General features: G+C 35.4%; 1 protein-coding gene across 3 annotated transcripts; it reads right to left on the bottom strand.

Moving 5' to 3' along the window:
• Positions 1 to 13,276: 13,276 nt before the first annotated feature.
• Cul5 (cullin 5) lies at positions 13,277 to 97,455 on the bottom strand. Of its 3 annotated transcripts, XM_027930619.3 has the most exons (19): positions 96,984 to 97,454; positions 79,645 to 79,754; positions 65,818 to 65,917; positions 61,971 to 62,147; positions 60,164 to 60,305; positions 58,334 to 58,479; positions 58,162 to 58,242; positions 43,977 to 44,070; positions 42,047 to 42,177; positions 41,514 to 41,621; positions 37,182 to 37,246; positions 26,226 to 26,358; positions 25,614 to 25,745; positions 22,500 to 22,623; positions 21,855 to 22,030; positions 21,158 to 21,319; positions 20,217 to 20,335; positions 19,471 to 19,594; positions 13,277 to 16,830 (listed from the first exon to the last, which is right to left on the bottom strand). In XM_027930619.3, the coding sequence occupies exons 1-19, from the start codon at positions 97,005 to 97,007 to the stop codon at positions 16,636 to 16,638; spliced, it is 2,343 nt and encodes a 780-aa protein (XP_027786420.1). In that variant the 5' UTR covers positions 97,008 to 97,454; the 3' UTR covers positions 13,277 to 16,635. The 3 variants fall into 3 exon arrangements, with proteins under 3 accessions (XP_027786420.1, XP_071472770.1, XP_071472771.1); XM_071616669.1 differs by lacking the exon at positions 25,614 to 25,745 and having other exon boundaries at positions 96,984 to 97,455; XM_071616670.1 differs by lacking the exons at positions 65,818 to 65,917; positions 96,984 to 97,454 and having other exon boundaries at positions 79,645 to 79,733.
• Positions 97,456 to 118,238: the final 20,783 nt, after the last annotated feature.

Genomic DNA, 118,238 nt, shown 5'->3' with positions numbered 1-118,238 from the left:
GAAGAAGTCCACTCCTTTAGTAATTTCATCCCACAAAGCTCTTTTTTCAATGTGACTGATGCTCACTCTTCCCACTAGAGATGGGAATCTATATTCCCTCCCCTTGATTCTGTCTGGGTGAAGAGTGCTAACTGTTTGGGTCTGGGTCAATGGAATATGTCAGAAGTCATATTATGTGACTCCCTGGGCTATGTGCAGAAGGAGGAAATATCATGTATTAAAAAGGCCTTTGATGATTTTTTTTTTTCTTTTTTTAAAGATAGAGACAGAGAGAGAGAGTCAGAATTTCAACATTTATTTTTAGTTTTCAGCGGACATAACATTCTTGTTTCGAACCCTGGGCCTCACGCATGCCAGGCGAGCACCCTACCGCTTGAGCCACATCCCCAGCCCAGGGCTTTGATGATTTCTGTCTCCAGTCTTCAACTCTTCCAGCTGAGACTCCAGACTACAGACATGGAGCAGAGATAAGCTGTCTTCACAATATTCTGTCTTTATTCATGATCCACAGAAACAACGAGGGAAAGTAAATGATAATGGGATTTTTTTTAGTTTTTTCATTTCAAATGGTTGTGAATTTTAAACCACTATGTTTGAGGGGAATTTTTTAATATTGCAATGGATAAATACAGAACCCCCATCTTTAATTTCCCAGTTTCCCCAGTTTGGTCCCTTATACACTTTGATGAGCCCTGCACCTCTGTACCAAAACCCTCCATGTTCAATAGATAGATCACTAAATTCTGCCTGACTTTTTTTTTTTTTTTTAAGGTGCTCATTTAAACTAAGGTCCTGGAGCATACTAGGCCACTGTTCAAATGCTGAGATACACCCCCAGCTCTCACTTTCCTCCTTTGAATGTCATCCTCATACCTTCTGTCCTGCTGATCCTAACTTAGGCCATGAACAAATATTTTCACACCTGTATTGCTCCAATAGATATTGAAAAGAAGTTATTACAATATATGTCTGTGTTTATGCTTTGTGTTGGTGTGAATTGCATAGCATATATTTTTCTAACTGAAAAAGTTATGTATTTTTGTACTATGATTGAGCCCAGGATCACTCTACCACTTTGTTACATCCCTTGCCCTTTTTTATTTTTTATTTTGAGACTGAGTCTTGTTAAGTTGACCAGGATAGCCTCAAATTTGTGATCCTCCTGCCTCAGCCTTCTGAATAGCTGGGATTATAAGGGTGCAGCATTGTACCTGACAAAAGTTGAATTTAAAAATAAATAAATAACTCAAAAAAAAAAAAAAAAAAAAAAAAAACCTCAAAAACTTAAATAGCTTGTCTGGCCTAATAGTGATGACTTGTTTTAAGAGGCCAAGGCTGATAACTACACTAGGGTATCAAACAATAAAAGATGACTGGTTATAACAAAAGCTCATATAGTTGTTTTTTTCTTTTTAAATAATTTTTTTAGTTGTAGATGGACACAGTACCTTTATTTATTATGTGGTGCTGAGGATTGAACCCAGGGCCTCATACATGCTGGGCGAACGCTCTACCACCAAGCCACAACCCCAGCCCTCATATAGTTCTTTTCTTTTTTTTTTTTTTTTTTTTTTTTTTTTTGTCCCAGGGATTGAACCCAGCAGTGCTTAACCACTGAGCCACATCCCCAGCCCTTTTTAAAAATATTTTATTTAGAAACAGGGTCTCACTGAGTTGTTTAGGGCCTTGCTAAGTGACTGAGGCTGGCTTTGAATTCATGATCCTCCTGCCTCAGCCTCCTGAGCCACTGCCTGGCCCTCATACGGTTCTTAATATGTGCCATATATGTCACAGTTTAATTCATTTAATACTCACAAAAACTCATTGAATTAAGGAATATAATTATACACATTTTATAGGTGAAAGAAAAAAAACTCTCACAGAAGTTTGTCCAAGGTGCAGATCTAGTAGTTAGTGATACACCTGTAATTTGATCTCAGGCAATGGAGTTGCCAGATCTAGTCTCTTAACCACTCACTACACTAATTTTGCCTTAAGGGAGACCTGCCTTAGGAACACTGGGTAACCTGATTGGCAATTCTGCCATTGAAGACACTACCTGGAAATATTGCCACTAGTTGGTCAGGGCAGTTTCTAGAGGACTTGAGAGAGATATAGGAACATTTTGGGGAGAAGGGCAACAAATTTACTTAGAGTTTTAGCAGTCAAGCTGCTATTCAATCTAAACTTAAAAAAATAATAAGAGGGCACAGCATCATGCCTGTAGTCCCAGGTACTCTGGAACCTGAGGCAAGGAGGGCGGGGGGGGGTTCTACTGCCAAATTCCCCTGAGACTGGGCTGCAGTAGGAACAGGGTTTGGGACCTTGTTTTAGGGACACTCATCAATAGACAGACACTCACAATAAATTTAGTTCTCTGATTCAAGTCAACTTGTTTGAAAAGTAGCCCACATAAGCATTAGAGGTTAAATATGAATATGAAGGGGCCTAAGAAAGTCTCATGAACATCCCACAAAGTTAAATAGGAGCTGGTGGTGTAGCTCAATGACAGAGGGCACACTTAGCATGCACAAGGCCCTAGTTCAAACCCCAGCACTAGAAACAAAAAATAAGTTAAATGGGTGATTTTTCTCTTGTGGCTATAAAGAATACAAAAGATAGCTGAGCTGGAGCAGGCAAGAGGCCCCAAAGCTACACCCAGGAAAATGGACATCCCAAACAAGTCAGTGTGGAGGAGCAGCCATGCACAGGTATGTGCCATCCATGATGATCCAAATGCTAAGGACAGAAAGTGCAAAAAGAACTATCCTGAGAGTGACAGGCCTTGAACCTAAAATTTATGAAGAGATAACAAGTTTGACTGAGCATAGGTAAAAGTGACTAAATTAACATTTCTTCTGAGGTAGAAATGAAATAATGTGATAAAAATCAAGTCAAATTAAAACAGAATGAAGGGGCTTGGGTTGTGGTTCAGTGGCAGAGCGCTTGCCTAGCAAGTGTGAGGCACTGGGTTAGATCCTCAGCACCACATAAAAATAAACAAAATAAAGCCATGCTGTCCATCTACAACTGCAACAAAACAAAAATAAAAACAGAATGAAACAATCTTTACATATCTGAATTTGATAATCTGGTTTTGGATTATCATTTCTGCCACAGTAGATAACACAATGTCTGGATATAATTTTCTTTTTTATACTGGGGATAGAATCCAGGGCCTCCCACATGCTAGACAAATGCTTTATCACTGAGCTATTTCCTCAGCCTTTTAACCCTTTTTATTTTATTTTGAGACAGGATCTCCTTAAATTCATGAGGCTGGCTTTGAACTTGTGATCCTCTTATCTCAGCCTCCTGAGTCTCTGAGATTACAGGCATATGCCACTTTGCCTGGCTCATAAATTTTAAATAATAATAATAATGATGCATTTTTTAACCCAGGGCATCACACATGCTAGGCCAGATTTCTGCCACTAAACTATATATACCACTAGCCCCCATAAATTTATTAATAAAATGCTCAATCTCTCAAATTCATCTTGGATTCTGAGTTGACATTTGTCAAGAAAATCTAACTATGGCTCCATCTAGTGGCAAAATTTTAAGTGGAGACTTGGGTCTTGCCAAGTATAGTAGAAATCTCTTCATTTGTTCTGCAGTGCTGGGGGTGGAAACCAAGGCCTGCTGCATGCTAGGAAAGCACCCTAACAACTGAACTACAACACCAGCCCTAGTACAAGTCTCATTAACATAAAAAAATTTCTTCCTTCCTGTAAATGCCCATAAGGCCCAAAGTGGTTTCCTAGAAGTAGAAGTTAGTATTAGGAATATTAGAACAACATTTTCACAGCAAGAACCGAAAGGGAAAATAAAAAAGTTTAAAAGAAATTAAGAAAATTTTGTGGGTATTAGACTCATAAATGATATTCTGTGCACTTTTTGGGGGGAGGGCAGTACTGGGGATTGAACCCAGGTGCGCATTACCACAGACCTACATCCTCCCCAGCACTTATTTATTAAAATTTTAAACTCTTTTTTTAGGTATAGATGGCCATAATATTTTTATTTTATTTTATTTATTTTTATGTGGTGCTGAGGATTGAACCCAGTGCTTCACTCGTGCAAGGCAAGCACTCTACCACTGAGCCACAACACCAGCCCCTCTTTTTTTTATTTTTTGAGACAGGGTCTTACTAAGTGGCCTAGGGCCTCACTAATTTACTGAGTCTGGCTTTGAACTTTCAATCCTCATGCCTCATCATATTCACTTCTTTTTAAAAAAAATATTGATTTTTTAAGTTATAGATAGACACAATATCTTTATTTTCATGTGACGATCGAACCCAGTGCCTCATGCATGCTAGGCAAGCGCTTTACCTCTGAGCCACAACCCCAGCCCCATATTCACTTCTAATTAAGTTCTTCTATAACAAGCAGCTTCTATCAAAATTAGACTATTGGAATAACTCATTGTAAATTAAATGTTGTCCCCCAATAATATGTTTAAGTCTTCAACTTCAGTGCCTATGAATGTGGCTTTATTTGGATATAAGGATTTTGCAGATATAATCAAGTCAAGGTGAAGTAAGTCATGCTAGATTAGGGTGGCCCTAAATTCAGTGATTGGCAGCCTTAAAACAAAAGAGAATGCACACACATGCAGACACAGAGACACACACACAGGGAGGATGTCATGTGGAGACAGATGTAGAGACTGGAGTGATACATCTACAAACCAAGGCACAACAAGGATTTCTGCTAAACATCAGAAGGAAGGAAAGAGGAATGGAAAAGATTCTTCCTCAGAACTTTCAGAAGGAACTAATCCTGCTGGTGCTTAAATTGCAGACTTCCAGCCTCCAGAGTTGTGAGAGAATAAATTTCTGTTGTTTTAAGCCACTCAGTTTGTGGCAATTTGGTACAGTAAGGTGAGGAAACAAACATTTGGTACTGGGAAGTGGAATGCCACCATAACACAACATAAAAATATGGAAGTAGCTATGGAAATTCGGCAATGGGCATAGGAATAGTTTTGAATAAACCCAGATTATCTTAAGAGACAATCAGTAGAAGAAATGTGAACAATAAAGGTGATTCTGGTGAGGTATCAGAAAGAAACAAGCACCATTTTATTGGACACTAGAAGAAAGGTGATCCTTGTTATAAAGTGGTATAAAACTTGGCCAAAGTGTGTTCTAGTGTTGGATGGATATTTAGCTGCAATTTCCAAGCAAAATGTTTGAGGCAAAACCTGGTTTTTCCTTCCAGTTTATATTAAAAGGCAAGAGAAAAGAAATAAATTGGGGTAGGGATTGTTAAACAGCAGCAGCAACAACAAAATCAGAACTTGATCACTTAAAATATTCTCAGCCTCACAACACACTGCAAAAGATGAGAAGGTACTGGCACAATGGTTCATGCCTGTAATCCCAGTGGCTCAGGAGGCTGAGACAGGAGGATCAGGAGTTCAAAGTCAGCCTCAGCAAAAGTGAGGCACTAAGCAACTCAGTGAAACTCTGTCTCTAAATAAAATACAAAATAGGGCTGGGGATGTATCTCAGTGGTCAAGTGCCCCTGAGTTCAAACCCCTGTACCTCCCAAATAAAATAAAATAAAATAAAAAGGGCTAGGGATGTGGCTCTATCGTTAAGCACCCCTGAGTTCAATCCTTGGAACTGAAGAAAAAAAAAAGAAAGAAAAGAAAAAAGAAAGAAAAAGAAAAAGAGAAGAACAGAAAAAAAAATCGGAAGGTTGCTCTGAAGAGAATCCCAAGCATATCTGGACAATAAATTGCCAGAGATGAGGCATGTGATTATGGATCCAATCAACCATCTCAGCAGATGCCAGGAACAGAGATGGGGTTAGTTATCAAGGGAGGACTTGGGGAATACTGTCAAGTCCAATGGCATGGATCCCCTTGACATACCTGGAAGACAGAATATTTTTGAGAATGGTATACAAGTAGAATCACTGTCAGCCTGGATGGAGAGAGAAAAAAGATGAGATTCTGGATGATAATTAATGCTGAAATAAGATTTTTGAGGATATTGGGAAGGGATAAGTGTATTTTGCACATGTAATAGATGTGAATTTGGGGCAGAGAAAGTATTCTGAATTGAAGAAGTTTCCACCCCAAATTCATATCTACTCACAGCATCAGAATGTGGCCTTATTGGAAACAGAATCCTGGAAAATGAGGTCATAATGGAGTAGGCTAGGACTTAAATGCAGTAAGACTGGATGTGCTTGTTGCTGAAGATAGCCTTGGGAAGGAGAAGGCAGAAATTGGAGTGCTGCAGCAACGAGTCAAGGAATGCCAAGGCTGCTGGCAACTGTCAAAAGCTAGAAAGAGACAAGGAAGGATCCTTCTCCAGATCCTTCAGGGGGAGCAGCATGGCCTGCCAACACCTAGAGTTCAGACTTCTAGACTCAGGTTGTGCAACAGTGCGTTTCTGATGTTTTAAGCCACCAAGTTTGTGGTACTTTGTTACAACAGTTCTACAACACTTATCCTGGGTGGACAGACTTGCTTATACCAGGCATTATCTTTTTGTTACTCCCACAAAAATGCCTAAAATAAACAACTTAAACAAGGAAAGATGTATTTTGGCCCATGGTTTCAGATGTTTCAGTTCATAGTCACTGCCACATTGCTTTGGGTATTTGGCGAGGCAGAATATCAAGGCTCACCTCATGGGGCCTAGAAGACAAAGGAGGGGAAGAGGAGGAGAGAGAGAGGGGTGTGTTGGGGGGAAGTGTCCAGGGACAAAATATACCCTTCCAAAACACTCCCCAGTGACCCACCTCTTCCAACTAGGCTTTACTTTCTAAACTTTCTATCACCTCCCACCAGCTAGAGCCTGAACCTTCTACACGTGAATCTTTGGGGGACATTCTTGATTCAAGCTAAAACAGGCCACATCCTTATATTTTCTAGTGTACCCCCCCTAAAACATCTCCTTTATTGGCATCCTAAGAAATATACAGTGCCAACAGAGCTTCTATAGCAGAAATGGGGCAGTGTTTGCATTGTATGTATCCAAATAACATGATTAGCCCAGCGTGGTGCAGTGGTGCATGCCTTTAATCCTAGCGGCTTGGGAGGCTGAGGCAGGAGGATCATGAGTTCAAAGCCAGCCTCAGCAAAAAGCAAGATGCTAAGCAACTCAGTGAGAACTTGACTCTAAATAAAATATAAAATCGGGCTGGGGATGTGGCTCAGTGGTCAAGTGCCCCCTGAGTTCAATCCCTGGTACTCCCCTCCAAAAAAAAGGAGGTAACAGGATTATAATATAAAAAGGTACACGCAAAATAATAGAGTTCCTAAAAATAACTTTTATATGATTTATCTTGGATTCTGAAACAAAATGGTCTAAGAAGGCATAGTAGGACATTCTTTATAAGACAGTAGTCTTATTTGTCCAGAGAATACCTTTGGGCTTCTTATATACAGTCTGGTAAACAGTGGTTCCCATACCTATCAATTCAATTTAACACATAGAAGGCCCCTAATTGAGTAAAGAGCTACACTAATAATTTTACTGACATTATCACTCTACATTGAAGATAATGGGCTTCAAACTATAGGCCAAGAAGCAACCCTGCAGCCAGTCAAGGTGTATTCTTACCTACCTCAGATGGCATAAACAGACTGAAGTTTTCTTATTCAGTGAATATAGAAGTACTAGTAAACAAAAGCCAGACTTCGGTGATAGCAGAGAAGAGTCAATGGTGGTGTGAAGAGAAAAGCAACAGAGAATTACATCAAAGGTGCTAACCTTGGAGACTGAGGTAATTACATGGATCAAGTGACAGAGAGGTCATGTTGACTTTAGGAGAGGTCACCAGGGTGGTTCAGGGACAAAATAAACCCTCCAAAAAAGGCTGCAGCGATCAATGTCTTCCAACCAGGCTCCTCTACTAGAGCAGCAATATACAGATTGTGCTGAAGCCAGGGAGATGAACTCACCCAGAGGCAGCATGTAGCTTGGCAAGAGAGGAGAATCACATGAATTCCTGGACATGCAAGCAGAAGAGCCAGAGAATAAAACTGAGAAAGCTCAGAGAGACGGAAGAGAGAATAGTGTCTGCAAAGTCAAAATACGAAACAAAACTAGTCAATAACTAGGAGTGTTTCAAGGTTTAAATGACATAAAGACGTCAAGTTAAAAGATTGAAAATACAGGGCTGGGGCTGGGGCTCAGTGGCAGAGCACTTGCCTAGCATATGTGAGGTACTGGGTTCGATCCTTAGCACCACATAAAAATAAATAAAATAAAGGCATGCTGTCCACCTACAACTACAAAAAAAAAAAGAATATTCTGAAAAAAAAAAAGATTGAAACTATACTTCTAATTATGCACTAGAGAGGTCTCTGATGACCTTGGCAAGAGAAGTACTAGGGACAAAGTCAATGAGTACCAAGTTGAAGAAATAGAGACAGAGAGACTGTGGACTACTCTTCCAAGATGTTTAGCTGAAAATTAGGCTCATAGCATGACCAGGGTTGGGGGAGATGACAATTTTTTTAAAGTGGTGAATGAGAATGTTTATAGTTCAGTAGCTTTTCAAACTTTAAGTGTCTGTCAACATCACCTGGAGGACTTGTTGAAATTCAGATTGCTAGAAACCACCTGAAGTGATGGTGGAAGGTGATGGACATCATTATACAAAGTACATATATGAAAATTTGAATTGGGTGACAATATACTTTATATACAAACAGATATATAAAAAGTGTTGTATTTATGTGTATTAAGAATTGTAATGCAAATAAAATGTTAGATTAGGTAGAGGGAAGTGAAAGGAGGGGAAGGCAGGGGATGTGGGGATAAGAAAAATAGTAGAATGAAACAGACATTATTACTGTATGTATGAATGTGACTGTATGACCAATGTGATTCTACAATATGTATACTCAGAAAAATGAGAAATTATATCCCATCTATGTATGACACATCAAAGTATATAAGTGCATTCTACTGTCATGTATAACTAATTAAAACAAATAAAAAATTAAATGTTATCTCTGAACAATGAAAAATAAAAAAATAAAAAAAAATTTTTTTGAAGTTTTTTTGGATTCAGTAGGTCTGGGGTGGATCTCAAAAACTTACACCTCCAACAAACTACCAAGTGACAATAAACTTTCTGTGGACTGAAACTGAGAATCACAGTTGTAGGGTAAGGAGGAAATAACCAAAATGATATGTGGAAGTCTTGGGAGATGTCGATATTTATGAAGCAAAACACAGGAGGCAAGAGTGGATGGGCTTCAGAAAAAAGGTGAATTGTTGACCTTGAGAAAGAAGTAAGGTATCTCACTGGGCATGAAAGCACATGCTATAATCCCAGCTACTCAAGTTGGAGGCAGTAAGATTCCAAGTTCAAAGCTAATCTGGGCAATTTAGCAAGAACTAGTCCTAATTACGGGGGACTGAACTCAGTGAACTTTTATTACTGAGCTACATACCCAATCCGTTAAACATTTGAGACAGGGTCTCGTTAAATTGCCCTGTTGTGGCATGTTTGAAATAAATCACCGGGTCAGTCTTAAAGCAGAAAATAAAATTTTATTTGTAGGTGAGTTGGAAGGACAGCAGGCAAGTCACCTCTGCAACCTTCAACCACTTCCAGAAGGTAGTTTTTATGGCCAAAACCCACAAGTTACCATTAAGTCCAAATGATAGCAACATAGGAAGTGGGAATGACCCAGTTCAGGATACAGTACACTGCCCAAGAAAAATGGGAACTAAATGGAGAACATCTTACAAATGCATTTCTAAATAATACATTATATAAGAATAACAAACATTTTTTAACTGCCATGCATTGGCAAACAGGGTGTGCTTAGCAGGAGGTATCAGAGGCGGGTTTTTCTCATGGGAGAAGCATTTCTTATATGAAATGAAGTCTCGGGATAAAATGGAGTTTGTCTGTTCAAGGCACATATAGTTTGGTCCCTCACAGCCCAGACTGCCTTAAACTTGGGATCCTCCTGCCCCATTCTCCCAATTACAGGCATGCACCACCACACCTAGCCAGAGATCCTATCTTAAAGTACAAAATGCAAAGATCTGGAGATGTAGCTTAGTTGTAAAGTGCCCCTGGGTTCAAACCCCAGTATCACAAATAAAGAAATGAGGGACCTCTTTCTCTGAGACAGGTAAGCAGGTGAAGATGTACATTAATAGAGGTAAATTTGGAGGTGCAAGGAAAACAAATTATGAAATTTCATACCAAAGGCCTTATTTTTCCAAAGCAAGACTGTCTGTTCGGAATGAAGGAGTTAAGGTAGAGCAGGGAAAAGAAAATTAAATTATACATTTAGCAGCTCAGAAAAAGAACAATGTGAAGGAATTCCCAAGCCTCACTGTTACTGCCATAAGTGTCAGTCTCTCAACAAAGAGTGTTAACTTTCAAATCTAGCTCTGTGTAAAGTTGGCCCATTCTTCAGATTTTGGCCTTCCTGGTTTCTACTGCTGGTTTTCAACCATCAATTGCTGTTGAAGAAAAATCTAAATAATATCTGTCTGCTTCAATAATCATGGTAAGAGAAAGTTTATGTACATTGTTTGTTTTATTTAGGGTATTAGGAATTGAACCCAGAGGTATTTTACTACTGAGCTACATCTGTAGCCCTTTTCAGGCTTGAACTTGTGATCCTCTTGCTTTAGACTCCCTAGCTGCTGGGATCACAGGCATGTGCCATTGCACTGGCTTGTGTTATTATTAAATAAAAATAGCAAAATCACTTAACATCCATGGAAATCTTCTGTCATTCTCTAGATTAGTAAGAAGTGGAAAAAAAATCTTAAGTTTGAATTAGCACTCCAGATATTAGGCCACGGTAAATTCATAGAGCAAGGTGCCACTTGCTTTACTCACCCTAGAACCTATCATCTCTCTTTGTGTGTGTGTGTGTGTTTGGTACTGGGGATTGAATTCTGGGGCACTCTACAACACTGAGCTACATCTCCAGTCCTTTGCATTTTTTTGAGGCAGGTTTTGCTAAATTGCTGAGGCTGGCCTTGAACTTGAGAACCTCCTGTCTCAGCCTCTTGAGTTGCTGGGATTACAGGCATGCACTATACCTGACTTGGACCTCCTTACTATGGAAGATTTTTAACCTTGGTTGTGTGAGCTCTTCAAATTTATAGAGAACTTAAATGTTTATATGCATGTCTTATGCTTTAATCAGTTGTTCAGAAAAACCTGGAAATCCTCAACAGTCTTAGACCCCTGTTCCAAACTGTTCACTGATAAAAACAACAACAACAAAAAACAGGTGTTCAGTGACACAAAAAGTCCATTTTGGTTACATAGTATAAAGTCTCTCCATTTAGAACTTAAAATATTTAACTCTAGGCTGATAGATAGATAGATAGATAGATAGATAGATAGATAGATAGATAGATAGATAAAACCAGCCAGCCAGGGATGTGTCTCATTATAGAGTGTTCCTGGGTTAAATCCATATTATTGAAAAAATATGTAAATATTGCAATCTGTTCTCAGGTACACATGCTCTCAATCAATCCGGCTATGAGGTTCTTTTTGCATTCAGTCTTAGAGCTGGATCCAATTTGATATTTTAGAGCCTGGCATGGTGGCACATGCCTGTAATCCCAGTGGCTCGGGAGGCTGAAGCAGAAATTCAGTGAGACCCAGTCTCTAAATGAAATACAAAATAGGGCTGGGGGTGTGGCTCAGTGGTTGAATGCCCCTGAGTTCAATCCCCAGTACTAAAACAAAAAGATATTTTGGGACCCTCTTTTTTTGATGGAGAGTACCGGGGATTGAACTCTGAGACACTCAACCACTGAACCACATCCCTAGCCCTATTTTGTATTCTATTTAGAGACAGGGTCTCAGTGAGTTGCTTAGCGCCTCAATGTTGCTGAGGCTGGCTTTGAATATGCAATTCTTCTGCCTCAGCCTCTTGAACCATTGGGATTACTGGTGTGTGCCACTGTCCCCAGCTGGGGACCCTCTTTAAGAAAAACAGTACAGCCAGACCCAGTGACTCAGGAAGCTGAAATAAAAGAACATGTTTGAAGCTAGTATGTGTAATTTAGAGAGACTCTCTCAAAAGTTTAAAATATACTAGGTGCAGAGGCACATGCCTGTATTACCAGCAACTTGCAATGCTGGGGCAGGAGCATTATATGTTTGAGGCTAGCCTCAGCAACTTAGCAAGAGCTTCTTTCAAAATAAAGAAAAACAAAAACAAAACTGGGGATGGAGCTCAGTGGTAAAGAACCCATGGGTTCAATCCCAGTACCAAAAAAAAAAAAAACAAACAAAAAACCCCAAACCAAAACCCAACAACAAAAAAAAATACAAAATTACAAGTACAGGTTGAATATCCCTTATCCAAAAAGCTTGAGACCAGAAGTGTTCCAGATTTTGGAATATTTGCATATACATAATAGGGTATCTTGGGGATGGGACCCAAGTCTAAACATTAGATTCAATTGTTTCATATATAATTTTATACATGTTGCCTGAAGTTTTATTTTTCTTTTTGTTTTGCTGGTGACCAAAACTCAGGATCTCACACATGCTGGGCAAGTGCTCTACCATTGAGTTATATTCCCTACCCTTTATATGGTATGTTTAGTATGTATGCATTTTGGTTTTGACTAGTCATATGAAGTCATGTGTGAAATTTTCTACTTGTACTGTCACATTGATGCTCAAAAAGTTTCATGTTTTGGAGCATTTTGGATTTCAGATTAGGGATGCTCAATCTATACAAAATTTCTTGAGCCCCAATCAGGGAGTTGAGAAGCACCCATGTGAGAAGGGTCTCCTGAAAGTTTAAGCTTAATGATAAATGTCTCTTTGTTTAGGTTAATATTACACCGAGACCAAACTTTTCTCTAGCTTCATTTCCAAGTGAACTCATCTCCTTCAACTCCCCTAGATCTCACTCACTGAAAGTCCAAAGCTGAGTTTAGGGTCATTATGAAGTCAACTGTGTTTGTCCAGCCCAACTGCCTGTAAATATTTATTTCACAACTACTACAGTAGAAATAAATGAATTCTCAATTTAAAGAGATCTTTTAAACTTATTTGAAATTTAGTTAGTTTGTGCAAATATGTAAATATACCTGCTATATATTTTTTTTCTTTGAGACAAGGTCTTATTATGTTGCACATGCTGGCCTGAAATTCCTGAATTCATGTGATTCTCCTGCTTCAGCCTCCCAAGTAGCTAGGACTACAAGGGCACCACTACACCCATCTAAAAATTTTAATTAAACTCTTAGAAACTATTTTATAGTAGAAAAATCAAAATTTGGGGGATAAGTGAAAGCTTTTATATTACATTTTTATTTTGCAAGAAAATAAATTATACAACTTAAAAAATAAAATCCAAAAATTAAGCAGTTCATCAAAATATTTCAGCCTACTGCATACAGAAACTGCTACCATTTAAAATTGTACAGCATTATCATCTCAGTATGTAGTGGCACACATTCAAAATCGTATAGACCATATGAGGATAGATTACACCTTAGAAACTCAAAATTTGTTCAACACTCCAAAAGACATTAGTGTAGATGACAAGAAAGCTCTCATGTAATGTTTTTATCTCACAGACATGACCTTGGAAGAATTTATAAGACAGCATCCCAGTCATTCACATGAAAATAGAAAAAACAGCTTGAGTTTATGATAGCAAATCTTTCTTTAAAACTAGCAAATCTTTTACCCAAACTGAATTTTAAAAATTTGCCCTTTGAGCAGGACTAATGACATCGTACTGCAAATAATGCAAAATCCTTTCTTAACAACTAAGGTCATGTTTTGTATTAAATTTAATAAAAAGTAAGAAGAGAGCTAACATTTCATTTTAGGAAACTTTAACATTTATGCACAAAATAAGATCAAGGGACTTAAATAAACAGGTTGAAAGAACTTGGGGACCCCTCCAATAAATGTAAAAATTGGAAGACTTCAGAATTTATTTCAAGATCCTCATCAAATCATTGGAACAGTAATGTTCTAATATTTATTATATCATTGTAAGCAACAAAATTGTCGTATATTTTTACTTGGTAAATTGTTTCATATCTTACTCTGGCAATGAGGTGGCAACAAAGGTTAACATTTTCAGACGGCTCTATCTTTAAAATCAGAAGATGAGAGGTCAAAACTTAACCTGAGGTGCCCTCTTGCCATGCTACTCATAAAACAACTTAATTATATTTTGGTGGTGAAGTTGGTGACTGGGTTTTCTTTTTCCTTAACTATGTTAGGTTTCATTTCTGCTCAGATAGCACTAAGTGTTCATTGGAGAAAAGAACCTGATAAAGGTACACAGTTACAATTAGTATACTTTAACAAATTGCTGATAAAATTTTCTCTTCAGATTCTATTTTTTAAAATTAGCAAATCTATTGTCAAAACATATTTAAAGAAAATTCAACAATGGTATAGGCACCATGTCAACTAAATGGTTTTCATAAACACCAAAAAGTAGTTAAATTTTTGTATATATAACCAAAAAAAGATGAAAACTTAAGTGTACAGTATTTGTTGCTGTTTAATCCCCAAAATACAATCAGGACATAATTAGCTTTAAAAAATCTATTAAAAAATTTAATAGAAAACTTTGCTATGGATTTAATCTTACCCACTTTGCATTAAATTTGCCTTTAGAAATCAAAACATTATGGCTCTCATTCTTAAATTAAATGATCAAAAATGTTAGAAATTCCAAAGAAATTCTGAGAACAATTATGGTTTAAAACAATAAAATTTAAATATAAAAAAAAGGCCTAAAATTTTTCTCCCTTAGTTTCTTCTTTTGTTATTCTTCTATTGGGACAAGCAAATCTGCAATACCAAAATATTTGTTAAACCTAAGGGTCACAGTTATTAAAAAATTATTTCTTCTAAATTTCAAATTTAATTAGAGAAAACAATGAACACTAATTTTAAATTTAATTCTTCACAATATCTTGGTCTAATGACTGACATATGCTATCTTAGAGCTGAAGTATATTTTAAATTCTAAACAAAATTCAAATTTCCTATGAGTTTCAGAACAGGCATTTGATTATAATCAGCAAACCATAAATGTTTTAAATTGACTTTCCTTCTTTGCATTGGGGAGCTCATAAAGCTTCTTGGATAGGGAAGATTCCATGAAATGCTCTTAAAAGCTCTCTGCTATAATATAATACTGGATGCCTTTCAGCACTCCATTTCCTACCATTTTCAAAACCATACTTTTAAATATTACTGAACATCAAAAAGATATAAAATAATTTGTAAGAAAATTTGAAACGTGCACCACAATGAATAAAAATCCATGTTGAGCCATTTTTTCCCCAATGGAAATAGTTTTGTTCTTCTCAGTTGTTCAAGTCCTCAAGTCCTAAAATTTGCACTGCTCTGGGTATTCAGTTGCCAGCAACTAATAAGTTGCTGCTTTGGATTGACTGAAAGTAAAAAGGTAAGTGTTGCCTTCTGAACATTTTAAAAATGTTTATTTTTAAAATATATAAATATATATGTACATATTTGGCAAGTATACTGCTCATATTAAGACTGGAATAACTTTGCTTATGCTTTTCAGGTCTTATGTTTTTTCTTCTCCTCCTAGATGACTGATATTACTTTTTAAAAGAGAAGTCTTTCTTTCCAGAAACCTGAGGCTGTAAAAATCCCTAATCATGAGACTTTAAGATACCAAAATAGTTCTATGCTACAGATTGAGAGATCCGTTCCATAACTGTATTATATCACAGCAGGAGATTTCTGCATTGTGTTCAATAAATTTAGATATGGCATAATAAATACTAGGTATATAAATATTAAGTGTGTTAGTGACAGACACACTTAATGTTTGTTTTGCTGTACTGACCCTGTAGTCATAATGACCTACCTCTCTCCATAAATTTCTTTTGTACAACTGAAGCAACAATATAAGCTTCATTTTTTTCAAAACAAACTCTCCAGCCATATAAGATTTTTCAAAATTCCTTATCATTTAACAAACAACTAAAACAGCAGTCTCCTGCTTAAAGAACACCAACATTTGTAAGTTGGAAATATTTAATATCTTTTTTTAGGTCACCATTAAAATCCAGTTATCATACCGAAGCAGTGTTTGAACTAATAATTTGAAACTATGAAATACTTATCTTCTCACCTACATCTGCCCTCTCCCAATGTTGTATTGACCAGCTCACTCTCATCAAAAGAGGCCAAGAGTGCTACTTCTAGTTTTAATTGCATTTTTTTAAAAACAAAAGATAACAGCATTTTTCAGTGCATGAATATCTGAATATCCTTCCTTGTGCAAGTACATTTTTTTAAGAGAGGAAAAAAGCAACAAGAACCCCGCCCTCTCCCTTCCCAACTATATTTCTTCTGGTGGGTAAAAATCAAATTTACTTTTAAAAGTTCATAATGGGCTCTTCATGAATGCAAGTTTCTCCACAAAACAGCATGCTGTTACAGAGTGCGCAACATGAAGGGAATGCCATCATGCTAACTAATGTGAGTGGCAAAATAGAGTCACTTTATAAGGTAAGGCAGAGATTTTCATATTTATGTAATCAAAGTCCAAATAAACTTTTCTCCAGCTCAAACTTGTAACTTTCTGCCCAAGCACTCCAAAATCTGGGTTCTTAATAATGTCCATGATATTCAAAATTATGCCATATAAATGAAAGTGTTGATATCGGATTCATCTCTTCTGATGTATTTGTGCTCTATAAGCCATTCTATTTGCTCTTTTATCATTTTCTTTTGTGGCAAGAACATGTTTTTCAAAATTTCTACTAATTCAGTCTGAAGTTGGGCATTACTAATTTTCTTTCTCATTTTCATTATTTGTATGATAGCTTCCTAAAAGAAAAAAGAAAAAAAAAGTTAATATATTAAGTAAAGCAAAATGAAAAATGATTTTTTATATATATTTCATCCTCTATCCAACATCTATCAGAATGCACAGCAACTATTAAGGGATTAATCTTCTTTTAAAAATTTATATATGTGTGTGTGGGTATTAGTTGTTGATAGACCTTTATTTTATTCATTTATTTATATGTGGTGCTGAGAATTGAACCCTTGCCTCATATATGCTAGGCAAGTGCTATACCACTGAACCACAAACCCAGTCCATAAGGGATTAATCTTAAGACCAATATTTATTTACAAAAAGTAAATTAGGGGCTGGGGTTGTGGCTCAGAGGTACAGCACTTGCCAAGCACGTGTGAGGCACTAGGTTTAATCCTTAACACCACATACAAAACATAAAACAAAAGGTATTGTGTCAACCTACAACTAAAAAATAAATGTTAAAAAAAAAAAAAAAAGTAAATTAGCCAGGCACTGTGAAACATGCCTGTAATCCCAGTAACTTGGGAGATCAAGGCAGGAGGATCACAAGCTCCAGGCCAGCCTCAGCAACTTAGTGAGGCTGTAAGCAACTTAGCGAGACCCTGTCTCAAAAAATAAAAAGGACTAGGGATGTAGCTCTGTGATAGAGCGCTCCTGTACCAAAAAAACAAAAAATATGCAAACAATCAAAAAGCCATGTAAATTTATTTACTTAATAAAACACTTTTTTCACTGCTTATAAAATAAAATTTTATTAAAGAGATTTTGAAAATAAAAGCAAAATTACCCATAATCTCTCGGCTGAAAGAAATACGCATCACATCTATTTTTTAAATATATATTTTTTTAGTTGTAGATGGACACAATAACTTTATTTTATTTATTTACTTTTATGAGGTGCTGAGGATCCAACCCCGTGCCTCACACATCCCAGATGAGTGCGCTATCATTGAGCTACAACTCCAGCCCCATATCACATATTTTAATATATTTCCTTTCACTTCTTTAAATACATTTTTAAAATTTATCTTACCTGCGAACACAATATGTATATAAACTGATACTGTGTTTAACATCAATTATGATAAAAATCTGTATGTACAAATTTTCCCCTGTACTCAAGTTATTTCTTTGTGTGATAGTACTGTTATAAAATCAGTAAGTACTATTCTTTATATTTACCTAATTAATAAGCTACATTTGTTATAAATATTACTTTTAATTTGAATTAATGCCATTAAATGTTTTAGCTTTCCTTTCTCTAGCTCTAACTGGTAACTTTCTGCTCAAGCACTCCAAAACTTGGGTTAATAGTGTCCATGATATTCAAAATTGTGGCATGTATATGAACGTGTTGGGCTTCATCTCTTCTGATGTATTTGTGCTCTAGAAGCCACTCTATTTCCTCTTTCATCATTTTCTTTTGTGGCAAGTACATGTTTTTTATATTCATGGAAAAATAAGTATTTTTTCATATAGGTAAATTTCATCAATATTTTTAATTTTGTTTTTATTTGTTCTTTTTAGATGTATAACAATAGAGTGTATTTTGACATATTATACATACATGTAGTATAACTTCCCATTCTTGAGGTTGTACATAATGTGGAGTTACACTGGTTGTGTATACATATATGAACACAGGAAAGTTATGTCTGATTCATTCTACTATTTTTCCTATTCTCACTCCCCTTCCTTCATCAATATTTTTCTTGGCAATTTCTTTAATTATTATTAAGCTTGTTATTAAATGTTATCTGAAAATTATTAAATATTCTTTTCCTTTTACCTTTTCCAGTATAAGCATCCTATCTATCTTAGTGGAGATTAGAATTTGTTATAAAGGAAATGTGAAAAGAGAAAAAAGAAGAAATACATTTGGCCCTTTGTGTCTATAGGTTCCACATCCACAGATTCAACCAACCTTATAGTCAGTTGTGCACCACTGCACCCAGCCAATTGAGTCTTTTAATTCATTGTTTTTCTGTGCTACTTTGTCATATTATATGATCTGTAAGTAATCAGATCATATTATATGATCTATAAGTAATTCTTCCTCTTGCTTGACATTTTATTACACTGACCAGAAGATTTAAACAATATTAAATAAAAAATAATAAACGTGGAACAATTTGGCTTTAAAAAATATTTCAAAGTTAAAATTATCATGTTAGTTTAAAATGGGTACTTTTTTTTAGTTGTAGCTGAATACAATATTTTTATTTAAAAAAATTGAAATCCTTATTTTTTTAATTGTAGTTAGATACCTTTATTTCATTTGTTTATTTTTATGTGGTGCTGAGGATCAAACCCAGTGCCTTGCACATGCTAGGTGAGCGCTCTACTGCTGAGTCACAACCCCAGCTCCAAAATGGGTATTCTTTATCATGTTCAAAAGTATCATATTCTGAATAAATAAAAATGTCCCCTGGCACCGGGGATTGAATCCAGCGATGTTTTACCACTGAGCTACACTCCTAGCCTTTTGAATTTTTTATCTAGAGACAAGGTCTTAAATTTATGATCCTCGTCTCAGACTCCAACTAGTTGAGATTACAGGTGTGTACTGTTAACCCCTCTAGTTTGAAGATTTAAATAAACTACCCCAAGACTTAATTTACATGTTTTATCATAATATCACAAACCTGGGTTCTTAATATTCTTAGTTGCACTATTCCTTCATTCTCTTCTTCTCTCATCCTTTCTGTAGTGAGCTGCAAGCGTCCAATCAAGTTGATTTTTCCTCTTTTCTGAACTTTTGCATTTTTTCTGTAAAAAACACTGCTCAGTGAAAGGGTTTTCAAACACTGTATTATAGCAACAATATCTGAGAGAAAAGATTTAGAAATATTCTAAAAATTAAAATCTAGAACTATTTAAAGGAGAAATAACAAATAACATATACCTTTATTTAAAACAAACCCTATTCTTCTCAATGATTTCTTATAACAAGCTTGATAATTTATACTGCCATAAAAATAATTAGATAATTGAACAGACATGGGTTGTGATTCAACTTTACCTAATTGAGCTTCAGGGAAAAATGCTCTGCCTAGATAAAATTGCTTTAGAGCACACAAAAAAGTTTACTTTTAAGATGAATATAGTATAATGTCAGACAGCAAAAATGTGTCCATATAAATATGGTAAAGAAGTAAACATCTTTACAGTTCATTAATATATTTTTTTTCCAGAGGCCCCCATCCTCCTGAGCCCTCTGGCCCCCTAATAGTTTTAATAAAAAACTAAATGACATTAAATTTAGATTGATGGTAATATATAGTTATTGTTATAAATATCATGTAAATAAAAGTTATTTTGCTTAAAAAAAATAACAAACTAAAACTCAAACAAGGCATTTTTATTTTAAATTGACCAACATAAACCTTACATTAAACTGAACTCCTGGTTCACTGAGAAGAGGGTACCTTCTGTAAAGTCTTTGGGTGAATTCACTTGAGGTTCGTACAATAAAACTTGCCGTTTGAGCTTTGGGAAAGCTACTAAAGACTGAAAAATAAAGGAGAAAACAATTAGTATTTATAAGCAGTATGGGATATTAAGATCAATTCCCCAACACAACCAATATAAATAAGAAAGGATTATAAACATAAATTTACAATCCAAACTTGTATTTGGTATCTTCATACATTTACAATTTAAATGTATGAAGCAGAAAAACAGGAAAAAAGAGTTGGTTATAAGGAAGAAATAAATATTCCCTTTATGGGAAAATAAAAAATTAGAATTGGTCACATAGGACAGTAGCAAATACCACTTGACGGTTATATACCAGCTCTTTCCATCATAGGAAATAATTACTCTGAAACTTTAAGTTGCTTATGGAGTAAGGACAGAAAGTAGTTACAAAGCAAAAAGCTAAAGAGAAAATTTTATAAATTCTGAAAAGATCTAAAGTGTTCTCTTAGATATTTAGTCATCATAAATTCTTTGTACACACTCTTGGTATAAAAATTAACATTAATATATGTATGTTTTTGGGAAGACTCCCACAGGCAAAAAATACCAATTCAATCTTTCTCCTTTTTTTTGCCTTTCTCTGTCTTGGTAACTTGCCTCTTTTCAATTTCTTTTTCCCAGAATACCTCATTTTTGTATTTTTCTTGGTTAAATGTCATTTTGAGAGTGTTATAAATTAAAAAATTCATCAGGGTCAGGGTTAGCTCAGTGGTAGGGTGTGTTGTGTGCCTGGCATGTGGGAGGCCTTGGATTTGATCAGCACCATCACCAAAAAAACAAAAAAACCACCACCAACAAAAATAATCACAAATTTCCAGAATATAATTTGATAAACAAAATAAATAAACCAACCCATAAAGTCCTTCTAAGTTCAGCATCAGGGAGTTCAGTTGCAAGTTTTAGATTTTCAAAGCTGATTTTCTCTCTAGGTCTTTGGTTCCATGCAAACAACACAGCCAGCTGAAACGTGGTAACCTCCAAATCATATTGACCAACTTCATTCTTAAATGTTATCTATAATAGATAAGATAAATTTCAATAAGAAGCTCTTCATAATGATTACCATCTACCTAATAAAACATCTGCTACATGAGATTTTATGTGAAAATACTGTTAGGTGTCTTCCAATATCCATTATTCCTTTCTTACAGGCTATGTAATTTTAAGCATAGTTTAATGACTCATCTTCTGGCTTTCCCTATAACAGATAATGGCCATGTGACTCAGTTCTGTTCAATGTGATACAAGTGGAAATGATGGAGGAAACTTCTAGAAGTCACCCTTAAATGAAGGTACACCTTCTCCTTTCTTTTTTGTTGGTAGGAAGATATACAAAGTGGGGATCATACTGGGTTATGCTGATAAGGGCAATACTAGAAGCATGATGGTGCAATCAGAAGACTAAGTTACTAACAATTTCATGGAACAGATCCACTATTCCTGTGAAAATTTTTATCTGTGAGAGAAGCAGAAAATCTGTTTTGTTTAAGTAACTCTTATTTGGAGTTCTTCCACTTTCACCCAAATAGAAAACTATATCATAACTTACAATTCCATTTGACATGAGATGATGCCAATGTAGTTTTCTACCACTATGATTTTTTTTGTAAAATTCTTCTACTTCAGGTATCAAATCCTCCAGTTCAGTAGGAAGCGAGACAAAGACTTTTTCAGAGCTTCTTGACCAGGCACCAGCATTCAGAATTTTTATATTAACTGAATCAGCTAAAGGGCAGAATATCAGAAAATATAAAACAATCTTGAGAATAGATAAAATTTACAAAATAAAATAAAAATTAAAATAATACAGGTTAAATTCTGGTAAAAAATAAACACGACTCTAAAGATTTTGTTAAAAATATTCTTTTGTTTCAAAAACTGGATTCACAAATCTACCATTCTGCTTTGACAGATGTCTCCAGGAATGTGAACATCATAACATTTCTGGGTCTATTACTGCTATTTAACTTTAATTACCACAAACACAGATATTCTTTTTTAAAAGTCTGAAATAGGGCTGGGGCTATAGCTCAGTGGCAGAGTGCTTGCCTAGTATGTGTGAGACACTGGATTCGATCCTTAGCACCACATAAAGAAGAATAAATAAAATAAAGGCATTCTGTCCATCTACAACTACAATAAATAAATAAAGCTTAAAACATATACACACATATGTAATTATAAAGTAAAATACCTGGTAAAGCCAATTTATTATTTTTGTGCATTTCCTTAAAAGCTTGGTTCAAATCTTCAGATACTTTTATGTCCTGAAACATTCTAGCAAGTTTGTTTACATAATCTGCTGGCATACCAACTTCCTACAAAAACCAAAGACAGAAGAGACAAATGTATATAATCTAATATATTACCAGAATAAAAAATTTAACAGAAAGCTATCTTAGATACTTTAACAAAAATTTTTCTTTTTTCCCTTGACTCTTAGAAAAAAAATAGGATAGTGAGGGTAGTCCTTGCTTTACACAATTTCAGTCTGCACAAATTTTACAGAATAGTTTTACCATCAGTTCTAAACAACACAGCTCAACCTCAGTTGCTACTATATAATAAATGTACTTGCATAAAGTACAAAACTTCACTTCTAACTACTCAATCCATAAGTTATGACAAAAATAACAGAAACACAGGCCTGGGTGTGTAGCTTAGTGGTAGAGAGCTCACCTAGCATATTCATGGCCCTGGGCTTGATCTCCAGCACTCAAAATACAAACAAACAAACAAAACTTAGCAGAAACATAACATCAGCTAACAAACACAATACTTTATTAAAAATCTATCAGTCACTTGTTTATTCAGTTCACCCAACAGAGAGCAAAGTGTACTGTTTTTGCTGGCATCCTTGCCTTATAGTGATAAAACCACATATTTTACATAAATGGGTAATCAAAAGGCGCTTGGCCAACAAAGATGATAAAAATACATTAGAAAATTAACATATGTTGCTGGGTGCAGTGGCAAATGCCTGTAATTCCAGGGAGGGTGAGAGAGGAGGATGGAAAGTTCTAGGCTAGTTTTGGCAACACAGTCTCAAAATAAGATAGCAAAAAGACCTCTAGCTCAGAGGTACAGTGTTTCTTCAATCCCCAGTACTGCCAAAAAAATAAAAGTAATAATGTTGGAAGTGAAAAAAAAAAAGAACATAGAGTTGTAGAACAAAACTGACTGTGGAACTATAGTTGTAATGTTAATAACGCCAATGCTGAACATTCATTATATACAGAGGTATAAAAACTTAGTGAAACAAAGTTGTTGACATAAATGAGAAAAGTGGTAAGTTGCATGCTAGAAATGGATCCAAACTTAAATGGGTATGCCATCTCTTCAAGGCACAGAAAAGATGTTTATTGTACTGGAAGAGAGTAAGCAACTGCTATTAAACTATCTTCATTTTAATGATAGCTTTATTGAGACACATAAATCACCTCCCATAAGATTCATACTTTTAAAATGTAGCGGATTTTAGTATATTTATAGAGTTGAGCAACCATTACCTCAAATCTTAAGAACATTTAATTACTCTAAAAACAGGCCCCATGTTTATTTAGAGTCACTTCTCATTTCTACTTCTGGCCCCAATTTCTGCAAACCACTGAAAGTACTTTTTTTGTCTTTGTATATTTGCCTACCCTCACATCTCATTTTACTGGAACCATATGACATATGGTTTGTGACTGGCCTCTTTCACTTCAGCATTATAATATTTCCTAAGTACATCCAAATTCTAGCATGTGTCAGTACTTCAATTCTTTTATTGAAAAGTCATATTCCACTGTTTGGGTAAACAACATTTTGTTCCTTCCTCAGCTTATTAACATTTGTCATTATTTCTAAATAATAATATAAGGAACATCCATATATAAAAATTTACATGTATATGTGTATATGTCCTCATATCTATTGAGTAGAATTACCTAGCAGTGAAATTGCTTCATCAAGTCTGTTTAACTTTTTGAGGAACTATCAAACAGTTTTCCAAAGTGGCTGCCCCATTTTAAATCCCACCAGCAACTTACCAGAGTTCTAATTTCTCTTCTTTCTCAACATTTGTTATCACCTCTATTTTTTATTTTAGCTATTATAGTAGGGATAAAGTGATATATCCAGTGATTTTGATTAGCATTTCACTAATGATTACTAATGCTGAGCATGTTTGTGTGCACTACTGCCCATTTATTTATCTTCTATAAAGCAATGTCTATTCACAATCCCAGATACTTGGTTTGCTAAGGCTGGAAATAGCCAAATTTGAGGCCAGCAAAAGGGCCTGAGGATATAGTTCAGTGGTAAGATGCCCTTGAGTTCGATCCCCTGTGCTGAGAAAAAAGAAAAAAAAATCTATTCAAATTCTTTGCCCATTTTTAATTGGGTTATTTGACATTTTGTTGTTATATTTTAAGAGTGCTTAAAATATTCTAGATACAGTATCAAGAGATAAATTATAAAATATTTTCCTAATTACACTTGATGAATTTTTAAAATAACTTTATTTTGTTTATTTAGGTTTTTTTTTTTTTTTTTTTTAAATGTGGTGCTGGGGATCGAACTCAGTACCTCACATATGCGAGGCAAGTGTTCTACCACTGAGCCACAACTCCAGCCCTGATAAGCTTTTTACAAAGAAAACAAATACTTCAATATAAAAAGTTTCTTGTGTTTTAAATTGGTGTACTAAAAACATATTAGTTTTGCTATTTTTCATCTTCCTATATAACAATAAGAGTTTTGACAAAAAATTTTTAAAAGTCACAGAACAATCATTATTTTTCCATCTATGCTCTTTCACTTAGTATGTTGCTACTTATTTACAAACAGCTCTATAATTAAGCATTTAGCATTAAAAATACCTTAAAAATGAAATAATTTACTGGGTGTGGTGGTATATGCCTGTGGTCCCAGCTACTCTGGAAGCTGAAGCAGGAGGATTACATGTTCAAAGCCCTGTCTCAAAATAAAAAAAGGCTGGGGAGGTAACTCTATGGTAGAGCCCTTGCACAGCATGCACAAAGCTTGGGGTTTAATCCCAGGTATCACAAAGAAAGAAATTATTTGTCCTGTGGTCTATTTAATAAGGTAATTTTTAGCAAGAGTGTATACAAAAGGGAATAAAACAGTAGAAACAAGGGTGCTTTACTAACTTCATTAAGAAAATGTACTTTAGTAGGTATCACTTTATTTTACAAGATATTCTGTTCTTACTAAAAGATCACTATTTCTTTAACATTACCAATATCACCACAGATATGAACCATGTGCGATATTAAAAACCAAATATTTAAAAAAATTTACTTACTCTTAGCCACTCTACCATATTTTCTTCAATTTCACTATCGGCAGAGATGTCTAATATGAGACGTCGTGTCAAGTGAGCTTTGTGATACCTCATAAAAACATCTTTGTTTTGTACGTATTTAAGTACCAAGAGCTGCACAGAAAGCAAAGATACTTTCAATTCTTATATATTCTTAGCCATCTGTCTCATTTAGGCCTTTCCATATCCCCTAAATGTCAAAATTCTGAAATCTATATAAGCACATAAAAATAGAAGCCTACTAAATTATTTCTCTGAAAAATCAGTTCTGATATACGTCACTGATTCAAAAGTCAGCAAATTTGAGACTAACAAAATAACCTCTTAGTCTTAAGAAATACCAGTTTTTCAGACTTTACATAAAATGCAACAATATTTTTTCACATGAAAATCAATGGTTCTTTCCCAATTTTCTTTTCTACTTATCTTTAGCCTTCCCTTTTTTTTTTTGACACTAGTCATCTCTGTGATCCTTTTTATCTATACTTGTCCTCTAGCTTCACTTCTTTGCTCCCTGGCTTATTACAATTATGCTAAGCAGATAATAAAAGAATGAAAGCAACTAGCTATCAGAAATAGAAAAAATTTATATACCACTTCTTTAAGCTTTGCTTCAATCTCTTCAGAAGTTAGTTTTTTGCTTAATGGCGTTTTTCTTAGCAACATGTCACAGTAATTGGCAAGCAACTCAGGGCATTTTGATTCCGGTTGAGTTTTCAATCCCACTCTGAAAAACAAAAGCAGATGATGAAAAATGATTAATATTTGCAAAGTTTTTTTTCTAAAGTCAATTTTTTCAGAAACTAATTTTTTATGTTGAACAGCAAAATTCTTATGTGCAATAATCTAGGGATCAGGACTGGAGTTAAGGTGAGCAAGATATCTACAGTGCATAATTTAAGGAGGCATTCACTCTTGGGGTCCTGTAAATGCCACCCAACTCCTACAGGACCCTGAGAACAAGAAATTCCTTAAATTTTACCCTCTCAGTACCTGTTTGTTTAACCCTAATTTGGGCTTGCAATGATCTTTATTCAGATACTTTTATTTATATAGATACAAAGATTTATTCATATATCTGCTAAAATAGGAAAAACCATGTAAGTTCTTGGATAATTATAACCTAACATTCAAATTTTTTCATTATTAATGTTAAGATAAATCCATTACTTTCCTTTTTGAAATATATCTGTATTCTGTAGTGATGTGATAGCTACCAATAACCATTTTAAATATTTGCCAAGTTTTTTTCTAAAGCCAATTTTTCTAAAGCCAAATTTCTCCTAAACAATGAAAAATTTATATATTTCCCTTTTCTGAGGAAATTTGAAAACCAGTATCATACTTTCATGCTTGAAGTCTTGCATTTATTCTTCTTTAAAAAAATATTTATTTATTTGTAGATAAAAATAAGTAAAGATACTGTGTGTTTGTGGTACTGAGGCTCAAACCCAGTGCCTTACACATGTGAGGCAAGCACTTTACCACTGAGCTACAGCTCCAGCCTTGCATTTATTCTTTATTCTACTTCTTAAACAACATTTGTAAGTAAACAAATTCAACATTTTAAAATTTCTCGTGCATACAAAATTCAAGTGTTATTTTCAAGGATTGAGTGATCTATATTATTATCAATATATATATATATATCATCAAAAACCAAAATTATATTGTGTGTACATAAACATAAAATGTATGCAAATGTCTATTTTTACTGGATACATCAACTCTTTTAATTTTTTTTAATTAAAAGAAATATTTTGCCTGTAATCCCAGTGACTCAGGAGGCTGAGGCAGGTGGATCGTCGCACTTCAAGGGCAGCCTCAGCAACTTAGTGAGGCCCTATCTCAAAATAAAAAAATAAGGGGTGAAGATGTAGCTTGGTAGGAAAGCTCCCTGGAGAATGTGGGGAATGAAACTCAGGGCCTCATACATGCTGGGCAAGAGTTGTATCACTCAGATACATCCTTAGTCCCTGGATAAGTAGACTTTTTTTTTTTTTAATAATTTTTTTTAGTTGTCAATGGACCAACTGATCGATCGATCTATCTATCTATCTCTGTGTAGTGTGGAGGATCAAACCCAAAATAAATTTTTTTAGTTGTCAATGGATCTTTTTATGTAGCTTTATTTTTATTTATTTTTTATTTATTTACTTATATGCAGTGCTAAGGATCAAACCTAGGGCCTCACCCAGGAAAGTGCTCTATCACTGAGCCACAACACTAGCCTCCCTTTTAATTTGATGAATTAAATTGTTTCTTCTCCCAATTATGCCTTTTTTGTGGGTGGGGGAATGATGGGGATTGAACCCAGGCCCATGGGTGTTCTATCACCAAGCCACACCTCCAGACCTTTTTAATTTTTTTGAAACAGGGTCTCACTCATTTACTGAAGCTGGCCTCGAACTTGTGTTTCTCCTATGTCAGCTTCCCCTATCATTGGGATTACAGGTCTATGTCACCACGCCCAGCTTTTTCTTACCAATTATGAATCAGCATCAATTCTATTTCTACTTATTTTAATAATGTCTTTGTTCTGAAAAATCTTCATCATGTAAGTAAGCAGATGGGACTAGAATAAATTTTTCTTATGACATCAATTTTTTCCTCAGTCATTTGCTTAAAAAAATAATGTTGACCTAACATTAAAATTTAATTTTAACAATTCATATTTTCAATATTGACTAATTATAAACTACCCAACTTGCAAAGGCTCTGATAGCTAACTCATTAGAAATTCATTTTCTATACATCAGTACCACATGGCAAATACCTTCTTAGGCAATCTGGAGGCTTTTCTATCCACAGGCAAAACACTATGGTATGAAGGACAAGAGGTATTCCTTTCTTTACAAAGTATGGAGGGCTAATTGTGGAACAAGTAGAAAAGAAAAACTGCTATATGATAGTTCCATCAGAGCTCAGTTTTAGAAAAAAGTTGACACAGAAGTTCAAGATTAGGAACTGATTTCCTTGAAAGTATCCACACATAATGTATTCATTCTCTAGGAAAATCTTTCTGTAATCCTCAACATAGGCATATCCCACTAATAATATGATAATTGGATATCCATCTTTTCAAATCTTTTGCAGTGCAGATGCCAAGGTCAGGCATGAACTCCTGTGATAATCCAACTGCTATGGGAAGGGGGTGACCACTTTAATCCAGTTAGGAACAGGGCTGGTTCAAGGTCGGGTTGCAGTTCCTGCTAACAATCTGTCTACCTCTGGTTAGCCCCTGAATTTAAGGAATGTTCCTCCTTGGTTTTCAATTAAGGTTCCACCGGGTTTTGTCTCTTCAGTCCTGTGTGACCACCAAATCTCTCTATTGCCCTCCAGAAGCATTGCTCAGTCTGGGCCAAACCTTCATTTTCACGTACTATTTCTCTTTAAGGAAACAGTTCAAATTCTCAGTTAACCTCTAACAGGTTTTCTTACCTTCTGTTAAATTTCAATCCTTTCATCATAGCTGCTTCTGCAGCTCTTTGATAACATTAAAATTACTATTTTCTGTATTTACGTAATCATTCTAGTTGTTATCAGTGGCAGCACTGGTTTTTCACTTCTCAGAAGTGAGTCACCCAAATAACCTGAAAGCTAGTAAAAGTTTATTCTCCTAGAACATCACCTCCCCTACCTCTGAAAGCCACAATACCTATGTTCTGCTATCTGGGTCAGCTACTGATATTCATTTTGCTCCACAGAAATTTTTTACTTTAATCTGGAGCTAAAAGATATGGTAATCTCAGAATCTGAAAATACAGAGAATTCAGCAATCCTCACTTTTGGGAAACTATCTTGAAGACACAGGTTCACATATGTAAAATGACAACTGTACAATATTATTCCTCTGTTGCATTAAAGGTAGCAGCAAACCATTAGAAATAGGTGCAGGATTACTTAAATAAACAAGGGCACACCCACCAGACAGAATGCCATGGTACTATTAAAAATAATGAGATTATAAAAAAACTTACAGCTTATATCATAATGGTGAGCACAACTGAGAACAAATCCCCTAAAACCAAGAAAAAGATAAGGATACCTGAATTCACCATTGACATTCATCGCTGTACCAGAATTTCTAGTAAGAGCAATTGAGCAAGAAAAAGAAACAGAAGACATCTGAATTGGAAAGGAAGTGGTTAAAGTACCTATTTTCAGATGTCATGACCTTGTGTATAGAAAATCTAAAAGAACCCATAAAAAAGCCATTAGGGCTAATAAATGAATTTAGGAAAACTGTATAGTACAAAATAACATTTAAATCATTTATATTTTTATATACCAGCAACAAATAATCTGAAAGAAATAAAAGAAGACCTAAATAAACAAAATGACATCACATTTTCATGGTCTGAGAGACATAAAATTAAGATGTTAACAGTACCCAACATAAGCTACCAATTCAATGCATTTCCTATCAAAATTCCAGGAGCCTTTTTTTTTTTCCCTACAAAATGGAAAAACCAATCCACAAATTCATGTGGAATTGAAAGAGAACTCAAATAGCCAAAACATTTGGGGGTGGGGAAGGTGGAGCATTCACATGTCCTGATTTAAAAGCTTACTAACAATGCTATAGTAACAAAACAGAGTGGTACCAGCATAAGGACAGACATATAGACTATAGGAATTAAATTAAGCATACAGAAACAAACATAAATCCATGGCAAACTGATTCATGGTAATAGGGCTAAGACCATTCAATGGATGCAGGGACAACTTAATATCCACATGCAAAATAAAGAGGATATATATATATATATATATATATATATATATATACACACACACACACACACACACACACACACACATACATATATAGATAGATCTATATCAATATATATAATATTTATTTCTCTCTCTACCACTGCCACCCGCTGCTTTGGTACCATGGATTGAACCCAGGAGTGCTTAACCACTTAGCCATATCCTCAGCTCTCTTTTTTTATGTTTTTGAGACAGAGTCTCACTATGATGCTTTAGGCCTCATTAAATTACTGATGCTGGCCTTGAACTTGGCAATCCTTCCACCTCAGTCTCCTGAGTCGCTGGAATTACAGGAGTGCACCACCACACTTGGCTAGACCTAAACCAAAAAAATCTTAGAAATGTAAAGATGAATCTTCATAAACCTGGATTTAGGAATGAACTCTTAGATATGAAAGCATAAGCAAAAGCAACAACAAAAAAAAATTGTACAGTAGAAAATAGGATTTCATTGAAAGCTTTTGTACAACAGGCTGATGGTGTAGCTCAGCAGATTATTTGCCCACCATGAATAAAGTCCTGGGTTCAATATCCAGCACAGAGAAAAGGAAGATGAAAGAAAAGCTTTTGTGCAGGAAAAGACAATTAACTATAGAATCCAAAAAAATATTTGCAAATTATCTATCAATAAGGATTTGATGCCAAAATACCTACAAGCACATAAAAAGATGCTTAAAATCATTAGTTGGTATTAGGGAAATGCAATTCTAACCACCAGACTCCTTATACATTACTGATAGGAATGTTTAAACAGTTCAGTCACTATGAAAAATAGTATGGCAGTTCCTCAAAAAGTTAAATATAGAATTCCCATATGAACTCATTAATTCCACTCAGAGATATATACCCAACAGAAGTATTCAAGAAGTGCACGCACACGATACTCATGTTTCTAAGCAACATTACTCAAAATTCACAGAAGGGGAAAACACCCCAAATATCCATGGGATAGGAGGGAAAAAAATTATGGTCTAAACCATGTTATAAACATACCACAATATTATTTAGTCAAACAAGGGAATGAAGTACCAATACATGTTTGGAGGGAGAGCTCTTGAAAACAATGATACGGGGCTGGGATGTGGCTCAGCAGTAGAGCACTTGCCTAGCATGCTCAGGACCCTGGGTTCGATCCTCAGCACCGCATAAAAATAAGTGAATGAAATAAAGGTACTGGGTCCAACTACAACTAAAAAAAATAAATATAAAAAAAAAACCAAATGATAAATGAAAGAAGCTAAACACAAGGTCACATATTGTGTAACTTCATTTACACAAAATATCCACAGAGACAGAATGCAGATCAGTGGTTTCCAGGGGCTGGTATGACGGCAGAATGGAAGAAATTGCTCTGGAAAGTGTTTTACTTGAGAGTGTTAGAAATATTTTGGAACTAAATAGAGATGATGGTTGTACAATATTGTGATTGTACTAAATGCCACAAAATTGTTCAGTTTAAAACTTAAAATGTCTATTTTTAACTTGTTTAAAGTTGCTTCAATAAATTTTTAAAAAGAACAAGGAAAAAGTTCAACTTGAGAATGAGCAGAAAACTTGCATTATACCAATCTTCCTCCAGGAAGCAATTATAAACTCTGGAGATTTTTTTTTTCCCATAAACAACTGCCATGAAGACAGTGAATAGTGATCCACTATAGGTAAATCTCTAAATAAAGTTACACTTTGAAGAAAGTAATGGTACTGGTTAAATTTCCAAAAAGTAGACAATTTTGCTTTGAGGAAATCCTATCAATGCCACCTGCAGGGAAGCTAAAATTCAGATTGAAATCTGCACTTTCTGGCAGAACAATCAGGACAGTTCAAACAACCTAGCAGGAACCATTCTGTGCAACATATCATTACACATTCAGGATAAAATCCAACACTTCCAAAGATGCAAAGATACATGGAAATGTTATGTATATATAAGAAAGGCAGTCAACAGAAATCTAGGATAATTTGAAAATCCAAATATAGGGCTATCAATTGTAATCCACTGAACAAAATAGGAAATAAGTCCCTACTGATATGATAAATCACTGTACAAATGAAAAATCTGATGAGGAATGGAATCTTTTATTTTGGTTTGTATATTTTTTTTATTTGTTCTAGTTAGTCATATATGACAGGAGAATGTATTTTGACACATCATACATAAATGGAGTATAACTTCTCATTCTTCTGGTTGTTTATGATGTAGAGTTATACAGGTTGTGTAATCATATATGCACATAGGGTAATAATGTCCAATTCATTAATGCTACCATCATTCCTTTATCCATTGCTCCTCCCCGCCCTTCAGTCCCCTCTGTCTAATCCATAGTACCTCTAAGGAATGGAATCTTTACATAGTTTTAAAGTACTACCCAAAAATATAAAGAGAAAAAAGAGTACCTTTGCAGCAGGAAGATCCAATACATATCAACTTAATGAAGTGACCAAAGTAAAGTCCAGTAGTAGAGTAAAACAAATCATGTTCCTTCAGATAAGAACAAAGTTTCACTTTTTTTTTTTTGTTTGTTTGGGTATTAGAGATTTAACCCAGGGGTGCTTCACCACTGAGTCACATCCGCACATCCCTAGCTTTTTAAACTTTGAAACAGGGTCTCACTAAGTTGCTTAGGGCCTTGTAAGTTGCTGAGGCTGGAGTCAAACTTGAGATCCTCTTGCCTTGGCCTTCTGAGTCTCTGGGATTACAGAGATGCACTACTATGCCTGGCACAAAATTTTACTTCTGCCAAAGATGCAAACCTGAATCTCATTTATAGGAACCATCAGATTAACACGACCTAAGGAACACTATAAAAAACTGGCCTGTATTCTTCAAAAGGATAAGGTTACAAGAGTCAAAGAAAGAGCTGGTTTCTGACCAAGAAAGATCAAAGAAATATGACAACATAAAAACAACACATAATTCTGTATTGAATATCTTTGCTGAAAAAACATTTATGGTCAATTCATGAAATTTAAATGGGTCTGACGATTACACTGCAGTATGTATCATAATTTCCTGATTCTGGAAGTTGTTTTGTGATTATGTTTACACTAATATACTGAATGATAAACAATTTACTCTCAAATGATTCTAGAAACAGTATTTTCAGTATTTGCTATGAGAAACAGATAATAAGGGCACAGTAGTTATGACTTTATGCATATATACACAGTTGACAACTAGGAAGAAATGAGTAAATTCCCTGAAAATCTAACTTAACCAAATAACTAGATTAACTGCAAAATCTGAAGACCTTTTATCTACTAAAGAAATTGAACTCATATTAAAAAAAACTTTCCACTAGAAAACTTCAGGCCCAAATGGTTTTACTTACGAATTCTACCAGACATTTAAGGAAGAAGTAATACCAATTACACTAACTCTTTCAGAACATACAGAAGAGAGTAACTTCCAATCCTTATGAGGCCAACATAATGATACCAGATATTATAAACATTATTAAAAAGTAAACCATAAAAGCTACAAAGACCAGAAAGAAAGGCAAATCCTTCATGAATTGGGAATGAATTGGGGTGGGGGGAGAAAAATATTATACCACCTAGATTCAAGATTTACTATAGAACTATACTAATCATGAATATGTGATAATAGCCTAAAGAACCCAAATAAATCACTGGAACTGAACAGAAAGCCCAGAAATGGATGACCATTTTAAAGTCACCTAAGGTTTTTATGGAAAGGTAATGTATTGGGGAATGGAAAGTCTTTTCAATAAATGGTCTGAAGCCTCTTTTCAATAAATGGTCTGAAGCCACTTACTAACCATATGGTAAACAAAAAGTAAACAAAAGAAATTTAATCTCTAACTTACAACATACACAACCATTAATTTAAGATAGATCTTAGATGTAACTGTAAAAGCTAAATTATAAAGTTCCTAGAAGAAAACAAAGAACATCTTCATGTCCTAGGGTTGAAGCAGAAAAAGATTTCCAAGATACAGAAAGCAACAACAACGACAAAAAAAAAGAAACACACACACACACACACACACACACACACAAAATTGCTTAACATCAGTAACATGAGGGAGAGGGGTATCAAAACTATAATGAGGGCTGAGGCTGTAGCTCATTGGTAGAGCACCTACCTCACATGTGTAAGGCACTGGGTTGGATCCTCAGCACCACATAAAAATAAATAGATATTGTGTCCAACTACAACTAAAAACAAAATTTTAAAAATGTGAAAAAAAAATCTATAATGAGATACAACCACATACATCTGGAATGACTAAGATTAAAATGACATTATCAAAACACTGATGAGAATGAGGATCAAATGGCACTTTCACACTTCGTTGGTGAAAGTGTAAAACAGTACAATCTCTTTGGAAAACAAACTGTTACATTCAAAAATGGAAAAATCTCAGACAATGCTGAATGAAAGAAGTTTTATATACACAAAGCACATATTGTATGATTCCATTTATATGAAGTCTTATATTAGACAAAACCTATCTATACTGAAATAATTAGACCAACAGCTGCCTCTGAGAGGAAGTAGGGTGAGACTTACAGGGAATAGATATGAGGCAATGATCTAAGATGATGGAGATACTGTATATCTTAATAGGAGTATGCATTTGTTAAATTTGGCCCAATTATACACTTAAGACGTATGCAAATGTCTATGTAAATTTTACCTCAAAACAAATATCAAATTTAATTAATGAGTTCATGCTAATGTGTTCAAGGAATAAGATTATCAATGTATGAAACTTCTTTAGAAATTCATTTAAGAAGTTGTCTGATGGAGGGCAGGGGTTGTAGCTCAATGGTAGAGCACTTGCCTAGCACATATGAGGTACTGGGTTTGATCCTCAGCACCACATAAAAATAAATAAATAAAACAAAAGTATTGTGTCCATCTACAACTTAAAAAAAAAAAAAGAAGTTGACTGATGGATGTATGTAGGGAGATATATATTTGGTAAAGCAATTATAGTAACTTTACTCTGAGTTTGAATCTTTCACAAAAAAACACTTGAGTATAAGAGAGTAAGGAAAATCTATATAATCACACATAGTTATCACAAAGATGTAGTATAATGTTTCATATATTTCATAATTGCTAAAAGAGAATGTGACCTATGTCCTTCACATGTCAATTACTATCATACAACAAATGACTCAGATGTCTTCGGTTGTTTTTTGGGGTTGTTTTTTGGTTTGTTTTGGTACTGGGGATTGAACCCAGGGGCACTTTATCATGGAGTCATATCACCAGCCCTTTTTATATCTTTTGAGACAGGGCCCTTACTAAGTTGCTGAGGCTGCCCTCAAACATGATCATCCTGCCTCTCAGCCTTTCAGATTGTTGGGATTACAGGTGTGTACCACTGCACCTGGCTCAGATGTCTTCTACTGTAATACTATTCAACCTATGTAGATCAAAAAAGTAAAAAATGAAAAGATTAAAATAAAAAAACTCTAATTACTTTTCCTTAAAAAAAATGTTATTTTTCAGGGCTGTAGTTGTGGCTCAGTGGTAGAGTGCTTGCCTAGCATGTAAGGCCCTGGGTTCAATCCTCAGCACTACATAAAAATAAATAAAATAAAGATACTGTGTCCATCTACAACTAAAATAAAAAATAAAAATAAATAAAAAATGGTACTTTTCAAATATTTTGGCATTATATATACATTTTCTTTAAGATAGTAATTAGCATCTAGAAAGTGTATCAAAATTTTTTAACCTTTATTGCAACTTAGTACTATACTCTGAAAGGACTATAACTAGTTTATGGAGTAATATTTCATAAATTTCAATTCTCAGATGTTCTGAAATTATACATAGCATATGTAAATTCATCTTACCAAAGTATTTGTGTGTGTGTGTGTGTGTGTGTGTGTGTGTGTGTGCGCGCGCGCGCACGCGCGCTCTGGAGATCAAATCCAGAGCCTCATGCATACCAGGCAAGTGCTCTATCAAAGAGATCAAATTTTAAAAATGATAATACAACCTACAGTAAAATGATTTTCTGGGTGGGAGAGGAAGGGAGGAAGCATGGGGGTAGGAAAGATGGTAGAATGACTTGGACACCATTACCCTAAGTACACATATGAAGACTCGAATGGTGTGAATATACTCTGTATACAACCAGAGATATTAAAAAATATGTTCTATATATGTAATATTAATTGTAATGCATTCTGCTGTCATATATAATAAATTAGAATAAATTAAAAAAATGACTTCTCTTTTAATTTTTATTTATTTATTTTATTTGGTACCAGGGATTGAATCCAGGGGCGCTTAACCACTGAGCCATATCCCCAACCCTTTTATTTTCAGACAGGGTCTTACTAAGTTGCTTAATGTTGCTAAGCCAGTCTTAGCTTTGAACTGGCAATTCACCTGCTTCAGCCTCCTGAGTTGCTGGGATTATAGTCATGCACCATCATGCCTGGCTTGATTTCCCTTTTTATATCATTATAGTGAATCCTCATTTTCTGGGTTTTCCATGTAATAGAATACCTTTAGTGACTAACAAAGAGAAAATAATCAAGTAGAGATTCTAAAAGATTAGGAACAACATTTTCTACTTCAAAAGATAAAGACAATATATTTTGGTCATAAAAGAAGAAGAAGAAAAATATAAATTGAAGAGTTTTAATAACCAAGGACAACAAGAATCCTAAGAGAAACAACAATAAAAACAAACCTAATAGGGAAGTAGATACTCTGCTGACCTAGTAACAATACAGTCCAAGCAATTTAAATATTTTTAAATATGGTTTTTAAAAGCTTACCCTTTTTGCTTCAAAGGTAATTCAAGTTTAAATATAGTAGCATCATTTACAACTGCTTTATACGCCTGCAAAAAATAATTTGAAATGGAATATGAGCATTATTTTGAAGATCTGAGTAAACAGATAAATCAATACACTATTAAAAACATAAAAATACAAGTCAGGTGGTTTTTGTCATTTTGTTTTGTTGTGGTGCTGAGGAAAGAATAGAAGGACTCACAGATCTACATCCTCAGCCCATTTTTTTGTTATTTTAGTTCGGCTTTTTTTGTGGTAGTTGGGATTGAACCCAGGGCCTCTCCCATGCAAAGCAAGCACTCTACCTCTGAACTACACCCCAGCCCCAGCCCAGTTTTTACTTTTAATGGTATGTCTGGACTCAGAGAATATGTTTTCATAGACTCTGTTCAAAACTGAAATGCACTCTGGCATGCTATAACTATGAATATTCTCAAGTGAGGTATTAAAGCTGCCTGACAAATAATTCACTGTTTTCTTTCATCCTTCTAGACGGTTTTGTACCATTTCCTTTCTCCTCAAACCTCCAATGGTTTCTTATTCATGAATGCTCAACAAATAATGTAGCTTTCTATTTTACTGATAAAACTTAATCAGAATTTCCTCTTTTTACTCGTTAATTTTTCCCTTTCCATTGTTCCTCTAGTCTTAGCATACTGCATATTGTTATGCTCAACTCCTATAGAATAATTAAATTACCATCTCTAATTTCTTTCTGGCTTTTTTTTTTTTTTGTACCAGGGATTGAACCCAGAGGTGCTTTACTACTGAGCCATATCCCAGCCCCCCCTTTTTTTTTTTTGAGACAGGGTCTAAGTTCCTGAGAACTTAGGACCTCTCTAAGTTTCTATGGCTGACTCTGAACTTGTGATCCTCCTGCCTCAGAAGCTGAGCTGCTGGGATTACAAGTATATGCCACCACACGAGGCTTTCTTTTCTGCATTCTTATTGAAAACCACTAATCAGGCTTTCAGACCACCAGTCCACCCAACTACTCTTGTAAAAGTCACTCACAACCTCAATGTTGATAAAGACAATAATTAACAATTTCCATTAATTCTACCTATCAGTAGCGTTTTAAAATAGCATGTTACACTCCCCCCGCCCCCCATTTTCAAGCACACTACACTCTCCTGGTCATTCTCCTTCCTCCTGCATAAATGATGGTTCTTCATTTTTCTAACAACTAAATATCAGAATGCCATATTCTCTTTTCAATCTTCACTCATTACTTTGGTGACTGTAGGCAGTATTAATGATTTAAAAATCGCCTACATACTGGAGCTGCAAAAAATTATTTTTCCAATTCTGCTCTCTCCCTTAAACTCAAAATTTCCACATGGATGCTTAACAGACATTTCAAAGTTAATTTGTTCAAAACTGACTGTCTGATTTCTCTGCAACCATATCCCCAAAACTTATTTCTCCGAAAGTCTTACCCATCATATTATTTTAAATATTCAGATTAATGAATCTGAATGCCATGCTTTAATGGTCTCTATCACCTTATACATTTAATTCATTAGCAAGTCCTGTAGAGTCTTTTATCATAATATGATCTTAATCCCAGTGATCCCTTCTCTGGGAATATACTCAAAGGAAATAAAATCACTATTTTATTAATTTATTTTTTTACATCACCACTTTATAAAGATATCTGCACTCCTTTGCTATTTGTAGCATTATTCACAATTGCCAAGAGATAAAAACAACCAACCTAAGTGTCCACTGAAGGATAAATGGATAAAGAAACTATAGTACATATATAAAATGGAATATTATTCAGCCCTAAAAAGAGTGACATCTTGTCATTTGCTACAACATGAACAAACCTGGAAAATACATGCTAAGTGAAATAAGCCAGACAAAGAAAAAAATCTTGCATGATCTTACGTATATGTAGAATAAAAGTAAATTAAAAAATACAAAGGTACAGAACAAACAATGGTTATCAGAGATGGGAATGGGGAGTAGAGCAGGGAGGAAATAGGGAAATGCAGGTTAGAGAATACAAAGCAGTGGATATACAGGATAAGCAAGTTTAGAGACCTAACAATGTACAACATAAGGATTACAACTAATAACATATTACTGTATATAGGACTCAGGCTAATGAATTCATTTTAGCTGCCTTTGCTACTAAAAAATTAAAACATGTGACACAGTGGATGTTAACTGAACTTCACTCAGCAACTTTTTACTGTCTATAAGTAGCCCACAATGTCATGTTTAAACTTAAATATACACAACTAAAAAATGAGAGGAAGGAAGGTGGGGAGGGAGGAAAGGAGGGAGAAAAGGAGGAGGATGGAAGAAAAGAGACATTAAATTTGAGAACTCAATAGGATGTTAGAGTTAGTTAGTAAGACGACAATGGCCTGGCATAACATCAGTGTGGACAGAGATTAGCACTCTAAGAACATGATTTAAAGACATGCGTTTGGGGGGTGGGGGTCAGCCAAAGCATCTCTGAGAAGTCACTTTTAGAGGCTATTGTCCCTTTTATCGTTAAGTCCCAAGCCACACAGCTAGTGAAACACATTTTGCCAATTCTCTTTGACATTCCCAGACTTTTTCCATTGTTCATATCTGTATCTGTACCTTAAAGGTGTTTTTTCTAAAACTGGAAATATGTGCAGATTAGAAAATGCCAGAAAATCAACACTTTCTTGGTGGCGTAATTTGAACCCCAAATTCAAACCCCACAGTTTTTAAAAACTTTCACAAAGTTTCCTTGCAGGATTAAGCTATAGTAGCTCATTGCAGATATGACAAAAAAGAAAAAATTTGACAAAAAATATGACAAAAAAGAAAAAATTTTGTTGGCTACAGTTCCTTCTATCATCTTCTGTTTTCACCTGTGCTCCCTCAATTTTCCAAATAAATTACTTGCATTAAAAAAAAAAAAATAACCACTTTTGACCACCTCTCCATCACTGTAAGTCTCCAACATCATTTATTTGATTATCTCGTGTTCTTGCTGCTTCTATTGACTTTCTTCACTTTTTAAAAAATTTCCCCAGTAGTCCTGTTAATATGTAAGCCAGGTCCTATGACTCTCTTCAAAATCTTTTGATGACTTCCCATCCTACTCACAGTAAAAACCAAACTCCTTACAAGATCTGGGATCCTGTGTGACTTCATTTCCTACTATTCTCGCCTTCACTCCCATCTACTCTGGCCACAATGACTTCTGCTGTTCCTGGATTATGATACATTATTTTCCTTCTTAAAGCCCTTGCATCTACTGTTTAATCTGGCTGCAACACTCGCCCCTTGGTCAGTCCCATAAACTTATTCCTTTCAGTCTCAATTTAAAGCTCACCACAAAAGCCTCTGTAGAGTACTTAAGACTTTAAATCACCTCATCACCTTCACATTCCATTAATTATTTCCCTAATTATGTTCTTAATTATCTAAAACAAACAAAGAGTGAGGGAAAAAGTCAACTAAAGAAAGCTGATTGTCCTTTCAGAGTCACAGGAAAAAAGTCAACTTTGGAAAGTAATAAAAGGTAGTTGAAGAGGGGACAAAACAAATGGCAATTTTTCATGATAGGTTTATGACATTTAAAAAGTATTCTCAGGACAATATGATGTTTCATTATCTTTGCCCCACGCTAGTGAGGATGGGAAAAGATGGTTCATTATGCAAATTCTTCCCTGGGAAGCAAAGACAAAGGTGACATTACTCTGGAAGGAGTCTTATAAGAGGACAAAGAATGGAAGAATCAACTCTGCATGTAATGAGCTGGAGACAGGTGGGGTATAACAAGGAAGTTCCAGATGAAGTATACATTGAATTAAGTCTTTGGAAAGATGAATAGGAATTCAATAATCAGCAATATTCAAAAACAGGACAACATTCCTGGGAAAAATGAAGAAGAGAATAATTTTTAAGCTAAGTTCTTGTTCAGAAGGATATCCAATGCTTACCAAAAAATCACCAAACCAAATATAATAAATACACTATGTTCACTAAAGAAAAAAATAGAGTTGCTAGGTTTTTAGTTTGAGATTTAATAGCATGATAATTAATGCTTATTATGCCAGGCACAGTGGTGCATGCCTATAATCCCTCAGCTCGGGAGGCTGAGGATCGTAAGTTCAAAGCCAGCCTTAACAATTTAGTGAGGTCCTGAGCAACTTAATTAAAATAAAAAATGTTTTTAAAAAACGGGTCTGGGATGTGGTTCAGTGGTTAATTATCCCTGGGTTTAATCCCTGGTAACAAAAAGCGAAACAAAACAAAACAAAGCAGTAATTAAAACAGAAGCACTTTTAATATAAAATGTCAATATACAGAAATGGATACCTTATCTCTTGCAGTAAGAAATCGTGGATCATCCTGAAAAGCTTCTTTGACAAGTTTACTAAATCTATTGAATAGCGTAAGCAACTGTTCAACATATTTCTCAGAGTCCTGAAAAAAAAAATGTTTTACATTTAACTGAGTTTAATAATGGGATTCACTGTGACATTTTTGTACATGCATATATTGTACATTGTTCATGTCCCTCTATCCTAATTATGTTATCCTAATTATTCTCTCCCCAACTTCTTTCTATTCCCAATTTTTCTAGTCTTTTCCCAGTCCTTAAGTCTCCTTTCTACTTTCTGGCCTTCTTTTTAAAATTGAGTTTTAAAAGAAAAATAATTATACAAAAATGAGAAAATATAATTTTAATATAAGACTATAGTCTTAAAACTAGGGAAATTTTTTTCTTAAAAATAAAAGGTGTTCCAATATTACTATTTTGCCATTTCAATTATTATTTTAAATACTTGATCCTGCATTTAAAAAATAATCTTGATATACTTCTATCATTGCCACTGGAGAAAACTTACAGTAGTAATAGTTTCAGCAGCTGCTACCATATCTGCCAATCCAGCACTAATGATATGTTCTTCCAAGTCTTTCAACATTGGCTCTATCCCATTAGGAACTTTGTCCATCAATGAAAACATTAAATGTAACTCTGAAAGGACAGAACATACTCATATAATTATTTTATTCACTAGAATAAATTTTCTCTGATTTACATAATGAAATGCCTGTGGTAATAAGAATTTGGAGAGATATTAATTAGAAGTTTATAAAGGTAATAGTATTGTGTGAGTACAATTAGTTAGGAGTTGTAATTATAACTTCCTGATCTATCTTCTCAGTTTGACAAAAATTATTTTTAAAAAATATAATTAAACATTATTACCCTATGTACATATATAACTATATGACTGATGTGATTCTACACCATGTACAACCAGAAGAATGAGAAATTATACTCCATTATATATGATGTATTAAAGTGCATTCTACTGTCATGTATAAATAATTAAAACAAATTAAAAAATATCTAATTAAAAGTGATCACAAACTGTAAAACCCAATTCCATTTGACCTCCCATGACATTTTTTTTTTTTTTTTTTTGGTGGTGATGCTGGAGATTGAACTCAGGGCCTCACACATGCTAGGCAAGCACTTTACCACTGAGCCACATCCCCAACCTGAGATAAAATATTTTTTATTTTAGAAAGCATAAAAGTACCGAAGTTTAGATAGAAGACTAGTACATTTCATAAAGTAGTTGTATTACTACATATATAGCCATATAATTAAAGGGTTAAAAAATTACAAGTAGTAAAAATTATAAAAGAAATATGGTAGAGATAATAAAAAACTGTATTCATAATTTTTCAATTCACAAAGCACTTTTTCCTGTTATATATCACTTAATTGACACAAAAACCTTAACAGTACTGATTAACACTAAGTATAAATCCTTTATTATAGAGAGTTCAACATGGATCACACCTACTTTACTTATACTGGCATATAAAATTCAAACATTTCACTTGTGCCAATGAGTAGCTTTCTCCCTACCCACATCTCCAGTATTGGGGATTGAACTCAGGGGCTTTCTACCACTGAGCTACAAACCTGCCTTTTTAGTTTTTGAGACAGGTTCTCACTAAATTGCCAAATCTGATCTCAAATTTGAGATCCTCCTGTCTCAGCCTCCCAAGTAGCTGGGATTATAGGCATGTGCCATAGCACCTGACTGAAATGCAACTAAAGATTAAAGGGGACCTTGCAGTTAAACACAATAAAATCTAGAAAATACACCAAAATGTTAAAAGTGGTTCTCTAAGGGTAAAAAGGATATGAGCAATTTTTTTTTGTTTTATTAAAATACTTGCTGCCTACCAAAATACCTTTCTTTAAAAAATTTTCAATTGGAAGGAGGTAAGAGAATAAAAATTATTAACACAAAGCATTTCATTACTTTCTAAAAATATTTACCACAAGGTTCCACAAAAAAGTCAAATACCAGGGCTGGGGTTACGGCGCAGTGGTAGAGCGCTCGCCTAGAGTGTGTGAGGCACTGGGATGGATTCTCAGCACCACATATAAATAAATTAATTAAATAAAGGTCCATTAACATCTAAAAAATATTTATTAAAAAAAGTCAAATAGCTAGTCCTATCCTATACTGTAAATTTACAATTTAAATTGGTCTTTAAATGCAGAGTTCAACTTTTGAGAAAAAAATGGGAAATTCACCACATACACCTAAAGAAATGAAATGCTTACAAATGAAATTTGCAAACTCCTTAATAGTCTTTCTGTCTTAAATATTTTACCATTTTCTTTAAGCTTAGGTTATGCTAACAAATATGCCTATGTGTAAAAGAATAATCTAACAGCAATTTATTTAGTGACCTGCTTCAAAGACACTCTTAAAACAGAAAAGTTTTATGTGATGTTTTACCTACTTTCAGTTTCATTTCGCTTGATCATGCCTTGGCACTCTGCTAAGATAGTCTCTTTAAATGATGTCACCAGGGCATTTACACAGCATTCCATGAGCTGAAACACAGTAAAAATTAGTCATGGCTACTCTAATTTTCATAGCACTAATCTATCCAACACACAAAATAAACCATGTTATTCAATAGAAAAAAATTAAGTAAACTAAAATAGATTTTACTTACCTTTATTATAGGATTATTGAGGATGGATACTTTATCCTAGTTTACCAAAGTATATTTCTCTCTAAGAATAATGCTATAGAACTTAGGTTCTCTTTAGAAATTTTAACAAAAGTCCCCAAGGAGGGGAGAAAAAACTAAAAATATACAAAAACAAAATAAAAAAAAAACCTTTGATTAATTTATCCTATTTGGAGAGAACCTATACTAGAATTAGATTCTAAAATATAGTGACATTCATTTAACAAACTATTACTGGATACCTACCACATGAGTGGGCATCAAAGATATGTTTAGAAGACACAAAAGAGTAAGATATAACCCCTGTTCTGGAAAAGATCACTATCTAATTGAAGGTGAAAAGGAAAACCTAAAGTGCTCCCACAGGATAATATCTAAATTGGATCTTGAAAAATTAGTATAAGTCCTAAAATTAACTGCGAATTCTAGGGAAAAGAAGGTGCACATGGAAGGGAAGACACAGTAGAAGTCGGGAAAGGAGGGAGGGAACCACAAACATTAACAAAAACCTATGGTTTGGGATTTTATTCTACAGCTAGGAAAGAAAGAACCAAGAAAGGTTTAAACAGAGGATAAAAATAATGAGATTCTCATCTCCTCAAGTCACTGTTACAGATCCTTGTCACAAGAGGAAGGCAGGTGGTATGCAGTAGGTGCAAAAGACTGGTAAAATACTTCAAGTAAGATGGTGTCTAGAATTCTCGGAGGCCATCAGGAAAAATCCCCTAAAGGGAGCAAAAGATATCCACACTATTCCTGCTCCTTCCTTGTTATGCAATTACTTATTCCTCTTGAAGGGATCAAATAAAATAGGCTGTGAGTTCTGAAGTAAGATATCTTAAGGCTGATGTATCTCTTCTGAAAAACAGATAATCTATCTGTATTAGGGGGGGTAAGTATTTTTGTCTTAAAATTCTTTGTTAAAAATTCCTCTCTTAGGGCTGGGGATGTGGCTCAAGCGGTAGCGCGCTCGCCTGGCATGCGTGTGGCCCGGGTTTGATCCTCAGCACCACATACAAACAAAGATGTTGTGTCCGACGAAAACTAAAAAAAAAAATAAATATTGAAAAATTCTCTTTCTCTCTCTCTTTCTCTCTCTTAAAAAATTCCTCTTGGAATCCATATAATGTTGATAATTACTTAATTTGAATTTAATTAATAAGTCATAATTACACTATTCTTCCTATTTTAAAAAATGTTTTAAAATTTTCCTTTAATAAAAAAGCTTTTTTCCTTCAAGGTTCTCTAATCCATGTATCTATCTCATTTCTGTCCTACCAAAAAATATAGACTTGAAATGGTTGAGAAATTCTTGCCTTGTAATGTGGGAAGCTCCTCCAGTCTATATTAGCTCTGGAATATGCACAAGTGAACACTCCTACCCTTCTGCAGAAAAACCTGAATGAGAACGGGCAAAGCTAACTGTATGTAACCACTGGAGGACAAAGAAAAATTGCAATTTAAATAAATTTTAGGCCTCAGTCTCTGATCTGTTTTCTATTTCACTGAAAATTTTCACCTTGCATATTATCCTGGTCAGTCCAAATTTTTCAGATTCCAAAAATGTCGACCACTGTTTCAAACTGTTTGCTGTGGAATCATGCTTTCTTTCTTTCTTTTCTTTTTTTTTTGTGGTGGTGCTGAGAATTGGCCCATAGCTCAGAACATGCTAAGCAAGCACTCTACCACTGATCTATACTCCCAGCCCTTTTTATTCATTCATTTTGTTTTTTAGAGACAGATCTTACTAAGTTGCTCAAGCTGGCCTTGAACTTGGGAACTTTTTTCCTCAGCCTCCTCACAAAAGAAATACAAACAGTGCCTCAGAAGTATGCCACTATGCCCAGCATGAAATCAGTTTCAATGGCTGTAACCAGTTTATTTACTTTTATTTATTTAAATGACACAGAACAGGAAAAAAAAAAATAGAACACATCACACATTGTAACAACAAAACTTTTGTTTCAGATTATGTGCAAATGAACAAAGAACAGTAACCTGAAGTACAAAATGTATTTCTTATTGTGGATTACAATGAGGATTAAAAGAATAAACTGACAAAATATTGAAGAAAAATACACAGAACTTGGTAACTGTTTAGATAAAAGGCATTAGGGAAATAAAAGGTGTTGAAGTAGTTTTCAGCTTGAAGGGTTAAATAATTATCATAGGTAGGTTTATGAGTGCTTACTATACACTAGGCATAAGGCTAAATTCTTTACATCTATTATCTAATTTAACAAGCACGACCACCTTATGAAACAGCTATTTAATTTATGTAGACATAGGCTTAGAGTGGCTAAATAACTTGCAAACTTTACACACTTAGTTCATAAGGACTAGAGCTATAATTTGAGGTTGGGTATGTAAGAAAAGCCTTCAACTTCTTTTTTTTAACTACACCAATAGAGTATGTATGTATTTAGTAATGCCTACATGTTCAGAACTGAGTTAAGTGTTTCAAGGATTTCAGAAATAGAAAAAAAAAAAACAAAACGGTTCACACCCTCTATGATTCTATAGTCCAGTTGGGAACATATAATTTGGGGAGGTTAGGCCTTGGGATGCTAGGCAAGCACTCTACCACTGAGTTACACTGTCAATTCAGGAACATATAGTTACATACCTGAAAACGTGCTTCATATATACTGATGAAAAGAAGTTCAATTTTACTAACAAGCAAAGAAGCAGAAATAGATGCATTATCATTATACCACAAATTCACAAGGACAGAGACCATACTCCATTCACAGCTATATAGTCATGGCCTTGCAAATCGTTGGTGCTTGATAAATAACACAACAAAACAGTCTATAATTTGCTACTAAATCTAGTGCAGAAACAAGAGATACTGTGGGAATTCAAGTAAGAGGAAAGTGATAAATGCTGAAGAATCTGGGATACTTTATTACAAGTGGGTTATAAAGATACTATTAACATGAGTCTAAGAAAAATAATATAGAATGAGTTATATCAATGAGTAAATATTCCTCACTGAGTACAGTGACTCTTGCTGGACAGAATTAAATTAGAAAAACAGGTTAGGGCAAAATTCTGAAGTCTTTAAAATCAGTGTAAGAAATAATGATACTATGATTTTTAAGCAAAGAAGTAAAATAGTAAAAATGATGTTGTGAAAGATCAGTTTAACTCAAAAGAAATACAAATGGTCAATAAGAACAAATATGCCCAGCCTCATTAGTCATTTTTAAATGCACATAAAATCATTTTTAATCTATGATTCTGGGAGACTGGCAAACACATACTGACAAAACCCTAATCAGCAGATATATGGATACAGAGGTACACTCTTGATGGGAGTAAAAATTGCAAGATTCCTCAAAGTCATTCTGGTATTACAGAGAAATTTATAAATGGCTGATATCCTTTGTTCAGTAATCTCATTTTCAGGAGATTCCATTCCAAGAGAATGCCAAGTATGAGGAAAGAGGCATACATAGAGATATTAAAAAAGAAATAGACATATAAAGATATTCCAGGAAGTAGTACTTATAAGAAATAAATTATAAACAATGAAAATTGCCATTATTTAGGTATATTACAGTGTGGATAGACTGTAATAGAATTGTGTGGTGTAAAAATGCACAATGTCATATATTTCTGTTAAAATGCTAGAACACAGGAAGGAAGGAAAACAAATATTTTAGAGGGAAGAAAGTAAGAAAAAAGAAAGAAGAAAAAACATAAGCCAAACAAGTATGACACAATGATACTACTGGTAGAATCTGGAGGCTGGGTATGGGTGGGTAAGGTTCACTATACTATTTTATCCCCTAGGTAAATATTTGAAATCTTTCACAACAAAGCTTTTTTTAAAAACATAGAATAATTATAGTATAGATTCCTGTATATTGAAAAATCCTTCAGAAGACTATTTTATCTATGCAAAAAGAAGAAAGGGATACTACTAGATAGGGTTCTCTCCTTATTTCAAATGAGTTTTGTCCTAAATAGTGTTGGTTCCTTGAATTAAATTCTTCAAGGAGGACAGAGAACATGTTAATACTCTTCTAAATGTCTTCCCCATCATTTACCAAATTACTATATACATAGACTCGAACCTAAATATATACTTGTTATTTGAAAAACACATCTTGTATGGAAAGGATAGTGATAAACCATCTCTCTCACCTTGTATTCCCTTTCTGTCTCCTTTTGCTAGCTTCCGTGAAGAAAAAAACTTTTTGCCATATGCCATCAACTCCTGTACTTGTTTGCCTGAGATGAGCACAACTTCTAAATCCATAGCAATCTCTCCCCAGAGGTCTGCAAGGTGAAACACTTTAACTATCAATGTGCTTGATGTTTTACTCTCTGCTACAGCAAGACTATAAACTCTTCAAAGATGTGCCATAAACACAGCAGGCACTCGATAACTATTTGTTCAATGATGAATTCACAGGTCTTTGAAGATGAAAGGCAGGCTATGTGATATGGTAGATTCTTCTTCTGGTGGTATTCAGTTTGCACAATTAATTCTATTTCATTGAAATTTAGTAAAAAGCAACAAGAATAGTTCCGACTACCATTAATTATAGAAGTTTTTGTGAATAATAATTTGCCTTGCCTCAGCTATAAAATTGAGTTGAGCTAAAAATTATCTAAGTTTTTTCTACTTTAAGACAACTATCATCAGGCCCTTAACAATACAAGGATATCTGTACCATATTCAAGGGTTAATTTATTCTATGTGTGGTAGGCTATTCTCAAAATTAATTTCTCTTGACCTTTCTACCTTGGTTGAGATTCTTTTTCTATCAATATAACTGGTGGTCCTTGTTTCATTTCTAAACTATAAAAATAACCCTTTATAATAAGCAATTAAGAATGACTCCTGACTTTTAAAAAAATATTTTTTAGTTGCAGACAGACATAATGCCTTTATTTTATTCATTTTTATATTTATTTTTTATATTTATTTCTTTTTTAGTTGTAGCTGAACACAATACCTTTATTTTATTTATTTATTTTTATGTCATGCTGAGGATCAAACCCAGGGCCTCGCACGTGCTAAAGGAGCGCTCTACTGCTGAGCCACAACCCTAGCCCTTTATTCATTTATTTTTATGTGGTGCTGAGGATCAAACCCAGTGCCTCACACATGATAGGTAAGTACTCTACCACTGAGCCATAATCCCAGCCCTCTTTTTAACTTTTGGGATACTGTCCTTAACATGCCAAAATACTGAAGGTTAACAAATATTTATTGTTATTTAATAATTTATAACTTGTGACCTATGTGATTTTTTTTTTTTTTTTTGGTAGGAGGTATTGAACCCAGGGGTGCTTTGCCACTGAGCCATATCCCCAGTCCTTTTTATTTTTAATTTTGAGACAGAATCTCACTAAGTTGTAGATGCCAGCTTTGAATTTGTAATTCTCCTGCCTCAGCCTCCCCAGTCGCTTGGATTACAGGTGTGTGACACTGTACCCAATACTTATTCAGTTTTTAAAGTCAGTTTTGCATATAGATAAGATAGTGAAACAGTTTCTACTCTTAGAATTGGTAAGCAATTTTCTTCAAAGTAGAACCTAATAATATAAGCTATCATTCAGGCACAGTCCTACATGTTTAATATACCATGTATTTTATTTAATTCTGACAAGAATGGGTATTATTCCATTTTATAGTTACGAAAACAGGGATACAAAAGTTGAATAACTTGCCAAACACAGACAGCTATAAAATAATAAGAGCAGAATTCAAATCTTTATTTGATTTTAACATACGTGCTTTTAACCATTATAATACACTGCCTCCTTATCTGTGCCCTGGTCATTCTAAAGAGATGAAGGCTTATACTAACAATACACTTTTTCATTACACTACTGTATAAATAATTCATTTGCCTTTGGCATCTTCCTAAAAATAGGGACTAGATTTATCTTATCATTCCCAAAAACCACAAGGCCTGGCACTATAGGTTCATAATAAATTCTAACTGAATTCCTTTAGGAAATGACCATCACCTAAAAACTAACAACCACAGATAAATTTTAAAAGTAATTTTGGTTTATTTTTTTTCCTCACTCTTTTGAAGTTGTATCACATTTTGCTGCCAATATGCCTGTTCAGCAGCACAGCTCTAGGGCCACTTAACCTTGTTTTACTAATATACCACTGCTCATTTGTTATAGACTCACATTCTGATAATCAAGTTTATCAGAGTTTTTATAAATTTGGACCCGAGAAGGGCTTAGTGGCTATCCCTTAAATAAAAGTTAACAGTGGGACTTCCAGACATCTAGTGCAATACTCAAATGCTCAGAACTCTTGGTTTGTTTTCTAGATTCCCCACTAAATTGCAAATAAATAGCTAAACTTACTAAAAGGACTGTCCTCTGGATACATGAAGTACTACTATATTATACATACAAACGGAGACTCAAGTATGCTTATATACACGTGCAAAGACACACACTCAAACACATAGCATTTGATTCAAATTTGGGCACTTGATCCAAGCTGGGCCAATTAGAAATGTACTAACTGAAACCAGGAAGAGAAGATTTATCACCTTGGATCACAAATTAGAATAGGCTGGTAGATTTCATATTACCAACTTCAACAAAAAGCCTATCAATTGTAGGAAATAATAAAGTAGATGAGCAGAAAAAGACATTCTAAAAAGTCCTGACAGAATTCCAAGTTTGCATTTTGCTGTTGGTTTTTCCTTTTTCTTTGCAGTACTGGGGATTGAGCCCAGGGTTGCTCTACCACTGAGCTACCTCCCCAGCCCTTTTTATTTTTCATTTTTTTGAGTCAGGGTCTCACTCAGTTGCCCAGGCCGGTCTCAAACTTGAGATCCTTTTTCCTTAGCTTCCTGAGTTGTGTGCACCATCTCCTGGCCAGAGTTCCCAAATTTCTGAACCCAGATGTCCTTCCTTTTGGTCTTCCCCTAGCCCTTTCCATGGTGGATTTTCCATGAACCAACACATTCACCTTTCTTCTCTATCCTTACCTTGTATCGCTCTCCTCCCCTCACCTACCATGTTCTTGACATACTAACTTTTTTTTTTTTCATTTGAGATGGGTTCTTGTACTAAGAGTGTTACATGTGATCATACACACACACACACACACACACACACACACACACAGTCTCTATGGCACAGCAGACAGAGGTGATGCAACATGAGCAGAACACTATCTTTACTCTTCTAATGAAGGTAAACAGATAGGGCAAGTAAACAAATAAGTGAGAAGTAATTATTTATGATATGGAGTAATGCTACAGAGATTGAATGTGTGTGTGCATACATCCAAATTATTTACCAAACCATTTACCTTTTCTTTATATACTCCAAAGTACCTAACATTACCCTTAGGAACTCAAGATCTAATATTAAACTGAACCCCAGATTCACCATTCCCTAGTTATGGAGTGAGGTCCAATTCCTGAACATCTCTAAATTTCAGTTTCCTTGTTTGTAAAATAGAAAGAACAGCACTTACTTACTAGTTATACTTTCAAAATATATCATGAATCCATGTACTTATATATCCACCTCCACTGCCATCAACATCTCACACCTAGATTACAGTCTATAATTTAAATACCACACTGCCACCCAAATACTATTTTGTAGTATGGAGATCAAATCCATTCCCTGCTTAAAACCCTTGAATGGCTTTTCACTGCTCCTGCTTTCTTCTCTATCCTTATCTTGTATTGTTCTCCTCCCCTCACCTACCATGTTCTTGCCACACGAACTTTTCTCTATTCCTATAATAAATTAAACTCATGACTGCTTTAAAGTCTTTACACTAGCTCTTCCCTCTGCCCATAATGTTTTTGTCTCAGATCTTTAACAGGTCAGCTCTATACCATTTGGGTCTAACCTCCAATATCACTCCCTCTTATTTTTATTTTTTATTGGTACTGGGGATTGAACCCAGGGATGCTTTACAACTGAGCCACATCTCCAGCTGTTTTTATTTTATTTTTTGCTCATATTGTATCCCCTCTGTCTGCTGTGCTGTGGAGGCTAAATAAATATTACAGAGCAATTGAGTACTCAATAAAGATAGGTAAAATGATATAATGAAAAACTGAATTAAATCAAGGAGACACAAAGAAAAACGAACGACAAAATTAAACCCTATAATTTTTACCCACATCCCTTCAGAACATCATACTATAAGAAAGGCAGTTCAGGGGCCGGGGTTGTGGCTCAGAGATAGAGCACTCGCCTAATATGCATGAGGCACTGGGATCAATCCTCAGCACCACATAAAGATAAAATAAAGATATTGTGTCCACCTATAACTAAAAAAAATAATAAATTAATTAAAAAAAAAAAAGAAAAGAAAAGCAGTCCAGTGGGAAAAAGACTAGCTTGGAGCCAGGCAATTAAAGCCATAATTCATCAATACTATATAACGTTGAAAATGATGATTTTTCATTATTTTTCTAACCACACTGTATGAGTAAGACAATTACTTACACATGCTCCCCTCCCAAACTTATTTTTAAAAGAATATACAATCTGGCCAGGCAAGGTGGTGCACACCCATAATCCAAGTAGTTTAGGAGGCAGAGCCAGGAGGATTACAAATTCAAGGCCAGGCTCTACAAATTCAAATTAGTGAGGCCCTAAGCAACTTCACAAGACTCTATCTCAAATAAAAATAGAAAAAGAGTTGAGGATGTGACTCAGTGGTTAAGCGACCCTGGGCTCAATTCCCAGTACCACAATAAAAATGAAAGAATTACCGGTGTATTATTAAAATGAAAAGAATTCACGGTATATTATTACATATCTAATGCTGAGGAGTTTTAGACCCTCCCCAAAATTTTAAGTTAAAATTCATTAGGATTCCTTAAGTTCTTTCAATTAATTATTTAAAAACTGGCAAGGCTCTCAAAATTCACTCCCTTTGACTCTACTCAGATTCATCAAATAACTTAAGCAATCTTTCAATCATTTTGAATGATCCTTTAAACCATTAAAATATCTACTGATTCTTCTTCAAAATGCTTTTCATATCCTTTCCTCTCCATTCCTTTGTCATCACTTATCTAGTTGGAAACTTTATTATATCATTGAAGACAGCTATAAACAAGTTTCTTACCTCTCTATAGACACTGAGATACACTCCAGGACAAATGAATCCTCCAGACTCTGCATCATCAATTCAATGGTTCTCAAAACTATCAAACCCACACTTTCTTACATAGCAAATATTAAAATGTGTTATATCATTTCAGAAACACCCACATAATTCTTTAATTATAATATACAAGAGAAATCAAAGGAAAAAAAACTTTATGAGAAGCCAATATATATTTCAACCTATAAATATTTGGCAACAACTAAAGTAGAAGAGATCATAAAGTAGTCCAATATCTGAACCTATAAGCAGCACAAATGGGAATGTGAAAACTACAAATGAATCTCACACACGTACACTGCTAACTTAATACCATAAGCAGTTTCATTGCAGGTAATATAAATTTCTTCTAGTGAAAAAAATTTTAAGATTCCAAACAAAACATCTTTCCTCAATTTATACAATAACATCATCCCTAGAACAGCAGATTAATATCATGTAAAAAATATTTTTATTTGTAAATTTAAAAAAATTAAGTTCTGTTTTCCAAGAAGTAAAAATGATATTTCCACTTAGACGAGTGGCCAGTGGGACATTTTAAGGTCATTTGGCCTGTGGGGTAATTCTTGTTTCTGTGGGACACCATACTTTTTGAAAAGTAATGGAAAATCATTGGTCTCAGTATTATGTATGTACTGATGAGTTACACATTTGATTGCCCGACTCCAAGCCTTGTTTATATAAGACTGTGAGACACGTGGCATTCACAAATCCTTATTTACACTCCTAGACCCCTATCTTCTAACTATCCAATCATTTTAATAATCACAAATTGCCTCCATACATTTTTATAATGCTCCCTGGAGGTAAATACTACCCACACCGAAAACTTCTGACTTAAGAGATTTCAATCCAAAGATATTAGCCTTAAATTCAAAATGTCCTTTATAATGAGATCAAAATCTATCTCCTACTTTTTTACATTCACTTTCACAATGTTCCAACATAGTCTAGGCTTGAGAGAAAATAATTTATCTTCTCACCACTCTAACCCTATCTTTTGCTTGCTTTCATGTTTATGATGTCTAAACAACATATAGCATAACTAACTTTCCACTGATTCATCTGTCAGAACCTGTTATACTAAACATAAGCAAAAGAAAATAAAAGTTCATTAGGATAAACTTATAAAAGGATTCTAAAATATGATTCTGGGTACATAATTATATGTAAAAATAATATCTAAAAATTTTACATACATAAAATTAGTTTTGTTTTGTTTTGTGATGCTGGAAATTAAACCCCAGGGCCTTTCACATATTAGGCAAGTGCTCTAGCACTGAGCTATATCCCCACCCCAAAGGAGTAACTTTTACTGGCTAGATAAAATATGTCAAAATCCCTTTAGAGTGTAAATTTTTATCCATTAAAAATGTGATTTTCGGGGCTGGGGTTGTGGTTCAGCGGTAGGGCACTCGCCTCGCACATGCGAAACCCTGGGTTTGATCCTCAGCACCACATAAAAATAAATAAGTGAAATAAAGGTATTGTGTCCAACTACAACTAAAAAAATAAATATTTTTTAAAAATGTGATTTTGGGGGGCTGGGGTTGTAGCTCAGTAGTAAAGTGCTTGCCTCACATGTGTGAGACACTGTGTTCAATTCTCAGCACTGCATATAAATAAATGAATAAAATAAAGGTCCATCAACAACTGAAAAAAAATTTTTTTAAATGTGATTTTGGGTTGTGATTGTGGCTTAATGGTAGAGCACTTGCCTAGCATGTGTGAGGCACTGGGTTCAATTGTCAGCACTGCATATAAACTAATAAAATAAAGGTCCATTGACAACTAAAATAAATAAATAAAAATAAATGTGAGTTTTGTGAACACTCTTAAAGTAGAACAATGGTTTAATGTTAGGGATTCTGTTAATATGATTTGAAAAATTCATTCAATAAGGAAAATACCATATGGTAATCTCCAGTGATGCCTTCAAATAAAAGATGGCATTCTTCATAATATTCTTTATTTTTTAAACTTTCTATTTTGATTAAATGATTACAGAAAACTTGCAATAGCACAGAGAATGCTCATACCTCGATCACTCTACTTTTCCTAACATTAATATCTTACATAACTATAGCATAACAATCAAAATCACAAAAAATCATTGATACAATGTTATACTTGAAAATTGACTTTTTTTTTTTAAAAACTAATGTCCTTTTCCTATTGCAGAATCCAATCCTCAAGCACACATTTCATTTAATTGTTATATTTGTAGTCTGTTCCAATCTGACAGTTCTTTTGTCCTTTGTTTGGTCTGTTATGACATTTTTTTTGGACATTTTTAAAGAATATTAGTTATTTGGTAGGACATCCAGGGATACATAATGTCGATGTGTCCTATTACTAGTGATGTTAACTATAATTACTTGGTTAACTATTTTAAGTTTGAAGCTTTTAATTCTGGGAATATTTCAATGAAATTGGCTCAGGTACATTAAAATAGGTTGGAAATCATAATCTAGAGCTTATAAGTGTGTTTGTGTATGTGTGTGTATAAACAAATATCACAATACTATAATAATTCTTATAATTATATTATTATTATATAATTATAGTATATTATATAATTGTGTATTATATAATATACTTAAGTTGTTAAAGGTGTTCCACATATGGGACAATGAGTTAAGATGGTATTTTTAAGGTTTTTCCATTGTAAAGTTATTATTTTTCTTTTAGTAAATATCTTGGGGAAGATCTTGGAAACAATGAAAATAAACCTATTTTATTTCAAACTTTTGGTCACTAATTTTTGTATGCATTTGGTGGAGCTTGCCTGCAACAATTATTACTGTGAAATCTGCCTAACAGCGATTATTTACTTCCTTTTACTCTTATAGAGGGGAACTCTTCTGTAAGAATGAGTTTTAAGGCTGGGCACAATGGTGGACACCTATAATCCCACTGCCTTGGGAGGCTGAGGCAGAATTGCAAGTTCAAAGCCAGCCTCAGCAACTCAGCAAGGCCTTAAGCAACTCAGTGAGAGCCAGTCTCATTTTCTTACTCTTAGTTGGACCTTTATAGTTGAATGGCCATAAGTCTAATGTATATAATACAGCTAAACTTGAAACACTGGGGTATTAAGATCAGAACAATTCCACCTTGTAAAATGGTAACACTCCCACTCAGATGCCACAGGAATATAAACCTATAAGAGAACTCAAATTTCCAAAACTGAACTCATCTTTATAAGACTAATTTTCATATGGAATCTCTCTGTGGCAACACTATTCTCCTGAGATGAAACCTTTGAAACACTATTGGCTTGATTCTCTGCAATATATAGCTGCATACATAATGACATAATGTTCCACCTGTGGCAAGTGTTCTTCTGTACCTTCATCCTTTCCAACCCTATTATTATAACCCTATGTGGTTCTCCTAATGCCTTGCTTATTATTGCAATGTTAACACTGAGTAGTTATTAAATGGTAGATAAATGGTTATATGTTCTCATGAGCACTTTTAAGACAAAATCCTTCTCCATAAAAAATTAATTCTCCTTAGTAATTAATCTTTACTATCACCAGATTAAATTCCTGAGAGACAACTCAGTTCATGACACACATATTTAAAAACATTCAATGGCCCTGCCTTCTGCATAAAGCCCAAATCTAGCTTTAAATTTCAACAAATAATTTCTACAACAACCACTAAGTTAGCTCCCAACGCTCGCCTTTCTTTGCCAGTATTAAAATGATTTTAATCATTGAAAGGACATATATTGCCAGTTATGAACAAGCAACCACTCCCCAAAATAAACACGACTATCAGTCAAGACAGATGAAAAAAAAATTTTAAAAGCCAGAAGTAAAATAAAACAAAACAAAATAAAAACATTTCTAAATCTCATCTATGGTTGCGAAATGGTTTGGTCATAGGCAAATTGAAATGTTAGTCTTGTCAAGGTAAATTTAAATCTTGTTCACAGGCTCCAAATACTGAAAGGAATTGGAGGAAATACTACTGTTATTTGAGCGGATTCCAAGACTCTCCCAAACTTGATTACTACCTTCATTATTAAAGCAATACTAACATGAATTCTTTTTTTTTTAATGAATTCTTGTATTAAAAACAAAACAAAACCCTTGACCAACCTCATTTAAATGAAGAACTTATTATATAATATAAAATAATAAATAAAGGTCGATGTTCCTACATCAAATAACAAAAAGAAATGCCTCCAAGGGGTAATAAGTGATTCAATAATGACTAATTCAGTTTTTGCAGCCACTTTACAGAATATATGTACTGAAAATAATGAGGATCATCTCAAGGACAGAGTGTGTGTGTGTGTATTAATATTTTTTAGTTGTAGATGGGCACAATATCTTTATTTATCTTTATGTGGTGCTGAGGATTGAACCTAGGGCTTCACACATGCTAGGCAAGTGTTCTACCACTGAGCCTCAATCCCAGCCCCCAAAAGTATATTTTACTTGCAACATGAAAAATCACTAAAATGATTGCCTTTAGAAATGTATAGAAAGAGGAAGTTGATTAAAAATTAAGTACTGTACACTAAATACAGTAAAATTTAGAGCAGGGATGGCAAATAGGCTTTATTTTGCACACCAGCTCTGAGGAACAATGTGTTCTGAATAAGGTGCTTTTTTGGAACTTTGCTTTTACTTACTGGGAAACAATTAGTAATGCTGTAACCAATTAGTAAGGTTGGTCAGAGACATGAGAAAGGATAATGTCATTATATAAAGGATAGATAGTGTCATGTATTTGCCATCCCTATGCAATTGTACTTCAAATAATCTCATAAAATGTACAATTACAAAAATTACTTACTGCTTCAACAGAGTTGCATTCTCGTCTTGTTTCTAAATAACGTAGTGCTCGTTTTTCTTCTTCTTTTAATTTAGCATCTGCCTGTCCAGAAGCAAAATAGCAATCATTTTAAGACTATCAAGAATATCAAGATAACATTTCAAATTACCAAATGTATGAAGTTCTGACTTACATATTTCATATAATTCTGTACACCATTTTGTTGTAAATATGAGGGTGCCTGTGTTCTATAAAATCTCTCTGTTGAATCCAAATATGCCTTCTCAAAATTGTCCCTATAAATCTGAAGTTTATCTTCAGGATTAGAACAAAGGTTAACTGAAAAATAGAAAATAAAATTTTACTTTATATTGAGGAGTTATTATATGGAAGATGACAGTGTTCGTGAGAACATATAATTGTTTAAGACAAAAATCCTTTATAAGACAAAAATCTCCATAAAAAACTTAAAAAGATCAAAGCAGTTTAGTAACAAATACAAGAAAGAATATGAACTACTTTGTTTTGGAATAGTAAAGACACTGATTTCTAAATCAATGATCAAGAAATCATTTGCAGAACAGATGAGATTTAAATTGAATTTAAAAAAATAAATAAGAATTTGCATAGACAGATTAGTAAGATAATATTCGGAAGCAGAAAAGCACAAGCTATAATGATTAGGTGGTCTAAGTCAACTATAAGGTTAATAGAAAATAAGGAAGAATGGTAAATTAGGAATGGCTAAGGAAAGTCACAAATCTCAAACTATGTAGTCTGTATTCAGGATGCTGTTGGTAAAAACAAAAAACAAACAAAAAAAACAATAAAATAATACTAAAGAAATATGGGAGCAAAAGGGAAAAACCAGTCAAAAACACCCTAAAGGTTCACTAATACTGGGGGGAACAATACTGACTAAATTATATTGTTATATCATGTGCATGTATGAATACGTAACAACGAATCCCACTATTATATGCAATTATAATGCAAGAGTAAGAAATGAAAAAAAACAAAACAAAACAAAAAAGAAATGAAGGTTCATTAATTCAACAAATGCTTGTTGAGAGTGATTTTCTGTCAGGCATTCTACAGAAAGATACAGGGTCAACAAAATACTTAGTATTATTCTAGGGAGACACAGATACTATGAAACATGAAGTGATAGGATCTAACCTAGTGTGTGAATTAGGAAAGGCCTCCATGAGGAAACAAAGTATAAAAAGGAATCAGAAGATGAAGAGAGTATTCTAAGTCAGAGGAAACAATATACATGATTGAAAATACAAATGAAAATACTGCCAGAAGCTGAGAGGTAGAGAAAATGTTCAGGGTGAAGTAAGTTCCTGAAAACAAACACAAAAGCAGTTACCTTTTATGACTCACATCCAAATTTACATTCAAAATTTATGTATTTAAAAAATACATCCAAATTCTCATTTCTTTAATTTAGGTCACTAAAAAGATTTGTTAGCAACCAAGTGTGGTGATGCAAGCCCATAATCCCAGTGACTCAGGAGGCTAATGCAGGAGGATCTCAAGTTCCAGGCTAGCCACAGCAACTTAGTGAGACCCCGTCTCAAAAATAAAAAATAAAAAGGTTGGGGGTATAGTGGTAGAGTGTCTCTGGTTTTAATTTCTAGTACTAATAAATAAATACATACATAAATTAACAGTCAAGAAATTAATGATATGGAGGAAATATGACAGACACATCAATATGATTTTTTGCAGGTTTCTTAAAAGTACAATAAGCGTACAATCAGAGATATGAAAAATTGTGCTCTATATGTGTAACAAGAATTGTAACTCATTCCACTGTCACATATAAATAAAAAAAAATTAAAAATTTTTTTAAAAAGAAACTCTAAAAACAAGTATAATGAATACCATTTGTGTACTATTAAAAGCATCTGGAACAAAAAAAAAATGTCAATTTATATGCTGATAAACATAACTCTGACAAAACTATAATTGTCCTGGAATTTTTATGACAAAGAATTAAGAATTCAGAACATACCATAGGATTCTCTTACTCCAATGACCAGCTGAGAATCAAAAGCTTCTCCCAATCTTTCAGCATGTACCAGCTTCATTGCACTATCTTGAAGTCTGTTTTTTATATTTGAAAAAATTGACTCATTCCATGTATCAAGCATGAGCTAGGAAAACAAGAACAAAATATGGAATTATTTTCAACTATTAACATAATGAGTATACCGCCTCCAAACAAACACATATTTTAGTATGAACACTAAAAGAAATAAAATTCTTAGGCACACATTTAGCATTCTTCAGGAAAGTAGTATAATGGTAAAAAAAAGTATTTCAGAATCAGACATAACTGAATTTGAATCCCAGTTCTGTTTATAAAAATATACATTAGTGAATATGTTTTAATGCTTGGAGTAATAGTCAGGTGTAGAATAAATGTTAGTGATGGCAGCAACAACATAAAGAACTCACAAGGCATTAATATTCATTACATATCTGAGACTGCTCTAGGTACTTTCCATATATAACTCAACCTTCATCATCTTGATATAGGTACACTCTTATCCCCTCTCTAGATATGTGGAACAAGGAACAGAGAGAGCAAGGCCACAGTCATGCAGTTTGCAGTTGCAACACTGGGATCTGAATCCAATTCTGGTTCTCAGAATTGATGCTCTTAAGGGATGCCACTTCCCACAATGCATATAGAATTGCAAAAAATAAAGGAATAACAGAAAAATAAAAGAGGATAAGATTATAGAATTACAAATTAAATAGCATCTGAATGTGTCTTTCTTTTTTGTGCAAATTAAGAAAATTTTAAGAGTGGGATGAGGTAAGAATGCCTAGACCATGATATTATTATTACTTTTTTTTTAGACCATGCTATTTTAATGCCTGAGTTTTAATAATCATCACAGCAAACAGTAGGTTATTTAAAGTTCAAATGGCATTTTTAACTTTTCAGTTCTCTGGTTGGGATTTAGGATGTAACTCAGTGGTAAAGTGAGGGCTTAGTATGTGTGAGGCCCTGAATTCAATCCCTAGCACCCCCTCACCCCTGAAAAATACCTCTAGTTACTTTTGATTCTCACAAGTAGGAAGATACTTGGTAAAAGACGACAAAAAGTTGAAGAGTGATTTAGAGTTCCAAGGGAAACCTTTATCACTTTCCAGATTGAGTTCTTTCCATTAAATCATGACGAGCTACTGGGAATGTGCTTTTAATTAGAATCCATGCAAAATATAAAAGTATGATACATACTGAGTTTATAAGATTATAAAGATGATAGCAGTTTATCAAAAATTAAACACAAACTTATTAGAAAGCAAGCTAATAAAAGGATTACTAAAAACAATAACTTACAGAAAAATAAAAGGACAAAAAAAGAACAGGAAAATTAAATACTAAAGATAATAATAAAAAAAGTTGAAAGTAAAAAGGAAAAGCAAACGAGATGTTTTATTTTTTTAGTTGTAGATGGACCAACACCTTTATTTATTTATTTTTATGTGGTGCTGATGATCAAACCCAATGCCTCACACATGCTAGGCAAGCTCTCTTAACACTACAACCCCAGCCCAAAGGAGATAATGTTTGAAGACAAAGATCTATAGTTTAAGACCAAATAAAAAGATGAAAGAGAACTAAAGTTAAAGATAGATAAAAGAAAAAAATTAAAAATATCATTATTCAATAAAATACAACAAGAGGTAAAAAGGAATTTATATGTGAAACAGAAAAACTCACTTAAAGTCTGCATTATTTTGAAATGCCTTCAAACAACGCTTTCTAAAGAGTACCAGAAAAACGATAGGAAAAACTGACTTACCTTTCGAACAATACTATCTTCCACATTTGACTTTTTATTGCTGCCCTGTTTACCCATTAAAGTAATCTCTAGTTGACAAAAAGGTTTCGGTAAAATATCACATTGTGTAAAGAATTTTCTCCATTCAACAATATATGCTTTTAGCAAAGCTGTGTCATCTTGATGGCTCAGTACTCGCTGGAAAAAAGAATCATACCAATTTGAAATAAACATAGTGTTCTTTGAAAAATAAGAACAAAACATATTCATGTCATAATTTTAAAATGTTTTATTTATTGCACAAACTGTATTATATCCAAGGGCAATTAAAGCATGTTCGCAAAAGTCTTGTACACAAATGTTCATAGCAGCACTATTCATAATAGACAAGAAGAAACACCCATCAACTGATGAATGGATAAACTATATGTGGTAGAGCCACATGATGAAATACTACTATTCATCCAGAAAAAGTAAAAAATACTGATCAATATTACAACATAAAATCAATCTTGAAAAGATTTTCCCAAGTGAAAATGTGATCATAAAAGGTCACATATTATACGATGATATTTTATAGGAAATATCAAGAACAGGCAAATCTGCAGAGGCAGAAAACAAGAAATAGTTTAGTGGTAAGGAGGTGTACTAGGAAGTGACTGTTAACAGGTACAGCCTTTTGTTTTAGGGAGATGAAAATACGTGGCAATTAGTGGATGATGTATCCAACTTTGTGACCATAATAAAGCTCATTTGAATGACAAGCTTTCAAGACATTGAATTTTATGATATGTGAATTATATCTCAATTTGCAGGGTAGGGGAGGAGTGGATGTGCTAGGGATCAAACCTAGGGGCTTGCACATGCTGGGCAATATATCTCAATATTTTAAGAAGCTGGGATGGAGTCAATTTGACCACTGCTTGTGGTTAGGCTGGTCTGGTAAACTGCTATGACCAACAAAATGTCAAAGTAGTAAAACGAGATTTCCAAGCCTAGACATGAAGAAGTTTTATAGATCCTTATCTCACCTTTAAGGGTGATTTCTTTGAAAAATGAGAAATTACATGGTGAAAGAGAAAACCAGCATCAAACACTAGTAGGCCCTCTTGGGCCACCTGGTTCTGCAGAGCCAACAACCAACTACTGCTGAATTAAGAAGCTTGGGTGAAATCAGTTGAGCCAGCCCAAATAACTAAATCACAAAATTATGAACAAAATAATTATCTTTGGCTGGAACAATAATCCAGTGCTATAGTACTTGCCTAGCATGTGTAAGGCCCTGGGTTCAATGCCCAGGATTGAAAAATAAAATAAAGTCATTATGCTAATCTAAAAAAAGAAAAAACCAATTTCCTAATGATTTCTCAAATATTGTTTGCTTTTGTTGTCTTGCTTTGAGATAGGTGGTTTCACTAAGTTGCCTAGGTTGGTCTTTAACTCCTAGCACCCCCTCACCCCCACAAATATACCTCTGGTAATCTACCAGTGAGCTATCCAGACCCTTTTTTGCATCATTTTAAATAATGCCATAAACATTTTAATGCATAGCACCTTTCTTATTTGGGAAATATGGTTCTTCCTAACAAGGTAAGTTCAAATGAATCACAAAGCTAGATATTCTTGAGTTAAAAATTATCTTTTAAAATTATATACTCATGTCTGCCATTGATATTCCTACAGTTTTAACTGCTCTGTATCAGTGGTCTTAAGTTCTTTTCAAAATTTTTGGGGGGCAGGGGCACATAACTGGGGATTAAACCTAGAGGTGTTCAACCACTGAGCCAAGTCCCTACCCCTTTTTATTTCTTATTTAGAGTCAGGGTCTTGCTAAATTGCTTAAGGACTCACTAAATTACTAAGGCTGGACTTGAACGTGGCATCTTTCTGCCTCAGCCTCCCCAGTCACTGGGATTATAGTCATGCAACACCGAGTCCGGCCCTTCCTCAGATACATATTCTAGACTTTATCGGGTCATGTTACAGTGAAATTCTTACATATTTTGTTTGCTAGTATTAAGTAACTACATTTTTAAACAACTGTTAACAATATCTAAGAAGATTTTGTTTGTTTGTTTTTCCTACTGGAGATTGAACCCAGTAGCACTTTACCACTAAGCTACATCCCCAGCCATTTTTGTTTTTTAATTTTGGAATAAATATTTTTTAAAAATATTTCTTTAGTCATTGGTGGGTGGACCTTTATTTATTTATTTGTATGTGGTGCTGAGAACTGAACCCAGGGGCCTCACACATACCAGACACGTGCTCTACCACTGAGGCACAACCACAGCCCATTGAGAATAAATGTTTTATCACTAAATTGCTGAGGGTCTTGCTAAATTGTCCAGGTTGGCCTCAGACATGGCATCCTTCTGCCTCAGTCTCCCTAGTCACTAGGATTATAAGTATATCACACCTAATTTAAGATGAATCTTTATTAGCCTATTTCCAGAAACTAACAAAACTATCAATTTGAAATAAACATAATTTATCTTTACCAAAAGTTATAAACAGAAAAGCTCATATTTTCTAATCCAAATGGAAAAGGTATTTCTAAGTCAGTTTTATGCATAGTTTTAATTAAATTGATTTGAAACATTTAATTTCATTAAGTAAAGCTTAAAAACAGGATTTATTTTCATTAAAAGATCATTTCCTATAAAACTATAATCTTAAAAAACTTATTTATAGTATCACTAAAACAATTGTGTAAATAATACCCATCATTCTTATCCTATCATGGCAGTGGCTACCAGCAGAATTAAATATACACCAGTCATATACTTGATTTGAATATCTTCCTTTGAGTTCTATATAGAAAAACTCATTTTTAATTTTGAATTGCTAAGTAGCTATTAGTATTTAACATTTTTAACAAACAACATTTACAAATGTTGTACAAGACAAAGATTTACCTAGAGAATAAGAAATTCTAGCCCTCTAGTTTTCATTTTATACAAAAGAAAAATTTCATGTTCTTAGGCCACTTCTCAAAGTGGTAAGGGATTCATTCATTTTGCTAATGTTGTTTCAAAATAATACATTACTTCTGCATTCACTTTTCCAAAAAAACAAAGGTGTCAATGAAAACAAAACTAATGCTTGTATAATGAACCAATGGCCTAAATGACCTTTGTCCTCATTTAAGTAAAATTAAAATTTTACTCATAATACCAACATAAGAATGCTGACTTCAGGCAGCAACAGCAAAACAAAGGACACTCCCAGGATTTTTTATTCAGAGAAGTATCTAGAATTGAAGAAAATTACTATCCACCTGAAAGAGGTCATGAGATGAAAAAAAGATTTATGTGGCTTAACCTAGGGCCAAAAAATAATGACAATGGAGACTTCTTAAAAAATGTATAAAAAACTAAATTCCTTATAGCATCTTTTAATTAGAGATAATAGACAGAAATTATCACAATAAGAGGTAAACATCCAACAAATGACAATAATTTCATTTTTAAATAAACAGATGTGTCAGAAGTCAATATAATATTTTAAATTACTTCAGAAAGTCTTACTTTATTTTTTGGGAGGTACCAGGGATTGAATTCAGGGGCACTGAACCACTGAGCCACATCCCCAGCCCTATTTTGTATTTCATTTAGAGACAGAGTCTCACTGAGTTGCTTTTACTGAGGCTGGCTTTGAACTCATGATCCTCTTGTCTCAGCCTCCAAAGCTGCTGGGATTAAGGAATTGTTACTTTCAAAATCACAAAATATAATATTGTCTGTGTAGTTGTATAACCAATCTGAGGCTGGGATATAGCTCAGCAGTAGAGTATATGCTTAGCATCTGTGAGAGGCCCTAGGTTCAAACCCCAGCACCAAAAAAAAAAAAAAGATACAGAACTTACTGCCTGTGCTTGCTTAATAAACTCAAGGATATCTTCCTTTAAAGCCTGATGAATTTTTGCTGGGCCTTTATCATCCCAGAGACAGACTGCATGCACATCCCTGTTAAAAATAATAAAGTAAACAGACATTATTAATGGAACAAGAACAGAAAAAAAAATTCATCTTAAGATCTGTATAGGCCAGCTTCCATGGACCGTGGTACATTAAGCTAATGGTGCTTGAATTCATTCCCAAGAATCAAGCACTCTAAGTTGTCTCACACAAATACATCTGTTTTTATTTGCATTTTCCTTCTTAATTCTCTTTTTTACTATATAAAATTTCATTATAAAGGCATATCTTCATATCTCAATCTCACTCCCCAAAGCTAACTTACTAACATTTTCTTGTGCAAAAACAAGTATGTCCTTACAACAGATATAAACTATCTTTTTAAGAAAATTAGATATTAAAACCCATTAAAGCATATATCTCAGCTTCTCCTGTCTATTCATTACAGGGACAACTGTCTCCTTAATTTAAACCAAAAATAAAAACAACAAAAAGCTATCATAAATTAGTACATAAAAACTTTGCCAGGAGTGGTGGAACCCACCTGTAATCCCAGCAACTTGGGAGGCTCAGATAGAAGGATCACAAGTTCAAAGTCTGCCTCAGCAACTTATCAAGGCCCTAAGCAACTTAGTGAGACCCTGTCTCAAAATAAATACAAAGGGCTGGGGATGTGGCTCAGAGGTAAAGTGGCCCTGGTTTCAATCCTTGGTACCAAAAAAACAAAAAAAAACTGAACTTATAAAGCTGACATTTTATCAGAAGGCAAATTATTTGGTTATTAACATATAATTCTGGAGATATTTTGGGGTTTTTTTGGATAATCTTTATATCAAAGCTTCCATTATCTATTGACTGCATCCCTGGAGAATGAAATATATATATATATATATATGCATATATATATATATATATATATATATATATATGCATATATATATATATATATATATATATATATATATATATCCGTGTGTGTGTGTGTGTGTGTGTATGTGTGTCTCTACATTTTTTTTTTTTTGGGTGGTGGTGGTGTTGGGGATTGAACCCAGGGCCTTGTCCATTCTAGGCAAGCACTCTACCAACTGAATTATATCCCCAGCCCCCTATACATATTTTTTTAATTAAATGAATCCTCAACCTAAGATCCTTCCCCCAACCCACCATACTAGTGGGGATTGAACCCTGAAGCATTTAACCACTGAGCTCCATCTCCAGTCCTTTTTATATTTTATTTTTGAGACAAAAATCTTGCTAAATTGCTGAGGCTGGCTTTGAACCTGTGGTCATCCTTCCTTAGCCTTTGGAGTAGCTGAGATTAGAGATTTGTGAAACTGTGCTTGGCAAACTATTTTGTTCTAAGTTTCCCTGCTCTATAATGTGGTAATTAAGAAATTAATTTTCTGAACATGTACTCGTATTAAATATATTTCTATATTGTACCTATCTCCTAAATATCCCTGATTTGGACATGTCCAATACCACAGTTACCATTATCTGTTATTTAGTTTTCCATAACAATATTAATACACACAGTCCTGGCTTACTATATGCTAGGCAGTTCACACTGACTCCTGCATTAGTTTAGATCTTTCAAGAAGCAGATAGGATGAGAAATATGAGATACATTGAGGGAATGAATGACTTGAAGGCGCATGGAAAGTGAGCAAGAAAATGTAGGTCTGATCTCTGTAAGGGTAAAGAAAGGTAGATGGGCAGCAAGAGTCCTAGACTGCAGTGCAGTTGTAACAAGGTTGATTAAAGCTGGTGAAGGGTTCTGGAGCCAAAGTCACCCATCAAAGGAGTCCTGTGCCTACCCCATACAGGCCTATCTTAGTATCCCTGACATACTCAAACCAATGCCGGGTATATGTCAAAGGGCTTAACTGTGACTTGAGTTTCATAAGAAAAGAGGAATGGTGCGGTAAAAAAGATGGGGTTGGAGAGCTTCCTAGAAATTTTACCTAAGTGGGTTGGGGGGGTGAAGAAATCTTACCTAACAAACTTTTGAGTGATCAGGTACATTTTCCCTAGTTCTTTTTTCTCAACCTCCAAGTTATTCTTTGCTTCAACAGGGAGGAAGGTTTCTCAATGTACACTTTTTTTTTTTTCCCCAAAAACACATAACAGAGCATGGTGAATTTCCTGGTCAATGTTTATACACATTTTAAGTAATGTTCTATATTCAAGGAATGTATTATATGATATCCATAAAGTTCTTTATGTTCCTTTTCCTGTTCTTACCCTCCTCCCTACCTCCCAAGAAATAAACAAGTAGAACTTTTTTCCCCCTCAAGTTTTACCAAGTATTATGAGAATTTTTTAACTTTATGGAAATCTTCTTATCAAATAACAACTTTTTCAGATAATTTTTCCACTCAGCATTGCTTCTGATATTTATCCATATAGGTGCATGCACTGTTATATCAAAGATTATAATTCAAGATAAAAGGGAAGATGCAATAGTGAGCAACAAATACATGAAGCTAGGCCATAACGAATAAGAACATACTCTTTGGAATATATAGCCAAAATGCTTTTAAAAAAAGGATATGCTATAAGGAAAGTTGTTTGTAAATGCTGAACTATATCAGAAAAATCTTGGAGTTGAGGAATGGGAGAAGAAGGAAATAATTGCTTTTCAAAGATTTTAAAGGAATAAAGAGATGGAGCAGGTGAAAAGGAAAAGCAAAAGATGAAAAGTATTCCAAAGATTTTAATTTCCTTGGATAGAAAAGAACTAAAATAGTAACATAAAAATAATAAGATGTTGCTTCCAATCAATAATAACACTATGGGATGCTTCTGAGAGTAAGAAACAGGAAGATAACTATTCATAGAAGTAAACTTTTCAAATTAACAAAAACAAAGAAAAGAAGACTAAAGAAAATATAATACCTCATAAATGCTAGAGTGATAAAAGTAATAAAAACAAGAACATCAGACATAATATTAAACTTGAACTGAAATAAATGATCCATTAAAAGACACAGCATGCAGTGCTGGAAACAGCTCAGCAGCACTTGACTAACATGTTCAAAGCCTAGGTTGGATCCACAGTGCTGCCCAAAAGAAAGAAAGGGAGAGAGGGACGGAAGGATGGAATGCAGACTGGTAGAGTGTATGCTTAGCTTGCTAAAGGCCCTAGGTCCAATCCCCAACCCCCTCCACCACACAAAAAGGAATATGTTTCTCAAAGTACAAATACTGTATGATTCTGCTTACAGCAGTTCCCCTTGACTCTCGAAAAACATGATCCAAGACCTCCCTGTCAATGTCTGAAATGTCAAATAGCACTATGTTTTTTTTCCCCCCATACAGGCATACTTATGATGTAGTCTAATTAAGGAAACACTTAACAGCTTCTCTTTCACATATCTGAATTACCAGCACCACTGCTCATGTGCTTTGGGGACATTATTAAGTAAATTAAGAGTTATCTAAACACTGGGATGCAACTACCTTCAACTACTAATCAAGAAGCCTACTGGGTGCCTAACAGAGTAGCATATATAGTATGGATATTCTGGATAGAGGGATGATTTATGACCCAGGCAAGATGATGTGGGACAGCACATCATGCTACTCAGAAAAGCACACAATTTAAAACTTATGAAGTGTTTATTTCTGGAACTTTCCACTTAATATTTTCAGACCAGAGCTGATAATAGGTAACTGAAACCACAGAAAGTGAAACTGTGGATAAGAAGGACTAGTATTTATGAAATACCTAGTTAGGCAAATTCATAACAGAAAGTAGAATGGAGGTTACCAGGGATACGGGGCTGGGGGAAGAAGAGTTGTTTTTGTTTTTACAGTACTGGGGATTGAACCCAGGGTACTCTGCCACTGAGCTAAAAAATAAAATCCAGCCCTTTTTATTTTTAGACAGGATCTTGCTAAATTGTTCATGGCCTTGAACTTAGGATTCTCCTACCTCACTACCACCCCAGTTAGTTGGGATTATAGGTATGTGTCACTTTGTCTGGAAGAGTTAATTGTTTAATGGGTACGGAGCTTCTGTTTAATATAATAAAGAAGTTCTGAGAATGTACAGTGTTGATATTTGCACAACACTGTGAATATAATTAATGCCACTGAATTGTACAATTATAAAGCTAATAAGGTTTGTGTGCATTTTATCATAAAAGCGTATGTATATATACACACATATACCTCAAAACAGTTTATTTTATAAAACACCAAACACAAATAAAAAAAAAAAAGCAAGACTGGAAATATTGATCACCCAAAGAGGAATATCCACCACCACCCCACCACTCCACTACCCTTCAGGTACTAGTGATTAAATCAGGAGCACTTTAGCCCTGAGCTATATCCCCAACCTTTAAATTTTTTATTTTGAAATAGAGTCTTACTAAATTGCTCAGCCTAGCCTTGAACTTGAGCTCCTCCTGCCTCAGCTTCCCAAGTAACTGGGGTTACAGGTATACAGTACAGTGTCTGGCCCAAAGAGAAATTTACAGTTAAAAGTAGTAGTAAGAAGAAATATTATAATTGATAAAAGCATTATTTAGAAGATATGTCAATCTATTTATATGTACACACATGTACATATAAATAGAAAGCCAAAAACAATTATAAATGTAAGAGCTTGGAAAAAAAAAAGCCCACATTGACACAAATACATAGGAATACTTTACACATCCTTTTATCAGTTAAAATGCATTTAGCTAGTTAAGTGCAGTATTGCTCATCTATAATCTGAGTGAGGCTGAGGAGGGAGGATCCCAAGTTGAAAGCCAGCCTCAGCAACTTAGTAAAGCCTTAAGCAACTTAGCGAGATCCTGTATCAAAATAAAATAAAAAGGACTGGGGATGTAACTCAATGGTGGAGTGCCTCTGGGTTCAATCCCTGGTTTGAAAAAAAAAAAAAAAAAGATGCCTTTGGCTAAAACCAAATAAACTCAATTAATAGCAACTTAAACCATTAAGATGGTATTTTTCTCACATAGCAAGAAGTCTAGAAGTAGGCAATTATTAGTGTCTGTTCAGAGACTCACCAGGACCTTTTTCTTTCCACTCTGCCATCTTAGTATGTTAGCCTCTTATCTCCGTGACTACAAAGGGAAGAAAGGGAGGACAGTGCCACGCACATTAATTTAGATCATCTTGGAAAGCAAAAAACTTTCCTACAAGTCTCCTGGAGACGTAGTTCCAGCACTGTCACAGAGCAACCCAAGCATCAAGGAGGGCCAAAGAAGTAAACAGGAAGTAACCAGCCTCTGTAGTGGAAGGTATACAAGTAAAAAGAGAACTGGGAATGGGTGTTGGCTTAACTAAGGAACAGCATCTATCACAAACTCTCTACATTTGAAAATCTAGTAGAAAAAGTTAAAGACATAAGAGAATTTAGAAATATAATTAATACACATGATTTAATAGGTAGCTATTCTGGCAACCCTCAAAAAGTAAAATGTTTCCTAAGAGACTATGCACACAGGACTTGAAGTAGTGTCCGAGATGCCCTCCCCCAATGATCCATGCCTCCTGGTGTTCATACACTTGTATAGTTTCCCACCACAGTGTACAAGGATTTGTCTGCATAATCAAGAGCACAGAGTAGAAGTAATGGCTTGTCATGTCCAAAATTATGTTCTAAAATACCATAGCTTAGGTCTTAAGAGCACTCTTTTCAGATTATACTTAAGCACCAGAGAATGTTTCAATGAGAGTCACGTATACAGCAGAGCCCCATAAGATTATTATGGAGCTGAAATATTCCTATCACCTAGTGATATCATAGTCATCATCATGTCATATCTTCATGTCACAGCACAGGTATAACTCATGTTAGTGATGCTGGTATAAACACATCTACTGTACTGCCAGGTATATAAAGGTATACCACATACAATTATGTACAGTATGCAATACTTAATAATGCTAATGAATGACATTATTGGCTTATGAGTTTACTATATTTTTATTAAGAATGTACTCCTGGGGGCTGGAGTTGTGGCTCAGCGGTAGAGCGCTTGCCCAGCACGTGCGAGACCCCAGGTTCGATCCTCAGCACCACATAAAAATAAATAAAATAAAGATATTGTGTCCAACTACAACTAAAAAAATTAATATATTAAAAAAAAAAGAGTGTACTCCTGGGCTAGGGTTAAATTTTTAGCACCACATAAAAAGTAAATGAATAAAATAAAGCTATTTTAAAAAGTCACCTCACTAAAAAAGAGTATAATCCTTCTACTTATTAAAAAATAAAGTTTATTGTAAAACGGTATGTCATGTTGTGCTGGCAGTGGTCTCAATCATCTCACGTTAATTGCGTTTTTCTTGATTTTATCAAGAGGATACCTTGAGTGATTGATCTATACTATGTAGGCTGTGAAAAGTACATTCCATGATGTTCACAGAATGAGGAAATCATCCGATGATACATTTTTCAGAATGTAGTCTTATTGTTAAAGGATATACAACTGGACTTTCTCTAGGGAAATCAAGCTATAAACAGCCATATGGAAGGACTGAAGTCTTCAGTCAAGGGCACATGAAGATCTGAGCCCTGCTAAGATCATGTGAGTGAGCTTGGAAGATTATTCAGCCCTATTTGAATTAGGCATAAATCTTTTGCTGAAAGCTTGACTGTGACCTCATGAGAGATGCTGAGTCAGTGAAACCATTACCATTCCTAACTCAGAAATTCTGCAATAATAAACATTTGTGGGTTTAGTTGCTAAGTTTTAGAGTAATTTGTTATGCAGCATTTAATATACAGAGACATAGAAAAAGAGAAAGGGAGAGAGAATGACTATAATCCTTCAGACAGACAATGGCAAAAAAAAAAAACAAAAACACCTGGAATGAAGTTCAATTCAAGAGATATTTAATAAAAATCTATAATACCTAGTAATCAACTAGACATAAAGGAATAAAAATCAGGATATTCAAAGATAGTCTGAACCAAAAATCTGGAAGCTATGAAAAACATTTTTATCATTCTGAATTTGAAGTACATATGGAAACAGATTTATGCAGGAAGTAAGTAGCCACATGGGTTGAAAAGTTCAACCCTGGAGAATAATCTGGACTGCTTATGTAGACATGAGTATTCAGGTAAAAGAATAAGAAGAAAATGGAGCTCTGGAAGAAATAAACATTTGAGGGGCACACAAAGATGAGTTGGCTAAGACAACTGAGATGAGATAAACAGGGAAACGAGAAAATGACATTATAAAAACCAACTTAGTAATGAAAGAAACATCTTTCATAACTGAATAATAAACTGGGCATGATGGAACATGCCTGTAATACCAGCAGATTGGGAGGCTGAGGCAGGAGGATCACAAGTTCAAAACCAGCCTCAGCAACTTAGTGAGGCCCTAAGCAACTTAGTGAGACCCTATCTCAAAAATAAAAAGGGCTGGGGGGCTGGGGATGTGGCTCAAGCAGTAGCGCGCTTGGCAGGCGTGCGAGGGGCGCTGGGTTCGATCCTCAACACCATATAAAAATAAAATAAAGATATTGTGTCCACTGAAAACTAAAAAATAAATATTAAAAAATTCTCTCTCTTAAAAAAATAAAATAAAAAATAAATAAAAAGGGCTGGGAATGTAGCTCAGTGATAAGAGTCACCTAACACCATAGATCTTGAACAGCAGTTCTCAATGGAAGGAGCTATCACTTCCCCAAAAGGATATGCAGAAACACATGAAAATTTCTGTTTGTTTCATTAATGGGGGTAGGGAGGCACACAGGGAATGTCCACTACTGGAGACCGACAAAGGTAAAAACCAGAGCTGATAAATATTGCACAATATTCAGGACATGCTCTTATGCTACCCACCCAAAACACCAATAGCACTCGACACAGATTATGAGAAAGGGGGAAGAAATTTCAAATAATCAATATAGTTAATATTAACACATTGTATTAGTTGATCAGACATAGAAAGATAAAGGGCAACCTAAATTTTAATGATTAATCTAATCAAAATATGGCTAAATTTTTAGAAGAGTCTTAATTACTGTCACATAACTTTGATGATGCCATGATAAGATATACACAATCATTTTATCTGAAAGGATTATATAATGAGGTATTTTAAGGTATGAAGGTGCTTTAAGGTACTCCAAGAAGATCAAGGCCACCAACTATGGCAGGTACAAGATTACTATTTCTGCTTAGAAAAATACTTTAAGCAGGGAATATCACCATTCTATGCTTTTTTCCTCCACTGAGGGGTATTCAGAAAACATTACCCAAGATGATAAATCATATTAACAAAGAGCACCCAATAATAAAATCAAAGAATATCCAATCAACAGGTAGAGTCAACGTATTATTTATAAGATTACCAAATAATTTAAGAAAAATGTATGTATACATGAATGCTATAAACTGATATTTTTTTTTCTTTTCTTTCTTTCTTTTTTTTTTTGCAGTACTGGGGATTGAATCCAGGGGCATCTTACCATTGAGCTACTTTCCCAACTTTTGTTTCAAGACAGGATCTCACTAAAGTTGCCCAGGCTGGCCTCAAACTGTGATCTTCCTGAGTTGCTGGAATCACAGGCATGAGCCACTGTGACCAGTGAATGCTATAAAAAAAAAACCCAAACCTTGGGGCTGGAGTTGTAGCTCAGTGGTAGAACACTTGCCTCTCATGCATGAGGCATTGGCTTCAATCCTCAACACTTCATAAAAATAAATAAATAAAATAAAGGTATTTAAAAAAAAAAAATCTAGCCAAGATCTTTGTGTTTATTTAAACAACAACAAAACCTTTTCAAGGCCTCAGCTGTTTCTTATTGAACTATAATTTATCAAAGGGCAGATATATGGATACAAATTAATTGTTGTGCAATAAGTTCTTGTTATTAAGAAATTAGTATTCTGCCACGTGATAAAGAATATAACACTTTAATCTGCATAGGTTATGCAGTCACAAATCTATAATTCATTGATAAAGTACTTTACTAGTATGCAGAAAAAAAATTATGATAGCAGGCCTGAGATTAATATCCTTATAAAGACCTGTCTGCAAGACTGGCCTGTGGCTAGCACCTAGAAATTTCAATTTAGGGAGGGTTTCTACCATTTCTTGACAAGAATGCCCCATGCTGCCTAAACTGTTTAAACAAAAAAATGTGATTTACATTGGACACTTGCTTTCCTTGTGGGAGTCTAGAATTTTGGTATGTTCCAAGCAAAGGCAGTTATGAGACTAGCCCTCAATAAAAACAATGAGTACTAAGTCTCTAAGGAACTTCGCTGGTACCCAGCATTTCTTATGTGTTGTCAAAATTAGTTGCTGAAAGAGTTAAGTCATCCTGTGTATCTTCTCTGGGACATGACATTTTGGAAGCTTATACCTGGTTTCCCCCAGACTTTGCCACATATACCTTTTCCCTTTGTTGATTTTGCTTTGTATCCTTCACTGGAATAAACCATTGCCATGAATATAACTACATGGTGAATCCTATGAGTCTTGTCAGCAACTGCTGAACCTAGGATGATCTCGGGACTGCTGACATGGTTAGTGTCAGGAGTCACAAGGCAGGATGAAGCCAGCAGGTTGACACTCTTGCTGAGTGGCTATGAAATCAACCATGATTTGAAATAGCAGCTGAGCTTCTAGGTGTTGTGAGAGGTAAAAGTTATCTATGAAATTTCAAAAGGACAGATCTAACCCCAGGGGAATTGACCCTCTCAATTGTCTTTGGGTTTTGTTCTTAAGGGGGGGGGGTCCCCAAAGCTCCCAAAAGTGAATTCTGGATGAACTAAAAATGTTAAAAAACATTTATTTATTTATTTATTTTTCCCCCCTCTAAGTATGAGCAAATAATAGTTAAATCAGAGACTGGTGCAAAGCTTTACACAGCCTAGTCTCTTTTTATTCCATGCATTTCAGTCAGGATCTCCCAGCAACTATAATATTAATCCTATGAATGCTGATTTACAAGTAGGGGTTTAATTAAATGTGTAATGAGGATAAAAGCGGGGAGATGGTGAAAGATGGCTTTGTATTTTGTTGCTATTATACCTAGATATATGATAAAAACTGATGTACTATGTTTGTCATTTCACAGAAGTGGTAGAGCTTGCCTAGCATATCTAAGACCCTGAATCCAATCCCCAACATCACAAAAATACATATATACATACATACTAGATGGATCACCTCAATCAAGAAAAGTTACCAAAAAAAGTAGTCTATAACTTGTTTTTTTTTCCCCTGCTAGTGAAGAAACTGGTATTTTAAAACTCTGAGCACTAGAAAGAGAATAAATTTCTATATAAAATTTATTGTAGATGATATCAACAATGATTTTTTAATCTATTGGGGGTCTCTAGAAAAAGGGATACAAACAAAGAAACAAAGGAAATTGCAAGATGGAATTACAATTTGGGAGGGTTTTTGTTTTATTTTTCAGTTTGGTAGTTTTAAAAAGCAGTTTTGCATTACTACTAAGCTCTTGTGAAATCAGATGTCTGACTGATTAGAGGCTGATGATTTTTCAAGCTTAGTGCATATATTTGAGTGGATCAATTGGGACTCCAAGACTAGACAAGATATAATAGGCGTAGGATATGCTTGCTTGACATCTGGACTTAGAACATGTTTGTGAAGGCTGCAACATCTTAGCTTTGCCATTGTCAAAGAAAAGCCAAAGGCTTTTCTGAAGTCCTGAACTCACATATCTTAATTGCCTGGATCCAACTCCAGGCTGAAACCCGATTCTGAGCTTGGGCTATTTCAATCTCAACACAAGCTGTGCTAAACTGGAAGCAGGAATATGCTCCATAAACATGACTGTGCCTTGAAGATGTTTAATATTTAAAAGGTGCTCTTCTGCTGGACATGGTGGTGGCACACCTGTAATCCCAGCAATTTGGAAGACTGACGGAGATCAAGGCCAGTTCAAGGCCAGCCTCAACAACTTAGTGAGACTCTGTCTCAAAAAACTGAAAGGATTGGGGATGTAGCTGAGTGGGTAGAGTACCCTGGGTTTAATCCCAAGTACTATAAATAAATACATAACACTCTTTTGTGGATCCATAACCTATGAAAACATCATGGATTCTAATTGGACTGTCTCAATCGCTTACAGATGTCCAGAGAGAAGGACTTATTCTTTGACAAGACCATCCAAAAATCAAGTGGCTAATTGGCTCTAAATACTAATATAGAGACTAACAACTGCACTCCTCACTGTGGTTCCTGCTAAATGTTACAAACTGAAATAAGGCAAACCACAAAATGTTAATCCTTTACCCACTCATTACAGATTGGACTCCTGACCCAGTCTTGAGATCACACTGCTACTGACTTGTGTTTAGCTTTCCAGATTAGCTACAGTTTGCAACAGATTAATAACTTAACTCTATTTCTCTTCCCTTCTCCTTACCCCTCCTGGTAAACATACATTATTAAGGCTGTTTTAGCTATTAAATACAGCTGCCCACAGAAAGAAATATCTTTTCTAGGCTGTTTAATAGATGAATGAACAAGGAAAATAGTGTAGGAGGTAACATAAGCCCATCTTGAAAAGTTTTTAAAACCCCAGTTTCTTCCGTTACTTTCTTTTTAAATATTTTTTAGTTGTAGATGGACACAACACCTTTATTTTATTCGTTTATTTTTATGCAGTGCTGAAGATCGAACCCAGTGCCTCACATGTGTGAGGCAAGTGCTCTACCACTGAACCACAACCTCAGCCCCTCAAGCCCCCGTTTCTGTACTTCCATGTAAAACACCTCCAGATATTGTTCACACTAGTGAGGCAAATGAACTATTGTGACAGATAAGCAAAAACTGACATCAGGCAAGCCATCAGAAACCAACGCCTGAACTGAATTAAACATATTGTACTACTGGCCTTGGAACCCTAAGGTGAAAGGTCCCACAATAGGAGGCAACAGTGGGGGCCTTGTTAATCTGTACTACCTGACTAAGGTATGTTTTACTTAGGGGAACACTAACAATTGAAAACTTGTTTCCAAGAATATCACATTTGTCCTCTAAGATTACATTTGTGTGTGCGCTCTGGCCATCATCACCTTGATATAATCCTGGAAAGCTTTCAGGTTTGCTTCAACTTACTGGCTCTTTGCCTAAATTGATGCCTCAGACCATCTTTTTTTTTTTTTAAGATTCACTGGATGTGGTGGCACAAGTCTATAATCCCAGCTACTCAGGAGGCTAAAGCAGGAGGATCACAAGTTCAAGGCTAGCCTAAGCAACTTAGCAAGACTGTTTAAAACACACACACACAAAACAAAAATGGTTCATACAGAAACTGAAGAAGGAAAATCACTTGGTCTTCTAAGGTAAACTTTATGGCTAATGGAATTTGTTTTGGCTTGCTAAATCCAGTGTCATACACTGGATGACACAGTATTTGTGTATTACCTAGATATACTTTATTTATTTTTGGTACCAGGGATTGAACTCAGGGGCACTCAACAACTGAGCCACATCACCAGCCTATTTGTATTTCTCACTGAGTTGCTAAGTGCCTCTATGTTGCTGAAGTTGGCTCTGAACTCAGGATCCTCCTGTCTCAGCCTCTGGAGCTGCTGGGATTATAGGCATAAGCCATAGTGCTGGCTAGATACACTTTAAATAAGGGATCTGGGGATGTAGATCAGTAGAGCACTTGCGTAGCATGCATGAGGCCTTGGGTTTGTCCCCCAATACTGCAGAAAAAAAACTTTAAATAATCTCTAGATTACTCATAATAACTATGTAAATAGTTGTTATACTGTATTGTTTAGGAAATGACAAGAAAAAAGTCTGTGCATGATTAAAGTTGGTATAATTTAAAAAATACATTTTTGATCCATAGTTGGTTGAATCTACAGATACAGAACTGTGGGCCCTCTAAAAGGTAGGGGAAAAATATGTATGTGTGTGTGTATGTGTGTATGTGTATGTGTGTGTGTGTGTGTGTGTGTGTGTGTACACTAAGGGTCAAAACCAGGACCTCACACATGCAAGGCAAGAATTCTATCCCTGAGCCACATCCCCAGCTCTCCTGGCAAAAGGTATAATTGAGATCAATACTACATGTTGGTCTTATCCTGCTACCTGGAGGCCTACTAACAATAATTTTGCTATAAAGACATTTTACTCAAAGGACAAGAGTTAACACAGCAAAGCCCACACTGAATTCCTTAGAAATGCCTGCTTGTAAGGTTATCCTTTGGTTGGCAGTGGAGAACGTAAGTAGTCAACAATTTCCTACACTTTCCTGAGAATAGTGGCCCACTGTACCTAAACTGTTTATATAAACAATTTGGTTTACACTGAACACCTGCTGTCTTTCAGGTAGTCTAGAATTTTGGTACGTGCCAGGCACATACTATGTAATCAGTTCCTATAAAAACCCTGGACACTGAGTCTCTATCAAGTTTCTCTGGTAGACAACATATCACAAGTTGTTAATCTTGTTGCTGGGGAAATTTATTGTGCCCTGTGTAACTCCCCTGGGAGAGGTCCCTTAGAAACTTGTGCTTGTTGCCTTCCTCCCCTCCCCCAACTTCACTGCATGTGCCCTTTCCCTTTGCCGATTTTCATTTGTATCCTTTTACTATAATAAGTCATAGCCATGAGTATGACTTTATGTTCCATCCTGTGAGTCCTTAATGAACCTAGGGAAAGTCTTGGGGACCCCCAACAAAACTAGTAATAACTTTAAACAGGTAAACAGACCATCCTGAATAACACATTCCATTTGGATACAGAAGGATATCAAAATTAGCTTTATGGTAGCAACAGAATTAATAAATTACTTACGAAAACAGATCAAACCACTGTTGTTTTGTAACAGATTCTTGGCGTAAAAGCTTCAAAACAATCGGACGCATGAAATCCCACTTGTCTTCAAACTGAAGAGAACCTTTATTCTTTAAAAAAAAAAAAAAAAAGTACTTTAATTTAAATGCAATTATATCAAAAGTGTCTTGTAGCTTTTGTCTTTTAAGGGCTACCTAGAGAAATGTAAAGCTCAAATTTAAAAGAGCCAGTTTTCCATAATGGAATCCCTCTAGGCTTATATCAAGAAGTCATAGGAAGAAAACTATAAAAGAGAAAAACTGGAGATGGGGATATAGCTTAATGGTAGAACTTCAGCCTAGCATGCATGAAGCCCTGGATTCAATCCCCAGCATCACAGACATTTAGGGGTGGGTGGAAGATGGGGGCTGAAGGAGAGGGCGGACAGATAAGAGAGAGAGAAAAAGATGGAGGCTGAAATTTTAAGAGAAAAACTGGGGTAGGGGTACAGCTTAATGGTAGACCATTTGTCTATCATACATGAGACTCTGGATTCAATTTTCAGCACTGCACAAAGGGGATGAGGAGGAGAGGTTGATAGGTTGATTAGCATACTGTCACATTCTGATGCCAGAAGAAAAAGAGGACATCAGAAGTTCTGTGTTTGAATCCCTCCTAGACTGCCCTGTTCTTCTCTTCCTTTGGCAGATCTTAATCTGAATCCTTTCCCTATAATGAATAGTAACTAAGATTACAACAGCTTTCAGTAAATTCTAGGAGCTTTTCTACTCAGTGTCAGCAGTAAGGGCTGCCCTGAGCTTCATAAAAAGAACAGTTGTTCCCTGGTATCCACAGTGACTGCTTCCAGGACTTCACATGGATACCAAAAGCTTCAGAGGCTCAAGTCCCTTACATACAATGATATAGTGCTTGCATATTACCTACATATACTTTAAATCGTCCCTTGATTACTTATATTACCTAATGTCAATGCTATGTAAATAGTTGTTATACTGTATTATTGGGAAATAACAAGAAAAAAGTGTATACATGTTTAAAGGTCTGTACAATATTTTCCTGAATACTTTCAACCCATGGTTGGTTGAATCCACAGATGTGGAACTGTGGAGAGGGTTACCTGTATGTTGGAAATCTACATAAGCTCTCAAAATTGGGGGATGAAAACATGGAAAGGTACTCATCCATTTTATAATGCCAACAAAACCTTGACACCAAATGGAGAACAAAAGAAATAAAACTCTAAGCTAATTTTACTACAGAACACAGATGCAAAGATCTAAACAAATACTAGCAGCCAGGTGTGATGGCACACACTTGTCATTCCAGTGGCTCAGGGGGCTGAGATCACAAGTTTAAGGTCAGCTTCAACAACTTGGCAAGACCCTAAGCAATTCAGAGAAACCCTGTCTCAAAATAAAAAGGGCTAGGGATGTGGTTCAGTGGTAAAATGTCCCTGGGTTAAATTCCCAGTATCAAAAACCAAAATAAATAAATAAATAATAAAAACAAAGCCCAAATACAACCAAACCAAACAAGTGGTATACCAGAACAATGATTCCTCATAATCATACATAGTTTATCCCAGGACTGTGAAAATGGTTCAACACTAGGAGAAAAAGAGCCCATTAATTCATTACATTACCAAAAAAGAAAGGGAGAAAGACTTCATGTGTATTAATCACTAGTTCTGTTCCTTTTCAAGTTAAATGTATCTGCCCATGTGACTTGTTTTGGCTAATATATTAACAAAAGTCATTAATTTTCTAATATACCAGCACAAAACACCTTATGGAATTCATAATGTTTTTTTTATACAAATGTTGTTGAGGACATTGCTCACTAATCACAGGTTCTTTTTTCCCCCACTTACAGGTGCTGGTGATTAAACCCAACAGGGCCATTTACATGCTAGGTAAGTGCTCTATCACTGAGCTATACCCCCAATAAAACATTTTTTGTTCTGTCTCATGAAATATACAAGATCAACTACAAAACCACTTTCTCCTAATATTCAAGTAAAGGAAGAATTTAATAACTGAATGCTTTCATTAAAACAGATTCCAAAAATGATGCAAGCAATTTTTGACCTATTCTCTATTAAATTAAGAGTAAATCAAATTCTTAACCTGAGCTTGATGTCCTGACTGCAAGTTTCCTGAAATTATAATCCTGAAACAGTTTCTCAAAACATGGTCTGACAATAACCCACATCAAAATCACCTGGGGTGGTGAGTCTACATATAAACTCCTAAAGCCTACCACACACCTACTGGATCAGAATCTCTTGAGTAAGATCAAACTACATAAATATGTTTGAAAGTCTATGATCCCAAAAGGTTAAAAACTACTAAAATCTTACAAGAGTGAAAACAAGTGATGCTTCTTATATTCACACAGCTCCTCCTCCTGTCTTGCCCCAAGTGAAAGTTTCTAACATATCCAACACACAGTATTCTGTATAAGGGCTGATAGAAGATATTCAGTCAAAACTTAGTACCAGAATTAGTTGTTGTTCTTCCTTCAGTAACTAGTTTGCTTTTATCTTAAGAACTTAAGTTAATTACATAGGTAACTTTGCTCCTCTCATAATGAGAAATTCAGTCAGATTTGTGAGCCTGTGATAATATGTTACTAATCTTATGTTTAGCTTCACGTTACTTTTTCTACTATTGTTATTTTCCTGTTAACTTCACTACTTCATTTACTTTTCCCTCTTGAAAAAGAGTGTGCAAATAAACATATATGAAAGAATCACGAAAAGAGCATACAAGTTTCAAGAATTTAATCCCCAGTACTGCCCCAAAAATTGTTTTTCCTTGACTTTAGCAGGGAAAATCATAATATCCTCCTAATAAGAGAATACTCTCTAATTTCAACTAAGTCTATTTCCATAAGCACTTTTGGTAATTTATAAAATTAAACATAGTAGTATCAATTTCCATGCATATATGAGTTTGCCGTGATGAACCTAACTATTATGTATAATTATAAAGCTCTAGTAAAGAAAAAAATTAAACATAGTATAAATCCTGCAATTCAAAATCAAAATGGTGCAGAGGACTAGAATAGCAGGTACTTCAAATAAATTAAATACTGGTTATGATCTGAAATCCAATAGATTTGGCAAGAAAATATTTTTTGTTCCGTCTCATGAAATATACAAGATCAACTACAAAACCATTTTCTCCTAATATTCAAGTAAAGGAAGAATTTAATAACTGAATGCTTTCTATTAAAACAGATTCCAAAAATGATGCAAGCAATTTTTGACCTATTCTCTATTAAATTAAGAGTAAATCATTAAATCATAACTAAGCAATAGGATACCAAACCTCCTATCTACAAAAGGAAATGCCTCATCAATAAGCATTGAAAGTCAGGTATGGTGGCACATGCCCATAATCCTAGTAATTCAGGAAGCTGAAGCAGGAGGATTGCAAGTTCAAAACCAGCCTCAGCACTTAGTGAGGTCCTAAGCAACTCAGCGAGACCCTGTCTCTAAATAAAACACAAAAAAGGGCCAGTGATGTTGCTCAGTGGTTAAGTGCCCTGGGTTCAATCCCCAGTACCCCCCTCCCCCCAAAAAAAGCAAAGGAATCTTCAAATCATGAACCCTGAGTTAGTAATGTTTCCACTGACTGAAGGCTGCTTCCTCTCTATTAACTTGCTACAAAATCTCTTCTGCTTTCTTTCACTACTACTCCGAATAGCAAGTGGGAAGGCATTCGAATTGTTAATAAATCTAGGATCATCTCACACACTAGCTTTTTTACCAAGAACTTCCATATTTGCCAAAAGCATATTGAAGGGAGTGATTATAATGATTGAAAAAGAGAATTAATACTGGATAAGGAGGTGGAAAAGGACATTAAGATAATGAGAAATACATTTCAACTATGATGGGATAACAGGCCAGATTTCCCCTTCCACCTAAACAACTAGAAAGCCAAAAGGCAGTCCAGGACAGTACTTCCTGAGAAGAGAAAAACAAGAGACAAGCCCCACGAATTCCCAAACAAACTGCCTAGAGAACTTCCAGGCCTCAGAATAGGAGTGGAAACTCAAACAGAGCCTTGGTGATTTTATGATGCGGAAAAGACAGGGTTAGAAGTGAGGTGATGGGAATTTGTACTGCAGAAATAGCAGGGGAAAAAAAAGGAAAGGGATCTGTAAAGGGGGCCCCTCAAGTCTTTGATATTTAACTTTCCAATAATCTTCAATAGAGATGTGAAAATCATTCCATCACTCTGATCATTTTACTTCACAATTATATGTCAGCTAGTATACTATTCTAAATACAAGTTACTAATTCACTTAATCTTTACAACTACCCTTTGTGGTAAGTGATACCATTATTCCTGCTATATAGATGAAAAAACTGTACACCGTAATCTGAAATTAAGTTAGATTATTTGCACAAAACTAAAAGCAATGAGTGGCAGAGCGGGAATTCAAATTTAAGCAGTTTAGCTCTGTTAAAGCCACGTTCTTAAGTATTACCTGATTCTTTCCTGGATAAAAATAGAGGGACTTCTAACCTATGTGCCAGAACCAGTCCTTGGTTTAATTGCATCAGACTTGTAAACCCCAAAAAACCAAAACCAAAAAACTGATTATAAAAATTTAGTGATAATTATCTAGAAACAATAAGATGGAAGCATCACAACATAAAAGACATTTCTTTTTAAAATATAGTCCTCCACCTCTTCCCAAGTTATATGGGTGGAGGGAGATGAGGGGAAGGACTCTATTTTCTAAAGTTAAATATTTCTTTCCAGTAAAAAAAAATTCATACTATGTTCCATTTAAATTTTTAGGGTTTTTTTCTTTTTTTAGCTGTTGATAGAATTTTTTTTTAGTATGTGGCGCTGAGAATCGAATCCATTGCTCTACCACTAAGCTATAACCCCAGCCCCTCAGTTGATTTAAAAGAAAAAAAAAAATTAAAGCAAATTCTACACAAGGCCCTAGGTTCTATCCCCAGTACCCACCCTCCCCCCACAAAAAAATCTCAATAATGTTGGTATTTTTTGAAACCCAACCAATTTTAAGGAAAACCCAAAAATAGTACTGATGAAAAACTTTATACTTATTTTGGGAGGATTCCTTGTCATTTGTTTACTACATTTATTTATTCACTGGACAGAGTTAAGTGTCTATTATGCATTGAGACACAAATGAAAGGTCCTCAAGGAACTCACATTCTAGTATAGTGTTTTTAAAACAGTGGTCCATGGACTCTTGAAGGGTTCCAGAAAAAATTCTTGAAAAACTTTTCATTTTTATTTTGTTTTGAAAAGTTCAGTCAAATATCAACACAAGTAGATTCTGGACCATCTGTATCACCCTGAAACCAAGCACTACATAAAGAGAAAAAAAAAAAAAAAAAAAAAAAGCTGATAAATTGACTATATTAAAGATAAGGGCCAAGTGTGGTGGCAACATGTCTGTTATCCCAGCAACTCAGGAGGCTTGGAGAATCACAAGTTAGAGGCCAGGCTTATCAACTTAGCAAAACTCATCTCAAAAGTTTAAGAAATAAATAAATAAAAATAAAAAAGGGCAGGAGATGTTGCTTAGTGTTAAAGTGCCTCTGGGCTTGATACTCAGTACTGGGGGAGAAAAATTAAGAACTTTAGTTCATTACAAGATACCACTGAAATAAAAGACAACCCAGAGTAGAAGATATTTCTATTATGTAATCCAAGAGAGGCTCTTATCCAGAAGATGTATAGAACTTCTTAAAAAAAAAGCAAAAGAAAGACAACTTAATTTTAAAAGTGGATAAAAACTTAAACAGACCTTCACAAATGATATATAAATGGTGAATAAACATAATAAAAGGTACCCATCATTATTAATTATCAGGGGAATACACATTAAAACCACAATGAAATATCACTATTCACCACCTAAAAGCTAAAATAGAAAAGAATGGTAATACCAAATATTGGATTCTAACCAAAAGACACTTAAGAAAGTTGATATCTTCATTCTCAGTAGTAAAAAAAAATGGAAACAACCTAAATGTCCGTCAATGGTAAAACTGATAAACTGTGGAAGACTCACAACAATGGAATACTACATAGCAATAAAAATTAGCATAAAGATGAATCTCACAATGTAGAACAAGGAAGTCAGAATGCACACTATGTTCATGAAGAGATAAACATATCTACTGGGATTAGAAGTCAGATGTGATTATCTTAAGCAGTTTGCAAGTTAGAAACTGGAAGAGTACAAGAGAAGAGCAGTTTTTCAGCATATTGTTAATATTTCTAGATCAGGATGCTGATTATGCGGTTGTTTTTACTTTATTAAAATGTATCTAATGCCACACTTAGGATTTGTGTGCATTTCTGTATGTAGACCATACTTTAATAAAATTTACTTTTAAAACTGTCATGCTAATATTATTCACTAATTCTTGAGTTTTTAGTGTTTATTTAATAAGTAAATCTATTTTTTCAACCATAAAAGAATTATGAGCTTTAGGAATTTATAGTTAACTTGACACCTGTAAATGTTAAGAATGTTATATTAGCCTCTCAACTTCCACCCTTCCATCCTTCCTTCTTGAATATTTAATTCAGTCTAAAAACCAGGATTCTAGCTGTGAAAGAAGTTATATATGTGGAAAAGGATGATAGAATAAACCTTGTGGTGTTGGAATGGAATTGGAGGGATTGGGGTAAACTAACATTTTTTTTTTTTTATAACAGAGACAAAAAAATAAGTATAGGGGTGTGCTTGTGTATATATATATGCATATGTGCTTCACCGTCTGTGTCCTAGCTCAGCCACTGAGGGCCTGGAAGGAGCAACACTACAATAGCAATGAGCATACTGAGAAAACATACCTGGGTTTTAGGATACCACACTCACAAAAAGGACTCCTCAGAGAAAATGCTAATTCCAAGGTTGGGACAGAGATGATTCTGGAACACTCTTTTTGTGCCAGAAAGTAAGAAAGCAGTCAATCAATCTAAGCAAAATAAGCAACAATAACAGATTTTAATGCATTAAATAAGATATTTCTTTAAATTGGGAGAGGGATAGCCAGTGGCTATTAATGAATTTATAGGTGACTTCTCTATATTTAACTCATAGAAAAGTCACCTATAAATTCACTAAATAAAAAACTGAAAGGGAGTTGAACAAAAAACTACTGAGATAGTTCACAAGAGCAATACATGATGAAACAATAAACTTAAGGCACTGAAATAGGAAGATGCAGATATAAGATATTCACAAAGCAACTTTATAATAATAGAACTATGGCTTAGCTACTTGCCAGCTGTGTAAACTTACAGCAAATTACTTAAACTCTGTACTTCAATTACATCTACTTAAAATGGATTTAATAACTATCTACCTGAAAGGACTGTTGGAAGAATTTTATATGTGAAATCTTCAGAGAAGTGTCTAAAGGTTGGCTATCAATATTACATTAGTCCTCCAACTATAACTACTACTTCTACAATAATATAATTTGCTGTTAATTGTGAAAGAGAGAAAGAACTTTGAAAATGACTCAACATATTAAGGCTGAGGCTTTCAAATGACAATACTTCCTCCCTCCACTCAATATAATTCACAGTACAAATGATACTAAACTTAAAATAATAGGCCATAAGCCCAAAAGTTTTAAGAAAATTATATAAAAGACAACCCCACATACAACATTTTTTCCTCACTTTTTCTATGGTGGTGATGGGTTATCCTAAACATGGGCTTTTCCTTCCTCTTAAATTATATAAAATGGCTCTCAGATTTCTTACTCGAATGAACAAGTAGCAGAATCACTGACCAAACAAGAAATGCCAGGGAAAGAATACATGGAATTGGATGGTTTAGAAAAGGTGATGAATGCAGTTTGGGACCTGTCATAGTTTAAGCAGATACTGAGGTTGTAACTCTGATCTTCATTTCTTTTTCTCTGTATTCTCCTGCTTTTGTTTTAAATAAGTTTATTTATTACTAAGTTACTTTTTACTTAATGACTTCCTCTCAAGGCTGAGGAAAAAATATCCGCATAAAGTTTTTCACAAGTAATTAGGAGAAATAGGATGAAAACAATATTTAATAAAAAAGGGGAAAAAAGTGAACAAAGGTTGAGTTCCCCTTCCCTGACTTAATAAATATAAAGAAATAAAGATCTCTTAATATAACTTGGTTGCCCAGACCCAAACAAAATACATTCAGCTTTATCTGAAAAGTCTCTAATGGAAGAAATCAGTTATAAAACTGATTGCCAGTACAGTCCTAGACTCTTAGCCTGTAGCCATGATAGTGTTTCAAAGAAAAGCAACCATACATTAGAAAGTAGACTGCAGAAGAATATGACAGTTTAAATTTTTAAAAATGTGTTCAAGGTGGGCGAAGGTGTTATAGGCCAGAAATTAAAGATACCAAATAGTTCTTTTAGAATATTATCACTTTAAAAATCTTCACATATCCCATTGAAATTCAAAAGTGCTTTTATAAGCACTTACTTTACAACAAAATAATTCAAATATTTACATACTGGTTTGCCCTGAAATATCCAGAAATCCCTAAATAACATATAAGACAAAACATGCCCCTCTGAATTATAAGATCAATATTACTACAATATTTTATGATGTCATATTGTATTTAAAAGAACACAAAGAATGTAATTATTGTTATATATTTCTTTTTCTTTTTAATATTCTTTAGTTGTTGACGAACCTTTATTTTACTTATTTATATGTAGTGCTGAGAATCAAACCCAGTGCCTCACACATGCTAGGCAAGCACTGTTCCCTGAGCTGCAATGCCAGCCCACTGTTATATATTTCTTGCTATATCTTCGTCAATGTTAACAAAAGTACAAGAAAAGTTAGGGTGAAAGGACAAGTTGAAGGGAAGATCAAAACCAAAACAAAACAAACAAAAAACACCTCACAGCATCCACACAACTGAAAGCAATTTGTTTTTTTCACTATGCTCTCGTCCAGAATATACTGAACACAATACAAGCTTAGTGGTTTTTTTTTTTTTTAATCTGTTTTTTTGTTTCTTTCAGGGAGTCATGAAGGTATTTATTATGGATTATATCCAGGATGGCATTCTAATAACTCCCAAAACAAATTCAAGTTGCATGTTTTAGATCTTTCATGTATATTATAAAGTTAGTTGGCTATCTGAATGTGCAGGTTCCCACTAATGTTCTCAGTTACATGATTTTAAATCACATTTGCCAATCCCCATCTAAAAAAAGAACCACAAAACTCAGTATATATTTGAATGCTGGCTATTCTTAGTATTTTCTAGCCACACTAGCCTTTTAAAATACCTTCAAATACGCTGAACTCATTAGTGCATTTCAAGACCTTTGCCTTAGAATGCAGATCATTCAGGTTTCAGTTCCAATGTCACCTCAGAGAGGTCTTCCCAAACCACCCTGTGTTTCTCTCTATACATCCAGAGCCAACTTTTTGAGCTGGTAAAAGAAACATTTTGATTGGCTATGAGACTGAAATTTTAATTCAGATTACTAGGACTAAGGTGTTTTGTTCTGTTTTGTTTGTAAATGTTCAATGTCACTATTTTATTTTTGTGTTTCTGCAATACTGGGGATTGAACCCAGAACCTCAAGCATACAAGGCAAGTGTTTTATCACCAAGCTACACCCCCTGGCCCAAGAGAACTTTTTGTCTTTTTTAACTTTTAAAAACGTTTTTAGTTATAAATGGACATAATATCTTTATTTTGTTTCTTTATTTTTATGTGGTGCTGAGGATTGAACCCAGTGCCTCACACATGCTAGGCAAGCACTCTGCCACTGAGCCACAACCCCAGCTCCCAAAAGGACTTTTTAAAAAGACCAGAAAGCTATAAAATCTCACTGAAATGCCATCAATCAGCAAGAAAGGAAAACCAACAGAACAGAGTTAAAAAGCAGAATTTGAGGAAAAAACAAAAATTATTTTCTGCCACTTGTAAACAAGTAAAATAGTAGCCCCCTCTTCTGAACACACACACACACACACTCTCTCTCTCTCAGAGAGAGAGAGAGAGAGAGAGTTGTAGTTGACACAATAACTTTATTTTATTTATTTATTCATATGTGGTGCTGAGGATCGAACCCAGGGCCTCACACATGCTAGGCGAGCGCTCTACCACTGAGCCACAACCCCAGCCCTGAACACTCTTAATATAGTGTTTTCATCATAGCCTTCATTACTGGCAAAAACTAAGCAGTGTATTATTTCTGTAGTGTTAGCATTTTCCCTCCAAAGACTAAGGACCCTGTCTGTCATATTCATTACTGTATCAGACACTCAGCATAATATCCTGCCAAGTAGTTATTCAGACATTTATGGAATGAACAAACCCCAGTTACACAGATCAATTACCCTTGACATTATTTGTATGTACTGTTCATCTATGTTTTAACCTGAGTTGTACCCTGCTATGTTTGCAGAGCATATCTGGCACCTATTTATTCTACCTACTATATCAAAGGCAAGAGCCAGATGGCTTTTAGTGACACTAACTAGGTTCATCAGAGCCTTAAAGCAAAATATCTAATAAGAAAAACCTGACTATTTTTCCACACTTCTAAACTAGATTGATAATTGGTGGGATTTTTTTTTTTTTTTTTTTTTGGTGGGGTGGGGTACTGGGAATTGAACCCGGGGGGCACTTTACACTGAGCTACATCCCCAGCTCTCTTTATTCTTTATGCTAAGACTGGGTCTTGCTACACTGCTGACGTTGCCCTCAAACTTATGATCCTCCTGACTCAGTCTCCCAGGTCACTTCGTGATCACAGGCATGACTAGTGTGTTCTTGATACTTTCTAGTATTCTAAAATCTCCCTCTTTAAATCCATTGATAAATGACTGATCGCTCAAAGTTTAAATGTCACTTCCTTTTAGTAGCTTTAATTAACATACATCTCCTCTAGCTTATCAAAACTGAGTAAACATTTGTTTTCACAAAGCACAAAAGGTTTTCCCATTTATAATTAACACAGTTTATTACTGATTTAGTCCACCATTCCCATTCCCATTCTTACATATCCCTAAATTCGTTTCCCTCTAGGCTGTGTCATAGGCATTCACATTTCTAGGCAGGACACTGAAATGAGGAAAAGCATCCCAAAGGCTCAACGCCCCTCTTTGATGACCATTTCAAAATAGCAATTCTTAACAATCTAGCAAAAAATTGACAAGCTAAGTTAATTAGCCTTTCTTTTTGTTCAACTAGACACATTAAAAAGCATAATCTAGTTATGGCTGGGTATGGTGCACACCTGTAATCCCAGCTATTTGGGAAGGTGAGTCAGGAGGATGGTAAGTCTGAAACCAGCCTGGTCAATACAGCAAGACCCTATCTCAAAATAAATTTTTTTAAAAAGGGTTGAGGCTGTATTTCTGAGGTAGAACACTCCTGGGTTCAATCCCCAGTTATGTATCTTAACCACATTCACTGAAAACATTCATTCAAATCTTGGTACCACATCCATATTCCCTGCCAAACGCGATCCTGACTCAGTAAATTGCACTTGCTGTTCCCTAAATACAGAACTCCTCTCCTAAACATGTATGGTTGCTCCCATGCTTCATAAAGGTCCTGCCTCAAATATCACCCCCCTCCTCAGAGGTCTTCCTTGATCATTTTGTCAAAAATAACACCTTCATTCTCTATTCTTTACTGTTTTCCTTCAAAGTATTTATCACAATATGACTTATACTACATATTTATTTGCTTATGTTTATTGTTTCTTTTCCCCACAAAAATGTAAGTTACGCAAGGGCAGGAGTGAATCTGCCTGGTTCACCATCATGTAGTTAGAATTAGAAAAATGTCAATTTCTTGTTCAATTATTAAATTTATTTCCTGTAGAGTTAATGACTCATTATGTTTTTTTGTTTTTTTTTTTTTTTGGCTTCAACAGCAGAACTTTATTTTCTCACAGTTCTGGAAGCTGAAAATCTGAGACCAAGGTGTGGGAGGTTTGGTTCTTCTGAGGTCTCTCTGTTTGACAGGCAGATGGGTGGCTGTGTTCTCCCTGTGTCCTCATGTGGGCTTCTAGGCACTTCTGTGTCCTGGTATGCTCTTATAAAGACATTGACTCATTATGGTTTTAACGAATATATCTTTAGTACAAATACTCCTCATCCACAGCTATCCCACAAATGAGATTTTGAGTGCACATAAAATATAAGTAAAATTTTGTGTGTAAGAGCCAAAATAGGTTGAAAGTTTGACAATATCTCTGCTCACATATTTTCCAAATATTCCCCATTATCTATGGAAATTTATTTCAAACCCACTTACTTATGTAGCATCAAAGGCCCTTCACTATCTGACTCTGACTTTCTTTTTACTTTTCTATCCTGCTGTTTACCTATTTTCTGTGCTACTATGCTCCAATTCTAAGGAGCACCTACCATACAGGATGCAACAAGTCCTGCTTATACTGCAGCCAAACTGATCTAGTCTCTATTCTTACCAAATTTTCTTCTAATCACCACGTACAGAAAAAGTACTCATTCTTCAAAATCCACCTCCAATGCTTTCTCCACAAAACTTACCTTGATCATCCCCTGAGAAATTACTACTTCAATCTGAGGGACCACACAGCAGGTGGTACTACACCTGAAATTCTTCCTTATAGTAAAATCATTAGTACCATTCAATCTTCTTTAGTATACGACAAATTCCCAAAGAGCATGGACATTGCTATATGTATAGCTCTGTATTCTTCCTGGTGTCCTGCATATAGGTATCTAATAAAATTATTTAATAACGAATAAATTCTGTAGACACTTTGAATCACTGCTATTTCCAATTTTTTTCTTCTCAAAGGATAAAATTTTTCACTGAGAAAAATTGTGCTTCACATTTCACTTTCAAATTTGGATCTTCTCGTGAATTGATTGTATACCACTCACCTCATCAGTTTGTCTCTCTACATCTAATTAGGAGAAAGGTAGAGTTAGTTATAGGAAAAAAGACAATCTCTAAAATGCTAGTGAGTCAACAAGTAACCATCAAGGTAGCAGTGTGTCAGTGAGACAGATAATTAAGGAGAAGACACAACTGGAAAGAGCTCAAAGAATTTGAACCATCAATGGTATCTAAGCAGGAAAGTGATATGGTCAGAACTGTGTTTTGGTCTAGAGCTCAGATCAGCTCTAAGAGATAAAAATAGTGGAATCATGAGAGTTAAGACTGTCCCAGAAAAAAAGTACCCAGATAGGAAAGGGCTAAAGATTAAATTCTGAGAAATAATTATGTTGGTGGGAAGAGAGGGAGGTCAGTGAAAAACACAAGTGATTTGAGAGACAGTGGACCAAGCAGAGTATTCTCTCTCTCTCTCTCTCTCACACACACACACACACACACACACGAAAGAAAAAAAAAGAAAAGAAAGGAAAAAAAACAAAAGACAAAAGAAAAGCAGAGGAAGTGAGCAATAAAATCATAAGATAGAATGAACATTATCAAAGAAGAATCTCTTGGCAATCATAAGGTTGCTAGCACACTGAAGACTTGGCAGCTTCAACATAATTGGGTGGGGGAAATTAAGGAAAAAGGTGAAGAATAATAAAGGCAGCAAATGGGGGCTGCTTTTTCAAGAATTGTGACAGTGAATAAAGAGAAAGAGCAAAAGTTTGAGACAGAAGCAGAACACACATTATATTTATATAAAGAAATACGTGAACTTTTCTTATTGGCATAGAAGTGGGGGAAAAATTGGGGGAACATGCCATCAAGTTCAGGGGGTAAAACTAGGACCAAGCTAGGACAGAGGGAAAGCAGCAATTTAGGAGGTGGCATGGAAAAACAGCAGTATACAGGGAACACTAGAAAAATTTGTGGTATTGACCAACGTAATTAAGGACATTCCCAATAGCTACATAAAGTAATGGGCAAGAATTAAGAAAAGTAAGGATCAGAAGAAGAAAAAAAAGAGGTTTGAAAGATTGCTTTTTGAAGTAGGATAATTAACTAGACATGAAGAAAATGAGCACTGAGGGCCCAGATAACTGCAAAAGAAAAGGAACAATTATGTTAGAATTAGACACAAGTAATCTAAAACACAAGGTAAAACTATCAGATTACTATAAATGTTCTATAAAACAACGAAAGAAAAAAACAAGATAAAGTAGCAATATGGAAAAGGTTTTGTAAATATAAGCCTCTCTGAGCAGTTGATAATTGTATGTCAAAATGTACTACACAAATCTTTGTATAACCAAAAGAATTCTCAGATTCAGCAACAGTCCATTTGCTTTAAAAAGAATAAAATTATTTTAATCAACTTCCAATATTAAAAAATTTGGTGTTTTTTATTGCACTGGGCTCTAACAAGTTTCACGTCAAGAAAGTTCTGAATATTATCTTTCAAAACATTAGCTATTCCTTTAACTTCTTCTGTCACCCACAAACTCAATAAACTTGATTTCATCAAAGTTACTGGTAAATAACTAAAGAATGTATACTTTCAGTAGGACACTAAAGTACTCCCTTTAGGGTTGATGACTGTTTATTATTCATCGTTTTCCAGGTAAAGTTGTTTAATTTATAATCAACTCTTATTTAGCTCACATATCTCTATTTTGACCACTAGACATGATCAATTTGTCAAATGTGCCATGGTGAAATCTAATTGCACAATGTCAACAGCATCCCACTAATAAACCAGTCAACTAATCCTGTCAAAAAAGGAAATGATGAAAAAAAAAAATAAAAAAAGGAAAAAAAAAAAAAGAAAAAAAAAAAGGAAATGAAGGCTGGGGATATGGCTCAGTTGGTAGAGTGCATGATTTTGCATGCACAGGCCCTGGGTTCAATCCCCAATGCCAAAAAAAAAAAAAAAAAAATGGAAATGAGGCTAATTTGGTCACTCCGCAGTCAGCCCTGTCTCTATTCAAGGTACCTACAGCCTTGCATTTAAATGATGCTACAAATTATGTTCTAGACGTGGTAGGTTCTCACTATATTTCTTCCAGAAGATAAACTTCCATTTTCCCACTCTATAATTACTACTTTTTAATGTAGGAGTATGAGGCAATCCTCCCACTTCCCAATAACATGAAGAAAAAAAAAGTTTTCTGGCCAACTTGAATACATAAACTTTTGTTAATAGATAACAGAACCAAATGTCTATTTGTAAAGCCACTATATAACATAAGTTATACATATTTAAAATCACATGCTATATAATATTCATTTAGAAATGCTGCCTTTTCCCATAGTTAACATTTCATAAAATAATTTTATTGAAATTTTTCCAAAGTATTTTTTGGCATCTGTCTTCAAGTTTACTAATATAATGGAGTCACTCATTTTCAATGCATATCGCCTTCCTTTTATTTATGAAAGTTATTTAAACATTGTTTAAGTTAAAGCACTTAAAAAAAAAAAACGCACTAGCAGAGATTTATTTAAGAAACTCAGGTTTACACATGAGAAGGAAAAGAGAGAGTAAGGGCTATTTTGAAAGTAAGATGCTCCTAATTTCCTCGTGATCTTTTTACCCTAACCCTAAGTGCCCTTTTACCCTAACCCTAAGTGCCCTTTTACCCTAAACCGTAAGTGCCCATTTTCTATAATGCCTGGCAGGTTTTGTTTGTTTGGTCCCACTCTTTGGTGTATGTTGTAGATACAGGCTCATAATCTTTACAAGGTAACCACTTGACTTACAATTGATGGAAGTAGCTTTAGGTTTATACCTCTTCCAAAAAAATCCTTTGTGAGGCTTTGTACAGAGAGTAGCAACTTGCTATTTTCTATAGAGAATTTAGAGGGTGGGAGAGGAGACTTTGCTTCATATCCAAGTAATCAATGAGTCAAAAACTCACAAAGAATAAGGAACCAAATCATTTCTTAAAACTATTTCTAGTAACAAAAAATACTGCCCACATAAAATATGGATACACTAATTTCAAAAGTTAAATTTTCTTTCTGAACTAATACATTAAAACTTTCCTATATTGTTACAAAAGAAAGAGTAGAATGAGTTAATTCCTATGGATTAGTTTTCTTAAAGAAACAGGAACATTAGTCCTAGTAATTTACTGTATTGTATACTAATTAAGTGCCAGGCACAGTTACAAGAACTTTACATTAATTCACTTAATTACAGTGCTTGCTCAAAATAGGTGTTATTGCTCATTTCATTTTACTGATGAGGAAACGTGGGCACAAGAAATTAGGAAACTTTTCACACAGCTCTTAAGTGGCAGAAATTCAGAGTCTAGTTCTAGGCCCTTGTAAAAGGTGATATATTTCTCTTAGTAAAATTTGATTATTTTATAAGACTTCAATTAGGCAGCTAATTTAGTGGCTTAAAAAAGATATGAAAATGAGGTTTCAGTACACTTTAATATATTTTCTTATTTGTTTTAATTAGTTATACATGATAATAGAATGCACTTTGCGCTTTAATATATTTTCTATTCTATTATTTTTAATAACCATTCACCCTGCCTGAGGGGATAATGATGGCTCTGAGAGACAGGTAATCACTACTCCCATTTCAGACAGTACTGTTAAGGCAAAAGATACTAAAGAGCAGAATAGTTCATGTCTTCCTCATTCTCCTCCAAACTTTTAAACTTATAATGGAGAATCTGTCCCTCTGGGGACAGATAAAAAACTTGCGATAAAAAACTTGAAATGTTTTATTTGATAAGAACTTTCCTAAAACGATGGATATAATATCAGCACTTATTCACTGTCATTTGGTAGTGTCCTCTAACGGGGGTGAAGGTTGGGGAACAGCCTCTTAAGGAAAAGAAAGGGGATAGGAAGTCAAAGAATGAGAGAATAGGAAGGAAGGTGTAGCATGCAGAAAAGGGAGGAGGATGGAGTGGGAGGCACTGCTGTCTGACTCGCATTGCGTGCAGACAGTATGAGAACAGAAATTGAGGAGCTGTGGTAGAGTCATTGAAACCTGTTAGGCAGAATTTTCTTGGATTTCCCTTTTATGCGTCCTAGACTCTTGCTTCAGAATGAACAGAACCTAAGAGGAATAATGGCCCAATGGTCGGGGCACAGCGACTATTCATCTCTCGTTCCCAGCCAGAGCTGGTCCCTAGAAAACACTGCTCCCCGCCAGCCCTCGGCAGGGCTTCTCACACACCCGTCAGAGAGAGGGGAGGGACCACCAAAGCCTCTCGACCCCAAGGCCAGGGAACGGCGTCCCGGTCCTCGGCGCAGCCACCGCGGCTTCCCTTCCAGCAGACAACCCCGGAGCACTGCCGCATTTCGCCACTGAACTTGAACCAAGCCGTTCTCGAAGAGCTGAACCCGGAGGCTATGGAGTAAAAAGCAAGCTGGAGTAAGGGTCTTACCTTTAACAGATTAGACGTCGCCATGTTCCTTCAACTTAGACTCTCGCGAGACGAGGCGAGAATTCGTGGCGCTCCGGGCCAGGCCACAACAGGAGGCCGGAGTTCCCACCAGGGCCCACGGGCCCAGTGGCCCGTACCCGGGGTGTTCAGGGCGCTCGGGCGGCGTGCCGGCAGCGTTGACCTCGTCCTAGGCACCGGAGCTTCCTCGCTTTTTTCCCCTACATGGTCACTGGAGCTTCCCCACACGAAAGAGCTCATGCAAAAGCTCAGAGAGACAGGAGCAACGAATGGTGAGACGGTAACAGGAGCCGACCTGACTTCCAGGAGGAAGCATCGACTCTAACGGACTCCCCCACTCCTTCGGATTAGCCTTTGTGGTTGCACCCACAGCGGCCACCGGCACTCAGCTTAGGCCCTGCAGCTCAGGTTCCGTGGCCGCATCACGTGATGCGGCGGACGGGGGCGCGCTCGGGAGCGAGCATGGGAGCCTAGAAGCCTACTGAGTCCGGAGGGCGGGGGCGCGCCCTCTGCTGGCGAGACTGGAAGTTCCCATCACCCTCACCCCTTGCCCGTAGTAGCTTGCCGCTCACCCCAGACCTGGGGACTTCGGGTTAGAGGAGATGAGATACATTATCATGCAGGGATCATGACAGCTGTATTAAATAACTGGCTCAGAGAAGGAACCCGTAAATGTCTGTTGAATGAGTGAATGCACAAACGTGTTAACTATTGACATTTCTGATCAGGAGTGACTGGTACTTAAATATTCTATTAAAGCTTAAGTGGTCAGGGCTGGGGCTGTAGCTGAGTGGTAGAGCACTTGCCTAGCATGTGTAAGGCATTGGGTTTGATCCTCAGCACCCACATAATAAGTAAATAAAGATATTGTGTCCATTAACAACTAAAAATATATTTTAAAAAAGATTAGGGGATAAGTATTAATTGGATTCCTTGAAGGAACACTAGCCTAGAATATCCTAAATCATAGCCCGCTAATTTTATCCCTTCAAACTACAAATCACTGGCCTAAGGAAGGGAACATTATTTATACCGAGTTTACAGGATACCTGGTATTGTATTATGCAAGTTTTAAAACAGTATTTGTTCACACCCTCATAATATGTAGAAGTAAATAAGCTCTGGAGTAAAGCAAAACAAAGAGGTAAGGCTACCTAAGGACTCCAATTCTTTATGTGGTAGGTGCTGGAAATACAGGATTAAATAAAACAGAAAACCTCTGCCTTCTTGGAATTTATGAAGGGTACCAAATATTAAGCATAGTTACTCAAATACATTTGACCCTCCAAATCCGTGAGTTCCATGTATGTGAATTCAAACAACCACAGGTGAAAAATAATTGGGAAAAAATTTTATGTGTAACTGACTTTTTTATCCCTTATCATTATTGGCTAAACAATACAGTAAAACAATTATTTACATAGTACTTACATTATTAACATGTATTATAATAATGTAGAGATGATTTAAACTATACAGGAGTATGTGTGTATATTATATGCAAATACTACACCATCTTATATAAGACATGGGCATACAAGGATTTTGGTATCCTTGCAATCCCCTGTGGACTGGGAGAGTTAGCTAAATTACTTATAGTGTTGGAGTACTAAATGTTACAAGGGAAAAATATACTGTGCACTTGAGACATGGTAGAAAGAAGAACTAATATCTTAATCTTCATTCATACAAGCCACACATTCCTTATGAATGGACCCTTATGAATGAACCTTAATGACTACTTTTGAAAACTCCATTCCAACATCCCACTGTCTAGCCAAAAGAGTTGTCTGGTAACACCACCACTACAACTCTTTAACATCAATGAGTCCATTCCATTGTCATATATCACTTCCTTGTCATGTATCACCTCCTCCTGTGTTTGTTTTGTTTCTCATCTAATTTAGACTCAATGATCCATTATTATAAAAATATGTGTGTGTGTGTGTGTGTGTATATATGTATATATATGTTACATTTTTTTCCAATGCTGAGGATTGAACCCTGCAGCACTCTACTAATGATATACATTCCCAACACTTTTTTTTATTTTTTTAAATTATGAGACAGGACCTAAGTTGCCCAGGCTGGCCTTGAACTTGAGATTCTCCTGCCTCACCCTACTAAATCACTGGGATTACAGGTATATGCCATCATGCCTGGCTAAAAAAGTCTAAATATTTAAGATATTTAAATATTTACTTTTAAAATAGAGAACACAAGCATATGGCACAAAATTCTAAAGATGCTAAAAGCAATGCAATCAAAAGTAGGCCTTCTTCTGTTTTCTGGGTTTCTGTTTGTTTGGTTTTTTTTTTTTTTTTTTTTTACAGTATTGTGATAGAGATTAGGGTTATTCTGATTTATGCATTTGTCAAAATTCAGCCAATGTATCCTTAATATGGATACATTTCATTCAAAAGAAAATATGGTAAACACAATTTGAAATTTAGTTAATCATGTCCATTATCTAGAATGTAGGGGTTAAGTGAAGTTATATTTACAATTTATTTTGCAGTGTATCAAAAACTAAGGTAGATTGATGGTTGAGTAGAAAGATTAATAAAGCAAATATAGTTAATGACAAAGTCTGGGTGGCAAATACTAGTGTTCCCTATGGGTAATTCTTTCAGCTTGTCTATATGTTTGAAATGTTTTATGATTAAACATTGGGGGAATTAAGAAATAAATAAGCCTCCCTTTCTCCATAACCTCCAGCATCTATTCTTCCTTCTTGGAGACAACCACAGATACTATGAACCCCTAGGATGTTCTGTACTTATATAAGCATTCCTATATACATTCTTTTTATTCTCCCCCCCCCAAATGATGGCATACTACTTATACTTTGTAACATCCTTTCTTTTTTTAAGAAAATATATTTTTAGTTGTAATTGGACACAATATCTTTATTTATTTTTATGTGGTGCTGCCGATCGAACCCAGTGCTTCACACATGCGAGGCGGGCACTCTACCAGTGAGCTACAGCCCCAGCCCTCACATCCTTTCTTTTCACTCAGCAGTATGATATAAATTAATGAAAAACATTTTTGTGCTTTTTTTTTCACTTACAGAAAGTCAAACAATTATTGATCTAATGCATGCATTGTGTCCAGGATGTTTAGGATTATTACTTCCAAAATAGGCTCTTGAAATCCATTTGATGAACAATAGTTATAAAGTTAAAGTTTTTATTTCTGAGGCCATAAACATTAAAAATATTTGCACTTATCAAGAGAGTATGCAAAGTTTAATCAGTAAACTATGTATTTATGAGAAAATTGGTAAAAACCTAGATGAGGCACCAAGAGTTCACAGGATTTTGGAGAACAAGGAGCAAAACAGACCCAAGAATTGGAGGAAGATGTATATCAGAGCCTCCTGAGCCTCTCAGTACCACAGGGAGAAAGAGTCCACCTTAAAAGACTGAACCACTGTCTATTATCAGAAAGACCTACAGGGGTGAACCCTAAATCTAACCTAACTGGAATTTTACAGTATACTTATATCAATTTCTATTTTTTAAAAATTGTTCTAATTAGTTATACATGGCAGTAGAATGCATTTTGACATGTTGTACTTAAATGGATCACAACACATTCCTCTGTACATAGTGGAGAGTCACATCAATAGTGTAATCATATACATATATAGGACAAATGTCCATCTTATTCCACTGTCCTTCCTACCCCTACACCCCTCCCTTCCCTCCCTCCCCTCTGCCCAATCCAAAGTTCCTTCATTCTTCCCTACCTGCTCCCATTATGGATCAGCATACACTTATCAGAGAAAACACTCAGCCTTTGGTTTTCTGGGTTTGACTTATTTCACTTAGCATGATATTCTCCAGCTCCATCCATTTACCTGCAAATACTGTAATTTCATTCTTCTTTAAGGCTGAGTAATATTTTGTTGTGTATATATACCACCTTTTATGTATCCATTCATCTACTGAAGGGCATCTAGGTTGCTTCCACAGTTTAGCTATTGTGAATTGTGCTGCTGCTGTAAACATTGATGTGGCTGCGTCACTATAGTACGTTGATTTTTAAGTCCTTTGGATATAGACCAAGGAGTGGGATAGCTGGGTCAAATGGTGGTTTCATTCCAAGTTTTCTAAGGATTGACCATACTGCTTTCCAGATTGGTTGCCCCAATTTGCAGTCCCACCAGCAATATAAGAGTATGACTTTTCTCCCATATGCTCACAAACACTTATTGTTGCTTGTATTCTTTTGGGGGGAGGGGGTTACCAGGGATTCAACTCAGGGTCACTCAACCACTGAGCCACATCCCTAGCCATATTTTATTAGAGACAGGGTCTCACTGAGTTGCTTAGCGCCTCGCTAAATTGCTGAAGCTGGCTTTGAACTCTGGATCCTCCTGCCTTCACCTCCTGAGCTGCTGCTTTTATTCTTAATAACTGTTATTCTGAACTGGAGTGAGATGAAATCTTAGAGTAGTTTTGCTTTGCATTTCTCTAATTGCTAGAGATGATGAACGGTTTTTCATATATTTGCTGATCAATTATATTTCTTCTTCTGTGATGTGTCTGTTCAATTCCTTAGCCCATTTATTGATGGGGTTATTTTTTTTTTGGTGTTAAGTTTTTTTGAGTTCTTTATATATCCTGGAGATTAGTGCTCTATCTGAGATGAGTGTGGTAAAGATTTTCTCCCAAACTGTAGGTTCTCTCTTCACATTGTTGATTGTTTCCTTTGCTGAGAAGAAGCTTTTTAGTTTGAAACCATCCTATCTATTGATTCTTGATTTTTTTAATATTTACTTTTTAGTTTTAGGTGGACACATGTCTTTATTTTTTATTTTTATGTGGTGTTGAGGATCGAACCCAGTGCACCGCACATGCCAGGCAAGCGTGCTACCACTTGAGCCACATCCCCAGCCCCTGATTCTTGATTTTACTTCTTACACTTTAGGAGTCTTGTAAAGAAGTTTGGTCCTAAGCCAACATGATGAAGATTTGAGCCTATTTTTTCTTCTACTAGTTGTAGGGGCTCTGTTCTAGTATCTAAGTCTTTGATCTGAGTTGATTTTTTAAAAAATATTTATTTTTTTAGTTGTAGTTGAACACAATACCTTTTTTATGTGGTGCTGAGGATTGAACCCAGGGCCTCGCATGTGCTAGGAAAGTGCTCTACCACTGAGCCACAACCCTAGCTCTTGAGCTGATTTTTGTGCAGGGTGAGAGAGACAGGGTTGTAATTTTATTGTGCTATATGTGGATTTCCAGTTTTCCCAGCACCATTTGTTGAATAGGCTATCTTTTCTAAAGAAAAGATAGAATATATTTTTTGGCACCTTTGTCTATTATGAGATAAATATATTTATGTGGGTTTGCCTCTGTGTCTTCTGTTCTGTACCATTGGTCTATATGTCTGTTTTGGTGCCAATACCATGTTGTTTTTGTTACTATAGCTTTGTAATACAGTTTAAGGTCTGGTATTGTGATGCCTCCTGCTTCACTCTTCTTGCTAAGGATTGCTTTGGCTATTCTGGGTCTCTTATTTTCCCAAATGAATTTCATGATTGCTTTTTCTAGTTCTATGAAGAATGTCATTGGGATTCTAATAGGAGTTGCGTTAAATTTGTACAACAGTTTTGGTAGTATAACCATTTTGACAATATTAATTCTGCCTATCCAAGAGCATGGGAGATCTTTCTGTCTTCTTCAATTCTTTTTTTAGTGTTCTGTAGTTTTCGTTGTAGAGGTCAATTTCTATTCTTACTGCTCAATCAGATCCTTCCTTACTATGCCATGGAGTACTATGCATTGCCTGTGCTGAGGGGTATATTACTTGTGTTTCTTGGAAGAGTGCATCTTAGCAGTAAGTGCCTTCTCCATATTGCCTACACGACAATCATCTGCACCTTAAGTCTTTGCTCAGGCCATTGGGACTACTCTATTTGGATGACTGTCTCATGGCTCCAAACACTTTTAAGCTCCACCATCACCTCCAGAAAGTAGAATCCACTACAGATGAGGGTCCTGCCAGTCCAATTTATACTTATTACATAATCATTTCTTACAAATGTGTTCAACACCTAACCTCTTTTCTCCTCTGTCATACACTTAGTAATAAAATCACAAACTTGAGTTAACCCTTGTTTCTTCTCTATGCCTATACCCAAGTAGCTATACATTGCTAGAGAAAAGCCTCAAACAAAGTTGAGTGGGTTCTCAGTAAATGATAAACTCAGAACTTGTGTGGGCACTTAACACTATCCATACAATCCTGCCATGTTTTTCTCTGGTGAGCTTGCTATTTCACTTCATTCCCTAGTATACATACTTTGTTTAGTAACCTCTTATATACATAATTACATAGTGAAATGCTCAGAATATGATATGTGAAAATCATATGTAAAATGTGAAATCCTATTTACATTATGATTCCAACTTTGCAAAAAACAAAACAAAACAACTTCCTGGTCTGAATAGGGAGAAACTTGAAAAAATATTAAAAATGTTAGCAATGTGTTATTGTTTGGATATGAGATGTCCCCCAAAAGCTCTTATGTTAATGACAGTGGTAAAATTACTAGGATTATGGGAGCTATAACCTAATCGTAAATTAATCCACTTCATGCATTAGTAATTTGAAAGGACTGCTGTACTGGATGGTAGCTGTAGTCAGGTGAGGTGTGGCTGGAGAAGGTGGGTCACTGGGGACATGCCCTTTGGGAATATAACTTGTCCCTCTGGCTCTTGCTTCTTTCTCCTTGTTTCTTGGCTACTGTGAGGTGAGCAGCTTTCCTCCATCCAGTCCTTCTGCCATAATACTTTGCCTCATCTTGGACCCAGAGCAATGGAGTCAGCCAACCAAGGACTGGATGTGTGATCTGAAAATAAACTTTTCCACCTCTGAATTGTTCTAGTCAGATATTTTAGCCACAATGATGAAAACCTAAACTAAATCACAATGGTAGAAAGTGGGATAATTTTTACTTTTTATTTATTTAGAAAATGTAAGTCCCCTATAATCTAATCTCTTCTATCTTGTAAAATATCTACTGTTAACTGGTTGCCTGTTTTTTCTCCTTTGTTTTCTGTGTATACATGAAAGGATATATAAAGGAGTTTCTCAAATGTGGTCACGACATCACTTCATCAAAATAAACTAGGATGCTTTTTATAAAAGCAGATTTCCAAACTCCATCCTCTGAAGATTGTGATTTCATAGATCAGGAGTTAGGTTCAAATCTGCCTTTTTCAAAAGCATCTTAGGCAGTACTAATAGCCAAGAACCCCTTGTATAGTGCTTAAGAGTATGTGCTTTAAAATCAATCATGACCCTCCACTTAGGAGCTGAGACCTTGGGTGCATTACTTAACATTATTGAGTCTTAGTGTCCTCATCTGTATAATTAGGATAAAAGTAGCATCTATGGCATAGAGTTATTGTAAGAATTAAATATGACAATATATGTAAAGCATAATAGAGCTAACATGTATAATGCCTATTATATGTCAGTCATGGTTCTATGCACTTTATGTAAATTAATACATTTGATGCTATGTTTTAGCCTCTCCTTGTCCAGACTATTATTTGAACTTCACATGTAAGAAAAGTCAGAAGTACTGTTAGAAATGATCCAGTAGAAGGGTCTGGGAATGTAGTTCAGTGGTAGGGTGCTTGCTTAGCATGCAAGAGTCCCTGGATTCAATCCCCAGAAACACTCTCCCCCACCATCAAAGAGCCAGTAGAAAGAAAAAAAAGATTTTGCAGATATATAAGGGTGGGGAAATTTGCTAGGACCCTGTCCTTGATATAGAAAGAGGATGGTATTTAGTGTACAAGTGAAAAGAGATTCATATTTACTAGAACCACTGAGTCACACAAAATAGTAAGGATGGACACAAGACAGTAGATGGGCTATTGGAAGTGAATATTTCTCTCCCTCTCTCTCTCTCTCTCTCTCTGTCTCTCTCTACCCTTCCTTCTCTCCCTCCTCCTCTCCCTCCATAGATACTGTAAAGCTTTTATTTATAGAACTTAATGTTAAGATGGGTTTGGTGGCATATGCCTGTAATCCAGCATCTTGGGAAGCTGAGTCAGGAGGATTGTGAGTTCAAAGCCAGCCTCAGCAACTTAGTGAGACCCTGTCTCAAAAAAAAAAAAGTGAGAACCAAAACAAACAAACAAACAAACAAACAAACAAAAAAAAAAAAAACCCACCACTCCAAACAGGCTGGGGATGTGGCTCCATGGTTAAGCACCTCTGGTTCAATCCCTAATTACCCCCTCCCCTTCCAAAAAAAAAATAAGGTCAAAGTTTTAACATAAAGACTGCATGCATGGTTCCAACTTATCTTTGTTGAAACTAGTGATTGCATTTCACCTGCTTCTGGAGTTTTAATATGTTCTAGGTTTGAAAGAATTTCTTTCTTGACATCAGTCCCATCTCCATATATATTTCCTCTCTGCCTGAGCCAGACTGGCTTATTGTCAAGCCCTTGAACCTCAGGTGCTGCTTCATTTTCTCTCTTGACCTGGTATAATATCCTGATTTTTTCATTTGGTAGCTCTTGTTGAGCTTGTTCACTGGGCTTCAGAAAAACCCAGTCTCAACAGAATAGGAGGACTCTTGACTACCTTCTTGTCTTTGTAGATTTGGGTTTGATCTTGCTTTTGAACTTATAGTTCACATGGCTGAATCTCAGTGAGAAAGAATTAAAATGCAGGAATACCACCTCACCTGGCACAGTTCTGTGTGTAGAAAGCAGACAAGGTGCATCAAAAGCTTTTTTTTTTTTTTGTGCTGGGAATGGAACCCAGGGCCTCATGCATACCAGGCAGGACCTCTACCACCGAGCTCCATCCCCAGCACAAAAGTTCTTTGATTGAAGATCAAAGATAATGAGGATGTTGCAAGGTTTAAGAACAAAGGGAAAAAGGAGAAAATAGTAAATTGTTATCTACAATTGTGGGAGAGTAAAGGGACTGGAGAAATGTATTGTGATTCTTGTGCTGTTCTAAGTGCCAACTTGAGCCTAGCTGTTCCAAATTATAATTGAGACCATTCAACATAGATAAGAAAACTAAGATTCAGTAGTTTAATAATATTTCTAAGATCTTACAACTTGTAAGTGGTAGGACCTATTTAATTCTGAAGTCATATCCAGCCACCCAAGTGCAGGCACCAGATATGTATAGAATAGGATGTACTTAACAAGGTTGAGGTTTTGTTGAGGGAAAAAGATGAAGGTAGTTGAGCATATATACAAGGGGAGTCAGGATGATGACTCACCATCAGAGTTAAGCTGAATTAGGAGAGTGAAGAACTATAAAAAGATGCTAGGATCAAAGTACTTTATATGCAGGTAAGGATCTAAGGATTGTTGGAGTCATGAAACAAGAAGGACAGGGTGGGAAATATAGATGGGTAAAATGGAGCATAGGCTGTTAATTGGTGGCAGCCATTGGTAATGACTAAGGGCTAAGCCATGATCAAGGAAGAGAATAGCTGAGGTAGGGTAAAGAACAGAAACTTGGAAATCAGGAGATCAGGGAACTGAGAAGCTAGGCATTTCATGTTCCTTTGGTGTAGAGTCATACTTCTTGACCTGCTTCTGATTTCAACAGAAGTTTTAGTGAGTATTCTATATTAGTGCAGTCTCCTTAGCTTCCCACTTAAAAAGGGAACCTCTCCTTTCTGCCTTCCCCTTAGAGTCTTCTCCAAAGCCCAGGAGGCTTTGAGGTTCATAGGCAAGTACAGCAAAACAACAAGAAGAAAATGTTTCAGGGAACATCCCTCAAGCAGTAGGGTGAAAAAACAGTGAGTAAGGGCCCTAGTCTTTAGTCTTTGATAGATAATATTGTGAGGCACTCAAATGATTCCCAAAGGTCTCAGTGTACTCATGTCCCCTTTGTCCATGGCATGACCCTGATGGTACTCCATTACAGAGACCTTTTCTCCTTCCCTATCTTACTCTCCTTCCTTACTGCTTCCTGGATTATCTTCCAAATAAGCCACTGGTACCCCAAATCCTTGTCTCAAACTCTGCTTTCAAGAGAAACCTTACTATATAACAAGCATGTTAATAATCCTCTACACAGATATTGAAATCACTAACAATTATATCAGAAATAGTGTTGGAAGAAAATGATAATGGAGTCAGGACCTACCTAAATTCATTAAATAATAAGGGCATGTGATCTAGAGAGTTAGTATGTGTCTGAAACTAGGAGGGTTAACAGATGGTTATTCCATTAACAAAGACTCAAGATGAATGTTTTTAGTGAAGCAGGGAGGATGATGTGGAAATGGCAGTGGGAGCAAAGACACATGAACTCCAGACCCAGTGCTACATAGGCCATCGTGTGTGTGTGTGTGTGTGTGTGTGTGTGTGTGTGTGAGAGAGAGAGAGAGAGAGAGAGAGAGAGAGAGAACAGAGACTTTAGGGGGAAACAAATTTTACTTACAACAAGAAAGTAAAAGGATGTTAATAAGAGTTAACAAAGATAGAGTATTTACTACCTGTCCAGAGGCACAGAAATTATGAAAACATAGATGAAGTCAGAAGGGAGAATGTGCTTAGGTGAACCTGAATGAAGGTGTCCTAAGGGTAATCTAGTCTTCTTTGGAGACTGATACAACAAGGATAAGGACATAATGAGTTTTGCCTAACATTGGAAAAGTAGATAGGGGTGTGTGTGTGTGTGTGTGTGTGTGTGTGTGTGAGTTGTAGCAGGGAGGGTTGCTCATCTCACAAGAAAAGAACTGAGTTTTCTACAATGAAAACTATGCTAAAGAAAGAAATCAAAGAAGTCCTTAGAAGATGGAAAGATCTACCTTGCTCTTGGATAGGCAGAAATAATATCGTCAAAATGACCCATACTACCAAAAGCACGATACTAATTTAATGCAATTCCAATCAAAATCCCAATGGCATTCCTCATAGAACTAGAAAAAGCAGTCATGAAATTCATCTGGAAAAATAAGAGACCCAGAATAGATAAATCAATCCTCAGCAAGAAGAGTAAAGCAGGTGGCATCACTATACCAGAACTTAAACTATACTACAGACCAATAGTAACAAAAACATCATGGTATTGGCACCAAAATAGACTTGTAGATCAATGGTACAGAATAGAGGACACAAGAGACTAACCTACATAATTATAGTTATCTTATATTAGACAAAGGTGCCAAAAACATACATTGGAGAAAAGATAACCTCATCAACAAATGGTGCTGGGAAAACTGGAAATCCATATGCAACAAAATTAAATTAAACCCCTATCTCTCACCATGCATAAAACTCAAAGTGGATTAAGGACCTAGGAATGAAACCAGAGACACTATGCTAATAGAAGCAAAAGTAGACCTCAATCTCCATCATGTGGAATTAGGCCCTGACTTCCTTATAAAGAATCCTATAGCTCAAGAATTAAAATCAAATATCAACAAATGGGATGGTTTCAAACTCAAAAGCTTCTTCTCAGCAAAAGAAACAATCAGTGAGGTGAATAGAGAGCCTACATTTGGGGAGCAAATTTTTACCACACGCACATCAGATAGCACTAATCTCTACAATATACAAAGAACTCAAAAATCTTAACACCAAAACAACAAATAATCCAATCAATAAATGGGCCAAGGAATTGAACAGACACTTCTCAGAAGATGATATACAATGAAACAACAAATATATGAAAAAATGTTCAACATCTCTAGCAATTAGAGAAATGCAAATCAAAACTAAGATTTCATCTCACTACAGTCAGAATGGCAGCTATTAAAAATACAAACAATAAATGTTGGCGAGGATGTGGGGGGAAATGCACACTCATACATTGCTAATGGGACTACAAATTGGTGCAGCCAATTTGTAGTATGGAGATTCCTTAGAAAATTGGGAATGGAACCACCATTTGACCCAGCTATCCCACTCCTTGGTCTATACCCAAAGGACTTAAAAACAGCATACTACAGGAACACTGCCACATCAATGTTCATAGCAGCATAATTCACAATAGCTAAACTGTGGAAGCAACCTAGATGCCCTTCAGTAGATTAATGGATAAAGAAAATGTGGTATATATACACGGTGGAATATTACTCAGCAATAAAAGAGAATAAAATCATGGCATTTTGCAGGTAAATGGATGGAGTTGGAGAATATAATGCCAAGTAAAATTAGCCAATCCCAAAAATATAAATGCTGAATGTTTTCTCTGATATAAGGATGTTGATTCGTGATGGGTTGGGCAGAGAGCATTGGAAGAGTAGATGAACAATAGATAGGGCATAGGGATAGGAGGGGAAGGGAGGAGGCATGGGTGTAGGAAAGATGGTGGAATGAGATGGACATCACCACCCTAAGTACATGTATGAAGACACAAATGGTGTAACTCTACTTTGTGTACCACAAGAGATATGAAAAAATTGAACTTTATATGAGTAATATGAATTGTACTGCATTCTGCTGTCATATATAACAAATTAGAATAAATAAAAATTTAAAAAAACCACTGAGTTCTAGGGTCCCCTCTTCTTTGCTGCAGCCAAAAGTGTGAAAGCTGGAAAAGGCGCTCTTTTTTAAACAATTTTTATATATTTTATTGGTGCATTATAGTTGTACATAATGGTGGGATTTGTGTGACATATTCATATATTCACACAATATAACAATAGAATTTGATCAATATCATTCCCCAATATTTCCCCTTTCTGGGAAGGATACTATTACTCCAAAATTCACAGGTTTCTTGGATTTCTCCTGATCCTCGCTAGATGAGGAAACCCAGTGAGAGCATATTCTTGTTTGGAATCTGTGGAACAAATTTTAAGGACTAGCTTAGGGTTAGGCTTCTCAAAGTAACCGTTGAATAGTCATCCATTCTTTAAAGGTTCCTCATTAACAACTGTTAACCAATGCCCAAAGCTGATGCTTCAATTACATTTTCTAGACAAGGATGAATTTAATAATGTAGACCTTATAATATTCTGTTTATATAACAGGAAACAACCCCCAAATGCTGAAAAGTGGCACAAGTACCTAAAGATTGAAAATATTACAAAACAACATCTTCATACACCAACATTATCAATTCTTGAAAAACCAGTTATTAGGTATATAATTTTTAAAACAAACATTTTAAACAACCTATTGGGTTGGATTGACCACCTTGCACCTATGAACCTCCTTGTTGTCCAATTATCTTCCACAATAGTGTGGTCAACTGACAGAACTGAGACTAGATACAGGCTTTTTTTATATAATTTTAATATTTATTTTTTAGTTTTCGGCAGACATAACATCTTTGTTTGTATGTGGTGCCGAGGATCAAACCCGGGACGCACACATGCCAGACCAGCACGTTACCGCTTGAGCCACATCCCCAGCCCTAGATATGGGCTTTCTTAATTATGACTGAATGCTCATCTCGTTTGAAGGATGGTTTCAGAGAAAAACATCAAAGAAAACAGAAGCACAAAGGCTCTGGGCATGATTCTCTTCTCCTGCCAGGCAGAACTGTCTCTTTCAGACCTGATTCGTCTGATCTCCTCTGTGACTTCTTCACCAAAGACAGACTCTGGTTCCTCTCTGTCCTTTGTCCACAACTGTGGACCTCCCCTGCCTTACTCTCAAGATGTACCCTAATTCTCTTCCCATGGGAGAGGAGTGGTTAAACTTGAGATGGTTCTAGGTTGTCTGATATTTCTTTTGGATGTCTTTGTTTATCCTTTGACCTATTTGCTTCAGTGCCTAAATCAGGCTTACCCCTCGTCCTTTCCTGGTACAGTAAATAAATTATCAAGCAGCTAGAACTTCTCCACAGAAAGAGGAGGCAAGGCACAGATTTTAAGGCCATGTTCTTTACCCTTTCCACATCCTCCAGTGGCCATTCATGGGTTTGCAGCAGCTGAGATGAAGGATGTTTAAACTCTCAATTTCTCCCTCATTGGTGTAACAAGTCCAGCAGCAGGAGCTGCCTTGTGAGGTCACGTTGACTTGGTCTAAAGGGAATTTCAGACAGATTCACACACACACACACATACACACACCACTTCTAATACTTGGTTCATTATCCATAATTGCACAAATAATTATCCAATTTTCCAATACCAGAGAAAAACAAACAACATTAACTTGTCTAATTAGCACTAAGTAAACACACACACACACACACACACTCACACACACACACACACAAATTGGCATCTGTTGATCAATTACAACACTATTCATGCTATCATTTGGAGACTTTGTCTAATTAGAATTTTCTTTTTAAATTCTATAATAATTTTATGCAAGCTACTATCATTTAAAAGCTTTATCTAATTTTCAAATTCAGTTCAGATGATTTACAAGGATGGACTATATGAAAATAATATTTTAGTAATAGGATTTAGAGATTTACTTTCTAAATGAAACTCAATTTCTCCATTGAATTAAATCTGAAGTAAATTCTATGAGGTCTTTTTACTGTGCCAAAGCTATCCAGTAGTTATAGTACAAAGAATGTATCCTGTGTTTTTTGCTTAGTAAACTATTTATTATTTATAAAATTAAAACTTTCCCAGGCTTCACAAGTGTAGGCAATGAGGTCACATCGACGTTAATAGCTAAATGTTCCCACTTCTTGCGAGCTTCCACTTTGGCTCCCTCACTTTTTATATTGGTTTGTTAATCTCTAGAACCTGCTTCAATTTTGAAGCAGGATCAGTTCTGCTTGTGTTCTTCAGCTCCATTAAGCTTCATCATTTAGCCAGCTATATACAATGTATTGGTGATTTCAGAGAATATAATTAGAAATGCTAATTATAAGCCAATTGAGAACAAGCTTAAGAGAACAAATAGGGCTTAAAATATTTACATTGAAGTAGTAAAGCCATATAAGAGAATATATCTTGAAAGGGAAGCCAGGTGGTCAATTTTTCTCTCTCATTAAACTTGCTCACTGTGTCATGAGTAGGACTGCAAGAGAAAACAGACTTCCCTTCCACTCCTGCAGTTTAGAAGGGGCCATAACTTGAACCTGACTACTAGACACACAAAAAAATCAGCTCCAACAACAGGAACATCCTGTTGCACTTACCTTTGATACTTCTTCCAAATTAATCAGTGTATTCAATAAAATTCCAACAAAATACTTTGATAATCTTCTTCTTCTTCTTCTTCTTCTTCTTCTTCTTCTTCTTCTTCTTCTTCTTCTTCTTCTTCTTCTTCAGAAAGTGATGAGTCAATTAAAAATGCATTTGGGAGGTACAATGTGGAAGAACAACAAAAAATAATATTTTAAAAAAGGACTTGCCCAACTACAAGCCAACCCATACTGCCAGCTTCAGCAATTTAGTGAAGACCAAAGCAACTTAGTGAGACCTTGTCACAAAAAAAAAAGTGTGGGGTGGGGGTGGGAGGAATGGGGATATCGCTCTGTGAAAGACTGCTCCTGGGTTCAATCCCCAGTACAAAAAAAAAAAAAAAAAAAAAAAGATCTGGACTGGATAAGGGAGGAAAGAGACTGTAATCTAAAAGGAGTGCCAAGACTGTCCACATGTGCCGGTAGATTACACATGACATGGATTTCTGAAGGTGCTTGATCAGCAGGACAATGTATAAGTTTGAATAAGGGAAAATTTTATTGATTTGGGAACATTCTCAGAAATATTAGATTTAACACTCTGGCAAGAACCCCAGAAGACAGCACCAACTTTCTCCCAGCATGCCTTCTGACAACATAGAAACCAGGTGTCCACATTAAAATGAACTTGTAGTGCTAGAACTGCTATGATGAATAGCAGAAAACAGTTAAAAAGTAAGAGAAGTGAGCATGGTAAATGGATATACATGTAAAGTGGAAATTCTCCAGATTACATATTGCAGAAAGGCCTAGAGGATACATCATTTACCTAGACAATAAGGAATGTCCTGGTAAGGGAAGTATCTGTATCATTCATCAAGGCAGTCAGTTGTGGCTTTCCTCTGTAGGTGAGAGCTTATGATAGGACAGGTCATGATAGAATTGGGCTTTCTGATAGGAAATGCAAAAAACAAAACAAAACAAAAAACCAGGTTAGGTGGCAACACATAAATCATAATGTATGTCAAGGTCAGGGGGCATCAGAGGTGATGAATCTGCAGTTATGGAGATCATTGAATGTGGCATCTGTATGACTAGTTTTGAAAAATTGAATATTGACAAATTATATGTATGTATGGAGTAAAAAATGATGCTACATGTATTAAAATATGGATTGACTGAACCAAGGTAATCAACACACACATCACTTCAAATACTTCTCATTTATTCCTTCTAACTGAAACATTGTATCTTTTACCAACATCTTTCCATTTCCCCAACCCCTAACCTCTGGTAACCATCATTCCTTGCTTGGTTTCTATGGGTTTTATTGTTTTAGATTTCACATATAAGAAGAATATGCAGTATTTGTCATTCTGTGTCTGTTGTATTTCACTTAGCATGATGTCTTCCAGGGTTATGTGATGGATAATTTTATGTGCAGCTTGGCTGGGCCACGAGGTGCCTGAATGTTTAGTCAATCATTATTCTGGGTGTTTCTGTGAGAGTGTCTTTGGATGAGATTAACATTTAAATTGGTGTACTTTGAGTAAAGCAGATTACCCTCCGTAATGTGAATGGGCCTCATCCAAGCAGTTGAAGACCTGAATAGGACAAAATGACTTCCTTCCCAGAGAAAGAGGGAATTCTCCAGAAGACTACCTTTGGACTTTATTTGCAACACTGACTCTTTTTGTTTTAATGGCAAATAGCCTTTGGAGTCTGGCTGCAGCATCAGTTCTCTTGGTCTACTGTGTGCCAACCCACCTTGAAGATTTTGGACTTGTCAGCCCCCATGTGAAAGTTGAAGTTTCAATTAGTTCATATGAGCCAATCCCAATAATACATATCTTTATATATAAACATTCTATTGGCTCTGCCTTTCTGAAGAACCCTATCTGTATTGTATCTTTTATAAAATAGGTGGGCAGCCAAACTGGCATACTCAATCTATATCATCTAAAGAAATCAAGAATGTATGATCAGAAATGTATTAGTTTTCTGTTGCTATAAAAATACCTGAGATAATTAACTTAGAAAATGTTTATTTTGGCTCACAATTTTGGAGGTTCTAGTCTAAGATCAGACAGACCTATTGCTTTGGGATTCCTGTGGGCATTCCAGATGGTAAGAGAAAGGAGTGCATGGCAGAAGTTATTTCATGGTCAGGAAGCAAGAGAGAAAAGAGTCAGGCGGCCAGCATGGTGGTGAACTCCTGTAATCCCAATGGCTTGGAAGGCTGAGGAAGGATGATTGCAAGCTCAAAGCCAGCCTCAGCAACCTAGTGAGGTCCTAAAGCAACTTTTTTACATTACAAAATGTAAAAAAGATATGGGAATGTGACTCACTGGTTAAGCACCACTGGGCTCAATCCCTGGTATTAAAAAAAAAAAAAAAAAAGAAAAAGAAAATCTGATATCCCATAATACCCTTCAAAGTCTTGTCCCCAGTAGCATAAAGACCTCCTCCTATGTAGGGGTTCTGTGTTTGGGATTGGGGTCTCTGATAAACTTCATGATTGTGGCATGCTTGGTGGCTAGGAAGTTTCTGTGCAAAGGCACAGAATGCCTGGCTGCTGGGAAACTTGTGTGTAAAGACACAGGATGCCTGGCTGCTGTAGGGATGTCCCTCACCAGGAAGCTCTGTTTTAAAAGAGTTTTATCAGCTTCACCTTCAGCTCAGGCACACAGCTCCTGGGAATATTAGAAAACCACAATGTTTCACTGAACCTAAATCTGTCCACATAATAGTAACTTTATACAATGGACTTTCTTGAGAGCTACACAAAGCTCCTAACATTGCATATTGCAACTTAGTATGTAACTGAGGAATATGCTGCATAATGTTGCTAAGTCTGTAACCTGTCCAGTAATACAATGAACAATATGTACTAATGATGCCAATGACCTAAGTAACCTTTTAAAAATATTTTTTAAATTTCTGATGGACCTGTATTTTATTCATTTATTCATATGTTGTGCTGAGAATCAAACCCAGTGCCTCACACATGCTAGGCAAGTGACCTATCACTAGGCCACAACCCAATAAAGCTTGGCAGCTTGGCTTCTCTGCCATTCTGCCATCTTTCTTTCCTGCCTCTGCATCTGGTCTCTGTGTCTCCCTTTTTATTTTTCCTTACCCTCCTAAGTTTCCCAATAGCATCACCTGGGAACCAAGGCTTTAAAACGTGGGCCTTTGGGGAACACACAACATCCAAACTATAGCAAGGAGATTGACAACAGTCATCAATTTCTTTGCAATTAAACTAGTTTTCAGATCCAGAGCCTATGGACTTTTAGAAAAGATTGGGTCCCCAGGAGGGAAAACCTTACAATACCTCAGCAAATATACTATTATGATGGAAGTCTTCATAAAGACACATATACTTCAGAAACAAACATTCAGGAACTCCCACAAGAGTAAAAATTTTAGGGATAAAGTGATCAGGTGCATGCTGCAGGATATTCTATCTAAAGTAAAGAGTTAATTGTTGTATCCTATACTTCCCATCATGAGTTCTGAAGGCAAATTAATCTACACTAGATGACACTGCTCTGACCTGTGTACCAGGCTTCTTGAAAAGGAAAGGGATTGGTAAGGAAGTTCATTCAGATTGTGGTGGAAGTGGCCTTGCTGCTTGGACCAAACAATCAGCATTTGATGTATTGGTGGTGAGAAAAACCCTTGTGGAGTTAATGGCAAGACCCAGGGGAAGAATCACAAGTAACCCCTGGTTTATGGGTCATAGTCATTCCAGCTGTAGTGGGGAATTATGTACCTTTTTATAAACAATTTCTGACATGCCATTAGACACTGGTAGAGGTAAAGAGCCTGATGATGAAGCACTAAATGACCATGTGGCAATTGCCCTTCATGAGTTGGTTTCCATTGGTGCCACCAAACACACAACACTTTCATGAGATGAAATTAATACATTCGGGATCACAAGCCACACCAGAATCACAAGCAAGCTGTGTATTCGGGAAACTTGGATCACAATAGTGTTGAATGTACCTTCTTCCTTATATACTTGTGGCCACATGACCAACTGATGAAGGAGAACAAAGCCAAGCTTGATTCATAATGGTTTGACTCAATGTGTGTGTACAAGCTAAATAGAACAGCAGTTGCACCAAAGCCTTGAAAGGCAATGGTCAAGAGTGATCTGACCTGCCCAATGGACAGAGCTTTGTGTGGTGTGTTTGACAATGTTTCTCTCCTTGCCCAAGTCCTCTGAGCCAGACTAGATTCCATCTTGAACACATCCTAGAGTCCAGTTTTAGTAAGAAGCCTGCCAAGTCAGTATGAACATAATCCCTCAATGCAACCTTGATTTCTGATCACTCTCCATATCTTCTCATGCTCCATCATCCCCCTGGTGCTGTCAAGCCTTAAGCAGAATCTTCCCAAATGCCTGGTATTTTTGTTAGTAATTTTCCATTCATTGTCACCCCTGTCCCCTGATCCTCAGATATAAATTCATACTTTTTCTTACAGAATTTGAAATTAAGCCTACTTCTACAGGGAGGTTTCTATTCTCGTATTGCAATATTTCCTGAGTAAAATCTGTTTTTACCAGTTTACTGCCCAGCTCTGGTTTTTCTTTGACATCTTGGTCATTCATTTTGTGGGGGAAAGAGAAATGGCATAAAGTTAGAATATACATTATTTCATAATGGGAAAAAGTTTTATTAAAATGCTACTGCTACTTTGAAAACATTATATGAATGAAAAGAAGCTAGTCACAAAAGGCCACATATTATATGATTCCATTTATCTGGAATGTTCACATAGGCAAACATGCAAATACAGAAAATAGTAGTAGTTGATTAGGACGCAGTTGTTGTTGGGGAAGGGGTATTGAATGATAACTAAAGGGCACAGGGATTTCTTTTTCAGGTAATAATAATGTTCTAAAATTGTGGTGATAGCTTGCATAACGGAATATAGTAAAAAACATTCTAAATAGTTGAATTTTATGACATGTAACTTATGTCAATAAAGCTGTTACCAAAAAAATCTTTAAAAAAACAAGGCTATTGATAATAATTTTATGTAAATTAAAAAGTCTCATCCTGTGACCCACAGTCCTCACTACCTTAGGTTCATGCACACTCTTCCTGGTGGTGACTATTTACAGCACTGCTGTTGGGACATGCCACATTCATTCTAGCACCTGTCCCATTGCTCAGATGCTGTTGTTGATCATCAGCAATCCCCTAAAAGTGTATCATTTTCTCTGTGTGCTTTAAGGCACACAGAGATATGTGATAAATATTAGATAAATATTAGACCGTTTCAAAGAGTCATGACCATTTGAAATGAACTAGCAAGATAGCCATTACCAACAATTCTGCCTAACCATGGAGATGAAAACTGGCTTCTTGACAACTTGATAGTTATATTATTATTAAAAACAGAAGAAAAATAAGAGGACATTTATCAAGTGCTTACTATGTATCAAGCACTAATGGTAAATAAATATTTACATGTGTAACTAGTTTTATGTGCAGGAGTATGAACATTTCCTGTGTGATTTAACAGTTTGATTTAAAATTTAATTAGCTTCTGTTATGTGTAAAGCTGAAGCATAACAAAGATGAACCAACTAGAGATCACAAATTTAAAAATATCTATTAGTTCAAGGCCATCATCCTTTTTTGCAATTCAAAATCCAAAATGCTCTAATTTTTTTGTAACTCATTTGACAGCAAAAATCTGACCTGACCTGATGATAGATTACTTATAAACTTATCTCTTCTAGTGTGAATACTAGCCATTTTGCTGTGTAAATATTGTTTGATAATGGGGCTCTGCCACATACATACCATTGAATAATGCAATATATATGAAATTGCAAATTTTGAATTGATTCTCATTTGTATTTCATTTGTGAACACACATACACAAGTGCAACTGCAGTTAAAGTAGTTGCTTCTGTTTTAAAATACTATTGTAGGTGAATTGCTAAGGATGAATAATGTAACAATCTTACTCTCATTCTTCTTATTCATAATTTAAAGTCAAATAAGATTAATAACACACTTCAAAAGTTTATGCCAAATCTTACTTCTCCTGGCTGTCATCCTGAAAAAAAAATGCCAAGAAATGATGATAGCAAAACATGTTTATTCCTCCATGGAATGTATAAATTAAAATCAAGTATGTGGAACTCACATTTAAT

Source organism: Marmota flaviventris, chromosome 9, assembly GCF_047511675.1.
Source record: "Marmota flaviventris isolate mMarFla1 chromosome 9, mMarFla1.hap1, whole genome shotgun sequence".
NCBI classification, from domain to species: Eukaryota; Metazoa; Chordata; class Mammalia; order Rodentia; family Sciuridae; genus Marmota; species Marmota flaviventris.
The sequence above is the reverse complement of the archived record's forward strand: the minus strand, read 5'-3'. Positions and strand labels throughout refer to the sequence as shown.

What these genes read in the sequence shown, in the direction of transcription:
- Cul5 (XM_027930619.3), bottom strand. Translation starts at nt 97,007, where the DNA reads ATGGCGACGTCTAATCTGTTAAAG. An exon ending in AAGCAAAGCTTAAAGAAGTG is followed by an intron (nt 25,746 to 26,225) that starts GTATATAAATTT and finishes CTTTCTGTGCAG; the next exon opens with CTCTTGGTACTTAAATACGT. An exon ending in TAATAAATTGGCTTTACCAG is followed by an intron (nt 22,031 to 22,499) that starts GTATTTTACTTT and finishes TCTGCCCTTTAG; the next exon opens with CTGATTCAGTTAATATAAAA.